At 35.6% G+C, this 121,204-nt stretch overlaps 3 protein-coding genes, 1 long non-coding RNA gene and 1 other non-coding gene across 9 annotated transcripts; 2 read left to right on the forward strand and 3 right to left on the reverse strand.

The window, feature by feature from the left end:
* Positions 1 to 12,110: 12,110 nt before the first annotated feature.
* LOC120084890 (protein MAIN-LIKE 2-like) lies at positions 12,111 to 12,668 on the reverse strand. The gene has a single exon (XM_039040701.1). It carries the CDS (start codon positions 12,666 to 12,668, stop codon positions 12,111 to 12,113), a length of 558 nt encoding a protein of 185 aa, XP_038896629.1.
* An 18,132-nt stretch (positions 12,669 to 30,800) lies between these two features.
* On the forward strand, positions 30,801 to 31,412 carry LOC120084892. Its single transcript, XM_039040702.1, has one exon. The coding sequence runs from the start codon at positions 30,801 to 30,803 to the stop codon at positions 31,410 to 31,412; it is 612 nt and encodes a 203-aa protein (XP_038896630.1).
* A 17,927-nt stretch (positions 31,413 to 49,339) lies between these two features.
* On the forward strand, positions 49,340 to 87,091 carry LOC120086114 (tetratricopeptide repeat protein SKI3). 4 transcript variants are annotated; one of them, XM_039042559.1, is made up of 23 exons: positions 49,340 to 49,492; positions 49,578 to 49,697; positions 49,792 to 49,998; positions 50,082 to 50,204; positions 50,466 to 50,549; positions 50,629 to 50,679; positions 50,793 to 50,885; positions 51,350 to 51,490; positions 51,569 to 51,649; positions 55,364 to 55,435; positions 56,335 to 56,576; positions 56,663 to 56,834; positions 66,271 to 66,386; positions 66,547 to 66,604; positions 66,918 to 66,983; positions 67,073 to 67,285; positions 67,450 to 67,501; positions 67,610 to 67,983; positions 68,087 to 68,181; positions 84,075 to 84,317; positions 85,119 to 85,762; positions 86,024 to 86,227; positions 86,601 to 87,091. In XM_039042559.1, exons 1-23 carry the CDS (start codon positions 49,490 to 49,492, stop codon positions 86,783 to 86,785), a joined length of 3,639 nt encoding a protein of 1,212 aa, XP_038898487.1. In that variant the 5' UTR covers positions 49,340 to 49,489; the 3' UTR covers positions 86,786 to 87,091. The 4 variants fall into 4 exon arrangements, with proteins under 4 accessions (XP_038898487.1, XP_038898488.1, XP_038898489.1 ...); XM_039042560.1 differs by lacking the exon at positions 55,364 to 55,435; XM_039042561.1 differs by lacking the exons at positions 55,364 to 55,435; positions 56,335 to 56,576 and having other exon boundaries at positions 56,667 to 56,834.
* Positions 87,092 to 114,055: 26,964 nt separating this feature from the next.
* On the reverse strand, positions 114,056 to 116,846 carry LOC120087020. 2 transcript variants are annotated; one of them, XR_005484405.1, is made up of 2 exons: positions 116,244 to 116,846; positions 114,056 to 114,298 (listed from the first exon to the last, which is right to left on the reverse strand). It is a non-coding gene; the product is annotated as an uncharacterized LOC120087020 (long non-coding RNA). The 2 variants fall into 2 exon arrangements; XR_005484406.1 differs by having other exon boundaries at positions 114,056 to 114,611.
* A 3,031-nt stretch (positions 116,847 to 119,877) lies between these two features.
* Positions 119,878 to 119,984, reverse strand: LOC120087401. Its single transcript, XR_005484539.1, has one exon. It is a non-coding gene; the product is annotated as a small nucleolar RNA R71 (small nucleolar RNA).
* Between the last annotated feature and the right edge of the window lie 1,220 nt (positions 119,985 to 121,204).

Consider the following 121,204-nt stretch of genomic DNA (forward strand, 5'->3'; position numbering starts at 1 on the left):
GGTTCTCCCTTGCGCTGACATTGGAGTTTTGCAAAAAAAAAAAAAAAAAAAATCTAAAATGGACGCATTTTCTTTTCTTAAATACTGCATATTCTTGATCTCATCTGCTCATACCTTCCCCACCCCCAAATTTAAAGGTGAGCAAGGTTCTCATTGCGCGGTTTAGAGAGATTAGACAAACACTTAGAAGAAAATTTCAAAAAAAAGGTTTGAGCAGAACCTTGAAAGATAAAACGTAAAGTACTGCCAAACTAAGAATTAACTAAGTGTTAGTCAGAAATTACTAAGTATGGGAAATGTTTCTAAGTATAAACATATAATACATCATAGCAACGCAATGAAGATCGTAAAAACAAAAGATTAAGAACATTACGAAAATTACAAAGGAAGATAAAGAAAAAGGCACAGGTAACAAGTAGAGTGAATCATGTACTCTAATTGTATTGAATATTAACAAAGTGTACAAATAAGTATAATTGAACGTATTACAAAAATTTTCTGTTGCCTGTACAGGAGTTAAAGAATTTGATTAACTTACAAAGAATAAATGAATTGAATACAAATAAAGAATGGCCATATAAAAAAAAATCATATTGGAAGAGAGTGTAAATATTAAGGTTGAGAAGTAGGGGGATCTGGCGGAGGCTGTTGAGGTGGTGCAGACGAAGCATCGTCAAACAATAAGGGTTGCCTTAGATGCGGAGGCACCATCGAACCATGCAGATATGCAGTGAGGAAATTAAAATACTCTTGATTACGCTCCGCTATCTGCCTTTGGTGCAAGAAGATCCTATGCATACTGCACTGCATGTTGATGAGTGCCTCCCTTGAAGTCGCAACACTGCGTTGAATCTCATCAATGCGCTCCATTTCTACCTCAAATCATTGATTGAAGAAGTGGTGTTGTTGAGAGACAAGCTCTTGTTGTTGAGAGAAGAAGGTTCTCATTTCAGCTAACTCAACAGCCATGGAGGTGAAGGATGGTTGTGCCTGCGATGTCTCGCCAACATCGTTTTGGGGTTGGGAAGAGGTGCCTTCACCAAAATCGTGTGGGTCATCAACATGTGGCGGTGGAATGGTGGGTTACGGAGATGGAGCTGCTGGTGGAGGTGGGGCTGATGGGTAAACAACATGAGAGTTGGGGACAAGAAGAAGGTTTGTAAAATGCTCGTGTAAGGGGGAAGAGGGTTGGACCTGTCTCTTATACACATCTAGATGTGTATAAGAGACAGTTCCTGGACCTTCTCTTTTCCTTTATCTTCTCTTCGTTGTCTTTTGGGCCTTGGTTCTTGAGGCGCATTCAAATCGATCGCAGGCCTCTTTCCCTGTCTCTTATACACATCTAGATGTGTATAAGAGACAGGGTGATTCCTGGACCTTCTCTTTTCCCTTATCTTCTCTTTGTTGTCTTTTGGGCCTTGGTTCTTGAGGCGCATTCAAATCGATCGCATGCCTCTTTGCTGGCAGCTCAGGGCAATGTGGAGAATCTTTGAGGAGTATGCTCAAGATTTTTATGTTGATGAGGTCGTGGACTTTTGGCATGAGCTTCTCATCAACGCCTACACCAATAGACAGGCATAGACTTGAAATGATCCACGAGAAGAAGTACTGCCCCCAAACATGCCCCACTAATGCTCTTATCTGCCTTTCAATCAACTGCCCTACATCGATAGGAATGCCATGGGCTATGAAGTATGCGGCCAAGACCCGATCCTTTGATACATTTTTGTCATGCGTTGTTGGGATCAGCCGCTTCTTAACCAAGTAAACCAAGATCCTTCCCTCTGGTAGCAAAGACTTGGATTCCAAGGTACGGATGCCTTTGAGCAAGACCGAACACTTCGTGCCCGATTGCATTAATACCCTCAGCGCATCATCCATCTGTTCTTCAGTGGGATCATCAATAATCTTGTTCCTGGTGGATCAGGGTTGTCCTTCATCTGATAAATTTCGTTGATGTCCCTTGCGCTGAAGGATACTGTTTCTTCTTTAAAGGTCACTGCATCCTTGTTTCCATGAAGACGCCCGCGGTAAAAGCTTCGCACCACCTGAGGCACGATGATGGATAGGTACTGGTAGAATGTTTCCCACCCATGTTCCACAATTACGCTTGTGATGAGGTCAAGTAGTGGATTCAGTGCAGGAAAGAAGCCCATCTCGATACACATATCATCGTTTTCCTTTTTCTTTAATGAGCGTTTCTTGGCCACCGCGGGCTCGCTGCTTTCTGCTATAGCCTTACCTTTTGCCAGCGCAAGGCGGGCTACTTGTCTTTCCTTCCTTTCCCGCTCCTTGCGCTGCTCTTCTTTCTCGCGCTTTGCGAGTTCTTTGCCCTTGCTCTTATATAAGCGCCGCTTATTGGCTTCGCGCTTCTTCCTCCTCTCCTCCAACAACAATTTGTCTTCTTCTTCCTTCTTCCTTCTCTCTTCTTCTTTTTATTCTCTTTCTTCTCTCGCAAATTCTTCTTCAAATTGCTTAAAGGCCAGCAACAACCGCTGTTCCTCCTCGCGCTTTCGGATCCCTTCGAGCCTGGCAAGCTCATTATTGCTTCGCATTTCTTCAAGCTCATTGGTCAGCCTTCCTTTTGTCCATGTGCCCATACATCTATTAACTATCGCCTAAGGTGGCTATAAGCATCACATGTTAAATGACATCAACGCATAGCCTTTTCCATGGACGCATGCCTTCGGCCAACAACGCATACTTCCTTTTCCGCAAGCCCCTTCATCGAACGCCTTGATTTGCATCGATGCTAAACACTTGGCCGCATCGAATTACCATGGCGCATCATGGACGTATGCCACCGATGCATGAGCGTGTGGTATAGCGCTGGCCATCACTCGTCTAGCACGCTCGGCCGCATGCGCGTTCGATAGGGCACTTGACGTATAGGCTGGGCGTCTTGGCAAGGCGCTCGATGAATGGACGCTCGGTAGGGCGTTCGACGTATAGGCTGGCACCTGGCATGGTCGCTCGACGCATGGAGAGGCACTTGGCATAACCGTTCGACGCATGCTTCCAGCGCATGCCTTGCCCACGTCCTTGCCCACTCTTACGTCTGCATGCCTTGTGCATGCCCTTGTGTTAGCTGCTCACGCGTGCAAGCCCACGGCCACTACCTCTTATATCCAACGATTAGCGCGACATAGAGCAAGCCTCCCACGCACCCTTAGGCTAGCCATCCACGCATCCTTTGCGTTTAGTGTGCTTAGGCTCTCCACATGCGTTGGTCGTATTCCCAAACACTTGTTTCTCTTGGCCATCTTTTAATCCTCTTTATTTTCATATAACTTAGTACTAATGCTTTCACCATTTTATCTTACTCTAATTTCTACTCCTTTTAGAAATATTTCCTTACTACTTAGCATTTTTCCTTCTCTTAATAACCTTCCACGAAGCGGAGCGAACGCGCGGGTCGGATCTAGGTGGGGTAGGCGTGCGAAGCCAACGCGCATGCGAGACAGCTTTGAACCGGGTCGGACGACTGCTCGGGTTGGGTTTGGGAGCTCTCTTCTCGGGTCTGTGACCAATTTTTCTCCATTTTTGTTGTTGTTCTCTCTCCCTGAATCAAGAAATTACAGCCTAATTTCAACTCTAATGACTCCAACAAATTTATAGACCCTATTTCACACATTAATGCTCTTAAACATATGAGCAATTACAAATTTCCACAAGTAATTTAAAGAAAAACAATGCCAAAATCATAATAAATCCACTTTAGTTCATATTTCATTCAACCTTTGAATAGTAAGGAAAAAAACACCCACAAAAAGCAATTGAGCGTAATTAAAGAATTCTCTGATACCACATGATGGAACATGAGACATACGCAATGGAATTATGACCTAATTACACTCTAATTGCTTTTAATTTAAAGGGAAAAAATGCATGCAATTGAAGGAAAAAAAGTAATTAACAATTACCTTTGAAGCTCCCGAAACCCTCTTTTCCTCGTTGAATCTCGACCCGAACACGAACGGACCACTATTAGAGTTGACCTACTATCCTCTAGACTCAAAACCGGATTGTGGAACCCAGTGGATGAAGAAAACGAGAGAGAGAAAGAGATGGAAAAAGAAATGGATTTTCCTTTTTGGTTTTTGGGTTTTCCTTTTTTTTTAGCCCAAATTTTAGAAAACAATTTTGCAAAATGTCAAAAGTTTTTTCATTCAAAATGAAAGCTCAATTTATAGAAAAGGGTCATGCAACAATTGCATGAAATCAATTCATAAAAACCCAACACCTAGAATCCACTATCTAAGTGGGTTTAATGTCTCCACTATAAGCCAAAGCCCACTATTTTATTAGTAGAATTATCTAACAAAACCCACATATTAAACTTACCTCAAATTGATAGCCAAAAATCTAATAGTTGACTAAACAATTTAGCCACGAGATCCACCATCTGTTAACTACCAGGTATTCCACTAAAGACCAACAGTTAAACTCTTCTTACCACAGATATATTTCTATGTCCATTGGATATAACCAATCATGAGTACGATGACTCTTCACAGATGTTCGTAAGTACAACAGGGCCAATTTACCATTTTGCCCCTGTAGTTACATCTCACTTCTTAAGTACCACTGATTCCTCTAATGAACAATACAACATAGTCCAACTGTGTGTGAACACCTCTCGGGCTAAGAGAGGGTATGTGGTGCCACATCGTTCAAGCCCTGGAATCAACCCTTAAGGGAGCTATATATCTACTTGTCCCTACTTTGGGGAAGAAGTGAATTCCATCTTGTGTAGTTGAGTTCCCAGCTCCCAAATCAAAAGAATCCTAAAGTGGTAGGTTTGAGTCAGCGACCTTGCCACTCCCACCCATGCAAATCAAAGGACCGCCAAGCAAAAGTTCCCAACTCACTCAGGATTAAGGTCCTGTTACCTATGGTCATCCTAGTGAAGTGAAGTCTCTGTCATGAACGATGTTATATAACGAGACATTAACACTCAGTGGTCAGGTCATATACAAATCATTGTATAGGACGCCCTCACTCGCATGTCCCCTACACCTGTCTCTTATACACATCTAGATGTGTATAAGAGACAGGTCATATACAAATCATTGTATAGGACGCCCTCACTCGCATGTCCCCTACACGAATGATCAACATCAGACCATCTGATAAAAGTCACAACACTTGTGACCATTCCACAAAGCGGACTGCATCCATAGCGTTACCAAGATAAGGTTTTCCTCCTATATCCATATACTACTAACCATTTCGGTTATCCCTTAAGACATGATCCACTTGTATGTCACCACATACATGCTTAAGTTACATAAAGATAACCAGGGATTTTAGGTTTATTGGTTTGCGGCAAAGCAAATGAACATACAACTGAGCAAAATCAATAAGTGAAGTAAAATATCATATATTATACCTGTCTCTTATACACATCTAGATGTGTATAAGAGACAGGTTTACGAAGGCTCTCACGGCTATAGTGTTTAAGGGTCACCTGTAGACCTATGCTCTGAAGGTGACCCTCAAACACTGTAGCCATGAAAGCCTTCATAAACGGGTCAACAACATTGTGCTTCGAAGTGATCTTCGTGACGATCACGTCCCCTCGATGCACTATCTCTCGGATCAGGTGATACTTCCGATCAATGTGTTTGCTGCGCCTGTGACTCATAGGCTCCTTGGAGTTTTCCACAGGCCCACTATTGTCACAATAGATGGTAATGCACCTAGACATATCTGGAACAACTTCCAGCGCTGTCAAGAACTTTCTGAGCTAGACGGCCTCCTTAGCAGCTTTGCAATTTGATACGTACTTCGCCTCCATAGTGGAGCCGACGATGAACCCCTGCTTAGTGCTTCGCCATACTACAGCTCCTCCGTTAAGAGTAAAGACTGACCCTGAAATGGACTTGCAAGAGCCCCTATCAGTCTAAAAGTCAGAATCCATGTATCCAATAAGGATCAAATCCTTAGATCCATACACAAGCATGTAGTCCCTCGTTATTCAAAGATACTTGAGGATGTTCTTCACTACTGTCCAATGACCCTAGCCTGGGTTAGACTGATACCTACTGACTATACCCACAACGTAGCAAATGTCTGGTCGAGTACAGAGCATCACATACAACAAACTGCCAATGGCAGATACATATGGGACCCGTCTCATTTCCACAACATCTTGAGGTGTCTTAGAACACATGTCCTTAGACAAAGTGACCTCATGCCTGAATGACAGTAGGCCTCTCTTGGAATCCTACATCGAGTATTTGAGCAACATCTTGTCAATTTACGATGCTTGAGATAGTGCTAGGACTTTGTTCTTACAATCCCGAAAGATCTATATACCCAAAACAAACCAAGCCTCTCCCAAATATTTCATTTGAAATTGGGTCACTAGCCAGTTCTTAACTACAATCAGTACACCTATATCATTCCCAATGAGTAGTATATCGTCTACATACAACACTAAGAATATTACTAAAGCGTTGACGATCATCTTGTAGACACAAGGTTCATCAATGTTTGGTCAAAGCCATACGATTTGATTGCAGTATAAAACCGTATGTTCCAAAATCTAGACGTCTGTTTCAGCCCATAAATTGACCGATTCAGCTTGCAAACTTTTTGCTCTTAACCTTGGGCTATGAATCCCTTGGGTTGCACCATGTAAATGGTCTCCTCAATATTGCCATTCAAAAAGGTCGTCTTGACGTCCATTTGCCAGATCTCATAATTTTAATAAGCTGCAATGGACAGGAGGATGTGGATCGACTTTAACATGGTAACAGGCGAGAAAGTCTGCTCCTAATCGACTCCCTCTACCCGAGTATAACCCTTTGCCACAAGTCAAACAACACCCCGGTTGCGCTTGTAGATCCATTTACAACCTATAAGTCTTACCCCATCAGGCTGATCTACAAGATCCCATACTGAGTTGAAGTACATCAACTCCATCTCAAGATCCATGGCCTTAACCCATTTATCCCGGTCAACATCCTCCATTTCCTTCTGATAAAACAACGAATCCTCAACGTCACCATCTGCTACCATAGCAAGGATTTCCGTGAAACTTAGATAGCGAACGGGCGGGTTTGCAACCCTCCCACTATGTCGAGGTTCCCTAAACTCTTGAGGTGGAGCCGACCTACTTGTTGAACTACCATCAACAACTTTTTCTGATGAAGCAGGCTTTTCAACAACTCTTATTGAAGTATCGATAGTTTCATTAGAAAGCTCACGCAACACGACTTTACTACGTGGACTGTGCTCCCTAATATAATCCTCCTCCTAGAAAGTAGCATTTGTTGAAACAAACACCCTATTTTTCGATGGATCATAAAAATAACCCTCTCGTGTACCTTTGGGGTAGCCTACAAAGAGGCATAACCTCGACCGTGGTTCCAACTTCTTGAGATTTGCCTCAAGCACATATGCAGGGCAACCCCAAATGCGGAAGTGACGTAAACTAGCTTTACGCCCATTCTACAACTCCAAAGGTGTTCTCGCAAAACTCTTGGAGGAAACACAGTTGAGTATGTAAACCGCAGTCTCTACTGCGAAACCCAAAAACGAGACCAGTACGAAAGTGTAACTCATCATCAAACGAACCATGTCCAACAAGATTCTATTTCTCCTTTCCGCTACACCATTCTGTTGATGTGTACCCGGTGCTGAGAGTTAAGAAACAATTCCGTGTTCTATCAAATAGTCCTGGAATGACAAGTCCAAAAACTCTCCACATTGATCCGATCAAAGTATTTTAATCCATCTATCCAATGCGTTTTCAACTTCAACCTTGAACTCTTTAAACTTTTCAAATGATTCAGACTTCTGTTGCATAAGATAAACATACCCATACCTAGAGTAATCATCAGTAAAACTGATAAAATACTCATAGCCACTTCGAGCTCACACATTCATAGGACAAAAAAGGTCATAATGTACTAACTCAAAAAGCTCTTTCGCTCGATAACCTTTTCCAGTAAAAGGTCTTTTAGTCATCTTACCCTTAAGGCAAGATTTGCATACAGGTAAAGAATTTTCTTCTAACTCAATTAAAAGTCCATTCTTCACCAATCTCTCAATCCTATTAAGATTGATGTGCCCTAATCGAAGGTGCCAAGATGGGCTTTTTCTTTTGGAGAAAATCGTTAACGTTTAGATAGAGTTACGACAGTTTTAAACAACTTAGCACATACAAGTTACTTTCGAGATAAGCTGTACAAATATTAACACCATCTTTATGAATAAATACTTTATCCACATTAAAAGAAAGCATATATTTACATTGCAACAAGCACGAAATAAGGTTCCTCTTAAGTTTAGGAACAATATATACATCATTTAAAACAAAAAAACCTATTCTGTAAAGAAAACTGGATCCCTCCCACTGCCATAACTAAGACGACGTGCTCGGTGCCTACTCACATCGTGATCTCACCAGCCTCGGGCAGTCGCCAAGATTTAATCCCTTGAAAAGAAAAACAAACGTGATTAGTGGCGCCCGAATCAATTATCCAAGCAGCATCATCATTCTCCACTAAACATGTTTCAAGTACAAGTAAATCATATTTACCTTTATCTGCCTTGGCTTAGCCTTGGTGGCTTTCCTTTCCTTCAGCCAGCAAGGACAGTTCCTCTTCCAGTGTCCGTTCTGGTTATAGTGGGAACATTTTTTTTTCAACCAGCGGTGGACGCCTTCTTGGGGCAACAGGTGGCGGGTTAGCAGGCCCCTTCCCTTTGCCCTTACCATCCTTCTTCTTCTTTCCCTTTGTAGAGTTAGAAGTAGAAGGTGTAAACTTCGTTCCAAAGGTTGAACCTCGATGGAACGTCCTTGAGGATGAAGCAACATTTGCCTCAGCCCTCTTTCTCTCCTTACCTTTCAGTAAAGATTCGTATGTCTGCAACTTGTTGAGGAGAGTTGTAAGGGTGTATTTCACTTTATTAAGAATCACATTACTAACAAAGTGCAAGAAGTTCTCCGGCAAAGAATGCAGGATTATGCTAACCTGACTGCCCTCATCGATAGCAGATCTATTCAACTCCGCCACATTGAAATGGACCATCATGTTAAGCACATGTTCACGAACAGAGGTGCCTTCTTCCATTTTGGAGTTGAATATATACTTAAGAGCCTCGTGCTTGAGCTGTTCAGACGGTTGTCCAAACATCCCCCGCAGGGACTCCATGATCTCACGCACTGAGTCCATAGGCCTGTCTCTTATACACATCTAGATGTGTATAAGAGACAGCCTATAGACGGACACTCCCAGGGTGCCTCGAGGCCTGTCTCTTATACACATCTAGATGTGTATAAGAGACAGACCCTAATGAGCCCACCATAGGGAAGAAGCAGATTAGAACAAGAGACTAAGTAACCTTATCCTCTTACAAGAGATCAAATAAAGAAACGTGCAAAACTGTCATCCTATAGACGGACACTCCCAGGGTGCCTCGAGGCGAGGCGTAGAAACTTTATTCAATCCAACGAGGGAGACCATGGGATATGCTGTTGCATTTCCCACTCCCATTTACTATGAACACTCTCTCCATCCACCTTAATATTGACCTACCCAAACATCATCCTTCAGGGGGACCTCCCAGGGTGCCACAAGGCCGAGGGTAGATCTCACGATGTGGACTATATGGGAGAAACGTGAAAGGTTTAAATGAAGCATCATATGCCCTAAATACCTCCTACTGAATGTTCTACCTAAGGGTTGATTAACCTAGACAATCCGACTACTGATTTTAGTCTAAGTCATCTTTTAAAGTCCGCTCATAAACAACTTTTGTCTATGAAATAAACAAGTTCAAGTAGTCACATTTAAACACTTTAATGGACTATCATTAACTTACATGCATGCATCAAATCTATCTAATTCACCTTTTCAGGTAGGTTCCCAGGTAGGGGTGTTACGTTGCCGTCAATATAGATACCCTAGCCCAGCTAGAACCCACCTTAGACAAAAGGTTCCTTATAGATAGATTTGCTACACTTTACCTAGAGATGTCCATGGGAGGGGGGTTAGGGCAGGGCCGAAGATGCCATTCCCCATCCCCGTCCTCGCTCCTCATTTTATTTCCCATCCCCGTGAAATTCCCCACGAGGATCAGGGCGGGGATTCCCCCCGGGAAATTTTTCCCCGTTACTTTTTTTCTTTTTTGTAAAAGGTCAATTAATTTAAATCACTAATGTGAGCAAATTTTAACTAAATAATTAACTTCATCACTAAATTGTTTATTATAGTTAGTTTTATATAACAATTTGAAGTTAAAGATAAATTACTCAAATTTTGGCCTAAAAAGGCTAATTGATTTTTTTTAGTAGAAAGAAATAAATATAAATCAAATTATTCACATATATAATCTATATTTAAACATTTAATTTAAACATATTCATTATCTTTCCCAATAAATAATCAAATTTGAAATTTAAATGTAATATTTATATAATAATATTAACAACATAACATTAGATAAATATACTAAATAAATATGTAAAAGTTAATCGGGGCAGGGACGGGGAACGGGGCAAGACCGGGGCTGGGGGTGGGGACGGGGAATGCATTCCCTATACCCGTCCCCGTTTAGCTCATGGGGAATTTTTTTTTCCCGACTCCCTCCCCCATTCCTCACCTAATTCGGGGCAGGGCCCCGTGGGAAAATTTGGCATCTCTAACTTTAACCTTTTATTAGTCAATTTAATCCTATTAAATTGATTAAAGGATTAAAGCCTAAGGTTGCTAATCATATTAGAACCGTGATCATAAAACTATGTCATCCAAGTTTTAAACATTTTAAAACCATGAATTAAACCTAAGTGAGCATGCATGTCTTATTGCTTTTAGTTCTAATTTCTCTTTAATCTTTAAAAATAAACAACTAAAACATTGCCACACAACGAGGTATTTATAACACTTATAAAATAACCTGAGTCATGCTTCATGCAATGTTCGGTCATTGCTATACATGACTTTTATATACACGTAATAACCAAGAAAACATGCTTTCCATACACCTGTATACTATAACAATTATAATATAAAAATGATACATGTCAGTGCTTTTTACGCATGCATAAATATAACTCTTATATTATATGATGCATGAGCATCCTTTTACATAATTTAAATCATGCTTCTCTAAATTATAACATTTATAATAAAGAGATGATGCATCACCAATGCATAACCGAAGGTGGAAATTTCAATATGTGCATACAATATGACATATAAATGAACCATACATCTCATGTAATAAACCAAAGATTAATGGACCAGAATAAACTTTTACAAAACCAAAATGAAGAAAACTATATAAGAATGCCTATAAGCGAAAGCAGATCTTTCTGATTTCATTATGATAGAAATAAAATACATACATTCTACCATACAGATATGCATTGTAAGACTAATTACTGGCATGCTTTAAGAAATAAAATACAAAAGACCGAGATAAAGGTACCAGTTGAAGACTTTCTTCAATCAAACTCAGTCCAGCAGAAGAGAACTCCTCACGCTTCTTATCATCCAGCAAACAGTCACCTACCAGCACCACGGTCGTCTACATGATCAACGGTGTACGAACCAACAGCAACCAGGGACGACCCCACCACTCGAAGCCCTCGGTATTCTCGGAGTGAGAATCCAAAGGGTGGACTTTGAGGGAATTGGTAGAGGAAAGGAGGAAAAAACGATCGTGTAGTACGAACAAGCAAGCGGGAGATAGTATAAGACAATCATATAGGCAGGTGCTTGTCGTTTAGAAAAAGGTACACGATCGTGTAGGTTTAGCTAAGCGATCATCTATCAAATGGTAAGCGATCGTTTAGTTTCGCTCGGTGCACTAAGTGATCGTGTAGTAAACGTAAGCGATCGTATAGATTAACACCGTGAACGATTTTTCTTATGTGTCTTACAAAATGAATATATGATATATGAAGGAATAAAACATTACCTGGTTAGGCATATCGAGTATATGCCTATACTGTACTAGAACATGGTAGGTGCTCTAATTACAGAATAGTTGTCATTCCATCTACAACAATTAGAAATTGAATTTTAGCTATTAGTACTTCATAATGAACACAACAATAATGAGCATGGAACACAACAATAATGAGGTAAATATGTTTACCTTACTGCAAGTGGTATGTCACCTAAGTTATTCTCGTATCTATGGAGTCGTTGAGGCGCTAGAAGAGGAAATTGATCCCATGCCCAAATTTGTATCAATAAAAGTGGGCCTACAATGTCTTTTCCATCTATAACTGCACTCTTGCATAGTTGCCTATACAACCATGTAAGACAGCCAGCGCCCCAACTGTAAGTCCCGACAACATCAAAATCCATCAAGAGAGGAAGATACATCAGGTGCACTCTGCTGTTAGATTTGTCGGGAAATACCAATCCTCCAATCAACTTGAGAATATATGCTTGAGCATATCGTTGCAGGTCCTCTTCATCTGCATGGTCTGGTAGATGGGCGAAGTTGTTAAATTGATCAGCTAACCATGGCAGGCTTAGACAACCTCCTTTAAGAACGGCGTCATTCATGGTTATGCCTAAAAGAAGGGCACAAAGTTGTTCCCAGTCATAATTTAGAGACCCGATCAATGGTCTTCCATTAATTGAGAGTCCAAATTGGATGGCTACATCTTGAAGTGTAATTGTATACTCTCCATGCAACATGTGGAAAGTGTGTCTCCTGCCGCTATCGTTCCACTAATGTTGTTATCAGATGTCAGTCTAGTTGTATAAATTTTATACAAGAGACTTTGTAGAATCCTGCAACTCGTAGATAGTTCAATATACGAGGGTCTACGTTCTTGTGCCTTCGAATAACAGCCTCTCTTCGCCGACAATGCATTGCATCGATATGCTTGTCTTCCCAAACAGCCTCGGATCTATGGCTGCGTTATAAGTACAAAATCGAGTTGTTGTATGACCCCTGTGGTAACATCCCCTCCATCTGATCCCATAAAAACAATATTAAATTTAACTTAAATATTTAGTAAAAATCAATGTGATTAGAATCAACGAATACAATGTCAATTAATAAAAAATACACTCTTCATTGTATAAATACAATCAATAAATAAAATGACAATCTCGTTCAAGTCTATCTCAGTAAATGTTTCGGGGTTCAGTGGTCATCTCGTTCAGGTCTATCTCGGTAAATGTTTCAGGGACTTCATATACGCCAAAAAATTGACTAGGTAGTTAATCTAGATCGATATCATCATCGTCTATTTCAATTTCTTTGTCGTTTATGACAATAGTTGGATCATAATGCTCATCCTTCACATCATGACTTTCTAACTCAACAGTAGTTTCAACTTTTTCTCTCGTTGAGGTTGGACTTGGGACACTAGGTTGGGATATATACAGTTCAACTCTATTTGGAGGGTATGGAGCGTTGCTCATCATCAACCGTACATCAGTTTCACTTCGTAATGAGATGGGAATATAGAAAGTAAATCCTTCTACATAACTACCATATCTAAATATTACCACTACCCCATCATCTCTATTTATGGATAATGCATCACATAATCCATCGATTAATGTGTTGAAGTCAACTTGACGATGCATGTTTATACGAAAAAATGGTTGCCTATCATATTCTATCTCGTTTAGCCCATTAACAATGTTTCCGTGCATATAACATAAAAATTCCACAACGTCCATCGTAGTTTGGCAAATGTTATCTGATATTTATCATAATATTTGTAAGTATATATTAGGCCAACTATATTAATGTGTTATTACTATTTTTTTTAATATGTAAAAATAAAGGAATGTATTTTTTTAAAAATAATATCTACCTTCAAACAAAACAATAATAAAAAGTAGGTAAAAAATCATGATAAATATAGTTTTATATTGGCATGAATCTTTGTCCTTTAATCATCATAAAATTTACAATATTAAGGTGAATAATACAAAATAAATTGACTAGATAAACAATAAACATAACAACAACAACACAATATTACTAACAATAATATTGACATTAACATTCAAACATTCAATATTCATACATCAATACATCATTCCAAATAATAGTAAATAAATATATACATACCCTTTAACTGACTTGATTGTACAGTTTTCTCATAAATAATAACCACTGTAAAAAAAAAATACAAAATTATGGATATTTTACATTTTTGTTTCATTTCAGAAATAAAACGTCCAATTAACTGACTCTAAAATAAATTCTCCAATAATCCATTATAAAATACAACGTTTTAGTTTAAATCCAATACAACGTTTTTTTTTCCATTAAGAACATATTTAAATACCTATTTTTAGATTTCGTTAAAATTTTCTTTCAACGCGAATTAAAGATAACTTTTTGTTTTTAAAAATTTGTGTCAAATTATTTTTACTAAAAGTATGGACAAAAAACATTATTTTTACTATGTAATATTTTTTTTTAATGACTTTTTTATATGTTTAAACATAAACAATTGAACGTTTTAATTTAAATCCAATACCACTATTAACTTTAAATTCTTTCTTTAATTCGTTTTAGTTTTTTTTTCTTTTTCTCCACAAAATAAAGTAATATCACTATTTTTTTCATTAGAACATATTCTTAATTTTACATTAAAAACTACTAATAAATTTTAAAATTTTGGCAAAATGAAAAAGATTTAAATATAAATTTTACATTTACAAAGATTAATTTTTTTCCATTAAGAACATATTTAAATACCTATTTTTAGATTTCGTTAAAATTTTCTTTCAACGTGAATTAAAGATAATTTTTTGTTTTTAAAAATTTGAGTTACATTATTTTTACTAAAAGTATGAAAAAAAATTGTTTTTACTATGTAATATTTTTTTTTATTAATGACTTTTTTTATATGTTTAAACATAAATAATTTGAGACTATGATGTAATATTTTAAAAATCGTAGTTGAACATTCTAAACTATATTTTAAAAATGATTATCATAATTTGATATGCATAAAAATGATTTTTTTAAAAATAATGTTTTTTTTAATAAATAATGACAAAAATAGGGTTGGAGGGAAAGTATTCCCAAAAATAAAATTTTAAATCGTGTACCGGGTACACAATTAGCTCTAAATCGTGTACTGGGTACACGAGTCCCTGGCTACCTGGCACGCACAGTCTGTCGTGGCAGTCATGCAGGTTTGACTGAGGAAATCGTGAACCCGGTACACAATTACCTGAAGTCGTGTACGACTTCCTCGCCATTAAAATCACCGCCCGTCCCTTTTTCTTCCTCACTGAGACCTTCCGCCTTCCATATTTCTCTGCCAATTTTGTAGTCCCTCGCGATAAGTTCGACGGTTTTCCTCCATTTTGCTTTCTACCTTCCAAAATCTTGTTGATTTTCCTTACCGAGTCCTCGATTTTCCTCACCGAAATCTTCCAAAATTCTGATTTTGCTCGATTTTCCTCACCTTCATTTGGTCCTCACCGAAATCTACCTTTTTGGCTGTCGATTTTTGCTCACTTTTGTAGTAAAATTCTTTCTTTAGTTGTTTTTAAATATATTTTAAATTTAGAAATATATGTATGTTTGGGCTGATCTTATATTTATGTGGTAAATCTTAGATCTGTATGTATGTTTTTCAATATATTTTATGTATGTTTTTCAATAAAATTCTTTCTAAATCTTAGATCTTATATCTTTTATTTGTTTGGCTTGATTTAAACTTAGAAATATATGTATGTTAAACATAGAAATATATGAATTTGTTGGGCTGATCTTATATGTATATGTTGGTAGATCTTAAATCTTAGATTTTTTATTTTTTATTTGTTTGGGCTGATTTAAACTTAGAAATATATGTATGTTAAACTTAGAAATATATGAATTTGTTGGGCTGATCTTATATAGATTTGTTGGGCTGATCTTATATGTATATGTTTGTAGATCTTAAATCTTAGATCTCATATATATATTTTTTATTTGTTTAGGCTGATTTAAATGTATAGTTTATGGATTTTAAATTTTGGTTGATTTAAATGTATATTAGATTTGGGCTGATTTAAATGTATAATATTTAGATCTTATTTGTTAAACTTAGAAATTAGATTTTGTTAAGTTGACATATTAATTATTTTTATGTCGATGCGATGAATTATTTGGAAACAACAGTAGTGGTGAACATGATCTTGAGTTGGTATCATTGGAAACGTTCACCCAAATAGATTGGGAAATGACAAATTCAACGTGTGAACTAGGGTCTACTTTGGAAGAAATGAATGTAGGAGTAGATAATTGTAGTTTAATACAAAAAGGAATGTTGTTTAATACCAAAGAAGATTTACAGGTTGCTGTAAAAAAATATTATGTGACAGAACACTACGAAATTATCGGTGGAATCAAATCAGGATCTTTAATAGGTTAAATGTAAATCATGGAGTGACGGTTGTGCTTGGAAGCTACGGGCATGTCGACGCAAAACTTATGGGATATTCAAAATCACAAAACTTCAAGGAGAACACTCATGTTTGTTTTCAGAATTGACACAGGATCATTCCCAGCTTGATTTAAATTTCATGAGTATTGAAATTCAAAATTTGGTTAGAGCTGATCCTGGAGTACCTGTGACCCTACTCCAAGAAGCCATTAAAAAACAATATGGCTATAATGTCAATTATAGACGGGTGTGGCAAGCCAAGAGAAAAACGTTATTGTCGTGTTTGGCGATTGGGAGAAATCATATTCGGAGCTTCCGTATTGGCTGAGTGCTGTTGTTCATTACAATCTGAGAACACGAACAGATTGGTTTTTCCTTCCCTCTGATGTGCCAAGTACGACTATTTTTGGACGAGTTTTTTGGTCTTTTAGTCCTGCAAGAGAAGGGTTCAACCATTGTAGGCCATTAATCCAGATTGATGGAACTCATCTTTATGGAAAATATAATGGGGAACTTATTGACAACCTTATCTATTGAGGCAAAAGGATATATATTTTCCCTTGCTTTTGCTATCATTGAAGGTGAGAATTCGTCCAGTTGGTCATGGTTTTTGTGGACATTCTGTGAATATGTTACCCAAAGAGAGAGGGTATTTGCTTGATTTCTGAAAGACACAAGGGCATTCTTGCTGCAATTAATAATGAAAAAATTGATTGGAGTGAACCCAGAGCGTACCATCGATATTGTCTTCGCCATGTTGTCAGTAATTTCAATTCAAAATACAAATCAAAGTAACTAAAAAATTTGGTGTTTAAGGCCAGAAATCAACACCTAAGGCATAAGTTCATTCAGTGCATGAAAGAATTGAAACAATTGTAGTCTTGAATTTTTTTCAGACATTGACTTGGAAAAATGGACACAGTCACATGACGGTGGGTACCTCTATGGGTGGATGACAAGCAATGCAGCTGAATGCATGAACGGTGTTTTCAAAGGTGCTAGAATGTTATCAATTACTTCTTTGGTTAGGCTAACATTCTATCGCACAATACTGTATTTTGAACGCCAGAGATAAGAAATCAGTGAAACACTCGATCGTAAGGACATATATATAGAATATGCCCTAAAAAAACTGAAGATGTGGGAAAAACGAGCATCGACACATACGGTGACATCCATTGATAGGGAAATTCAAACTTTCGAAGTACAAACTGGCATAAGTATGATTTCTCCCTATAAAGGACAACACACCCAAGTTTTAAGTTTGAAAGAAGGGACATGTTCTTGCAATAAATGGCAATCATTCAAGATTCCATGTTCCCATGTAATTTTAGTTTGTAATTACATGCGTATGACATACCTACACTCATTGATGAATGCTACAAATTTTCCAATTTCAAGCGTTATTATGAAGGTCGCTTCCATCTAATTCAACACCCAGATTATTGGCCAGAATTATCATTTACAGAAGTTCGTCCAAATGCGGACTTATTGAGAGAACAAGGTCGGCCAAAAAATACGCGCATTCATAATGAAATGGATTGGAGAGAAGCAAACCAAAAAGTGCGATGTACAATTTGCAAAAGAGAAGGACATAACAGACGCACTTGTCCACACCGTACACTAGGTGTTTCGTCGTCTTCGGGTCATTAGGTGTATTTTTTTTTACTTGTATATTTTATTTATATTTTTCATGTAATTATATATTTCATGTATTTGTATTCTTTATGTATTTATATTTTTCACGTAATTGTATATTTCATGTATTTATATTCTTTATGTATTTATATTTTTCATGTAATTGCAAGTTTTATGTACTTGTATTCTTTATGTACTTATAATTTTCATGTAGTTGTATATTTTATGTACTTGTATTCTTTATGTATTTATAATTAATTTATGTAATTGTATTTTTTATGTACTTTTTATATATCTTTTATGTCATGGATTTTATTATGTAATGTAATTTGAACTTTTTAGGTAATGGAGCCTGGTCCTTCTAATCTTGTACAATTGTACCAATAAAATACACATCGTAGGAGATAGTTCTTCCACTGTAGTGTTGAGTTGTCGAAGAAGGGAGGCGACTGCACAACATACTATCCCATTTGATCACCGCATTATTCCATATGTTCAACAGGCAGGTTTTCTTGGGGTTGCACAAATTGGTTTCATCCAGCTTGATTGGCACCTTATTATTGCTCTAGTTGAGCGTTGGAAGCTAGAGACCTACACATTTCACCTGCCTTGTGGGGAATGTACGATTACGTTGCAGGATGTTGCCATACAATTTGGGTTACGAGTGGACGGACAACCATTAACAGGTTCACTACAATATGACTGGAAGAACGTTTGTGAATAGCTCTTAGGCGTTCTACCAGAGGATCTGAAGGGATCAAGATTGAGTATCCCTTGGTTGGCGTCCCAGTTTCCAAAATTACCTCCCGATGCCAAAGACATCAGCGTACGTAGGTACGCACGAGCATACATCTTGCAGCTTATTGGAGGATTTTTATTTGCTAACAAGTCAAATACTCTGGTACATCTCATGTTCCTCCCATTATTGTATGATTTCGAGCACGCTGGTACATACTCGTGGGGTGGTGCATGTATTGCATAATTGTACAGAGAACTTTGTCGGGCTTCCAATGCACAAGAGTTAGAAATAGCGGGGCTACTAATACTATTACAAGTATGGGCTTATGATCGATCTCCAATTATAGCACCACAAGTCCAATTACAGGCCCCATATCATCGTCCACTTAATGTCAGGTATTATTTCATTTATATATTTATTTTGTTACCATTTTATGTAAGAATATAAATTAATTATACTTTTTATAATTTTTGATGGAGTGGTGTATTAGCTGCCTCTGAACAGTCAGCAAATATGTTGCTCGTGTATAGAAAAATATTGGACATGTTGATGCACAATCAGGTAGTAAATATGTATATAAATGAATATCTAAAACATTTTATATGTATACTTATTATTATTATTATTATTATTTTGTCAGGTTATTTGGATGCCATACACACAGATTTGGTCATCCTTACCTGATTATTGTCGTGATGATGAAGACATCTGGTTGACCGTTAGCCCTCTTATATGCTTCCATATAGTAGAGTGACATCATCCAAATCGTGTGCTGAGACAGTTCGGTCTGCGACAAACGATATCTTCGTTGTCCTATACACTCCCAGCACTACACCAGATCGATTTAAGAGGTAAGCACGACCAAGACTGGCGTCGAATCATGCGAAATATTTATCCTACTGGCATGGACGACATGATCGTTGTGCACTGGGAGAATTAACAAATGGGCCAGATGTATTAGACAACTACTTTCCCTAGTACAATTCGATCACGAGGCGATTTATCACACTTGACGGCGCTTACTATTACTGCATGGTAAGAGATTTAAAATCAGACATTTTCCATATATATGATATGAATATTGTTTAATATTTTTTTTATTGTACAGAATAATTTTAATTGCGATGTTCAACAATATTCAGTGCAGAATAACTTACCAGAATTGGGTTCAATGTGTCAGCAAACATTGGTCAACGTAGAAGGTATTATTCAACAAACAAGACGATTCAATGTTGCTGACACCGATCGAAGATGTATTCGTCGTAGACGACAGCGATAACAGGGTGAACCTAATTTAGAGGGACACGAAGACAACCCCCATGAGGGGTAAGGGCCAGGGGGGTCGTTTTTAAATCCCACGTTGTATCATTTTCAAATTTTAAATTAAAAAACTAATTGTAAATATTCTTTAATATCATGATTTTTTTTTAATATGAGTGCAAGATGTTTTCATTGTAGATTAAATATATAATTAAGTTTAATAATGAAGGAATTAAGTTCAATAATTAAGTTTAACAATTAAAAAAATAGTCAACAAACTTTTAAAAAAAAAATTATAAGCAAATCGTGGACCGGGTCCACGAGTTTGCTTGACCGGTCAACCAGTCAGCTGACGTGGTGCTGACTGGATTAAACGGTACTCGTGTACCGAGTACACGAGTATGCCACATGGAAATCGTGTACCCGGTACACGATTTCACTACTCTATTTTTGTCAATAGTTTCCTAAAACACCTATTCTCAGAAATTGTTTCCCTCCAACCCTATTTTTGTCAATATTTATTTAAAAAAATTGTAAAAAATAGGTTGGGTTTATTTTGAACAAAGTGTGAGTTGTTTAGAAATATGCATAAGAAATAGGTTAGAAAATTTATATTTCTATTTGAACAAAGTGTGAGTTCTTTGATTCCATTTAAAATCACCTAAATAAAAATTCTCATCCTCCAAAAAAAAATTACCAAAGTAGCAATAAAATTGCAAGGTGATTATTTTTAAAGAAATAGATAAAAACCAAAGAAGACATACTTATAATTTATTATATTTAACCAAAGAAGACATACTCATTTTGATAGCTAAATACCAACCAGAAAAGCAACAACAGAGTACCAACCAAATACCAAATACCAACTAGCAGTAAAGCAGATTACATTAAAGTTTATTATATTTATTAGAGTTATTTTTAATACTTAACCCCAACATATATAACACAATGATAATCACATGTAATTCTCCCTTATGATAACCCACTATAAAAAAATATATCAACTTATTAAAAGAAAAACATTGCACCTTACCAAAAAAAAACTTTGCGCCTTACCAAATATTGCAACTTACCAAAAAATTTTTGAATAATATCCATGGTAAACAAAATAAACATTAAAATCAGTAAAAATTATCAAAAACTTAATTCAAAGTTAAATAACAAAAATATATGAACTTACCAAATAAAGACTACACTGTAACAAATTAATAATATGAAGGTAGAAAATGATCGGTATTTGAAAATAAATGAAGAAGGTGGAAGAAATGAAGGAAATTTTATTTTGGGTGAAGATGAAATGAGGGCTTCGGTGATGAAGGGGAAGATGAAATGAGAGTTTTAGTGTAAGGGAAGATGAATTCGGTGAAGGAGAAGATGAAATCAGTGAAGGGGAAGATAGTTCGGTGGAATAAATGAAGGGAAGATGATTTTTTATGGTAGAACGAGGTGGTAGACAACAAAATTAGTCAGAATGCGTCTATTGAACAGACGCATTATCTCACTCTGATGCGTGCCGGTCAAAATGTGTCTGTTTAACAGACGCATTCTGACTATATATATAATGCGGCGAATAAAATAGAAAAAATTATAAAATATTGCCGAATGCGTCTCTTTGAAGAGACATATTCGGATGGGGACAAAAAATGTCCCCATTTCCCTTAAATAAGTTTCAAACTTCCCCTTTTCCCTAATTAACTTTCAAAAAACCCCACAAATCTAAATAACCCGGAAAAGCACCTCAAAAGTGTTTTTACATTTAGATATGAGTTCACTTGATTTTATTAGATTTGATGTTTTTTTTCTTTAGTGATTTTTAGGATTTGAGTAAAAGAACAAATTTGGAGCTAAAACAAGTCAAAACAGTCCAATTATATATAAATGAAACAAGTCGGGACCAAACATTGAAGAAAGGGAAGAAAAGAGGTTTTTTTGCCCAAATATAGAGTGGCGTCACGACACTGAACCGTGTCATACGTGGCGTTGTTTACGAGAGCACTAACATTAGGGATGTCATAGTGTCGTTGCGAATAGGGTTGGCAACGGAGCGAGGGAGGGTTCCCTGTCGTGGAAACGGGTCCCCGCAGGACCCATTCCCTGTTTCTCTTTTGTTTCTCTATGGGGACTTTTTTTTTTTTTTTTTTTTTGTAAAATACCTAAAAATATATATATAGAGAAAATAATTTTAAAAATCTAATTATATATATATATATACTAATCGGGGGTGGGGCGGAATCAGGGGCGGGGACGAGGGGACACCTGCCTTGTCCCAGTTCGGGAACTTGGGGATTCCCGTCCTGATCGGGGGGATCCTCGCGGAAAAATTTTACCAACCCTAGTTGTGAAGAAACAAGCACATGAGGCTTTGAAGGACACAAGTGCCGCAGCGTTGCCTTTCCAAAACTTTGTTTTATAGTTTTGGAAAGTTTTTCCTCCGTATTAAAGGGTTTGCAGACAACATCCACATCTAATTTTGGTATTTTTTAGGCCTAGAGATAGAGTTTTGAGTAGTGTATAGTATGTGTGATGCCAGGGTGATTGAAGAGCATGGAAGGATCAATTCTACCACGAAAATGTGGCAGAAACGTTGGCTTTTGTTGCATTCTAATGTTGGTTCTGTCTATGGAAGCCATGTTAAGTTAAATATTTCATAGTTTTAGAGGTAGATGAACTCTTTTGTTTAATTATTAAATACTTTGGTTCTCGAATATTAATTCATATTTACGCTTTCTAGCATGATCACTCTTAATGCTTTTGAATATTTAATCAATATTTGAATGATTCCATGATTTAAACCTTGCTTGAACTAGTAGGTTTTAGATTAGATCATACATGTTAGACTATCATTTGAACACACACAAAGTAGTTGGATAACGATAGATATTTTTTATGAGAAGTCTTAATTCTTTGCTTAATTATCTAGTTTCAAGTGATTAATAATTAGTAATTAAGTGAAAGAAAATATTCTTTTCGAAAGATTTAATTCGGATAAAAGACATTTAGATGTAGGTGTTGTGTTAATTACTTCAAGAGTCAAAGCAATTTTGTTTAATGATGTCATTGATGAAATCTATTCCCTAAAACGTCTATTTGTTGATAATCTTCATATTCGACCATTTTATATACTTTTCTAGTTTAGTTTACTTTAATAGTTGAGGGATCGAATCCCAAGGGGAAGCATGATTGCCTTGAAAATTTGGATTTGCTGTTATTTGAATCAATTTGTGCTCAATGCCGACTCCTTCATCTTCCTCTTCCTATTTTATTTTTTCGAAAATTCTCACCGAAACATAATCACAACATCAAAATATAAAGAATCATTGTGATTGTGAATTCTCTTTCTCTCCCCCTTTCAATTGCTTCCTCTTCGATTTCGTTACACCGTGACTGTGAAATTTTAACTTTCGAGATTATACTTCTCTCCACGCATATATCATAGAATTTTTGTTTTTGCTTTTCCTCCCTTTGGGTTGGGAAAGGACCTGAGACATCTTTAAACGGAATTTGAGGGGGAGAGTTTTTTTTTCTTCCCCTAAATTGATTCATTTTCTTAAATTTCTTAAAAAATCTAAATCTCTCGGTTTCATTATGAATATGTATATATGTGTACAAATGAAGTTGAGGGGAATTATGATTCAGATTACAAGTGAAGGTTCGGGAATGGAGGATGAATAAATTTAGAGGGTTACGATGAGAGTAATTCAGATCGTTTCAATTAGTAATATGACAATCAGATATCAATCACATAACGATTATATGGCAATCAAATAGAAATTACAAATACTTAATATCTAATTAAAATCACACAATCAGATATAGCAATCACATAACAATCAAATAGAAATTTCAAAGTATTTAATATCTAATGAAAATCACAGGACAATCAAAGATAACAATCACGTGGTAATCAAATAAAAATCACAAAGTAATTAATATCTAATAAAAATCACATGACAGTCAAATAGTAAATTAGATATCAATCACATGATTATCAAATAGTAATCACATGTCAATCAAATAGCAATCAGAAATCAATCACATAGCTATTTGATTACCTTATATTCTTTGTCGTGCGGTAGTTTCCGATATTGTTATATGATTGCATTCTGATTATTTTTTTTGTCAATTGATTAATAATTTTTTTTTTATATTACCTTATAATTGTATTCGATTACCTTCTATTTTCTTTTCAATTAGTTAGTAGTTTCTAATTGTCTCTTATTGTCATCGGATTACTTTTTATTTTTTTGTTAATTAGTTAGTAGTTTCTAATTGCCTATCGATCGTCATCTTATTATCTTTTATTTCTTGACAATTAGTTAGTAGTTTCTGATTGTCATTTGACTACCTTCTTTTTTTTATTTTTTTGTCAAAAGTTATTATTTTTCTTATCATCTGATTATTTCAAATTGTCATTTGATTATCTTCTATTTTTTGTCGTATAGTAATTTCTGATATTTCCATTATTATCACTAAGGAAGATATTCATGCTATCTGATTGCCAAATAGGCTGGCAAAAAATGCATTAGAGCCAAACCCAAAGCTTTAATCTATCTCACTTTCAATCAAATTAAAAAAAACTTGCTTCAATTTCAAACCAAATACAAAAAAGGTAGTAAAAATTTTTCTAATTTTGACGATAAAAATGAATCACACATCTCATCCTTCTATTTACATTTTACAAATAATTCAGAAAAGTTTGAGTGTATGTGCACTTGAAAATGAATCAAAACTCAATTTGTTGGCATTGCAATCCATGTTGTGGGGGTTAAGGATGAATGATTCTTCAAATACATTCATAGAAATAGATTCAATTCGGATACTCAAATAAATTTGATCACAACAAACAATTTCTAATTTCAATTTCAATTTTCCTCTAAATTCAATTGATTTTCATTTTTGTACAGCTTCCCACAATTACAAACCTCAATGATTGTTCTTTTAATTCACCTTAAGAAAATTTGAACAGTTGGGGATATGGAGATGCAAGTTTATCTTTTTCGTTAAAGAAACTCTTTGTTACGCAGAAGTTCGAAGATTGTACAAATCTCTGACACAACTAAGAGAGAGGTGAACGACGAGAATAACTGACGACCAATGGCTCAAGAGATCCTCAACGAAATCCTCTTGTCGATGGTAAAAATTGACATCATGAAATCCTCTTCCTTGACGAAACCCTTTTCATGGTGAGGTGCAGATTGACTAACATAATATATATATATATATAAAGGAAATTGAAACTTAATCTTTGATGGGAGAGGAAAAATTGGGACGCTTGTTAAAAAGGGTAAAAAAAGAATCCAAAAAAAATAAAAATATGAGTTTTATTAAATTGCTATATCTGAAAATTAGCAAATGTCAAACATACGTTTGCAAACTACATAATCAATTTTGACAGCCATTGTAATTTCCCTATATATATATATTCTAATTGTTTTTATAGGTGGACGGAATGAGCATTGCTTATGGATGAATGTGATGAATCATTTTGCCCTAGAATTTTGTACTCACTACTTCAATCTTCAAAACTTGGCAAATCTTGTATTTTGTCTATTCACTTTGTAGAAATTTACTTTGTGATTTTATTTCATTGTATTAGACTTTACTTAAACGTGTTATGTGATGAATTGTAAAATTTCGATTATGAAATGGGACTTGTGACATTTTAAGCGCCTTGATATTTTTTTTTATATATAATTCAGGTATGTTTTTTTAGCTATCATTTAGATTTTGTGAAAAAAAAACAATGAAATGATTTATTGCAACACTAAATACAATTAAAAATGGCTAAAAATGCCCATGATGACAATTGGCCATATATAATTGACAAGAAAATATTATGAAAACTTTCAATAACATTAATATATATATATATAAATCTCAAACAGTGCCTACAAATGGCATATAAAAAATTATGATAGCTTCAAGCAAATGCTATTATAGAATTATAATAGCTCCTTTTATTAGATATAAAAATTTATTATAGCTTTAATAAGTAATGCTATAATATATTTTCATAGAATGGTAAATATGCTATATTTTTAAAGTTTTTCATAGCATTCAACATAGCTAACAAAAAAGGCTATAAAAGTTATGGACTTTTAATAATATGAGATGACAAGATCTAAAAAAAAAGTTATTAAAAATCTATTATAGTTTTTTTCGTTAGTTATTGTACATGTTATTTCTTGTAGTGATCAAACCCTCATAAGCTCATTTTAACTAATTAAGACTAAATTTAGGGGAAAATACATGCAAGGATCCATTTTTCTAAGTAAAAGTGTCCAAATAATGGCCTAAAAATATGCATTTCATGGCACGAATCAGACTCTGATGCCAAAGTCAGTATGAGAACTACATAATAAAGAAAAAATCATAAGTTTTTAAATACCTCCTATGGAATTATAATGATGTATTTATAGGAAAATTGAAATGAAGTTTATCTTTCCCTTTTAAAATAAGGATCAAGTGAAGTCTTTCCTTATTCTATATAAGCTAAGATTAGATTTTATCTTATCATATTTCTTATCTTATCTTTTCTCTATACTAAATTAACTATTAATTGACCGATAAAAAATTTGACGTCGCAATTAATTGATGATGTGGAATGTTGAAACGTAACTTTTTAAAATATGATTTGGTAAATAAAATATAGATTATCTTATTATGAATATAATAATAATAAATAAATGCACATTGCTTAGTGTCCTAAAGCCATATGTCACCATTCATGTTGTCCACGTGCCTTATAATTATTCATGTTTGGTGTTCATATAAGCCCACATCCTACTTAGTCACTTTGCCTATAAATAGTGACATTTGGTGGATCTTAAAATTACACATACATTGGTGAGAATTCCACTTCAAAATTCCACTAATTTACATATTATCCAATTTCATAATTTTAGTTATTTTATGTTTTTAGTTATTTTATTTCATATCATATTTTATATATTTAATATTATTATATTATATTTTCTCCATATTTGTGTTATCGTTGTACTTCTCAATTTCACAACACGTTATCAGCATGAACTCCTATCGTTTTTCCGCTAAAAGTAGGTCCTAAAGGTATGTCGATTTTTTCATCTTCTTTATAATTAATAAATCTAATGTTATTTTGCATATTCAATATCTATTGAATTTATAACATAAGTACAATATTTTATGATAGTGTTGCCATGACAAATCTCACAAAATTAGAATTTGTCGCCATTGATATTAACGGCAATAATTATATGTCATGGGTACTTAATGTCGAAGTTCTTCTGGATGCTATGAACTTGGGAGAAATGATTAAATAAGAAAATACGACATCCAGTCAGGACAAAGCAAAAACTATGATTTTCCTTTGTCATCATATCCACGAGAGATTGAAAATAGAGTATCTTACAATAAAAGATCTCCGTATCTTGTGAAAAAATTTGAAAAAGAGGTATGATCATAAAAAAAAACAATTATTCTTTCTAAAGCTCGTTATAAGTGGATGCACTTGAGGCTACAAGATTTCAAATCAAAAAATGATTACAACTCCACATTATTTAAAATCAGTTCAAAATTGTTATTATGCGGAGAAAATTACTAATGCTGATATGTAAGAGAATACATTTTTCCAATAATTTTTCATGTCTCGAATATGCTCCTACAGCAGCAATATCGAGAGAAAGGTTTTAAACAGTATTCTGAACTAATTTCATGTCTACTCGTGGCCAAACAAAATAACGAATTACTGATGAAAAATCGTGAATCTCGACCAACGAGAATGACACCATTCCCTGAAGTGAATGTTGTGAATTTTAATAATAATCGTGGTTGAGGTCGTGGTCGAGGTCGAGGTCGTGATTATTCAAATTTCAAAAGAACCACACAAAATGATGATCACAAAAGAAAAGCTCCACAAGATATGAATTCAAAAATAGATGTAAGTCTACATCCTACTTGCCACTTCGTCATAAATAGTGCAATTTTGTGGATCTTAAAATTACACATACATTAGTGAGAATTCTACTTCAAAATTTCACTAATTTACATATTATCCAATTTTATAATTTCAGTTATTTTATTTTATATATATTTAATAAATAAAATATATCATATTATATTTGCTTCATATTCGTGTTCCTCCTCAATTTTACAACATATCTATTATTTTTTATCTGATGCCAAGTCTCAACGTTGTTGTCTTCCATCCGGACATCCATACTAACCTCTTCCTTTTCGACTTTTTTTCAGATTTGAAACAAAACTTCAAAAAAAAAAAAAAAAAAAAAAAAAAAAAAAAAAAAAGGAGAAAATGTTGAAGGAAAAAAGAAGGAGATGATGCAGCCTTCAACTTAGTAGAGGCAAACTAATGATCATAATATTTTACCTTCTTCTTCCTTGAAAATTCTCAATTACAAAGTGTATGGCATGATTTATGAACTATTTGGATTGATTTGAAAAAAATATATATATTTTAAAATACTCATTTTTCTTTAAACACTTTTGATAGAAATTAATTAAAATACGCTTGAAAAGTTATTTTTGAGTGGTTATCAAACACTCAAATTTCTTTCGAAATGACTAATTTTTTAAAATTAAACATTTATAAATGTATACCAATACACCATTAGTCTAATTTCTCAAGCATCCTCTTATATGGGTTTCTGAAATTGAGGATTTTTCTTTTATGGGAGTGTATGTGTAGAATTTGGTGGTTGCCAAACTTAAAATTATATCTCTGAATGTAATTGCTTCAATTTGAAAAAAAAAAAAATCTGTTCGTACACATGTTTTTTTGTTGGCCGACATATAGCTATATGAAACAAAGATTTTATTCTAGATTTGATAAAAATCCTTTAAGATCTGAAATCAAATAGAAGAGCGCGAGGACGTGAAAATTTGAAAGGGATATGGATGCGCTATGCGGCGTTGGCAGCGGTAAATTCATTGAAGGGAAAAGAAAGAGACGGGGGGTTCTAAAAAAAGAGAGACGAGGGAGAAGAGAGATAGATCATTCTAGTAAACATAAATGAATATAATTAATATTTTATTTTTCATTGTCAACTCACCTTAAAATGACACCAAAACTTAACACATCAAATAATTGTCATGTCAGATTTCTATTTGGACAACTAACAGTTAACTTAGTTTATGGACCAGACCGTTTCAAAACTGTTTTCTAAATTTTAAGAACTAAAATGTCATTTTTTTTTTTAATTTTAGAGACTAAAAGTGTATTTTGTCCTAATTAAAAATAGAAAATTATTTCAAATGGTAAAACTAAGGGTGTTCAAAAAATCCGATGATCCGAAAAAACCGATCAATCTAATCCAACCTGTGCGGTTTGTGTTGAGTTATCAACTCATTTGGGTTGGGTTAGGTTCAAATAAATAAAAATTTTATGGGTTGGGTTGATTCATGGTTCATCTAATATAACTCGAACCAACCCAAATTTATTATTAACTTTAAAATATTTTTTTTGTTACTTATACACAATTATTTATGCATATATTGATTTTAATTTTATTTAATTTCAATATTTTTTAATAATTGATTCTTCAACAACTCTTAAAAATAGTTTTTTTACATTTTAGAAAGAAAATTTTCACTATATAAATTAAAATTGAGTAGTTAATCTTAATTTATGTGAAAATAATTAAATTAGATTTTTACATATTTATGTTTTGCGCTTATTTTTAAAATAAAATTTTAAATGAATGACACGATTAACCCGAACCAACCCAACCCAAATATTTCATGGTTGGGTTGGGTTCATTTTTTAATAAGGGTTATTTGGGTTGAAGAAATTTATTATCTGAACAATTGGGTTAGGTCTAAAAAATCTTTCAACCCAATCCAACCCAACTCATGAACACCACTTTTAGAACTATCAATGATAGACGCTGATAGACAATGTGTCTATCAGTTCTATCATTGATAGTTCTAAAATTTTGTTATATCTTATAAATATTTTAGTTTATTTTTTTATATTTAAAAACAACCATTTATTTCCCTCGATCTTTCGCAAAATGGGGTTCAAAAGAATAAAGAAAAGATTTTGCCTAACTAAGAATGTAGTATATATTATTTTAATAATATAGTATATTTTAGCTATTAATGGTTAATTTACATTTAGAATTAATGAATTATTTGACTATAGATTAGAGATTTGAAGAATATTTGGGAGATTAGAAGATTAAAAAATAATTAATTAACAAAGGTAAAACAGAATAAAACAACGTTAAGGAGTTTAGTGTAGAATCATGATTTATACCCGCAAGTTTCGTGTGAAGGATGTAGGCGAGTTCTGTCCGTTAGTATGTGTTGAGTTTCGATGTGGCTCCGTTGCTATTGCATTGAAGAGGAGGCAGACGCTGACCACCATGTTGGTTGGTTTGCTTGGGAAACAAGATTGGTCCTTATCCGTTTTTTCGTTTTTGTCTTGGTCTGCCGTGTCCGTTGACTATTACACGTTTCTTTGTTTGTTTGCTTTACTAATAAATAAACCGTGTCGATAAAGTTGAAAATTGAAAAGTAGTTATTTTTCAAGAAAAAGAAAAAAAGAAAGATAGTGAAATGATTTATGACGCAACCCTCATTCTCTTTCCTCCTCATCACTTACCTCACATGATTATCACATTTTGTTTGTAAATTGTTTGTGGCAACCATTTAACCTGAATTCCAACCCTTCCACTGTCTTCCACGTTACACTACCGCGAACCTCCTACCCATTCTTCTCACTGCCTTAACCATAATTAATACCCCAAATTGCCTGCCTGCCTGAAACCGATATCGATCTTGATGGGAGCCTGTTTGTCTAATTGCCTCATTATTCCCAAAGCCTCTTCCGTCCCTCCGCCTCCTCCCACCGCCAAAGTGATCAATTTACAAGGCGATCTCCGCGAATACCCTGTTCCCATCTCCGTCTCTCGCGTTCTTCAGACCGAAGATTCATCTTCTTCCACTTCCGACTCTTTTCTCTGCAACTCCGACCGCTTATACTACGATGATTTCATTCCGCCTTTGCCTCTCGACCACCAGCTGCAGCCCAATGAGATATATTTCCTTCTTCATTCCTCCAAGCTCCACCAGCGATTGACCGCCTCCGATATGGCCGCCTTGGCCGTCAAAGCCACCCTCGCCCTCCAGAATGTGTCCACCAACGATCCCCCCCTCCGCCGTAACAAGGGTCGTATTTCCCCCATCCTCCTTAGCTCCTCGGAATATTCCGACGACAGATCCGCTAAGGACGAACACGCCCCTTCCATTAACTCCAAGAAGAACTCCGCGAGCACTACGTCCGCCTCCTCCTCCGTTAGAAGATTGCAGAGACTGACATCCAGAAGGGCAAAAATGGCGGTTCGTTCCTTTAAACTCAGATTGAGCACCATCTATGAAGGCGCCGTTCTGTAGTAGGGATTACTTCAGCCCCCGGTTTTAATTGTGTGGGCATTGTCCCTCCCCCTCCCCCTCCCCGGCTCTGATATATTTAATTTGTTAATTTCATTTTATCCTCTGCCGTGTAAAGAAATGAGAATTGGTTTTTTCATTGTTGAGAGTGAGTTACGTAGATGATTACACATGTTGAGAGCGTTGCGGTAAGGGAGGTTTGAATTATACTCTTCCGAAATCATGATCCGATCTGATTCCAACTTCCAATTAACATCGCGACTGCTTTGTGCGCTTGAATATACATAGCCATACACACGACGTCTTTTTTTCTTTTTCTTTTTTTGAATTATGGATTTATCATTTCTGGGAGGGCGATCGAGGGGCGGCAATGAGCAATGTGAAAATTCATCAAATGTACTAACCAGAGTCGTATTATTAGGGAGGGAGTAGCCCATTGGTAAGGGACCGGGGCCCATTAAATTCAAACAATGTGAATGTGGAAGAATTCAGAATTTGAAGCGGCGCAGCCAAGGTTGATGGATTTGAAACCATGGCATCACATTGAATGGGTTGGTTGGTATAGGTTGATGGGATCCAAACAATATATCAATAATCTATTAGGATCTTCTCAAATACAATCAACCAAATAATTGTATTTTAAAAACATCACAGATTAATCACCATGTAATCAACCAATAATAGATAGTAATAAATCATAAAATTTTAGAAGACTAAAAGCAAAGAGGACATACGAATTATACGTGGAAAACTTTTAAGTGTGAAAAGTAATGTGTTTGGTGCGTGATAAAAGTAGAGAGTTGAGTTGAGTTGAATTGGTAATTATTATCTGGAAAGTTAAATTATTTGGGGAGTTAAATTATCTGTGTTTGTTTGTAGAGTTGAGTTGAGTTGGTAATTATTGTCTGTTTATTGTGTAGAGTTAAGTTGAGTTGAGCTGGGGGATCTGATGTAGTTTTTTGTTAATGAGATTAGTTCTATTTTTTTCTGTTTGGCTTTTTATTTCATTCTTTTATTTTTTAGTTTTATATTTTGTTATTGTTGATTAATTTTCAAATATACATGTATTTTCTCAAATCATTTATGACATAAATTGGACAATCTTAATTTTTTTTTCTCAATTTGTAGAACATAATAGATTATTTTTCATATATTATTTTCAAAAACTGTAATAATTCTAATTCTCTTCAATCTGTAAAACATACCAACAAAATGCATTTCATATTGCTGCTCAATTAATTGGTATATTGTATGTATATATATTGAATCTTGCTAACTTAACATTATTATTTCACATATCATACAGTTTATTTTTATATAATATGGATAGTATATTTGGAATTGAAATTGTACATAGGATAATTACCTTTCATTTGATTATGATGGTGAAAATATGATGTAATACAGTAACATTTTTCATAAGATCACAAAAATAATATGAAACGACCGAACATGTGGCCGTTTCCAAAAGAAATTCACAAAATATATGTTCTTTTCGATACTTATAATATAACACAGTGAGGGCCTCAGATAGAACTTAACATAAGATAAGATCGGTCCTTGGAAGAAATCCAACAAAAACAATGAACCAAATCATCATATCAAATTTTTGTAAAGTGACGTTCCAAAGGTTTGACGATAAAAAAATATATATCAGAAATGAGGGAGAATCCAATTGGCGAAGATGAGGAAATATGAAGAAAATAAAAATATCACTGGTTTTTAGGGTTAGTTTTGAGTGGGTAAAAAATGTGATTTTAATAATTCACAGTTTTTCTTTATGGGCTTAACAAACATGGGTAATAAATACCCGTCAAACCCAACAACTTATACCCATTTATCAAACACCCCCTAAGGGATTTGTGAGAAGTCCACCCATGTCAACTTCTCTTATTATGATAAAATTGAAGGGAAAATACTCAAATCAACCATACAAAGATTCACTACCCATCAACACTTACATACATAAGAGATCAACACTTGAGAGCTAAAAAGAATTAAAAAAAAATCACACAATTTTACAGATTTTATTCAGCTATGATTACGGACAAACTAAAGCTCCAAATAACGATCCAATCATTCAAAATGAGACCTTATGTGTCTCGAACAAACTGACCAAATTTTAGCACGATTCAACAGTTCAAACTCCAACAATCTACAACTTTGTAGAAGTTATCGTTGAAAAACTGAACTACACATCTCTTGTCTTTCTCTCTGATTTTGCCCTTTTCTTTTCACTCTTTTTCTCCTTAAATCATACCCATATCACATAAAAGAAAATCTAGGACTTTCAAGATGGGTCAACCGAAAAATTAGCCCCAATTGTGTCAAATATATTACCTAACATTTTGGGCTCACAAAACACAAGTTTAAAAATAAAATTTTGCTTGTGCAACAAGTGAGCTGGACACTCATAACGATCTTGTTGGGGATGTCCTAAAACTCGTAGTTCGTAATTCATGTTAAACATTTTATTTATCAATAAAATATTATTGAGTATTTTATTCAATAAAGTTGTTGATATTGCATTATATTATGAAAATCCAATAAACAAATTCATGACTATAGTATGAATACTTTAACTTTATGTAATGACATAAATAGGATCAAGTTATAGTATATAGCCTAAATGGTCTATAAGTATATGGATGAAATTTGGTATCTCATCCTGGTAACACTATTGGATGTGGCCCATTTTATATGCTGACACAAATGATGTGATCTACAGATCATTCATGTAGAGACATGTGAGTGGGGGCATCCTATGTAATGAGTTTAAATAAGACTGGACTTCAAAATAGTCACTTTTTTTTATAACGACTGTTTACGGTTAAAATGGACTATTTCATATTAAAATAACCTAGAATAACTCGATCTTAATCCTGAGCTAACTATGAACTCCTGTTTATTCGGGATTATCCTTTGATCTGAATAGGTAAGAGTAGTCTAACAATACTGCTCTATAAACCTCCCATTTTGGGGATAAGATTGGATAGATAGTTGGGGACATAGCCTTGCAAAATGGAATTCACTCTTACCCATCTTAGGGTTAGCGGATTGGTTGTTCTCTTAAGTGTTGATTCCTGGTCTTGAACGATGGGGCCCCACTCTCTCTTGGTAGAGAGAGACATGATTCGTAAGTGGTATTGTGAATCAGTTGTTCAATAGAGAGTCAATAGGAACTTAAGGTGCAAGATGCATTTACAGGGGTAAAACGAAAATTTTGACCCAACTGTAAATACAAACGACCTGTGAATGATCGACTTACCAATTATCGTTAAAATGGATAGAAATATACCTACAGTGAGGAGAGTGCAACAATCGAACTATGCATGATAGTTAACAGATAGTGATTAATTCGGTTTTAAAGAGTTTGACCAATTAATTATAAATCGTTAGAGCTCATGATTTGTAGGTCCATTAGGTCCCTCTACTAGCTCATAAATTGGATTAATAGATTGAGTATTAATAAATGAAATTGGGATTATGAATTTGAAACTTTCAAGTTCAATTTAGGGTTTCAATTAATTATATATGATATAATTGAAACGTTTAATTTTATCGAAAATTAAACGAAATTGGAGAATCAATTAATATTTAAATTATGTTTTAAACGTTAATAATATGAAATTGAATCATATTAGTGAAATTGATGTTTTATTAATTTAATATTAAGATATTAAATTAATAATAATTAAATTAAATTAAAATTTGAATTTGAATTTAGTTTTATTTAAATTAATTATTTTGAATTAATTTTATAGAACTAAAATATTTAAATAAATTTGTTTTATTTAAATAAGAAAATCAAATTTTACAAAAATTGATTAACTTAGTTAGTGGATTTTTCCAATTTTTGGGAAAAATCCACTAAACTCATTTGGGTGATTTATCACCCAATTCCACTTACCTCTTCAATTAAAACCCCAAGTAGGAGTTGTCCTACATGCAAGCATCCTTCATGCATGAAATTGGAGAGATCTCTGAGTTTTCCAAACTGATATGCTACTAGTTTGAAAACCTTCAAAACCCACCTAAAGATCATCCAAAATTTAGCTCAATTTAAGTGTTTCCACTACACATTCCTTCTTGAGTTTAATATAGAAATCTTGGTGGTAGTCTACTTGAAGATTCAAGCTCAAATTTGTGGATATCCAGCTGAATTCGTTGAGAGTTCTTCAAAGGTAATGTATAGTACAAACCCTCTTATGAACTTCACTTGTGTAGCATGTTTAAAACTCAAATTAAGTATAATTAGAGTGCTTATTGATTTGGAATCCTTCCATTGCATGTTATATTACTCCTTTAAATCTCCCCCTCCAGCCTAACACAGGGAAGACACAATCACATCTATGATCACGTGAACCTCATCCCAACAAGCTTATACAAAGCTCAATCTTGCTTCCGGGAACTACCGTAGTCAACATATTTGCATTGTTCTTGTCGGTTTGGACTTTCTTCATTCAATCTCTTCTTTTCAATTACATCTCGTAACCAATGATATCCAATATCAATTTATTTGGTACGATCACGATACATTGAATTTTACTCAAATCCATAATACTCTAGCTATCACTGAATATTACATATTCACCTTGTTTTAAACCCAACTCTTGAAAGAATCTGTTAAGCCATAACATCTCCTTGCTTACTTCCATATTTGCAATATACTCTGCCTCAATTGCTGACAATGCTACCCATTTTTTAAGCTTGGATTATCATGAGATGGCTCCCCCTAAAAATGTAGACACATAACCTGAGGTAGACTTTTTGTTATCAATATCACTTGTCATGTTTGCATCAGTATAGCCTTCGAATATAGGGTTGCCACCTTCATAAAACAAACCTGATTTGAAGGTGCCTTGCAACTATCTGAAGATCTACTTCACTACTTCCCAATGAGTCTTACCTGGATTTGATAGAAAATGACTCACTATATTGATTTCATGTGTAATATCAGGTCTAGTACATCATATCATACATCAAAGAACCAACAGCAAAAGAATAAGGAATGAATGACATAACTTCTTTTTTTCTCCATTGTAGGACAAGTTCTCTTACTTAGCTTGAAATGAGTTGCTAGCGATGTACTAACGGGTTTAACATGCTTCATATTGAACCTTTCTAGCACCCGTTTAATATACTTCTCCTGGGATAACTACAATTTTCCAGCTTTCTTGTCACCAACAATCTCATACTTAAGATTTGCTTTGCAAGACCCAAATCTTTCATGTCAAAAGACTTGAACTAATCTTTCTTCAAATTTTGATTCATATATGCATTTTGTCAAACTATCAACATATCATCTACATACAAATGAAGAATGATGAAGTTACATGTAGGGAACTTTCTAAATTACACACAAGAATCACCATATAAAAAGGAAATTATTTCATCAAGTTTTTCTATCTCAAGATCAAAATTTGCTGTTAAACCTAACACTATTCTGGTAGATATCATTTTAACCATTGGACAGAATATCTCATCAAAGTCAATGCCTTTTTCTTTGTTACATCCCTTAACCACTAATATGGCTTTGTACCTCACTATCTTCTCACCATCTTCTTGTACTTGAAACCCCATATGTTTCTCAATACTTTCTTGCCATTTTGAGGCTTCACTAGCTCATAGATTCCATTATTTTCTAAAGAACTCATATTATCTTTCATTACATCGAGCCACTAGTCTTTTTCATCATGAGACAAGACCTCTTGATATTTCTCTCGCTCTTCATCTTCACTAACTAGAATGACTCTGATCTTGGATACCTCTTTAAGGTTTATGCTATCTAGTGGATTTTTAAGCTTGAGTATCCTCCACTTAGGGAATAGGTTGTTCCCCCTACTCATGAACTTCTTCATGACTCACTTCCTCATGAATCTCTTCATCAAATGAAGAATCATTAAGATCATCATCATCAACATGATCTGGTATATTACTATCAGATTGTATCTCACCAACATCATAAACATTCTCATTTGTCAGTTGAACAATAAAAGGAGTAGAAGTAGAATCCTCAGTAGTATCCAAAAATAACTCTGAAGTAGAAATGTACCTTGTACTCAGAAGATCTACACCCTTCTCGTGCTCAAAGAATACTACATCTCTGCTTCTCACTACCTTTTTCTTTTATAGATCGTAGAGCCTGTCACCATATTCTTCATCTTCATACCATATAAATGTTGGGATGTATGTCATGAAGCCTCGTAGTTATATGTCATTTGAATCAATGTTGATTATTTTATATGCAATAATCCATTAAAGAAAAATTCAAGGTTATTTCATGTAACTTAAATATGTATGTGGTAGACATACAGGTAGATCATATTTAATTAGTAACCTAAATGGTTTGTAGTATGTGGATAATGTTAGGTGCCTTATCTTGGTAACACTACTAATATGGCTTGCTTTGTAAATGTTACAATTGTTGCAAAATGTTACAAATGATCTATTCATGATCATTTACATGGAAACATGTGACCGGGGTATCCTATACAAAGACTTTGTATAAGATTGAACCACAAAATGTTGAGTCTCTCTTTATAACATCGTTGTTGGAAGAGACTTACATTTCACCAAAAGGACCATAGATATTTGACCTCAATCTTGAGTCAGTTATGAACTCCTGCCTATGAGGGCGGTCATTTGATTTGTATGGGTGGCAGTGACCAGATTTGTCGACTCAATATGCCTATGATTTTGGGCATTCATCTGAGTGAGGAGTTTGGAGCTCAACTACATAAGATAGAATTCAGCTCTTCCCTTTGTTAGGGCAAGTAGATGAATTGCTCCCTTAAGGGCTGATTTCGGGTCTTGAACAATAAGGGCTTTCACCCTCTCATTGGTCATAGAGGGGTCTAGTTATATTGGGACTACGATTAATTGTTCATTAGATGGATCGATGGTACTTAAGAAATTATATGTAATTACAGGGGTAAAACGATGATTTGACCCAACTGTACTTATAAGCAATTTGTGAAAGGTTAACATACTGTTGATTGGTTATATCCAACAGGCACAAAAATATATCTACAACGCGAATAGTGAAACTATCGGCCTTTAATGGAGCGATTGGCAGTTAATGAATGTTGATTAATTTGATTAAAGAGTTTAATCAATTAATCTCGTATCATTAGAGCTTTAATCTGTTGGTTCATAAGGTCCTCTTGTTAGCTCAATAAGGACTAAAGAGAATCAGATTAATTTTGATTTAATTTGATTTGTTCAAATTAATTAGATGGAATTATTTGTATAAGATACAATTAATATAATGTATGTTGATACATTATAATGTATATTAATACATTATAAAATGTAACGTATGTTGATACATTATATGAAAAAGATTCATATAAAATGATTCAAGTATTTATTATATGAATGAGATTCATATAAAATCTATATGTTAAAATTAATGTGAATGTGAATCATATTAAATCTATGTAGTTTGATGAGAGAGGTTGTTATTTGAATATGATTCAAATATTATTATATGAATGTGATTCGTATAAAAACTATAGGTTAAAATTGATATAAATATGATTCATATTAATACTAGTATGAGAGAATTATAAACTATAAATTATATTATATGCGATATAATAAACTATAGGTTATATATTGTATAAAATATAATATATGGTATTTAATTATATTAATGTAATATAATTAAATTTTGAAATTTTGAAATTCAAATTAAGTATCTCCTTGGGAGTTATTGAATGAGTTATTTCTTAACTCCATTTTCTCAAATAAATGAGTGGCGGAAGATAAAAATAAATGAGTTAGTTTTTTTTACGTGAAATGAAAAGGTAGGAGAAAAATTCCCTAGTAAGATATCTTTCCATGTAAAATTCATCTATGAAAGATTCTCTTTCAAGATCTCTCTTCTTCTTCCTTTACCAAAGTCCATAGGCAAGCCCACCACTTTGCCTTTGGTTTTCTCCTTGAGAATAACAAAGAAGACTTTCTCGGTGGTGTTCGGGAAGCAAAGCGTTTACTATTGTATTCATGGTGTTTGGGTTCAAAAGATTCCGTTCGTGACCATGACCACTAGAAACGAAACGAGAAGATGAGATCTCTAAGGTTAAGTTTATTGTCTTCTTTTATCCCTCGCTGTATTCTTATAAGTATGCTTAAGGGTGAATGTTTATCCTGTAAATTCTCATCATTCCTCTATTGTTCGATGCTAAAAATATGTGTCGTTAATTCTATCTAATCCAAAACAAATAAAATTTATAGAACACACACAACTACCAATACCAACTTGTAATAACAATGGAAGTATGAGGTCGATTCACAGAGAACCTCTATTAATTGGCAAAATTGAACTTTGAATAAAAAAGATAACAATTGAGGGAGGGGGTTTATTTTTAAAGAAACTAACTAAAATCAAAGTAAAGACAAGAATTGATAGGAAAAATTTAGTAATGAGAGAAATGAGAGGGACTATGTAATAAATTTCAATGGAAAAATAAGTCTTGGGGATTTTATGTAGATTTAGCAAATTCTATCATGGACTTGATAAAAATTCATGCAATTAAGTTGTTCCATAGTTCATTAAGGAAGTACCTTAATGTCTTAATTAGTCAATTAAACAATGAACTCTATCTCAGTTCTTAATTGTTTCCTAAAGACATTCCCTAATTAGTCCATAAATTACATTAAACTCATAGGTTTTTCATAACTATGACAATTCTTGAAATCAAAAGACTGGAAATTCAATATTGATTGTTTGAATATTATGAATTAGTAAGTTATTTCAAGAAAATAGGAAAATAAGTCCAAGTTTCTATCAAGATTACTAATTCTTGCAACCTAATTACAATTTCATATAGGATACCTTCACTCACATGTCTCCACATGAATAATATGGATCATATCATTTGTAACTCTTACAACTCTTGTAACTCTTACAAAGTATACCATATCCGCAGTGTCTCAAGGATAAAACACTCAACCTTATCCATATACTGTAGACCTTATAGGCTATTACTTGAACATGATCCAATTCACTTGTATGTCTATCACATACTGTTCAAGCTATGTTCAATAGCCTTGGATCTTAGTTTATTGAAATGAGTCGATGCAATCTAAATGTCAAATAAAATACTTCTTATTTTACTAAATAAATAATTTGTATTTACAAATCACAAACTACGAGATCCACGAGATTTATGACACCAAATCCAACTAACCATGTAACACAACATTAATTAGGCCATTATATTACCATTACATTTTGGAGGATATTTTACTTCCAATATAAATCCAAATTTGTTTTGTTCCAATGAATATAGTATATCCTATCCAACTTAACTTGAAGTGTTACATGCACAACTTTGTAAACTGATTGCTTAAACAAAATAAAAATTGAAATGCATGATGCAAAAGTAACATTGTAAACTCTATTTTCCAAAACTCCCGTACCTTACAAAATAATAAAAGAAAGTGTAATCCATAATTTATTAAAAAGATATATAGAATTATTGAACAAACAAGCTTTCAAATATAATCACCATAAATACATATTACTGTATCCGAAAAAAATGCACAAGATATTCATGATATATGAACTCAATTCAACACCCAAAATACAAATACATGAATTACAAACATATAAGCTTAACAAATATATGAACTACAAACATCATATCACATAGCTTCTAGTTTTAGGACGCGTGCGATGTATGCGATGATATCTATAGAGCTTATTCCTAAGTCTCTACTTCTTGCCTATGCGATGATGAATGATGCACACAGGTACAAGGTGACCGCATACAATCATATCCTATCTCTAGGGTGCATGCAATGCGTTAATAGCAAACAAAACTTATTCCTAAGCTTCTATCTCTTGATTATGTGGTTCTAATCTGATTCTCCCGAGCCTAGATTCTAATATGATTTTTCCAAGCTTATATTCTATCCTTAGATTACCCTTTCTAGAGGACGAATGACGCATACATAATACAAGATGATCGCACAAAGTGAAAATCCCAGGTTACGCTAGCTAAGTGCTTCTCAACCCATTCGACAGTTTTAGCTACTCATGCGTACTGTAAAGAGAGTGGACAGATATAAAGATGCAATTTCCATTTTATAACTAAGTTCATAATACAAAATGACAATGGAAGAATAAAGGTAGAGAGCCTGGTAGCAATATCTTGCTTTCTAAGGCTTTTACACTGAGTTATCTCTATTCTGCCTAAAAGATGTTCTTGCTTCCGCAAGAGTTGACCCTCTCTCTGTTTTCGACGCTTCCCGACACTCTTCCAAGTTAACCAGAATGATCTCTCGGCATATTCTCCCTTCACTCGTTTCCGCCTTCTAAGTAAAAGAAAACTATGAACAAGGCTAACTATTTTCTATATGGTGAGCTCTCCGAACTAAGCGAACTCAACGACAAAACTCCTTAAACGAAGGTGACCTTCGATATTTATAGAGCTTCAGGGTGAAGAACTTTTTCTCTCGAATGACTGCACTGATGGGATGTCATTAATTATCTGTCTGATGCGTCAAATATTTGTCACCAAAAAGTTAAGTGTACTTGCTACAGTATGTTATCAACGGCTTGTCAACTTAATTCGGAATCGATCGTCATTAGTTTTTTGTCCCATCGTGATTTATTAAGCTTTCACCCTGATGCGTCGGAATTATGCGGCCACCTTTTTTAGCAGATTTTCGCGAATGCAAACGATCGCATAGTCTTGCGGTCAAAATCTCTTAATGCACTTAGACTTTAATTTTTTTGGATCGCAATTCCGCCTTGCGCCAACGCATTTTATGCACAAAATACATAAGTTAGTTATTTTTAATGTGATGGATGCATGCAATCGCAATGTTATAAACTTAATGCTTTTGGACGCAATTTTATATATTTTTACTGTTGCAATCCTTCATTGTTTTATATCTTTGCGCTATAATAACGTGCATTTTTGCCCGTACTCCCGAATTTAAAACAATGCTTGTCCTCAAGCATAGACTAAAGATTTTCTTTAGAAAGTCGAACGCCTTCTACTTTCCTAGATTTCTTAAGGTTGCCTTATTCAATCCTATGTATCAAAATCTTCTTAATTCTTATTCAGGTCTTTTCTTAAAATATTTCTAAAATTTAGAGACCGCAAGTTTAACCTTCAAAAAGACTTTACTTGTTTCCAGGGCATCGCATGATTTATTTCATTAAAAAAAAAAAAAAAAAACTTTTTCAACTGGGGTATTTTCAAATGATTTTTATCCTTGCGTATTTTAGATATTATTTTTTTCTATGACCTTGCGCTGATCCAAGTACCTAGCCTTTGCTTTGGCTTGCCCCCATGTGTGTCATGCGGACATCCAACTACGAGCAAGGTGCTCTTTCTGAGTCTAAACTCATGCTCATTTGGCAGCAGAGTTGCGATCATCTATTTATGCATTAATCACGATTCCTACCTTTATTTTGGCTTGCCCCCACGTGTGTCATATAGATATCCAACTACGAGTAGGATCCGATCACAATGTTATGATTTATTTTTCTTTATTTTTCTCTTTTTTTAATGCCTAAAAATAGCAAGGTTGAAAAAGAATACCGCACCCCCAAATTTAAACGCAACAATGTCCTCATTGTTGAAAGATTGAAAGAAATCATGCGATACTCTTAGGAAATTACATAAAAGTCAGTTTGAAAGAAAGCTAGTGGACTACTAACTTCTAGAAATATTTCATGAGTTAACTGTCCTAAAATTAAGTTGACTCTAGCATATACGAAAAAAGTAGAGGCGTGCGTTTTATCATTGAAATCATAATTGGCAAAGAAAAATAATGTGGTGACTTACTAAATTAATCAATGTGTAACGATTGCGCTGACTAAAGAGGATGCGATGATAAAATTATCAAAGTTAAAATGCGATGCGAGAGAGCAAAACTTGAAATAAACAAAGTCAAGGAAAGATACAACCCCCAAATTTGCTCTGTCGCTCACATTATTTGTGAACGCATCCTTCTTTAAGACAAACTGCTCTCTTCGATTGCGGTGGCGGAATAAGCTAGTTGTATCCTTTGTGTAGTTCCTTCGCAATTGTTCACCACGATCGTTGCAAAGAAAACATTGAGAGGGTTAAATAAAAGACAGAGTTAGCAAAACGTTTACCACGATCGTTCAACACGATCGCGACGCCATATTATTTTTTTTTCGTAGAAGCAAAAAGACAAATATACGATAACAGTTAAAAGAACGGTAACGAAAGTTCATGAATCATTGATAGGAAAAAAAGAATATTCCAAAAGAATTGCATCCCTGATGAGTTTGAGTTGCATAGTAATGCAGGGACTGCTTATTTCAATCTGTGCTTTTTATGTCCAAGGCGACGTTCTCTTCTTTTCTCGGTCTTATGGGATCTTGATTGCCTCAATTCGAAACTTTTCCCCATTGACGTTCATTACAATCTCCCACTTGTGCACATCAATTTGAGCATGATCGATCAAGAGGAATGGTCGTCCCAATATGATGGACGCATCTTCGTCCGCTTTATAGTCCAAAATGATGAAGTCTGCCGGTAAGACGAATTTATCAATTGAAACTACGACATCTTTCAACTCTCCCTCGGGATGTATTCGGGATCTGTCTGCAAGCAGGAGGGTCTCCATCGTGGGCGTTAGTTTTCCCATATTCAATCATTTGAAAATGGACAGCGACATTAAGTTTATACTCGCTCCGAGATCGCATAGTGCTTGATCACTGTAGACCCCTCCAATTGAGCAGGGTATCGTGAAGCTTTCTGGGTCGCATATTTTTTGTGGGATCATAGTATTTAACCCTTGCGTTACTGCCATTTCAGCGATATTTTCTTCATCATTATGTTTCTTTTTCAATCTTTGTGGGAATGGTGGTAGTTGTACCTCTTCTATCTCGTGTTCTAGAGGCTTGTAGGTGGGCGCAACTTCTGGGTTCATCTTCTCGAGCTCTCATACATCATATGTTAATGGGTTCTTGATTGTCATCACATTCGAGTTGGCCATGATGGTTTCTTCCCTTACTTCCGTTGTCGTGTTTTCGCTTAGCAAGAAGATTGCTAGGTATTGTTCCTTTCCTGTACCCTCAGAGTTGCGAGAGAGCTCAGTTGAGCTCAGCAACGCTCCTTGCGGTCTATTTTTTAGTTCGTTCGCAATCTGTCCAATCTGAATTTCAAGATTTCAAATGGACGTCGCTTGATTCTGAAGCACTGATTCATTCTTCTTAATATACTGCTTTAACAAGCTTTCTAAAGATGAAGATTGCGGTACCTGCGAACTACTGGCTTGGTTTTGCGTTTGACCGTTTGTTCGCAGAAAAAATCCTGTGGCCCTTCTTTTTGTGCCATATGTTGAAAATTTTGCTGTTGATTCTTCCACGTGAAGTAAAGGTGGTTTCTCCACCCAAGGTTATACGTATCAGAGAAAAGATTATTCTTTATGAAGCATATTGACTGCGGATTCCTTGGGCATTCTTCAATCAGATGTTCTTCTCCACAGATGACACAACTCGTGGTCGTTTGAGCGATTGCGTTGACCTGCCCTTTATGTGTTCCTGTGTTATTGATTGCGATGCCTTGTATCAGATTCGTCATCGTGTTCATTTGGGTTTGCAAAGATGCGATGGCTCCATTATTTGCGTCATTATCTTTAATTCTTAATCTTTGGTCGCTTTCCCTCAAATCTTCATGATTCTTGGAAATATGATCAAGGATATTCTTAGCCTCGTCGTAAGTTTTATCGAACAGACCACCAGCTGCTGCTGCATTGGCAGCCGTCTACATGCAGGGTTCAAACCGTGATAAAAGATTTCCATTTGAAAACAGTCAGGTAAGCCATCGTGCGGACAATCTCGCACCAGTTCTTAAACCTCGCCCAGGCATCACTGAGCGATTTGTCAATTTCCTGTTCAAAATTCATAATTAACTTCCTCATTCTTGCATTCTCTGTTGGAGGGAAGTATTTCTTCATGAACTTTTCCACTACTTGTTCCTACGATATTATCTCCCTTAGTTCGAGAGAGTAAGCCCATTTTCTTGCTCGATTGCATAAGGAAAATGGGAACAACGTTAGTCGAACCTCCTCAGCATAGATTTTTAGGAACATAAAAGTGTTATAGATTTCAATAAAACTCTGGAGATGGGCATGCGGATCCTCGCCACGCCTTCCACAAAACTGTCCGATCGTTTGAATCATCTGCAACATAACCGGTTTCATTTCAAACTTTGATCCGTCCAGAGCTGGCCTCATGATTCTTGGGGAGAAATCATGTAGGTTGGGTGATGCATAGTTCCGAATGAGTCTATTATGGTCATTCGCCAAGAGGATGGGGTTGGCCATTATTTTATTTGCGTTTGCGACCCTCTCTTCTGGTTGTTCCGCCATTCTTGGAGTTCTGTCTTTTTGTTGTTGGCGTTGTTTCTCAATCTTCGTCGGAACGTTATTTCAATCTTTGGATCCTAATTCGCCAGAGATTGAAAGATGCAAAGAAAATAAAAAATTACCATTAGCACAATGTATTGTTGTAGTCCTCGACAACAGCGCCAAAAACTTGATGCGTATTGTTAATGCGATGAAATAATGGTGTAGAATGCAATGGTGGAATATGCGTTGTGCATGCAAGTTTTCTCAGCAGTACCCAAGTATAAATCCTACTGAGTTGCCTGGTAAGCCCATGGTCGAATACAGGGACTAAGGAAACAGTATGCGGTGGTACTTTTCGATTACTTTGCGGTAACAAATAAATCAATGTGTTGGTTGGTTTTTTGTTTTAAGATATAAAGTTTATGCGGCGGAATTGAGAAAATAGCTAATGATGCGAAAGATACAATGAGTATGCGGAGGAACGAGTTGAGAAGGTCTTTAGCTAGCGTTTCCTGAGATTGCGTTCAAGCTATGCGATTATGCTACACACATGCGACAACAATTCATTTTCCAATGCAAATGCGATAGCTTCTAGTTTTAGGACGCATGCGATGTACGCGATGATGTCTATTGAGCTTATTTCTAAGTCTCTACTTCTTGCCTATGCGATGATGAATGATGCACACAGGTACAAGATGACCGCAAACAATCATATCTTATCTCTAGGGTGTATGCGATGCGTTAATAACAAACAAAACTTATTCCTAAGCTTTTATCTCTTGATTATGCGGTTCTAATTTGACTCTCCCGCCTAGATTCTAATCTGATTTTTTCAAGCCTAGATTCTATCCTTAGACTACCCTCTTGAGTATCTCTAGAAGACGAATGACGCATACATAATACAAGATGATCGCATGAAGTGAAGATCCCAGGTTATGCTAGCTAAGTGCTTCTCAACCCATTCGATAGTTTTAGCTACTCATGCGTACTGTAAAGAGAATGAACAGATATAAAGATGCAATTTTCATTGTATAACTAAGTTCATAATACAAAATGACAATGGAATAATAAAGGAGAGAGCCTGGTAGCAATATCTTACTTTCCAAGGCTTTTACACTAAGTTATCTCTATTATGCCCAAAAGATATTCTTGTTTCCTCAAGAGTTGACCCTCTCTCTGTTTTTTACGCTTCCTGGCACTCTTCCAAGTTAACCAGAACGATCTCTCGGCATATTCTCCCTTCACTCGCTTTCGTCTTCTAAGTAAAAGAAAACTATGAACAAGGCTAACTATCTTCTATATGGTGAGCTCTCCGAACTGAGCGAACTCAACGACAGAACTCCTTAAACGAAGGTGACCTTCGGTATTTATAGAGCTTTAGGGTGAAGAACTTTCTCTCTCGAATGATTTCACTGATGGGATGTCATTAATTCTCTGTCTGATGCGCCAAATATTTGTCACCAAAAAGTTGAGTGTACTTGGTACAATATGTCGTTAACGGCTTGTCAACTTAATTCGAAATCGACCGTCGTCAGCTTTTTGTCCCATCGTGATTTATTAAGCTTTCACCTTGATGCGCCGGTTTTATGCGGCCACCTTTTTTAGCAGATTTTTGCGAACACAAATGATCGCATAGCCTTGAGGTCGCAATCTCTTAATGTGCTCGGACGTTAATTTCTTTGGATTGCAATTCCGCCTTGCGCCAACGCATTTTCTGCACAAAATACATAAGTTAGCTGTTTTTAATGCGATGGACGCATGCAATCTCAATGTTATAAAATAAATGCTTTTGGACGCAATTTTATATATTTTTACCATCGCAATCCTTCATTGTTTTATATCTTTGTACCGTAATAACGTGCATTTTTTCCCATTATCACAGGGTGAGGATGATGAACCATTCCCCGTCCCCGCAAATTTCCCCACGAGAAAAAATTGCTCGCATTTATTTTTTTCTAACAATTTTTTAAAAATTTCAATTAAATATTATTTTTACAATCATTTAACATTTTCAATACAATTTTTATTTAAATGTAATATTATCAAATTTGCTAATAAAAAAAATAATACACATACAATTTGAAAAGATATAATTAAAATGTCAGAATCTCATAATTCGTAAAAATTAAAATTCAACAATTAAAACATCCTATTTTAAATATTACAACATCTAAATAGTTCAAGTAATAAAGTCTAAATTTAAATAGTTAAAACATCCATAATTATCATAACAAAGTCTCCAATATTAATATGATTATATATATAATTTATAGTTTATATACAAAAACGAGCGGGGCGGGGACACGGGGTAGGGCTAGGGACGAGGATCCCGTCTTGTAAATGGGAAAAAAATTCCGCACTCCCTTTCCTCAGGATCCCCAGTTCGGGGCGGATCCCTACGAGCCTGACCCTTGAATATTTTGGACATCTCTAGCTTAGTGTGAGAGAAAAGGTATCTGACTAGACTTGTATCAGAGTATTAAAGGTATCTGACTAGACTTGTATCAGAGTATTGTATACTTTTACTTGGGAAATTTGTATGGTTGACCCATTTTTTGGGTCTAAAATGTCAAATGACCAATAATGTCAATTGACCCTCTACTGACATCGTTGTTATACCAGATTACGTAAATGCCCCCACCACTTTGTCTTCTTACCCTTCTACTCGTGCCGATTGTGTCTTAAACTGATCGGTAATAGGGATGGGGTTGGTCGTTATAGGGTTTAGAAATATTGTAAGTCTATGGTTTTTTTGGTTTTCAACGTGTTATGAGGTCGAAAACAAGTACAAAGAGAGAATGTGAGTGAGATAAGTGAGAGTGAAATCGGCAAGAGCGAGACTCGCAAGAGCAATACCAGAGAGAGCGAGACAATGCATAACAAAATCACCATAATGCAAAGCAAATTCTATAAAACTCTGCCCTGACTCATAAATAATCAAGCTTATAGAATACCCTCCAACTAAATTGGAGTACTCTAATAATCAATGTAAACCCCTGCAAGTTTACCCTCGTATTATTATTCCAACACACTAAAAAACACATCCCTTAAAAAACGATTGAAGATCACCGAATTTGTTTCTCTCTCGCGCTCTCTCTCCCTTTCTCTATCTCTCGCTCTCGCTCTCTTTTCCTTTTGAAGAGAAAAATTTTATTTAGATATTGTCTCGCTAATCTTGCTCTCTTTAGTATCGCTCTCGCGAGTCTCGCTCTCTCTGGTGTCGCTCTCGTCGATTTCACTTTCACTTATCTCATCCACATTCTCTCTTTCTACTCGTCTTCAACCCCATAACACATCGAAAATAAAAAAAAACAAACAAAAAAACCATAGGTTTACAATATTTATGAATCTTAGAACGACCCACCCCATCCCCATTATCGTTCCGTTTAAGACACAATTGACAAGAATAGAAGGGTAAGAAGATAGGTGAAGACATTTACGTAATCTGGTATGATGATGATGTTAACAAAAGGTCAATGGACCATTATTTTTAAAAAATGAGTCATTTGATATTTTGAGCCCAAAAAATGATTCATTCCTACAAATTTTCCCAATTAGTTTCATAAGAAGGGTTGAGGCGCGAGTGCCGACGATGTTCTCCGGCTCGTTTAGGACGCGGAGGACACGTTATTTTCCATGAACTGGTTCGCGAACGAGGATAGCGAGCTTTCGGGGGGCGGGTTTAGGGTTTAGTACTCGGATGCACGACAACTTCTGTTATTGGCGCAACAATGGCACGCTTTCTTCTCTCTTTTGGTCTTCACCATTTGATACCTTGTTTTATTCACTTCACTCTCTCCCTTCTCATCTTTGAACCAGGAAGAAGTTGCGGTAAAAAAAGAACATGAAGGAGAATCGGAGACCCCTTGTATTACAGCAAGACAATTGGAAGAAGCAGTTGACGCTTATCCAGATGATCCCTCATCCCATTTCAAACTCGTAATTTTCGCACATAATGGTTTCAACCTCCCCGCCCGTTCATAAATGATGCAATGTCCAACTTGACTGCAAAATTTTGCATACTTGAACGCAGGGGATTTTCATGTGGGAAAATGGAGGAAGCCACGATAAGGCGGCTGCCGCGGATCATTTTCTGAAATCAGCGAAATTAGATCCTAGGAATGCTGCCGCTTTCAAATATCTCGGGCATTATTACGCCACATTTTCTGTCGATATTGAAAGGGCTCTCAAGTGCTACCAAAGAGCTGTCAGTCTCGATGTCGACGATTTCCATTCTGGAGTGCGTCTTTCCTCCTAGTTTACCTGGTCTATTGCTTCGTCTGTATCAGTTTTAATTATGTACTCACCGATGATTATAACCAGGAAGCCTTGTGCGATCTGTTGCATCACGAAGGAAAGGAGAGTTTAGAGATTGCTGTATGCAAAGAGGCTTCCTCTGAGTCACCCAGGGCCTTCTGGGCTTTCCGGAGGTTGGGCTATTTGCAGGTTCTGAACTTTTGCCTGCTGTCTCTCTGTTATCATTCTTCTATTCTATCAGTCATCTCGGTATTGTTGAGCATCATTCATCACCACCCTTTTGATTCCAGAAATGATTTTCAATTTTTTAATGAGAAAGATTTATAATGAATGTAACTAATCATAAATTAATGATCCACCTCATGCCTTCAATCGTAAAAATGTAAAATTTCAAATGAAATTTACAATCAAAATTTTCCTAGCTCTATTGTTCTACTGGTCAATTGGCAGGTTTATCAAAAGAAATGGACTGAAGCTGTCTTAAGTCTTCAGCATGCAATTCGAGGATATCCTCATTGTGCTGATTTATGGGAAGTAAGCTTAATTTTTGTGAACATTAACTTCCATTGTACTTGTCTAGTCCAGCTAATATTGAATAACCTACTTGTTTTAGGCCCTGGGTCTTGCATATCAGCGACTTGGCAGGTTTACTGCTGCAATTAAGGTAGTTTATTTCACCAATGGAACTTTTAATTTTCATGAACAGAGTTAATTTTCTCTTCTTTTAGGAAGTCAGATAGTTATCATTAAAGCCTACATTGTTTGTCCTTCTAACAGTCTTATGCACGGGCGATTGAAATTGAAGGAGATAGAATTCTCGCTTGGGTTGAGAGTGGAAACATCTTCTTGATGCTTGGTTTGTTCAAAAAGGTAAGACTTGTCTAGTTGTCTGCTATACTTTTATTTATAGGTTGCATTCTTCCAATCATTTCTGCGGTACCTTTTGTTCGTCTGTGTGTATGATACTATGGTAGTTTCCTGGAGAATGCGTTGGCTAGCTCTCCCTGATGAACCTGCCTTAGTATTCATTTCTTTTTCTTCTTTTATGAAGATATCTAGAATTGGGGCAGGATTGTTGAAGATATACATTGTTGTTGGTTTGAGCATTTAAGTAAATGAACAAAATATTTTTGTTGCCTCTTGAAACCCAATGTATGACTTTGAATGCTTTGGAAACTATATGGTGAGTTGGCTCTGCATGGATTTAGTATATTTGGATTTCCTTGAAATTGTGTTTCTTTATTCAATCAGAGATTTATATGCTTTTGCAACTTCTCATTTGTTTCCCAAGTTACTCATTTTATTTGGTCATGATGCTTAACAAATTTGAAAAGGGAGTTGAACACTTTCAGCAAGCTCTAGAGAAATCACCTAAAAGTATTACTGCACAATTTGGGCTCTCCTCAGGGCTTCTTGGTTTGGCAAAGGAGTACATTAATAGGGGGGCATTTAAATGGGCATCCTTCCTATTAGAGGTTTGTTATCTTGTATTTATGAGATAATCCCCTTTAACTTGCTTTCTTTTGTTACTAGATTTATTTTATTGATTCTAGGAAGCATCTAAAGTTGCAAAAGGAAGTACTCATTTAGCTGGAAACTCATCGTGTATCTGGAAGTTGCTTGGAGATATTCAGGTATATATAGCTATCTTAAAGTTTCTAGCCAAGTGATATTGTTTTTGTTTGAAGTTATGTAATGGGAAAGTCCTTGTTAATAGGGGTGTTCATTGGTCGGTCGGTGTCGATTTTTGGCTATAACCGGTGTTAACCACTAATTTTTAAATATTGGTGATGCCAACTGCCCATCTACATGGTCGGTTGGTCGATTTTCGTCGGTTTCTTGTCTCCCATCAGAATTGAACAAAAAAAAGAGGGAAGAAGAAAAAAGAAACAAATAATAAAGTAAAAAGAAGAAGGGGATCGAGAGAAAAAAACGAAAAAATTAAGAAAGAGGCAAGAGAAGATACAAAGTGAACGGTGGCATTAGCACGACCACGGTGGTGGTGAGGATGATCGGTGGAAAGAGGAAAAAAGATAGACGGCAAGAAAAGAGGGAAAGAAAAAGAGTTAGAGGGTGAGAGAAGAGAGATACAGAGAGACAAAGAAGGGAAAAGAGGAGAGTTAGAGAGTGGAGAAAAGGGAGAGGTGGAGAAAGAACAGAGAAGAGGGAGAGGAAGAGAGAGAAAGGAATTGGAAAATGGAATCGTGTGAGATTTGAAAAGAGTAAAATTGATCTTAAAAAATTAATATCTTTTGAAAGCATAAGTGTTATTGAGAAAACCAACCTTGATTTTAAGAAAACCAACATTAGTTGGCATGGGCCAGGGATGGGGATTGCAGTACCTCACTTTTCCATAGAGTGGCGAGTGGCCGGAAGAGTAGGAATAGAATTGGGCCCTTGGCAGTGACTCAGGGGAGTACTTAAAGGAGGAAAAAGAGATTGAGGAGGAAGCTATCGGTTTTTTCTCTAAGTTGTATGGTCGGGAGGTTTCGGCTAAACCCCTTTGTTGAAGGGATTGATTGGAGCCCGATTTTTGAAGGGGATAAGGAGAGATTGTCTTGGCCTTTTATTGTCAAGGCGATTAAAATGGCTATTTTTGGGAGTGACAGATCAAAATCTTCGGGCCGGATGGATTTACTATGGCCTTTTATCAAGAGAACTGGTCCCTTGTGAAGGTCAAAGTCTTTCAGGAGTTTTACGAAAGGGGAGTCCTAAATAACTCATTGGTTGAAACTTACATTTGTTTGATTCCAAAGAAGGAGTCTGTGACTAATCTTATCACGAGTGTGTACAAAATTCTTGCAAAAGTTTTGGCAAATTGATTAAAGAGGGTGCTTTCATTGACCATCTTAGAGGTGCAAGGGGCTTTTGTGGTAGGAAGGCAAATTTTGGATCAAACCCTTATAGCTAATGACGCGACAGAGGACTGTAGAGCTGGTAAGAAGGAAGGGGTGCTGTTTCAAATCGATTTTGAAAAAGCTTATGACCATGTTGACTGGAACTTCTTGGATAAGGTTTTAGAGAGGAAAGGTTTTGGTTATAAGTGGCGCATGGGATGTGAGGTTGTGTGAGGAATGTGAGCTATTCCTTTCTCATCAATGGGAGCCCTAAAGGGAGGTCTGAGGCAAGAGGATCCCTTTTCCCCTTCCCCTTTTCTTTTTCTCCTTGTTGTGGATGTCTTAAGCAAGTTGGTGAGTAAATGTGTCGAAGGTGGTACCATTGAGCCCTTTGAAGTGGGCAAGATAGGGTGGTCCTTTCCCATCTTCAGTTTGCAAATGATACTCTCTTCTTTTGCTTTGGAAGTGTTAATTCGTTTTTTATGCTAAATTATGTTCTCGCCTTTTTTGAGGAGATGTCGGGTCTGAAGATTAACAGGGGTAAGTGTTGTGTCTTGGGGGTATCAATTGTGAGGAGGACAAGATTAGAAGGTGGGCGGAGTGTATTGGGTGCGAGGTGGGTAGCCTTCCCTCTTCTTACCCGAGCCTTCCTCTTGGGAATAACTCGAAGAATGTCTCCTTATGGGACCCTGTGATGGATAAAGTTTGCAGTAGGTGTCGAGCTAAGTAGTGCGAGCTTGTAACCCAAACGGGGGCATTAAAGTGGTTGGAGGTTGGTCCGACCCTTTCATTATCTTATGAAGTGGGTTGTTTCTTGTTCAAAAAAAAAAAAAAAAACCCACAGAGTAGGGTCTTTAAAAAAAAAAAATTCGTAGTAAGCTGGCTTCTTGGAGAAAGAGTTTCTTTTCTAAAGTGGGCCATCTTACTTTGATTAAGTCTATCTTGAGTGGCATTCCAGTTTATTTTTTTTCTCTATTTAGAGCCCTGAGCGAGGTTTGCAAGTGTTTGGAAAGATTGATGTGTGACCTCCTTTGGGAAGGGATTGATGAAGGAAAAGGAAAAGGCTCGCACCTTATTAGATGGGAGGTTATCGAAAAACCAGTTTCTTTGGGGGGATTAGAAATTGGGAATCTTAGGGATTGTAGCAAAACCCTTTATAGCTAGGTGGCTGTGGCGTTTTTCCGTTGAGTCCAATTCTCTTTGGTGTAGGATTATTGTTAGTAAATATGGACCTCGCACTTTTGAGTGGTTGGACAAAGGGATTAAAGACACCTACCAGAATCTTTGGAAAGATATCTTGAAAGAGCTCCCTGTCTTTGCTCGTTGGGTCCAAGGGAGAGAGACGTACTTCTGGGAAGATCACTGAGTGGGGGAGAGACTTCTCTATGGGTTATTTCTCGATTGTATCATCTGTCTTCTTTTAAAAACCATTTTGTGACAAATTTTCTTGTTTGGAGTGGGAGCCCTTGTACATTTTCCTTCAAGTTCCGTCAGTCTCTTTCTGGTAGGGAAATGATGGACGTGGTGTCTCTCATTTCTCTTCTTGAGAGTCATCTCTTTTGTCATAGGAGGAGAGATGTGAGATTTTGGAGCCTTAATCCTTTGGAAGGGTTCTCGTCTAAGTCCTTTTAGTGTTTGGTTAACCCTTCTCCTCTTGGTGAGTCAGTCTTTTCATCGTTGTGGAGGATTAAGGTTCCTAGAAAGGTGAGGTTATTTACTTGGCGGGTTCTTCATGGCCGTCTTAATACGTCGGATAGGCTTGTGAGGAAGTTGTCGCTGATGGTTGGACCTTTTTGATGTATTCTTTGTCGGAAGGTGGAGGAAGACTTGGACCATAGTCTTTGGCATTGTGATTTTACGAGCTATGTTCGGGGTTTTTTTTTCCTTGACGTTTGGCATGTTGTGGGCTTGACACAGAGATGTTAAAGATATGATCGAGGAGTTCCTCCTCAAACCGTCATTTGGGGAGAGAGGCCGGTTTCTTTGATGTGCTTGTGTTTGTGCTATTATTTGGGTGTTGTGGGGTGAGATGAATAGTAGGGTGTTTAGGGTTGAGAGGGATTCTAGAGAAATATGGTCTCTTATTCGGTTTCATGTTTCTTATTGGACTTTGATGTTGAAGGCTTTTTGTAACTATCCTTTAGGCATGATTTTGTATAATTGGGGTCCTTTCTTGTAGTGGGAGCCTACCCTTTTCTGTGGGTTTGGTTTTTGGATGCTTGTGTATTCTTTCGTTCTTTCTCAATGAAAGTTGCTGTTTTCATTAAAAAAAAAAAAAAACCAACATTGGGTTTTGAAAAAACCATGGGCGCCCATAGTTTTCACCAAAACCTCTTCAATTATTATTTGATTGTACAGATTTCAATTTTTTTTTTAATGACAGTGTTCTCTTTGACCTCGGTCGCTATAATGAAAATTTCTTTGTAAAAACCGACTTTCGACAGCCACTCACTTTATACTGTCCGACCGCCACTAATTTGGTTGGTTTCTATCTGTTGGATCGGTTTTCAGAGTTCTTATGAACACCCCTACCTTTTAAGGGCTACAGTTCCCGATTCCCACCAATGCGTTCGAAGGCTCAAGGTAAACTTGGGAGTTTTTATTCTTGAAGAGGGGCTTACTTTTGAGGCAGTATGAGGTATAGGCCTCATAAAATCCTAAAAATAAAACATAAAAAATAAAAACCTGAAAATATATTATTAGCAGTCACTGAACATAACAGTTTTATAAAATTTTAAAAGAAGAATAAATATTATTAATTATCACTTGAATAAAGGTATTAAAACATCATTTAAATGTTTATTTTTGGTGTTTAATGGTAAAAGCACTAAGGGACTGGACTACAACTCATTCTGTTTTTGACTTTTAGTATTCTAAATATTTTAAAAATATTTTTATCAATAACAAATCATTATTATTATTCATATAAACATTAACTTGTGCACTTCTAAAGAAACACTCACCAGCCCTTAATTAGGCCCACATGCTTTAGCCATTCAGGGCGCTTTTCTAAAAACAGTTCTTATTTTTATTTATTTATTTTTTGTTGGTAAAGAATTAAAATATATTCTTTGAAATCCTTTTTTTTCCTAATAATTTCTTAGAAAACCTCTTTAACTTTTTTATTTTTTTTTCATGAATTATTTTACATAAAAGAATCACCTATATTTTCTAGTGTGTGGCTCACACAAATTGTTGTTTTTTTGCCTCTCGTGCTTAAGCTCTAGTGGCTACTTCACTTTAGTGGTCTCATGCTTAAGATACTGAGTCTGGCTTCATGTTCATCTATAGGTGTAAATTTCTTATGATCCATAAGTTTTGAAGCTAAAAGTTTGATCCCTCCCTAAGGCAAGCCTCAAAGGTGTAAACCATAGAAACCTTCACAAACATTGTTCCAATGCTAGTATTTGCGTACAATGCTCCATTATATTTGTATACTAACATGACATAGTGTGTGATGTGAATTATGTTGTCCTTTTTAGCATACGTATGCGAAATGTTATCCATGGATGGAAGAGGACTGGGAACAATGCTCAGAATCCTTTAGAACTTCTATCCTTGCCTGGAAGCAGACCCGCTGTTTGGCTTTATTTTCTGCCAAATGTTCCTATCAGCAAGCTCTGCACTTGGCTCCGTGGGAAGCTAACATTTACACAGATATTGCTATTACTTTAGATATTATTTCATCTTTGAATGATGATTCTGGGTCTGGATTCAATTCCTGGTATTGCATCTATTTGCTCTGTATTCTTTTGATGCCACCATATTTTTTGGATGTTCGTTTTCTTGATTGCCATCTTTTCTTGCCAGGCAGATATCTGAAAAGATGACATTAGGGGCCTTGATGCTCGAGGGTGACAATCATGAATTTTGGGTGGCAATGGGATGCATCTCTAACCATGATGCGTTAAAGCAACATGCTTTTATTAGGGCATTGCAGTTAGATGGATCTCTAGCTGGAGCCTGGGCTTATCTAGGGAAGGTATTTTACCAATGCTGCTTTTAGAATATGCCATTTTTATATTAGGATTATTTTTATTTTTTAAAATTTTAAATTGAAATCGAAGATGTTGATTGTGAGACATTAAAAGAGAGTGGAGCTCTTGGAGAAGCGAATTGCAAAACAAAAATGAGCTTGGACCACAAATCCTGATGGAATGGGGAAAAATCTTACTGCGTAAAATAATTCATGAAGTTGTTCTGGTTCTACATGGTCAAAGTTATCTTCACTTCATTGCAAATTTGACCCTCACACATTTTTATATATATATATATATATATATATTTCTCACCACCAAAATTTCTAAGATTACTTATTTTAGTAGTAAAATCATTTTCAATTATAATTTTCAAGTCGTAGTGCCTTTTCATTTATCAATGAATTGTATCTCTCTTTTAGAAGAAATGAGACGTGTTTATTCATCAAAGAGGAGATGAGCATCCCTCAAGAGCCTAGGGGATTAGAAAATGATTTCCAATTGGGCGCAAATCTAAGAAAAACCATAATTTAAAAAATCCTTATAACTCAATCACCAACTTTTTTCTTAGAATTTTTCATAAATAAATGAATGCTAAAAAATCTGAACACTACAAGAAAGTGAAAAAAGAAACAAAACGAAAAAAAAGAAAAAAAACATCATCAGATGTTTCATCCCCTTGAAAAATCCTCGCATTCCTTTCAACTCAAAGCTTCCAAATAATGGTCAGCACTGCATTGTACCGTATAACTTTAGCCTACCATCAAAGAAAATTTTCAGAAATTAGTTGAAGAAAGCCACTAGAGCTGCTTTAAGGAAAGACCCGAGAGAGGTTGAAAGTCCTGAGAAGATTATTACACACCATAGTTCAAAACACGTGGTAGGTTTCCCCGACCTCAAAAGGGTGTCTTCCTGGAAAAAGACATTCAATAAAGGGGGAAGAGTGAATACTCATTCTTATCCCGTCAATGCTGAGTTAGATTTTTAGTTATTTCTTATCTCTCTTCAGAAGTTTTTTCCCCTCTAAATATGTATGTATATGTATAGTTGTTCATATATTATATTTTAGGGAAGATTTCTTTTTGGTCGAGTTCCAATTTGGTTCCTATGTTTCAAAATGTTTCACTTTTAGTCTTTTAAGTTTTGAAGTTTGATTTCAATTTAGTCTATGAGTTTTAAAATATTATAATTTTATCCTTGACATTTGAGTTTTATTTCAATTTGGTCCCTAGGTTTCAAAATTTATACTGTTAACATTTAATTTTTCACTAAGTACACTTTTAGTCTTTGGTGTTAATGTATATTCATTAATTTAAAATAATTTTGATGTGAAATTTTAAATTTAATATTAATAATCTATAGTTACTATATATAATAGGTGCTATGGGGGAGGGGGGAATCTTTATCTTCAGTAAGTTAGTTTAATGACCTAAGCAGCTGGTTGAAATTGGTCTTGAGCGTGATAAGGGAATATGTCAGCTATGTTGAATGTATTGCTGATCTTCATTGTGGGAGGTAGATCAATCTTGTAGGCGTTTTGCGCAAGTCTTTCTAGGATAGGAAATGGTCCAATCTTCTTGTCTGTTAGTTTGGAATGGTAGCCTGTAGGAAGTCTGGAATTCTACAGCTCGTTTGTATTCATCTTCTTTAGATTTGTATGTTGAATTGCTTGTTTTGAGGTGCTGATGAACTTCATGAATTTTCTTTATCTGGTTGGACATTATGCTTGCCTCCACATTGAGATCAACAGAAATAGGTATATTAGCGATGTCTAATGTTAATCTAGGTACATGAGTATAAACAATTTCAAATGGGCACTTCCCTGTTGAACGGTTGACCATATTATTGAATGCAAGCTCGGCTTGAGCTAAGGAAAGGTCCCATTGGCGTGGTTTGTCCCCACTTAAGCATCTTAGAAGGTTACGAAGGGTCCGATTTGTAACCTCTGTTTGTCCATCAATTTGTGGATGGCTCATTGTGCTAAATAGGAGGTTTGTGCCAAATCTTTTCCAAAGAGACCGCCGGAAATGACTCATGAATTTGACATATCTATTGGATACTATGCTTTTGGATATTCCATGAAGTGGAACAATTTCCCTGAAAAAAAGATTAGAAACATTTGATGCATCATTAGTCTTTTTGCAAGCTAAAAAATGTGCCATTTTGCTAAAGCAGCCCACTATTACTAGGTCCGAGTCATACCCTTGTTGGGTTTTAGGTAAACCAAGGACAAAGTCCATGGAAAGGTCTTCCCAAATGTTATTGGGTATAGGTAATGTGGTGTAGAGTCCTTGGTTAGAACTTGATCCCTTCGAGGATTGGCAAATGTAACATCTTTTGACAAAATTAGCAACATCTCTTTTGAGTTGTGGCCGAATTTTTTTGAAGAGAGTAATGCTATGGTTTTATCTCGGCCAAAATGGCCTGCAAGGCCCCCTTCATGTGCTTCTTTTAGTAAGGACTCGCGGAGTGACGTTTGTGGGACGCATAAGGTCTTATTTTTGAATAAGAAACCATAAAAAATATGGAAATCTTTAGCTGGAACATGACTTGAACATGCTTGCTAAATGTTTTGAAAATCTAGATCAGTGGCATAAAGTTCAGGCAGATGGTCAAAAGCTATGATTTCTCCTTGAAGTAGGGTTAGATGTGTACCTTTTCTGCTCAGAGCGTCTGCCACTTTATTTACCTTACCTGGTGCATGTTTTATGACGAAATCAAAATGTTGGAGTAACTGAATCCACCGGGCATGCATTCGGCTTCCTTCTTTTTGAGAATGTAAAAACTTAAAAGAAAAATGATCAGTTAGTAATACAAATTCTCTGCCTAAGAGATAATGTTCCCACCGCTTAAGAGACCTAACAAGGGAATAGAGTTCCTATTCATAAGTAGACCTTTTTTGTCTGGAGGGGCTCAATTTTTCACTAAAATATTGTACGGAGTGTTTGTCTTGGCTTAAAACAGCACCTATTCCAATCCCTTAGGCATCTACAGTGACTTCAAAAGGTTTGTTAAAGTTTGGAAAACCCAAAACTGGTATTGAACTAAGAACTTCTTTTAATTTAGAAAAGCATTTTGTTTGATCATTAGTCCGAGTAAAGGGGGTATTAGCTTTTAAACAAGCAGTTAATGGGGTTGCATTGTACTGAAATTTCTGATAAATTTTTGGTAAAATGATGCTAAGCCTAGAAAACTTTGGATTTCTTTGATTGATTTAGGTTGTGGCCAATCAATGATAGCTTGGATTTTCCTAGGATCTACTTTAATACCTTGTGAACTTATTAAGAAGCCTAAAAAATACAATTTAATTTGAAGACGAGCATTTTTTTAAAGTTTGATGTATAAGACATGTTCCTTTAAAACAGTATAAAAACAGAATGTAGGTGTTCTAAGTGTGCCTTATAATTAGGACTATAAATTAGGATGTCATCCGACAAACTTAATCGAAAAAGGTAACAAAATTTGATTCATAAGTCTCATAAACGTGCTTGGTGCATTAGAGAGACCAAAAGACATAACTAATCATGCGAATAGGACCTAATGGGTCTTAAAAGTTGTTTTCCACTCATCATTTGGCCGTATTCGTGTTTGGTGGTATCTGCTCTTAAGATCTATTTTGGAAAAAAGTGTGGCTCCTCTTAGTTGATCCAATAGGTCGGACAAACAGGGCATAGGGAACCTATATTTGATTGTTATTTTATTAATGGCCTGGCTGTCAACACAAAGTCTCCAAGACCCGTCCTTTTTTGGTGCTAGAAGGGCAGGGACGACCCACAGACTAGGGCTTGGTTGTATGTGGCCTTTATCTAAAAGAGTTTGGATTTGTTCATGTAAGGCTGCATACTCTTTGGGGCTCATTCTGTAGTGGGGTAGATTTGGTAACAAACTTCTAGGAATAAGATCTATGTGGTGATGTATATTTTGAGGGGGAGGGAGGGATTTAGGTTCTTCTATTAGAGTAGGAAAGTCTTTTAAAAGCTGGAAAATTCGAGGATCTAGAGTGGAAGCGATGGGGTATCAAAAGTATCTTGATTAACTATGAAAGCTATTGGATTCATATTATTTTTTTGTATGAAATCTTTACCAGCAGTCAGGAAAAAAAGTGGTTTTTTAGGATTAGAAGATAGTTTTTTGTTGTTTTCATACTTAGCTAGAGGGAGGAGGACCACTTTCTTGCCCATCCACGTAAATTCGTAGGTATTGTCGCGACCATTGTGAAGAGTATTGTTGTCATACTGCCACGGCCTGCCCAAAAGCGATTGACGTCCATTTCTAAGACGTCACAAGTGATTTGATCTTGGTAAATGTTACCTATTGAGATAGAGACTGTGCAAGTTTATTGAATTGTTGCCTCTCCCCCTTTTTTGATCCAGTTGACCTTATAAGGATTTGGATGAGCCTCAGCCTTTAGATTAAGAGCATTGGTCAACTTTTTTGACACGATGTTTTCACTTCTTCCACCGTCAATAATTACTCGACGCAGCTGACCATTGATGGTGCAACGAGTGCGAAATAGAAAATGGCATTGGGGTGGTTTTCAGACTTAGGTGTGAGGAGAACGCGTTGAAGAACACAAGATAATTGATCTCCATCGTTTGGTTCAATGTCTTTGTCATCCGCACAATCATCCCCTATAAAATCATCTTTTTCTTGGATGGCTACAGTCCTTCGTTGAGTACACATTCGAGAATTGTCCTTGTTGTCCACAACGGGAACACTTTCTTGGAGTTAGTCGATTGTAAGGATTCACATTCTTCCTGTTTGAGGTGGTCTCAGCAGGCTTAGGCTTCGATTGCTTGGATAGTGTCAGCTTTCTTGGCTTGTTGACTCAAAGAAGAAGCTTGATCGGTTGTTTTAGATTGCTCTGCTCTACAAAAGGACGGTTGTTGCTGCTCCCAATTCTGTCTTCTTTGGTATGTTTTTAGGTGTTTTGCCTCCTGACTTTCCTCAATGGTGGCGGCTAAGGTAATGGTGTCAGGCAAATAGGCTACTGGATGTAACTTGAGAACTTCTTTAATTAATATCTTCTCATAAGCCAAGGATGAATCTTGAGATAAGTTGTTGCTCGATTTCGGGAAGATTGTTTCTAGCCCCCAATCGGTGAAATTCTTCAGTGTAATCAAGAATAGATTGGTCCCCTTGCCTACAAAATTGGTATTGATTGTACAAGAGTGATTGATAGTTGAGGGGGAGGAATCTTTTCTTCACAAGTCTTAGAAGTTTGGGCCAAGACTTGATTGGTGCCTTGTGATAATACCTCTAGTTGGTTTGAAGTAGATCCCACCAAGCTGAAGCTCCTCTTTGAAACTAAAATGCAATCAATTTTACCTTTTTCTTATCTTTGGGGGTATTGGCGTATTCGAAAAAAATTTCAACCTTCTTGATCCAATCTAAGAAAGCTTCTACATCCATTTTGCCATCAAAGCTAGGAAGATCCACCTTCATCGTGTAATCTTTCTTTTTTTGACGCGTCTTTTAAAATGATGCAAAACCTAGCTTAAGAGGGAGGGCAACGACAAAGAAAAGAAAGATAGAAATGTTATGGAAGCTATATTAGTAATTAATGGATAGAATAGTTGTTAGGGTATTTTGGTTATAAATAGAGGGGGTAAGGATTGAAGAAGTTAAGCATTAATTCAATGATCTCAAAAAAAGGAGGGTCCAAGTACCGCAAATTAATTTGTTTATCTTGTAGTTTGATTATTGTTTATGTTTCAATATAATTGGGTTCTATCAATTTGATATAAGAGCAATTCGATCTTGGCCATGGAGTTTGATGAGATTTTTCGTGAAAAAATATTGGAGAGTTTACGTGAAGAAATAGTGAAGAGTGTAGTGAAAGTTGAGATGAGTTGATGGGCCAATGGGGGAGGAGAGATGGAATAAGAAAACGAAAACATTATCCCAATCTTTTCAAGATACAACAACTGGAAAGATAAAAGAAATTATAGAAATAGAAATGGAAAATGAGACAGTCTATCAAAAGGCAGAATGAAGGGAAATTTGGCGAAGCAGAAAAGGTGAAAAACAAATAGTTTGAAGTTGATCGAGAAGAAAATAAAGAACGAGATATAGAAACAAAGAAGTGTGCACAAAAGCAGAGAAGAAAGACTACAAAGATAGAGAAGGCCACAATTTAGGACAAATCAGTTGATAAACCTTCAATGTGTGAATATCTTTGAAAGGGTTGGGAACAATTTCAAGGCGATGGAGGCTGGAGCTCCAAGAAAAGATCGTTGTCAATTAATGCTTCTATAGTCAAAGATGATGCCTTGGGGAAGATGTGAACGATTCATGGTATGGTCGGAGAAAGAGAATTGGTTGAGATGTAAGTTTGGTGAAGAAGCAGTATAAATGTGGGAAGTGAGACGGTTCTATATTTAATTTTTTTTGTCCACAAAATTGTAAGCATTTTATTTTTATCATTTGAACTTGCAAATTGGTTTTATTTAGTTCTTTTATAATATTTCAAATTGTAAAGGGGTATTTTAGTTCTTCAGATTTAGCATATAAAACTTATTTGTTAATATTTTATTTTTATTATTTATATTAACATATATAAAAACTTTGAATTCTTTATTTAACTATGACTTGTAACATTGGTCTAAAATACACAATTAATTCATTATAAAAATGAACAAAAAATTACACATGTCGAAGTTGTTCATATAATTTTTAAAAAATAAATATATGGATAATAAATATATTTTAATTAAAATTTTAAATGTTGTAATTAACATCATCATGGTCGGTGGTCATCAAGAAATTGTCCAACAATGAAGCCCATGTGTGATTTTAAATAAGATGTTATTGTGGTGGATGTTGAAGTACTAAGTTTTTGTAGGTGAATTCCTATCTTCATTCCCCTATTAAAAAAATGAAATAAGAAAAACCACACAATCACATCTATAAGAAAAATATAGGCGAGACAATGAAGAGAAAGAAGAAGAAAATAAATTAAGAAATTACCTCAAATATTTGAGGAGTTTCGATCTTGCATTTCACTTCTTTACATCTCTACGTAAAGAAACAAAATACACACTAGCATATATATAGAAAAATAGATACAACAAAAATGAAAACTTAGAAGAATAGAAGGATGTGATTTCTTTTTCACCTCCCAACTTTTTGTTGTGTGTCATGACTTTGTGAGCATGAATGTGATAGGTACTTAAATACCTTGGAGAACCATATCCCAAAGCCAACAATTGAGGTAAGAGAGCCAAGCCACTTCAGTACCACATTGGCCATCCCATTCTAACCGATGTGGGATAAAGGTAGGTCTTACTACCTTTGTTCCTGACAATACCCCATCCTTGGAAAGCCGATGTCCCGATGGCTAGACCGACAGTACTTCACTCGTAAACACTTGGTTAGAACCCTATGCCAGTGCTTCTCTCTGGAATGTTGACAATCGGCTCCGATACTATTGTTAGGTACTTAAACACCTTGGAGAATCATAGCCCAAAAGTCAGCTATAGAGGTGAGAGAGTCAAGCCACTTGAGTACCACGTTGGTTATCCCATTCTAATCGATGTGGGATAAAGGTAACCCATACTACCTTGGTTCCTAACGGAATGAAAGAAGAGAATGATATTTTATACCAAAAGATTTGTGGGTGGGAGGATTTTTTGTTTTTTGATATGAAAACAAAACTCTTAATCCATGTAAACTAGAAGACAATTGGATTAGTAGACGCACTCGGATATCTCAACTAGGTCGACACACCCATAGTGCCCTCATCATATCTCAATATTGAAATATTGAAAAAAGTCAGTGCTCAACATAAGAAGATACATAATAAAGTATAGAATGAACTCATGATCTAGATGAGGACGAAAATTGAATCTAATCTATGAAGATGAAAGCTCTCCAATTTAAACAAATATCTTGCACCGAAAAGCTTGAAAATGACTTGGAAAAAGAGAGTGCCAGGCCCATTTAGAAAGCAAAGCAAAGTTTCTGGTTTTCAAGCTACCCAAGCCGAGGCCCCCATCCTTTTGATCTTTAATAACTCTTCTCCCATTTTACCAAGTGATTCAACTTGCCCCCTTTATGCCCTTCCCCAAAAATTTTTCTCATGGATCTTTCTAAAGTTGAAATTACCTTTTCCGGCATTAAAAAGGTGGAATGTAGTAAGTGGGAAGATTGGGTAGCACTGAATTACATGGTGTGATTCTGCCTCCTGGGAAAGGTACCTTTCCATTTGTCTAATTTTCCTTGGACATTATCGATGATAGGCTGCCAAAATGATGTCTTCTTGGAATATCCTTCTAAAGGTAAACCAAGATACATCATTGGTAATTTCTCAACTTTACAATTCAGCATGGAAGCAACCGAGCGAACCTTGTTTTCATCTATATTAATCCCACATACGGCTGATTCTTCCCAATTAACCCTTTGGCCGAAGCACCATTCAAAGAGTTCAATTGTTCTTCGAAAAAAAGGCGATTAATTCACGATAAGGACTTTTCATGGAGAACTCTTTGGTTCCTTTCGAACCAAATTTCACAAGCAAAGTCTTCGCCGTATTTGCCCAAAGTAAATAAGCTTTCCCAAAATTTGGACAACATTCTCCTTGAAGCTACTAACACCTACTGAATATGGAAAGTATCAAGAAGCTTCTGCCAACATGCCAAGGAGAAGCTACAATCAAAATAATTCGAAGGGTTGGTAATGAGGGGAAATGTGAATATGTGGGAGATGGAAGGTTAAGATAGATGAATGTGAATGGATGAGTGAGAGAGAAAGAGAAATAATAGAGAGATAAGTGGAATTTTGGTAGCGTGGGGTGAGTGGTATTTTAAGAGAGAGAGAGATATAGAGAGAGAGGGGTAGTGGAAGGAGAGAGAGTAATAAATGAAAGAGAAAAAAGAATAATATACATGAAAATGAAAAAGAATAATTTAAGTAAAAATCAAATGATCATATGATCAATTTATTTTTAAAAATGGTCAAAATGAGGAGAGAGATTTTCTCCCATATAGGCCTTTTTATATGTAGCATAGATTACAGATTATAGATTCATTTATTTTTAAATTGAGTTCTATTTCCTATCCCAAATAGGAAAGAAAGAAGGAAGGAAAAAAGATCATAAAAAATATTTCAAAATAAAATATTTTTGATAATAGGATCTCCTTTATTTTATGGAAGTCGTTCATAGACGTGCTGGTTGGCACATCTAGTCTGCTAGCGAAGTCAGTTGGGCACACCATTTTTAAAATTATTTTTTTGAATGTATTTTTATATTTGTGGCAAGTGGTAATTCTGGTAACAATCTTTGTTGGGGGCTCGATCTTTGTGAATTGGATGTTTGTCGAGGTTGAGAGAATTGGATGTGGTCAGAAACCGTTTGGTTGGTACATGTACTTCATACTTGATTTAATGATCAAGAATATTTTGATGTTCCTGAACTTGGATGTTTCCTACGTTTCTTTACAGTTATACTGGAATAGGGGCGAGAAGCAATTGGCAAGACAGGCTTTTGATTATGCCAGAAGTATAGACCCTTCTCTAGCGTTACCCTGGGCTGGCATGTCGGCTGATTTGAACATTAGGTGATATATAAATGTTCTTTTTGAGGTGTTTTTCATCATGGAGAAAATATTTGTTGTGTATTTTTTTTGTTTTTGGGGGTGGGGGGATTAAGAGTGTTTTACTGGATGCATTTAGTGAATCGCATATCACCCTTTTACCTAAGAGATTTTTACTTGACAGGGAGTCCACATCGGATGAAGCATTTGAGAGCTGTTTAAGAGCTGCACAAATACTACCCGTAACTTTTCTCTTTAAGATCATCAATATAGTAGCACTGGAACCGATGCAGTTGAAAGGATTTGCTCAAATTGATTCTGTTTTAAGATAAATGAGATCAAGTACTCTGTTTAATTATTAATTAATTAATCTTAAATGCTTGGTTGCTTCCCAGGATTTTTCGTTTAAAAAAAAAAAAAAAAAAAGAAAAAAGTAAGGAAGAATGGACTATTCTTTTTAACATTCATTTTTTAGATTTTTTTTTCCCGACTGTTGTGCAGCTGTTGGCTCTTCATGTTTGCCTACTCTAAAAGGTAAAAACAATATCCTTGTAGGTGGCGGAATTCCAAATTGGTCTTGCCAAGCTTTCTTTGCAGGCAGGCCATCTTTCATCTCCACAGGTCTGATTATTGTCAAGTTATGGACGAAATTTTACTTGACAATCCTTTTTATCTTCAGAGTGGCCTATGGATTTTTCTTTTATGTTCAGGTGTTTGGAGCCATACGTCAGGCCGTTCAACTTGCCCCTTGTTACCCTGAATCCTATAATCTAAATGGACTAGCTTTTGAGGCACAATTAGATTATCAGTCTGCTGTTGCTGCTTATCGTTTAGCATACCTCACAATTAGCCATTTCTCAGATAGAGTTCCAAGGTCTCATGTCAGAGACATATCGATCAACTTAGCCAGATCACTGTGCATGGTGAAGTTTACTAAATTTTTGTTGGACCTCTACGGCTGTGTGTACCATGAAACCTAAAACCCTACTAGTTTTCTCTATGTAATTCTTGGAGATGGAGAAGTGCCTAACATTAATTAATAGATGGAAAAAATTTCTATCTGAAAACTGCTATTTCTTTTGTGCAGGTAGGAAATTTCTTTGAAGCTTTGCAGGAATGTGAAAATTTGAGTAAAGAAGGTTGTGATTTTGCCTTACTTATTGAAGCTAACTTTTTTATGTTTATTGTTATAGAAGTGAGAAATCAACAAATTAGTGTCTGAGGTTTGAAGTTTTGGATGATTCCAGGCATGCTCGACATTGAAGGTTTGCAGGTTTATGCTTTCTCTCTGTGGAAACTAGGAAAGAATGACCAGGCCCTTAGCACTGTGAGAACACTTGCTTCTGGCATTTCTACCATGGAAAGCACACGTGCTGCTGCTTCTGTTGGTTTCATATGCAGACTGTTGTGTTCAATATCTGGATTGGATTCCGCAATTAACAGTATCATGAAGATGCCAACCAATTTTTTCCAGAGTTCAAAAATGAGCTTTGTAGTGGCTGCTGTCCATGCCCTTGATCGTTGTGATCGGCTTGAGTCCATTGTTTTAAGCAGCCGTTCCAGTCTCCAATCTCATGAAGATATTACTAGAATGCACGTTTTGATTGCTCTTTCTAAGCTGGTTGGCATCAGTTCTCGCTGTTGGAACCCGAGTCTCTTTCATTTTCTGCTATTGTGCATGTGTTAACACAGTGACTTAGATACGATCCTTTTTGGCTGAACAGATCAAATATCAAACAAATAACTGCCTGGGATTCCTCAATGGAGTGATGCATCTTAGAAAAGCTCTCCATGCATACCCCAACAGTAGTTTGATCAGGTAGATCTTTTTATAATGAAGATCATTGTTCACAATTATCCTTGTCCTCATTTTTCATTGATGAAACATACTAAAAAAAATACAAACCTCTAAGAGGAAGAACGAGAATGAACCACAAAAAAAAAAAAAAAAATACAAAGAAATGAATGTGAGAGCGCTAGTAAGAAATATATTGGAAATATTAGGACAGTAGCAAGGGTATGGTAATTTAGATAGTAGTGTTTTTGTTATAAATAAGGGGAGTTGGCACCTTAGAGGAGATTTTGGTATTATCCCGTCGAGGACTTTTGAAAGACACGACCCTCTTGAAAGGCAATTTATATTGTAGTTTCTCCTGATATTGCAGTATCAGTATAGTTCTTTCCTTGTGTTTGTGTGCCTTTCTTTTTCATTTATTTATTTATTTTTTATATTGTGTTTCATGTTAGGATATCTTAACAAATTGATATATTTTTTTGAAACAAGAAACAAGCCTCTTCATTAAGGTAATGAAATGAGACTAATGCTTAAAGTGATACCAAGAAATCTACCCTAAGGATCAGCAGGTGCACCCGGGCATCTCAACTAGGTTGACATGCCCTTAGCACCCTCATCATTCCCAAAAAGAACTAAAAAGCAGACAGCAATACAATCAAAGGCCATATCACAGCCCACAAGCCAATGGTTCCCTTCCAACTAAAACAAAAACAAAACAAAATCCGTGTATTCTTTAATTTTTTCTCAATGAAAGTTGTTTCAATAAGAAAGAGTGTTCGCGTTTGGAGTCCCCACCCCTTTGAAGGGATTTTCTTGTAAATACTTCTTTCATTATTTATTGGACCCTTCTCCCACTAGTTAGTCATTTTTTCTTTTCCGCTCTTTGAAGGATTAAAGTCTCTAGGACAACAAAGTTCTTTACCTGACAAGTTTTACATGAAAAAGCCAATGATTTGGGTCGACTTTCGAGGAGGATGCCCTCGTTAGTTGGGTTGTTTTGTTGTTTTCTCTATTTGAAGGTAGAGGAAAGCCTGGATCACATTTTTGGAGATATGAGTTTGCTAGACTTGTTTGGGCTTATTTCTTCTATACTTTTGAGTTCTTGCTAGCTTAACACAAGGACATTAGTGACACGATCGGGGAGTTTCTCCATCTATGCTGCTGTGAGAAAGGTCATTTTTTATGGCTTCTGGGGTGTATGCTCTTATGTGGGATTTTTGGGGAGAGCGAAATAACAGATGTTTGAGTGTTGGAGAGGGATCCTAGTGATGTTTAGTCTCTTGTTATATTTTTTGTTTTCCTTTGGGCTTTGATTTCAAAGATCTTTTGCAACTATACCTTAGTTATTAGTTTGTATAGTTGGGCACCTTTCTTTAGTTGGATCTCCTCTAATAAGCAATGAATGGAAAAAGAACAAAAAAAAAATTGAAAAGCATGGATATAGATACAATACATGGATACGATACGGACACGATGACCATTTTTGAAAAATCTAGGACACATTTATTAAAATATACATTTTTAAAAGTATATATATCATTTTCATACTAGAAAAAATTCAAAGTAAGTGGGTTGATGCATTTATGTGCTTAAAAATTAGTTTGATTTATTTTACACTCAAAATTTATTATTATTGTCATATATGTGTCTTTTTAGTCTACTTAGCAAGTGTTCTATGTATGTTGATGTAGTCTAAGTATTCTCAAAGAATAATCTTCAAGATGAAACAATCAAGGAATAAAATAAACTCGTTCAACAGAGTATGACCAAACCAACTTCCTACATCTTGAACAAAAATATTTTGATTAAAGAAGTAAATTGGAGACAAAGTCCAATATTGCCACCGAAAGACGAACTTTTCCATTGGCCATAAACCCAAAAAAGACGTTTCCATCAAGCTCATTCAAAACCGTAATCATAGGTCTAATTACAAAAAAGAATTAGTTTCCGAAGAGAACCCTTCAAGAATCACATCTTTTTCATCATTTGCTTCAAATTTTTTGATGTTGTGGTAATCGATTCCCAACGCAATTAGTGGGTTGTTCTTGCTCGATTTTGTTATTTCCGCCTCGACATTTAGAGTTTCAATGTTCGATACCTCTTTTCCATCGTCTCTGTTGGATTTCTCCACTCGATACTGCTTTCGAATCAACATTTTCAAATTCTTCTTGTTCTTCTACTTCGTTTGCATCATTTTTGGCCTATCATCTTGTTAACTATACAAGTCACAACAAGATGTTCTCCAATTTTATCTTCAAAAGTTTCTATTTGAAAAGTTAACTCTGATTCATTTGTTTTTTCTTCGGTATATGGAATCAATCCGTTCTTGAACTCTTACAAATGAATTGATAAGTGATCTATACTTTGACATATTTTTCCCAATGAATATTGGAGTTCTTTTGCTATTTTATTTATGTTCTCCTATCGTATAGGATCAAAGTAGTCATTTTGTTGGGTTCTTGAGTATGTTTCCATCTCAAAGACTGATTCTTTGGTTTTCTTGAATAGGAACCAGTCTTTCTTGGTCGTTTCATAACCAAAAGTAATTTCAGGCCTTGAACATTCTTCTTGGGTGGTAAAAATCCACTCTTGATGAGTCTTTAATTTTCCTCTTTGTAACTTGAATTTTGAAGGGTTCCCCTAAAATATATGTGGTTTGTTTGACAAGGAGCACAACACTCAAAGCTCCCTCTCGTGATCGGCATCACCAAGAGTTTCCCAGTCTTCCACCGACAACAGTCAACGTTGGCCCAGACTGTTGCTTTGATACCAAATTGATGTAGCCTAAGAATTCTCGAGGGATAATCTTCCAAGAATCCATCTTCTGTATCTTTTATTAAAGTATTAATGATTGTTTTATTCAAGAGGGGAAGAATCTTATTTATAGAGTTTTATTGTAAGTGGGGGTAAAAAGAAAAGTAATCTAGAACATTACCCAATTATCCAATTAACCCCATTCTTCTTACCTCATATGTCTAGTGCATTTGTTGCACTATAAGTGTTCGATACGTGTACAACAAGTAAAGGAACATCCAAATGGCTGATACGTGTTGGAAATGAACACACTTTCAAGGTTGGAAATTGAGGCTAGTGTGACACTCAAGAAAGAATGAGGTTAGAAAGAAGCAATTGAGGGGGATTGACCTGGCTTCTGGTGCAGTTCGTAAACCATGCACAACTGGGCGAGAATTATGTTCGAGGTGATGGAGTCGAAATTTCAAGGGAGAAGCCGTTTGAAAAAGTTGACGAACCTACAAATTCGAGGTAGGTGCTACCACAAGTGTTGTGAAGAGATGATGGACAGATTGGTGGACACCCATGAAGAAACTTTTTGGATGCCATTACCGACGATGATTGCGTGTGACCGGAGATGAAGCTTTGGATAAGGTACAATGCAACTTTCATACCCAGACAAGTAACGAATCAAGGAATCACGAAAGGAATGAGATAGCTAGAAAGTCGATTGGTTGATGACCTCAACTCTAATCACGTGAAATTAAATGGTTCTAGAAGGGGACATGATCATGAGAGCTTTCTAGGTGGGGCCTTGTTAAGTTGGGCTGATTTTAGACATCTTGGATGAGGCTAGTCTTTTGCATACTTAGAAAATAGAAAACAATGTTGTATGACAAGATGGGTTTTGGATAGAGATGTTATTTGCTTTAAACCTTAGAACTTGATTAGCCATGGCACCACCATACCAAACCCATGGGAAGGAACTAACCCTAGTCGCCTTATGTTTTGCTCCACGGCCATCTCCATTGAGCAAGTTTATGCCCTTTGCCATTGCCACCATAAGCACGCCACTGACCATTAACACCATCTGTTACAAGTCTACCATTGTCAATCATATATATGACCACCACTTTTTTTTGTTGTCCACTAGGTTGATGCCGCGACAAGCTTTCTCATCTCTTGTGCAACATTGCTTCTGACAACATTGGTTACTTCTTGACGTTGTCCAACGTATGCTAATCTGTTACCTTAAGAAGCACGGGCACGGACATGAGACACGCACACAGATATGACAGGACACAGTAATACGTAAATTTCTAAAATACTAGGACACCGACACATTGGGGATACCTATTTTTTGAAATTACCTTTTTTAGAATGTGTAAATTTAGCATAAAATAAATAGAACATTTGAAGTTGGATGGGTAAATGGCAATAGGCAATAGCTAAAAAGAATAATGCATACTTGAATCCTTTATACTTGACGTGCATGACAAGGCTGGGAGTTGAAAAGTTTATATATTATATTTAGACTTTAGGTTTTATGATATTTTTATATTTTTTTTAAAAAGAAAGTTAATGGGCTTTAAATTTGGGCTCAAACTTCAAACAATTATCTCCTTTAGTTCTTTTTCAGCATATCCGTGAAGTGTCTTAATGTGTCCCAACGTGTCCAAAATTTAATAAATAAATAAATAATTATAACACGTGTCCATGGCGTGTCCGGATGAATCCGTGTCCGATAGGTGTCCGACGCCGATACCACCTCTAATATGAAGTGCCCATGCTTCATAACTGCTACTGTATGTGAGAGGCTATGTTCCAAAGTGGCTAGAAGGTAATAGACAAAACAATAATAATTGTTATGAAATTGATTGTTACCCTTTGTTGTGATTATATTTTGTAAAGCACACCTTGAGAACAGAGTCTTTGAAGGGTGGTGTAATGTGAGAGTGCATAGAGATGTTCATGGGACGAGGCAAGGTGGGGCCGGTCATGGCTTCCCTATCCCTGTTCCCACTCTCCTTTTCTTTGTTTAATTTTATGGGATCGGTTTTCCGCGAGGAATTATCTCCCTTTTAGTTTTTCTTATTAAAAAATAAAAAATAAAATAAATTCAATTGAAAAGTTCCAATTATGGTTAGTTCCACATGGAGAAATTGATTTTAAATAGAACTTCCTCAACTTTCCTAGTAGAGAGCGGCATAATTACTTATGGAAGTATCTATATGTATGACCTAAAGGTTCAATTCAAAAGATATTCATTATGTTTGGTCATTAAACAATAAAGCTTGAAATTTAAACATTATATTTATGGCATGAGATTATTTGGAACTTAAGGATTAGGAAGAAAGCCTTGTTGGCTAGATGGCTTTGGCAGTTTCCCCTTGAATGATTCTTTATGAGGATTTTTGCGAGTTTGGCCCTCATCCCTTTGAATGGGTGTTGAGTGGGGTTAAGGATCTTAAATCACCGATTGACCCAAAAGTTTAAGTTGATAGATGAAGACGAATTTAATTATATTACCCAACTAATCAAGAGTGTCTTTGTAGAAGAATGCAAGAACTCTCAAAGAATACGAAAAGAATCAATCTTGACTAAAAGACATTACATCAAAATACATATTTGATATCGATTAAATTTGAAGTATTTATGCTTCATAGAGTACAACTTTCAATTAAATGGTGATCTTCCCCAAGGGTCCCCTACATTCTTCTTACTCTATTTGGGCGATCCCTTCATGGAGTTGCTATCCTTTGGACAAGTTTTCTTCAGGCTTTTCTATGGTCGATTTGGATTAAAAGAAATCATTAGATCTTTGAATCAAAGGAAAACACCTATCCCATCTTTTCTGATATTGTTCTTTCCCTTGCTTTCTCTTGGTGTAAATTGGATTCTCCTTTTTTCCTCTATAACATTTCTCCTCTTTTGTCCTTTTGTCCAATTGGGGATGTCTATTATAACTCTTCGTTTATTTTTCCTTTATAAATGTTATACATCAATGAAATTATTTCTTATATACATTCCAAACGTAAGTTTATAGTATTGATCCACCCTCATAACTAATGATAAATTCCGGTTTCCTATGCTTCTCATCCAACCATTTTGCTAATTTTAAATTAGAATGACATAAGGACAGGCATTTCCCATTTGGTCCAAGTCCACATAAAAAACACCTGTCTTTCATTTGACCCAAAGCTATCCACCATGGATGAGTTAGTAAAAGATGTAACTTCAAAATGATTTTCTAAAGTCTGGTTGATTTCCTTCCAATCATCTTTAGCCTTCAATTTAGAGATCAGCATAATTCAATTCCAGTCTAAATCTACCATTTCAGTTTCTTCTCTCACCCAATATGATCTAGGCATTTCTAAATTATTATCTGTAGATTTACAAGTCATAGATATCTGGATCTATAATCTCTATAATTGTTCCTTCAGACTTTGAGTTACTTTACAGCATCCTCATGTCTCCCTATTAACATCACACATCTGCAGTAGAACTTCCCCCGTCCACTACAAAACAAGTGACTATTCTCATAGGAAGTCTCTTAACATGACTCAAAAAGTTAGCTATCCTTTTTTAAGATCTCCAGCAGAAACTTGGATCATCTTTATTCTCCCTTACTTGGGCCACACAACACATCATATAGACCATTTTGAAGATATCCCCTTTTCTGTAAATGAACGGTTCCATTTTCCATTCTATCTTGTTCTAAAAAACACAAAGTTTAAAGGATATTGCAAAATTTCAACGGCAACAAAGATGAGATAAAAGAAGCGAAAACCAACTTATTTTCCATATCTTCTATCTAAAGCCATTCTTGATGTAGCCTAATTAGCTTCAAGGAGTAGTTCACCAAGAATCAAGATTGTGAATCTTTATTAGAATGAAAATGTGTTTCTTACGAGAGGGGAAAAACTCCTATTTATGTAGTTTATTACAAAGAGGGGAAGGACTTCTATTTATATAGTTTATTACACATGGGTAAAAGGGGAATTAGCCTAGAACATTATCCAATTAATTTCATTCTTTCTACATTATCCAATTAATTAGCCTCAAGGAGTAGTTCTCCAAGAATCAAGATTGTGAATCTTTATTAGAATGAAAATGTGTTTCGAACGACTTGTATTTATGTAGTTTATTACAAAGAGGGGAAACACTCCTATTTATATAGTTTATTACAAATGGGGTAAAAAGGAATTAACCTAGAACATTATCCAATTAATTTCATTCTTCCTACATCATTCTACCTCTCCAAAAAGAATTTAAAAGAAAAATGAAGCAAACAAGCAATAAAATAAACTCATTCAATGACATATGACCAAATCAACCTCCTACATTTTGAAAAAAAATATTTTGATTAAAAGAAGTAAATCCAAGACAAAATCCAACATTTCCACCAAGAGATGAACTTTTCCATCGGCCATAATCCCAAAAAAGATGTTTCTATCAAGCTCATTCAAAACCGTAATCATAAGACCAATAAAAAAAGAATTAGCTTTCAAAGAGAACCCTTCAAGAATCCATCTTCTTCATCATTCGCTTCAAGTTCTTTGACGTTGTGGTAATCAATTTCCAATGCTATCAGTGTGTCAGTCTTGCTCGATTTTTTTTTTTTTTAATTTCCGCCTCGATGTTTAGAGTTTCAATGTTCAATGCCTCTTTTCCATCTTCTTTGTTGGATTTTTCTTCTTCACTCGGGACTACTTCCGAATCTATATCTTCAAATTCTTCTTTTTCTTCTACTTCGTTCGCATGATTTTTGGTCCAATCACATCGTTTAACTATATGAGTCTTAATGGGATTTTCTCCTATTTTATCTTCAAAATTTTCTATTTGAAAAATTTTCAATTGCAGTTCCTTTGTTTTACTTAAGTATATGGAATTAATCCTTTCTTGAACTCTTGCAAATGAATTGATAATTGATCTATAATTTGACACATTTTTCTCAATGAATATTGGAGTTCTTTTGTTATTTCTTTATATTCTCCAATGATATATGATCAAAATAATTATTTTGTTGGATTTTTTAGTATGTTTCCACCTCATAATAGGTATAGGATTGATTCTTTGATTTTCTTCAATAGGAATCAACCTTTCTTGGTCGTGTTTCATAACCAAAAGTGTAATTTCGAGCCTTGAATGTTCTTTTTGGGTTGTGAAAAATCCATTCTTGATGGTTCTTTAATCTCCTTCCTTTGTTTGAATTTTAAAGGGTTCCCTCTAAATATATGTGGGTTGTTTGGCAACGAGCACAACACTCAAAGCTCCCTCTTGTGATTGGCATCGCCAAGATTTTTTCGGCCTTTCATTTGAACCTTTCATTTTTTCGGTCTTTCATTTGACTACGAGCATAACCTTTCATTTTTTCGGTCCTCTTGTGACTGGTGGTAGTTAGGGATGCAAGGTAAAAAATCGAAACCAAAAAAACCGCTCAAATTGATCGCAACCGATGTCAGTTCAGTTTGTAATTGGTTCGGCTTGGTAGTTACGATTTTTCTATTTGAAAAACCGATGAAATTCGGCCGGTTTTCGGGTTTCCCATGAAGCAAATCGAAAAACCCGAAATCAGCTGATAAATATTTTGATACTCAAGATGAAGATGCCTCATCCCTTTATTTAATCGATTATTCCAATTGGTTTCCTATTGTACAATAAATTAAGCCTAAGTTCTCACGATGCTAAAGGAGCAAAAGCAGAAAAGTTGAATGCAATCCAAAAGCCACAAAATTCATTCTTCAATCTGGGAGTAATAAGGGAGTTGAAAAGTCACAAACCTCAACTCATGGAAATGGAGAAATAAGGGAAGTCGAAAGCCATCTTGCTTTTTAATGAGGCGTGCCGAAGTAAATCACTTAAATATGGAAGCTGAAAAGTCCCCACAGCCGCAGTCATTAAAGCCATCATTGGCATATAAGAAACGACAAAAGTCCCTGCTTATTTGCTGTTTCAGATAAGGCTCCTTTGTCTCCACGATAGATATTATCATTCATTGCTGCCATAAGATGAAGAGAAAGGAAGTTGAGCCACCAATGCTAATAAAGAGAAAAGAAAGCAAAATTGTGTCCCCTGCAATGTAGTGCTTCACTCAGTCTCCTCCTCGATCGAACATGTATCATAGCCAAGCCTGAAACACAGCTCCATCAGTTTTCCTCTTCCTGCTCTCTATCTCATTCCTCTCCCTGCCTCCTTCCCTGTTTTTCCAGACCAATCGACCTCCCTGCCTTTTCCACCTCAAACAGTCGGTCCTTCCTCCTACCCTGCTCTCCCCTGCCTAACAAGGCATCTTCCTCCTCTATCTCTGCTTTCCCCAAGCTCCCTTTCCTCTCCTAAACATTAAACCCGCCCTTAACTACGCAAAACAAACCAGAAAAGGCTAACCAGGCCCGTTACCCCTCCTGCCTCTTCAAAACCTTCCAACGACTCTTATCAGAAGAAAGCACCTGAGGGAACATCCGAAAAGCCTCGGACTCACCATTAGCTCAGCCTCCTCCAAGCCCCAAAAAGCCAAAATCCCCTCTTCTCCAAAGCAGCCTTTTAATTCCAGGTTAGATTTTCCATCTTCTCTTTCCCCTTACAACCCGATTGGACCATCACCAAAAGAAACCTCTTTTTTCACCCCTAAACTTCACTCAATCAGTGAGAGAGATTGCCCTCCTGATTCCCCCTTTAGTATTAGTTCAGAGGAAAACGAGTGGCTTAGCAATTCAGAAGATCAAAATGAGTCAAATCTGGAAGAAACCATGCTTGCTGACCTAAATACCCTGTTTCAAACAGGGGAGGATCCTACTGCCGAGAATAAAATCCCCAACCCTGCCCTTCTAGCCCTTCCTTCAGCCCCTTCTGACCTTCCACCACACCTTCTGAGCTTAGTCACTGAATGCAACTTATTATTGGACTAACCTTTGGTTGGCATTGATAATTGTTCTCGAAAAGATGAAGATTGTATCCTGGAACACCAGAGGTCTCAAAGACATTAATAAAAGATTGGCCCTTAAATGATTCTTAAAGAAAATTAACCCTTCAATTGTGTTAATTCAAGAATCCAAGAAGGAAAATTTTGATGCAAGTTTCATTAAATCTTGAGTTCTAAAGATGTTGATTGGGAATTCGTTGAATCTTTTGGTGCTTCGGGTGGGTTGTTAACAATGTGGGACACAAGCCTAATTTCAGTAATGGAAACCCTCAAAGGCGGTTACTTTCTCTCAATTAAATGCAACACTAATTGTAAAAAGACTTGTTGGGTTACTAATGTATATGGGCCAACCGATTACAAAGAAAGAAAATTTGTGTGGGAAGAACTTTTGTCCTTGGTAGCTTATTGTGAAGACGCATGGTGTATGGGTGGCTATTTTAATATCACAAGATGGGCACACGAAAGATTTCCCTTGGGTAGAAGCACTAGAGGCATGAGAAAGTTTAATAAGTTCATTGAGCAAGCAAAACTCATAGAAATCCTGTTGAGTAATGGGAAGTTTCATGGTCAAGGGAAGACATCACTGTTTCAAGATCCTTACTAGACTGCTTCTTCATATCAAAAGGTTGGGATGAGTTATTTGAAAATTCTAGAACCAATAGACAAGCCCGGATTTTTTCAAACCACTACCCAATTTTATTAGAAGCCGGATCATTTAGTTGGGGTCCTTCGCCGTTCAGGTTTTGCAATAGTTGGCTGCTCAACAAAGATTGCATCCAAATTATAGAGAAAGCATGATTTGACAACAAAGCACATGGTTGGGCTGGTTTTGTATTAAATCAGAAACTGAAAGATGTGAAAACAGAGTGGCATCTCAGCAATAAGGAAGAGTTAAAACAAAAAGAGGAGAGGTTGCTAGCAGAAATAGAAAAATGGGGTACACTTGCTGAGAATTCCCCACTATCTAGCACTGATTATGCAGCTTGGTCTTCTTCAAAATTAGAACTAATGGCCTTATATAGGTTAGAAGAAATTAATCTATTGCAGAAGAGTAAATTAAACTTGCTTAAGCAGGGAGATGAGAACACAAGCTTTTTTCACAGATTCTTAGCAGCAAAAAAGAGGAGAAATTTTATAAATGAGTTTGTTGATGAACAAGGGATCCCAACAAAGTCGAGTGTAGAAATTGAAAACCTAATACTCAACTTTTACAGCAACCTTTACCTAAAATCTCCAGGGCAGAGGCACCTCCCTTTAAATCTAGATTGGCCTTGTGTGAACTCGAATAAGAATCTTCTCCTGCAAAATAATTTTTCAGCCACAGAAATCCTCTCAGTTATAAAAACCCTTGGCAAAAGCAAAGCCCCAGGCCCCGATGGCTTCACCACTGAAATTTTGCTAAAGTTTTGGCCTATTCTCAGGATAAGCTTCCAAGATATCTTTAATGACTTCTACAAGAATGGCAAGATCAATGCGTGTATAAGAGAGAATTTCATTTGCTTAATTCAAAAGAAGAAAGTAGCCATCAAGGTAAGTGATTATAGACCCATTAGTTTAACCTCATTAATCTACAAAGTCATTGTTAAGGTGTTAGCCGAGAGACTAAAAGGGGTTATGTTCGACATCATTGCTCCATCCCAATGTGCTTTCATAGAAGGAAGACAAATTTTGGATCCCATACTTATAGCCAATGAAACAGTGGAAGAGTATAGAGCAAAAAAGAAGAAGGGTTGGATACTTAAACTTGATATGGAGAAAGCTTTTGACTGAGTTGATTGGGATTTTCTAGAAAAAGTGCTTTGGGCCAAGAACTTCAATAAAAAATGGATAGAATGGATCTTGGGATGTGTTAAAAACCCACTTTACTCGGTCTTCATTAACGGGAGACCAAGGGGAAGAGTGGCCGCTTCAAAAGGGCTTAGACAAGGTGATCCTCTCTCCCCTTTTCTTTATCTTCTAGTCCGCGAAGTTTTGAGTGTATTAATCTCCAAACTCAACCAACCGGCATCATTGAAGGGATTTTAGTAGGCAAAGAGTAAGTCCAAGTCTCCATACTCCAATTTGCGGATGATACCATTGTTTTGCAAACATGACAGCACTATGCTGTCAAAACTTAAGCATACAGTGGAACTATTTGAATGGTGTTCAGGACAGAAGGTAAATTGGGATAAATCAGCACTCTACGGCATTAATGTGGATGATAGTGAGCTCTATACTACAACAGCTTCTTTAAATGTTTCGACTGACCATCTCCCCTTCCATTATCTAGGGTTGCCTCTAGGGGGTTACCCAAAAAGAGCCTCCTTTTGGCAGNCTTCCAAGATACCTTTAATGACTTTTACAAGAATGGCAAGAGCAATGCGTGTATAAGAGAGAATTTCATTTGCTTAATTCAAAAGAAGAAAGTAGCAATCAAGGTAAGTGATTATAGACCCATTAGTTTAACCTCATTAATCTACAAAGTCATTGTTAAGGTGTTAGCTAAAAGACTAAAAGGGGTTATGTTTGACATCATTGCTCCATCCTAATGTGCTTTCATAGAAGGAAGACAAATTTTGGATCCCATACTTATAGCCAATGAAGCAGTGGAAGAGTATAGAGCAAAAACGAAGAAAGGTTGGATACTTAAACTTGATATGGAGAAAGCTTTTGACCGAGTTGATTGAGATTTTCTAGAAAAAGTGCTTTGGGCCAAGAACTTCAATCAGAAATGGATAAAATGGATCTTGGGATGTGTCAAAAACCCACTTTACTCGGTCTTCATTAACAGGAGACCAAGGGGAAGAGTGGCCGCTTCAAGAGGGCTTAGACAAGGTGATCCTCTCTCCCCTTTTCTTTATCTTCTAGTCAGCGAAGTTTCGAGTGCATTAATCTCCAAACTCAACCAATCTGGCATCATTGAAGGGTTTTTAGTAGGCAAAGAAAAAGTCCAAGTCTCCATACTCCAATTGCGTATGATACCTTATTGTTTTGCAAACATGACAGCACTATGCTGTCAAAACTTAAGCATATAGTGGAGCTATTTGAATGGTGTTCAGGGCAGAAGGTAAATTGGGATAAATCAGCACTCTATGGCATTAATGTGGATGATAGTGAGCTCTATACTACAGCAGCTTCTTTAAATGTTTTGGCTGACCATCTCCCCTTCCATTATCTAGGGTTGCCTTTAGGGGGTTACCCAAAAAGAGCCTCCTTTTGGCAGCCGGTCCTAGATAAAGTACAAGGTAAACTCGACAAATGGAGAAGATTCAATCTATCTAGGGGTGGAAGAGCCACTCTTTGTACCTCAGTCCTTTCAAACCTCCCAACCCACCATTTGGCTATCTTCCTTATGCCCGAAGGGGTAGCAATTAAAATGGAAAGGTTACTACGAAGTTTCTTTTGGGACGGTAATAAGGGCAACAAGTAGAATCACTTGGTCAAATGGGAATTGGTTCAAAAACCTTTAGCAGATGGTGATCTAGGTCTTGGGGGGCTCAAAGCTATGAACATTGCACTCCTTGCTAAATGGGGGTGGAGATTTTTGAATGAGGAAAACTCTCTTTGGGGCAAGGTTGTTAGAAGCATTCATGGTATGGATGCTTTTGATTGGCATACGACAAGTAAAGGAGGTAGAAGCCTGAAAAGTCCATGGGTTAGCATCTCAAAGACATGGCTGAAGGTAGAATCCTTGGCTACTTTCAAACTTGGTAATGGCAGTCATATTGCTTTCTGGTTAGACACTTGGGAAGGACATTCCCCCTTCCGCATCCTTTTTCCTAGCTTATTCAGAATCACCATGCTCCCCAATGTCTCAGTTGCCGATCATTGGGATAATAACATAGCTTCGTAGTTCATTACTTTTCGAAGATCGCTTAAAGATGAAGAAGTGTTGGCCTTCCAAGACTTGTTGAGAAAAATTGTAAGTAGAAGCCCTCTCTCTTTTGATAAAAGAGTGTGGTCCATCTCAACCAATGGCCAATACACCGTTAAATCCCTGAAAAGCCACCTAACACCATTCTCCCCTTTGGAAAAGCCCATCTTCTCGGCTATTTGGAAAACAAAAAGTCCAAGAAGAGGCAACATCCTCATTTGGATTATGCTTTTCGTTCAGCTGAATGTAGCTGAAGTCCTTCAGAAAAAGCAACCAGCATCGTCCCTTTCCCCCACAGTTTGCCCACTCTGCCTACATCATAGTGAGGATTCCCTTCACATTTTCTTTACATGCCCTTACTCAAATTGGTACTGGAATAAGTTGCTGTGTTTTTTCAATCTTCCATGGACCTTGTGCAATGATTTCAAAAGTAACGTGTTCCAGCTCTTTGCTGGCCCCATCTCCCACAAATCCATCCGTTTGTTATGGTGTAATACTGTAAAAGCCTTATTGGCAAACCTTTGGTTTGAAAGAAATCAAAGAATTTTCCATAAAAAAGCCACTAGTTGCCAAGATCGCCTTGAAGCCGTCCGTCGTCAAGCCTCCTCCTGATGCCTCCTTTCCGACCCTTTCCGTGCCTATAGCCTTTCAGACTTCAACCTCAATTGGGAGGCCTTTATCTCAACCCCTCCTATCGGACAGCACTAAACTTCTCCAAATTTCCAGAATTCAGCAACACTTATTGAACTTTTTTTTTTTTATATATTTCCATTATTTTCAGGCCACTGTTTTGGCTTTATCCTTAGTTTTTCACTTTTGTTGTCTCTTTAGGCTTTGTCCTCTTTTTGTAATCTTGTTCTCTTATCTCCCAGTTATGGGTTAGAATTGGAGATGATGAGGGTGCTAAGGGAGTGTCAACCTAGTTGAGACGTTCGGGTGCATCTCCTGATCCTTTTACAAGCACTTGTATTCTCGCTTTACTCTTTGTATAACTCTCTTGTACTTGAAGCTTTCGCTCCTCTCTATTTATTAATACAATGGATCGTTTCTTTTTCGAAAAAAATGTTTTTATTAAATGTTTAGACCTAGGTTCAAAGAAGATGTGCCGCGCAGCTGGTTACACTTGTCTTATCTAAACATCAGGTCCCGTTTACGAGGCACGCAATACACATTTTTTTCCAAAGGGCAATTCTTACCTCCAAGTAGGCGGACCTTCATCTGATGGCCCAACGAAGTCCTATGCCCACTTTTGCACAGCCCATCGACTTGGCCAACCTGGATACTCAGTAAAAAGGGAACTGTCAGACTGAAACGCTTGAACCAAAATTAAAGTAGTTTGAGTGGTTCGATCTGTATTCTGGGCGGTTTGGTTGCGGTTCTTAATATTTATGTGATATTCTAATTGGTTCGCTTCGGTTTTGAGGCTCAAACTGAGCTGAACTAAACCGAACCGATTACGCCTCTAGTGGTAGCCAACATTGGCCCAGGCAGTTGCTGATACCAAATTGATGTAAGCTTAAGTAGCCTCAAGGAGTAATCCTCCAAGAATCAAGATTGTGAGTGAATCTTTTATTAAAATGAAAATGTGTTTCATAGAAGAGGGGAAAGACTCCTATTTATAGAGTTTATTACAAATGGGGTAAAAAGTTAATTAACCTAGAATATTACCTAATTAACTTCATTCTTCCTACATCAATTCTCCTTTTAACTCAATGCAGAAGTACTTATTTTCAACACGTACTGTTTAATTTCATACTCTTCTGAAAAATTAACAGAGAAACCAACCTTGAAATTAGAAGCTAAGACAATGCTTGCTTGTTTGAAAATTTTAGTTGTGCAACAGCCTTATCCAAAAAAAAAAAAAAAAAAAAGGCAGTCGTGAAACAGGTTGAGGCTTGAAAATCGAGAATTGGCTAGTGTTAGAAAAGCTAAGGGGAAAGAGGAGAGAGGAGAAACCAAGGAAGAGGTGACAGGAGAGTGTATCCATGAGCCCTAACCTTGTGTTCACTTCTTAAGCTATAAGATTAACTTTCAACTTGATTGTTGACCACCAAACGTTATTTCACTGTAGTTTCTGATTATTATAAAGCATTTCATTAGACACGGAATTAAGCTTGTTAGGTACTGCGGCTGGAAGTCCAGCAAATAAACTTTTCTTGGTTGGATTATTTGCTATTGAAATCCTACTTCGGAAAAGTATGATAATGTGTTTATTTGCATGATGACTTCTTCTGTTATTAGTGCTTTGTGTCTGCTCATCGTTAGCTTTGTTGTAGAGGATTCCTCTCTAGTCATATTTATTTAATGCCCCCACTGTATTTGCTTGTCATTTTCTCACTGTACAGTTGTCTTGATTATCTCTTGTCCATGCCCCTCTGGATTCTTCTGTTAACAGCATGTTTCAAACAGGAACTTGCTTGGTTATCTTTTGCTATCCAACAAAGAAAGGGATGACATTCACACAGCTACTAGGTGCTGCAACATGGTTTATGGTTTTGACCAACAGAACAAAGGTCTGAAATCTGCATATGAAATTCATGGTGCTGGAGCTGTGGCCTGCTATACAATTGGCACGAGTGATCCGAGGTTTTCTTTCCCAACGTGTTCATACCAGTGCCAGAGTGGGATTGGGACCATCCGACAACTTCAGAAGTAAAGTTGCCCTACTTTTAACAGCCTAAAACTAATAGTTTTTTGGGAAATTGTTTTAAATAGAAAAACTGTTGGAAATATTTTCAAATATAGCAAAATGTCACCGTCTATCAATGATAGATGATGATAGATATCGATAGATATTTATCACGGTCTTTGACTGTCTATCACTGATAGAAAATGACATTTTACTATATTTGTAAATAACTTGGCTCATTGTCCTATATTTAAAAATAACCCCCTTTTTAATTGATCACATAATTCATACGCACTAACCATGTTTCAATTAAGATAAATAAGTTGAAAAGCACCAAGGATGGTAAAAAATGATGATCAATTCATGGAATGACATCCAAAGGATGCCATCATTTAATTAAAGTCTGATTCTTGTGGTTCCTCTCAAGATTAGTTGGCTTTTTATTGTCAACTTTGATATAAATGTTGTAAATATCTTTGCTGGTTTTTGTTTTCTGGCTGACTAGACATGTGTGTCAAACAGCCAAGCGGGAGTGTATATTTTTCGGAATAAAAGAGAGTGGAACTTTCATCTTTGATAGGCATGTGGATTGCCAGCCTGATTTAGCTCAAGGTTAAGGCATCTCTGTGCCTCTAAAGGGTTGTAGGTTGAAGATCCATCCCCATTCGTTATGGAATGTTCTTAAAAAATATAAAGGGGCACTGATCATGTGATAATAATTTTAATATTAGCTGATTTTATGGATATTAAATGGCCTCATTTTTGTATTATTAGCGTTTTGCAGACCAGAAGAAATTATTATTTTATTTTTTCCTCATTTACAGATGCTTACGTCAAGAACCATGGAATTATGATGCTCGATATCTTCTTATACTAAACATTCTGCAGAAGGCACGTGAAGAAAGATTTCCCTGTCATCTACGCGTAACTATTGAGCGGCTAATCTTGGTTGCCTTCTCTAATGAACTGTATTTTAAGAAAGATACATCTCATCAATATAAGAAGTTTCAGCTTCTACTTTGTGCGTCTGAGATCAGTTTGCAAGGCGGTGGCCAAATTAAATGCATCAACTATGCCAAAGCTGCTTCCTCTATTTCACTTCCTGAAATATATCTTTTTTATGCACACTTGTTACTTTGCCGAGCCTATGCTGCAGAAAATGATTCTAACAACCTCCGTAAAGAGTTCATGAAATGTGTGGATTTAAAGACAGATAACTATCTTGGATGGGCATGTCTTAAATTTATTGCATATGGATATGAACTTCATGATGAATCCAGTCTCTTAGAACACAGTTTTAAGAAATGCTCGGTAGAGAGCAAGAATCTGCAGCACATGCGAATACCCACATTTACTCTGGTCGATGGTTTGATATCTTTTAGGAGCCAGGATTTTGTGGCTGCTGAGAAGTATTTTGCACAAGCTTGTTCTTTCGGACATGACGATGGCTGTCTCCTCCTCTGTCATGGTATCTTTCTGTCAAGTGGACGCTAAAATGCAAGCTAGTTCTTTCGAAATTCTTTTTATATGTTCTTTGTGGCGATTGTGTTGCTATGTTCTGCATTTCCAGTCTTCTAGATTTTCCTTTCTGAAACTATTTGTTTTCATTCTACATGAGTTGTCATCCAATTGTCATGGATTCATTGAACTTCAGTCTTTTTAATCCCAGCTCTTCAGGTTTCCATTTTTGGCATGGTTATTTATTTATTCAAATCCCTAATGAACTCAGGTGTAACCTGCATGGAACTTGCAAAGCAGCTTTGCAGTTCTCATTTCTTGAGGCTGGCTGTGGACAGTCTCCTTAAAGCCCAAGTAATTTCTGTTGTTCCAATACCAATTGTCTCTATCACACTGGCACAAGCAGAAGGGAGTCTTGGTTTGAAAGAAAATTGGGAGTCGGGCCTTCGTTTTGAATGGTTCTCATGGCCACCAGGTTTATCTATTATACTGGTTCTCCGTCTAATTTTATTATTATTATTTTTTAATCTAAGATGATTGTTGTGGCCTTTCTCGTTGAGGTGTTGACGGTAAATCTTCTATTACATGTTAAGATCGATACTACCTCTATTCACTTAGTTTTTTGTCCCAACAAAGGGTGTTAATTAGTCTTCTATAATAAGCGATTTAAATATATATGTATTTCTGTGTAGAAGAAATTATATTGTATCGTTCAGTACTGATTATAGATCATTGGGTTTCGATGGAATTGATTATTTGAGGAAATACTTTCTAAAGGAGTATCTGTTATAGGGAAATATGCACAACGGATTTTGTCAACTGTATGAATTGCTCCATGTTTCTTGCAGATATGAGGTCTGCGGAGCTCTTGTTTCAAATGCATCTGCTTGCAAAACAGTCAAAAGTTGGTTCTGATCAATCGAGGGTTGAGTTATGTCAGTCTCCCCTGAGATGGGTTCTTCGCGCAATTCATGTAAACCCTTCTTGTATGAGATATTGGAAGGTGCTGCAAAGCTTGTGGAATGAGGGCTGAATTTTCCAGGTCAGACTAGACGAAATGGATAGTGGTCGGAATTCTCTCTGCAATCAGCCTGATTCAGTCTCCAAGTTCCTATGGTTTAATGTCAGCTTGTTTTCTCCTGCATCCTAAGCGACATTTGAATCTTCATTCGTATGTATTCAAGTTTCACCATTTGATCTTTTGTGTTAATTGTTAATTTTAATGTTTGTGAAACCGTTGGGATTTAAGTTATTCTGTAAGAAACTGGCCATCATGTAGAAGTTATAAGATTGGAGCTAAAATTTAGTAAAAGATAATTGTACAAGTTTCAGTGAAAAAGGAATTTTTTCTTGTGATGATTTAATGAACCCAATAACGATATCTTAAAATTTTAAATTATACTCAATGTGGTCTGCCAGGTGGTGCCACGTGTTTTTTCCTCCCCCCCCCCCCAAGAGCTTAAAAGGTTCAATCAAACCCAGGAACCTGCACCGTCGTTTGCTGTGGTGGAGCCACCGCGCCTACCGTTTGATCTGATCGAGCGACGATCGAAGTTTCTCCAAGTTCTCCTCGGACCTTAAGGTTAGCTCCGACGAATTGCAACTCGAACGTCATAGTGGCGGGAAGGCTCTAACAGGAAAAGAAAAAGAGACGTAAAAGATAAAAAGAAAGATAATAGGAACAAACCAGAAAAAAGGCAGAAGCTGAACGTAAATGTATTTTTTTTTTAAAAAGTGACATGGCACAATGCGGTTGGTTGGCAAGAACTCCTATGGTCCAGCTTGCAGGCAAGTTTTTCTCATTTATAAATACCAAAAGAAATTATAAGAATCCTAAAACCATTCTCTTCTCTCTTCGGTAGGGAGTGAATTACAAAGTCAATGAATTTTGGCCCTTTGCTTATGTCAATATCATGAGAAATTACCATTTCAATCACAGTGCATTCGTCTTCTCTTTTTTCTTTTGTATTCTTTTTTTTCCACTTTTTCTCCTTCCGATTCTTGTTGGTTATGCTTCATCGTCTTTTTCTTCTTCTTTTTCTCTTCTTCCTCTTTTCTTCTTCTTCGTTCTCCAATTTTTTTTCCATTCCTTCGTTCTACAGTTTTTTCTCAAAGAAAAAAATTATAGTTGTCTGATGATAAACTGGAGGTCGGAATGAGAAGAGAGAGGTTGGATCGAGAAGCTAGAGGAAGAAGCAAAAGGAAGAATCTAAATAAAGGAAAAAATTCAAAGAAAAAAAATGACAGTTGTGCCTGATATCTGAGCAAAGGAAAAAAATGATGAAAAAAGTTGTTTATACTGTTGACTCGAAGAGGTAGCTGCATGAACACTCCTTGTAGCTTCTGTCTCTATCTTCTTCTCAGATAAGCTTCTCAACCCTCATGGTAGTTTCAACTAATTTGACGAAATCATTCCATTTAGCACTGACAGTGACTAGAGTGCAAATCTCCTCCTTCAAGCCATCTTCAAATCTTTTGCACCTATCCCTCTCGTCTTCAATTATTAAAATAACATATTGGATAGTTCTATATACTTTTTCTCATATTTTGCCACCGTCATCCTTCCCTATACTAACTTCAAAAATTTATTTCGTTTCATATTGGGTAATGATCTTGGATAGAACTTGTCATAAAAGAATCTTCTGAATTCTTCCCAATTGATCACTCTGTCTCCATGCGTAACTGAGTTATACGCCACCAGTCAAAAAGCAATGAAATTTTGGCCTCTTGTTTACATCAACGGTGTTTGAATTTACCACTGTGTCCCCAAAATTCACGCTTGACCTGGTCTAATGACTTGTGATGGTGTTTACATTCAACATGCGAAAGAAATTAGGATCTTAAATACTCTAATTCCATCAATTTTAGCTAAGAAACATGTAAGTTCATAACATTTTAGAAAGATATAGTTTCAGTATTATACTTTTGTAGAATCCTCCTCGCAATTCCAATTGAATTCTTCACTCTAATGCTGAAGAACTACTACTTGATCTTCTCTGAGGATGAATTTGAAGGGAATTGGAGAGAGTTTTCTAATTTTTGTGTCTTTTTCGCTAGAGAGAACCAAATCTCTCTATTTCATTTTAGTTGCATGAACCTTATTCTCTTAGCAAAAGATTTGAATTTTATTTAACTACACCATGCAACTTATTAAAGGTATGAAACCCTAAATCATGCTTACTATATATTATAACAAATTGTAACATACTTTTAATGCATGATACATGCTTCTTATGTTGAGATTTTAAATCTAGTGGCATACTATATGCACATACAGGATTTATTTAATTATAACATACATTCATAATGCATAAATAATTAAACACACTGATTTTGACATCCTAAACAAGCAAATAGTCTAAATTATTACAATAATAATTAGAAACAACCTCCTAAACCCTTTGGACTACATAAACAAACTCGAACCAACCGAACCGGACTTCTAGGGCTCCAAAATGGGTGGAAACAGTCAAATCCTTGTTGAACCAGGCCAAAAGGAGTCAAATCGATCCAATCGAACTGCCTGGACCGCTGGTTGACGCGCACATACGTTCTAGGTAGGCTGAAGCATAGCGTTGCAATGCTTTGGGGTGTTTCTCCTTTTGCTAGGTTGTCTGAAGAACAACATTGCAATGTTCCAAGGGTAGCGTTGAAACGTTGTGAGGCAGTAGCTTCAAAAACACTTTTTTGCTACTGAGCTTGGTTCCTTCTTTCTTCAATTACATCCTAATTGCAACTCTATTGACTCTAACAAATTTATAGACACTTAATCACACAATAAGGCCCATAAACAAAGAGCCAATTACAACAGTTAACATTGAATTGAAGAGAAATCTAATGCCAAAAACTAAAATTATCCATATTAGCACTCATTTTCATACAACCTATAAAAATCACCCACCAAACTAAAATTAACATGAATTAAGTGCTGAAATCATGCTCTGATACCAATTGATGGTGTTGACATTCAACATGTAGAAGTAATTAGAATCTTAAGTACTCTAATTCCATCAATTTTAGCCAAGAAACATGCAAATTCATAATATTTCAAAAAAATAGGGTTTCAATATTATACCTTTGTAGAATCCTCCTCCAGTTGCAATTCCAGTTGAATTCTTCACTCCAATGCTGGAGGACTACTACTTGATCTTCCTTACTATCCTCTTGACAATTAGATTGGGTGGTGGAACCCAAAATGAGGATGAATTTAAAGGGAATTGGAGAGGGCTTTATGATTTTTGTGTCTTTTTTTTTTTTTTCTAGAGAAAACCAATTCTCTCTATTTAATTTCAGTTGCATAAACCTTCTTCTCTCAGTAAAAGAATTGAATTTTATTTAACTACACCATGCAACTTGAGCACATGAGAAAATGACACCACATATCACAAATTGGGTAGAAATTGAAATGTGGGAAAAATCCACTTAGTGGTTTTTCATTTTACAATTGATTTAAAAGCAAAATCAATTTCCTAATTTTTGAAATCCAATTTCAAAAACTAAAATGAAAGACTGATTTTTATAAAATATTAATTTAATAATTAATATTAAATAAAAAACATTAATTTCTAAACAAAATTAATTCCATAATTAATTTTGTGTAAAATCAACTCTTAATTAATTAAATTAATTTAATATCAAATATTAAATTAATTGAACATCAATTCCTTAACCATGAATCTCTCTTCATGTATTTAATGTTTAAATCATATTTAAATATTACCAAACTCTCCAAATTTGTTTAATTTGTTAATTAAACATTTAATTATATCGTATATAATTAACGATTCCCTTAATTCGAATTTGAACGTTTCAAATTATCTCATCATACTATTAAAATTTAGTCCATTTTTGAGTTAGTAGGGGATCTAATGGAACTACAAATCATGGGCTCGAACGATCTGAGATTACCGGTAAAACTCTTTAACTTAATTAACCAACATCTTTAACTACCAGTAACTCCACTAAAGCCCAGTAATTGCACTCCCTTCATTATAGATATATTTTTGTCCACTTGATTTAACCATGATTAGTAAGTCAACCCTTCGCAGGTTATTCGTAATAATGGCTAGGTCAACAACCTGTTTTACCATCGAGATTACATCTTGCTCCTTAAGTCCCACTGATCTTCTAATGAACAATTAGTTTGTGATCCAATCACCAAAACGAGTCCCTCTTGAGCCAATAAGAGGGTGAGGCTCCTTGTTCAAGATTCGGAGTCAGCACTTAAGGGAACAACCTCTCTACTATCCCTAAAAGCGGGTAGGAGTGAATTTCATCTTGTAGGACTATGTCCCTAGCTATCAACCTGGGCTTACCCCTAAAATGGGAAGCTTATTGAGCCAACCCTCACCCATGCAAATCTAAGGATAATTCCGAATAAACAGAAGTTCATAGTTAGCTCAGGATTAAGGTCAAGTTACCTAAGTCATCCCTTTGATATAGTCAGCCTTAAACAGTAAAAAACGTTATAATGTAAGAGTGACTTATTTCTCGGTCTGATATTATACAAACTCTTTGCATAGGATGCCCCCACTCGCATGAACGATTCAGGATCACATCGTTTGTACTAAATATAAAGTGGGCTGCATCTGATAATATTTCCAGAATAAGGTATCCAATCTTATCCGTATACTATAGACTATTTTGGCTATCTACTTGAACTTGATCCACTCTTATGTCTCCACATAAAGTCCAAATACTCATGTAATAGTCATGGATCTTAGTTTATTAGATTTAGTTTTTATAAGTGTAATTTACATATTCAATAATAGTTTAATTGAATAAACCTCAATAACTTCCTTATTTCAAATAGAATATGTTTAATTTTACAAACGATGAATTTTAGGACATACAACCCAACAGCTTGATCGCTCCCGCTTTTCGATTGTGCTTCTCAATCAGGTTTCTCACTCTTTCTCCTAAATCTTGCTTCTCTCTCATAAATTCACGATTCTCTTCATTTCACTTCCTGATCTTGATCCTCTCTCCATCTCGATCTTGTTTCTCTCTCCTATTTCTAGATCTCACTTCTCTCCTCTCAATTCATAATTTCTTTTTACTTTACTTCTTAATCTCGATCTTCTTTCCATCTCGATCCGCTTATCTCTTCCTCTCGCTCTTTGGTCTCACTCTAACCTTATTCAAGAGAAGAGAAGAAGAAGAAAAGAAGATGGTAGAGAAAACACATAAAGAAGAAGAAGAAGAAAAAGAAAAAAAAGAAGAAGGCAGAAGAAGAAAGAAGAAAAAAGAAGAAGACGAAGGTGGAAGAAGAAGTAACGTGTCACACACCCTCCTAGAATTACCTCTTCCATCAAGAAGGAGGTGTGAGATAGCAAATACCCCTTTTGTGTTACTTACTGTCTTTCTTAACCTGTTTTACCCAATAACTTCTATAACCTAGTAAACATCTTAACTTGCACTCTTATTTTATTATAACCAAGCTTATTGTTTATACAATTTAGTTTACATGTTTCCAAATCCAAGTACAAACAACTCGAGCCCCAAAAATACTGAAACTAACTAAACAAGAATTAACCATGTGATGTGGCAGACCTTGACTTCCCATGACACCCAGAACTCTTCCACTACTTGGAGAGACAAAAACGAAAAGAATGGCTCGGAAGTCTAATGAGCGGTGTTTTAATACGAACATAGGATTTTCATTTGAAAATATTTATAAAATTAGTTTAAATGTAAGCCAACATCAAAGTATTGAAGTATCCAAATAGGTTACTAAACACAAACATCAACATAACAAATAGTAGTATGACATGACAACAAATTTTCTTCCAAGTATACCTTAGAATAAAATCCATATCACATACAAGTTCCGAAAATCATACCAACCCCATACTCAATACAACTTGTCTTATGTGCACATGTCAACAATATCCCGTTAGACGTGCTCGAGACACGTTAACATAATCATGGTATATTACACAATGGTTGACATCCATTTCTATCAACCACAATAAACTATAAGTTTTCTGACCCAATCTAGAGATTTCAATTCAAACCATTATCTCTGTAGAAATTATTTAGAAATAGTAAATAAATTTTGATATAAAACATACTTTCATGCAAACCATAAATAAAATATATTTATGTAAATCCAAATTTCAATCCAATAGAAAACCAGTGATTCTTAATTAATTCCAAAGAAGTCACATAAAAAGATCATGCTAGGTTTCTAAACCATACTTATATAATACCATATAATAGTATAATAACCAAAAAATTTGAAAGTAAACCACTCATAGTTCCCCAACAAGGATTCCTTGACCTCTAAGTCTTCCCAGACTCAACTTGGATCCCCAACTCCTTTAGTTTCCAACTTACCTTGGATTATTTCAAAATTAGTTAAGAATTCTAAATTTATTCCATTTAGGACTAGAATATCCTTAAAAATACCTTCTTGTCCTTAAACTCTACTCACCAACTCAAAATAGTGCAAACTAGGTGTTTAGCACTTCATAGGCAACACTCTCTGGCTGGGCAGGCGCGGAGGGCTTGTTGGGTCTGTAGACGCACAGGAATGGGTGGATGAGCTGCTGGTGCGTGCTGACGCATGGGCACGGCAGAGAGTGTTGATGGCGTGTATAGATGCAAGGTGTGTCTCGGGCTGGCTGTGCAACAGGGCAAGGCGTGAGCGCGAGCGTGCATGTGTGGCCTGTGCGCGTGAGTTATGCTGCACACTGGATGCACAGGCGGTATTGCGCGTGAGTTATGTTGCCAAGTAATTAATTAACCCCAAATCATTAGAGCTTATACTTTGCAAGTCCATTAGGTCTCCCTGCTAGCTAACAATAGATTAACAAGGACCATCAGTTTTGAAAAAATTTGAAATGTTCAAATAGAAATAGTGAGTTTATGTTAATTGTATGTGATACAATTAATATAATGTATACAGATGTATTATAATATAAAGTTTATTTTGAATGAGATTCAAAATAAAACTATATAATATAAGAAGTGTATTAAATAATATGAATTAGATTCATATTAAAACTATAGATTATGAGAGAGAAGTGTATTTGAATATGATTCAAATATATATTTAATTAAATATGAGATATTTAATGAGGTAGTGAATGATGACTCCACTCTCTTTCTTAAATACAGAAGGTCTGCATTATCAAAAGGTTGCTGTTGCATTGAAAATGGTTGGTGAATTTAATGAATTCAATAAATGCCTTCTGTCGTGCCTTGTGTTAAACACAATGTTTTCTCTATTTAGACCCAAGTGTAAGTCCAAATAGAGTTCCTGGTGAGTCCAAGGTCGAACACATGGACTATAGACTAAAGATATATTTGAGCTTGATGAATGATCTTAATGCGATAAATTCTTAATTAATGTGGCGAGTTAGTTTTATATAGCTAAAGTAATGAGTTTATTACAAGAGGTGGTGAGTGATGATGCAACAAGTGTGTTATGATACATGGAATGATAAAAGTAAAGATGATGATGACAAATGCAAACACAATTAAGCAGCATGTATGGAAGTGAAGGAAAAATCAATTGATAAGATAGAGAGAAGAGTTATTAACATTTTCTTAAGTTACACATAAGTTATGCATGTATATCATTAACTCATAAACTGAAGAACTCACCTCTCAGTGTTTTTGAGCCACATTGACCCTAGTTCTAGGACGTTTGCTCGAGTTAATTTCAGACAAAAGGTTAACTTTATTTCTAAAGCTACTTCTTTCCTTGCTTAATGACGTCCACAATCACTTACTCTTTCAAGCAGTTGATCATTTTTACTTAAACCGATTTGTCAGATGAATTCAAGTAATATTTTCAGTCACACATTAAACAAGTGAACTTTAACTACGCAAAACTTGTGAAAATGCTAGTTCAACCTCCTCAACTCATTAGAAATTTAGTTACACATGATAGAGGAAAGATAAGATATGAATAGATGAAAGATGATAGGCATCAGACTTATATTAAGAAATATAAGTTCCAATCTCAACTTTTAATACAAATTGAAATAATAAGAAAATGGAATAAAGATCAGATATGAGATGTGTCAAGCTATCAGTTGCGATGTCTTGCTTCCTTTGGCTTGGATGGAGGTTGCTTCAAATATTGTAGTGGTCTCTTCCCTTTCAGAGAAGAAGATTGGGTTCTCACTCAGAATTCTTCAGAGAAACTTGAGAGGTTGAAGACAGTGGTGGAAATGAGGAGATATTTGGGTAGAATTTTGGCCAATCTCTTGAGAGAAAGTCTTACACTTGCATTTAATTCTATTTATAGGCGTCACAAAGAATGTTCTTTGCTTATTTGTAATGATTACCAGATACCTTTGCATTTAATTCTATGCCCTGCTGCACCGAATATCGTCACAAATTTATTGACTTTGACGCGACTATCTCAAATCAGCTACCAACTTGCACTTTGATTTGACATCCACTACCCTTGCATTTGTTGTTTTCTACTATGCATATTCCTACTCAATGCATAGTTCTTTGTGTGCAAGGATGAAGTTTGATATGATCTTTTTTAATGTGTCCACAATTTCAACTTTTCTTTCCTTGGTTGATTTTTGCTTCTTTTCTTACGAATCCTATGTTTAAAGCTGTTAGATTCCTTGGTTTTCAAGATAATGAGTTTTGTAACGCATGAACACAAAGTTTAATTATTTTCATGAATTTCATTTTAAGTTAACACATTTTCCTTTGAATTTTCCTAATTTTTCTCAATAAAAAGCTACAATAACTTGTATTTCTACAAGTTATTAGTTGTCCATTTTGTTGATACATGAAAAAATCTCTCCCTCTCTCTCAAGCAATATCTCACTTTCTCAATTTTACAGAGAATCATCACTCTTCTGTTTTGTAAAAAGAATAAAAATCATCTCCTTTTACTTTGAAAAGAAGGCTTCCACAAGCCGGTTCTTGCCAAGAAAATAGCCGAAAGACTTTTTGGAGGCGTCCTGTATGTATTGTAGAGATCTATGCATGAAGGAGGAACAAGAAAGCTTGTTCTTCAAAGGTAACATTATGTTGCCCTGTAATTTTCATACTTAACTTGAATAATACTGCATTATAAATGTATTGGTTTATCTCTTTTGTGTTGTAAAATTCTAAGGCAAAATCAAAGCAAAAGCGACCACTCACTTCTACTCAAGGATTCGATCCCTTTAAAATTGATATCATTTGATTATCAAATTGCACATATAATTTTATCAGAGTCTATTAATTACATACTTCTATAAAAGAAATAGTCATATACTTATAATGTTGTCATTGATACTTTTATATACTTATCTTTGGCAATTAAAATTTGGTCACATAAAGTCTTAATAGGATTAAGAAAAAGGCTAAAAAGTGGTCATCTAAATAAGTTAGAAAACAACCTTTTAACATTATGTATGTCTTATCTTGGAGATAAGATGACCAAAAGTTTTTTCTTTTATATATAAGAAAAAGTCTTAAGAACCAAAGAACTCTTAGAGCTCGAATGTTCAGATCTTTATGGTCCGACGAATGTCAAGACACAAGGAGAATATGGATATTTCATCGGTTTTAGTGATGATTATTCAAAGTACAAATATATTTACCTAAATCATAAGTTTAAAACACTTGAAAAATTCAAGGTGTATAAAAACTTTTAGGTAAAATAATTAAGATATTTCGATCAGATCAAGCTGAATAGTACAGAAAATCTGAGATTTCTAGGACTATTTGATAGAATATAGAATCAAGTAACAACTCTATACATCTAGTACCTCGGTAGAACAATGTATCAAGAAAAAAACATAATCATGTTAAACATGGTTCAGTTGTAAGATGAGCTTTTGCTCAATTGCCGAAATCGTTTTGGGGATACACAGTAGTGACTTTTATATACTGTTTGAACATCATTTTATTAAAATGTTTCTGAAACTCCATATGAGATATGGAAAGGTCAAGCTATTTATGACAAGTAAAAGATGTTTACATATTTCAGAATTTGGAAAAGACCGGCACATGTGTTAGTATTGAATCCTAAGGTATTGGAACATCGTTCAAATAATATGCCTATCTGTAGGCTACTTAAAAGTAGCATACTTCTTCAACCCAGGAGAAAATCAAGTATTTGTGTCGACAAATGCTACTCTTTCTTGAAAAAGTATACTCAATAGATCATCCATAATTTTATCAATTTTTTATACTAGTTATAGAAAACAACAAGAGTTATTGATTAAGCTAACCCTGAAACAAAAGTTGTTAAGACAAGTCAGGTGCATCTTACTCAAAGAGTTAAGAGTGTCTCGACATAGTGGGAGGCTTGTATGACATCCTAGCCATACCATGAGTTTAGTAGTGATGGAATAAACATGCATAAAGTGGAAGTAAACAGAATCATTAAGTACTCTAACTACACTTAATTTGAGCTACAAAAGCATGCTTAAAATAGTTTCAAGAGAAAGAGGGTTTCATATGATGTATACCTTTGAAGAATCCCTCTTGATCCTTGTTGTGCTCTACAAATTTGACCTAGAAATCACTAGTAGATCACCAAGAGAAGCTTCTCTACTATTCTTAGCCTTGGATTTGAGTGGTGGAACTCTCAATTGAGATGAATTGGATAAGGGATTGGAGAGAGCATGAGAAAGTTTCAAAAACTTTAGAATTTCCAGAAATTTAGCATGCCAAACTCTCTTCCAAATCTGAAATGAAAGTCTTTTAACTAGTTTTAGCATGCAAACACCTAGTCTTTGAGCTAAATGACACCTCAATTAGCATTAAGTGAGTGGGCAAAGTGTCATAATATGGAAAACTCCACTAGAAACTCTCAAAGTTGGATTTTTCCACTTAAATTAAAAAAAATCATTTTTTAATTTATATAATTTTAAATTTAATTAATTTTACTTTAAAATTAAATCAGATAAAATTAAAATTAAATTCTAAAAATTGAATTTTCATAAATTAAAAATGATTAATTAATTAATTAAACATATTTAATTAATTAAATAATAATTTAATATCAAATATTAAATTAATAAAACACCTAATTCAAGCATGAATCCAATTCACGTAATCAATATTTAAATATTTTAAACTCTCCAATTACATTTAGTTTTGATAAATTTAAACATTTAATTATATCGAATATAATTATGCAAATCCTAAAATTGAATTTGAACATTTCAAATTCCAAACCCTAATTTCGAATTTGAACACTTCAAATTCGCTCGATTTTCTAATCCAAGGTTTAATCTTTTACGAGCTAGTAGAGGGATCTTATGGACCTATAGATCATGAGCTCCAACAATCTGAGATTAATTGGTTAAATTCTTTGATCCGAATTAATCAATATTCATTAATAATTGAGACACACCACTATAGCTCGATGGTTGCACTCTTCTCACTATAGATATATTTCTGTCCACTTGATTTAACCATAATTAGTAAGTCGACCTTTCACAGGTTATTCGTAATAACGACTGGGTCAAATGTCGTTTTACCCCTTAAATTACATCTTGCTCCTTAAGTCCCACTGATCCTCTAATGAACAATTAGTTTGTGATTCAATCACCAAACCGAGTCCCCCTCAGGCCAATGAGAGAGCGAGGCCTCTTGTTCAAGACTTGGAATCAACACTTAAGAGAACAACCTTTCTAATATCCCTAAATCGGGTAGGAGTGAATTCCATCTTGCACCCTGTCTTACCCCTGAAATGGGAGGCTTATTGAGTCGGTGCTATTGAGTCAACCCTAACCTATGTAAATCTAAGGATAATCCCAAATAAACAGGAGTTCATAGTTAACTCAAGATTCAGGTCGAGTTACCTAGGTCATCGATTTCAAACACTCAGTCTTATATAGTAAACAACGTTATAAAGTAAGAGTGACTTATTTCTTGGTCCCGATCTTATACAAACTCATTGCACAGGACGTCCCCACTCGCATGTCTCCACATGAACGATTCAGGATCATATTGTTTGTATTATCTACAACGTGGGTTGTGCCCGATAGTGTTACCAGAATAAGGTACCCAACCTTATTCATATACTATAGAACGTTTTGGTTATTTACTCGAACTTGATTCATCTTTATGTCTCCACATAAAGTTCAAGTATTCATGTAATAGCCGTGGATCTTAATTTATTGGATTTAGTCTATGAAAATACAATTTACCTAACAACAGTTTTATTGAATAAATGTCAATCTTTATTGCAAATAGAATATTTTTAGCATTACAAACATCGAGTTTTAAGACATACAACCCAACAAATGGTATGTGCATATTGTATGTCATGTAGATTTAATATCCCACCATAGGAAAGCATGTTTCATGCATTGATATATGTTATAGATTTGTTATAATGTATATAGTATGCGTGATAGGGTTTCATAAGATTAATATAATTGTTATATTAATGTATGGAATATTTAAGCATTTGTTATAGCATGCCTATGGTTTTATAATGGTTATAAAATGAGTTAGACATTTAAAATCTATAACAAAGCAAGATGCATGCTCACTTAGGTTTAATAACAACTTATTTTAATAATTAAAGTAGGTCGTTATCTTATAAAACACGATTACAAACTCAATAGGTCTATAATTCATCTAAGGCTGGGGGTACTTAAGTTGATGGTTTAAGAAACACCTCCTAGATGGGGATTTTAGCCGATATAAGGAGCATTGTTAATCGATTTTATTAGTATGCATGAGCGGTGTGAGGTTTTTGGTTTATCACCTAGACATTGTAAGTTAAATTCAAATATAAACATTATACTTGGATAAACCACATAGACTTAGCAAGTTTATTAGCCGAAATATACCTAAGTACAAAAGGTACCCAAACATTTAGAACACTTCAATAGGAGATTAATAACATATACGATATGTTGTTCTTAGCTCTCACGTCCCTAAAGGTTCACACTGTGAGATTCATGCTCGACATCGTGTCACCCTAGGAGTGACCTCCTTACGAAAAGTGTTTGCATAGGTCAATAGCAAGGTGAATAGAGAAAGTAGTTCATAGTAAGTGAGTGAAGGATATGCATCAACGTGTCCTACGGTCTTTTCCGTTAGTTTGAATCGTGAGATTCCTATGTTGCACCTACTTGTTGACTTTAGGCAACCTTTGCTAGTCACTTAACAAACAACTATCCCTTCAGAGGTTCGTAACATGGGATTCAGAACAACTAAAACTCTTGAAATGGATAAGATATCTTAGATCAATTCCCAACTTTAACTATCCAATTTGAAAGCATCATTAGGGTCGAGCTTTGAAGTTTGAACATGAAGAGTTACACTTATAGAACTACTAAATATTAGTAAGTTCTTGACAGAAAACGGTAACTAAATGACTATAGGAATAAAAGTTATTCTGGAGATAGTATTTAGTGAAAAAAAATGTCTTACTTTAGTGAAGGAGTATTTGACTGCCCCTTGATAGCACTTATTCTGACTTACTATAGTATCGTTGCAAATAAATAATGAATTTTGGGTACATTATTTCTTTTTGCTTAAATTGCATTGGGTTCAGACACAATTTACTAATTAGAATTTGTTTAAATTTCAGCATATTGAATTCCTCAAAATTACTCACTTTCAATATGTTTAACGGTAAAAATTATTCAACATGGAAATCAAATATACTAGCAAACGATGATTTACAATTTATTTTAACAGAGGAATGCCCTCAATTTTCCAGATCTTCAGTAGACCAAAATGGTTGGAATGTATATGACAAATGGATTAAGGCAAATAAAAAGGCCTGAAACATTATTCTAGAAAATATATCTGATATATTAGCTAAGAAAATTAAGAATATGGCTTATGCTAAAGAAATCATGAATGTCATAGATGAAGAAACAAAGAAAGTATGACAAATTAAATACGATGTATTTTTCATAGAGATGTGCTTAGTGGAATATGATAAAAAGACTTGGATAATTGATTCAGGTGCTGTTAATCATATCTGCACTTTTGCTCAGGAAACTAGTTCCTGGAGTCAGCTTACAGAAAGCGAGGTACCTTTTAAGGTAGGGACTGGGGTGAAGGAACTCGATTTCCAAAGATCCATGAGCGGAAACGGATTGTTCAAATCCCATTGTGATTGAAAACAAACATTTATAGCAAACACAGTAGATTATGCATTCTAAGTAAAATTACAACATGTTTTTAAACCAGAAATAGGGATTGAGTGATTATACCTTTGAAGAATACTTCTTTGTGTATAACCCTCGAACTGTCATAGACTCCTCGAACAGTCACAAAGTCTCCAAATAGCAACAAGACTTGAACCAAAAGTGAAGGATAGTACCAGTTGGTATCCTCGGTATTCTCAGGGTGAGAACTCGAGAGTGGTGGGCTCTGGCTATTTTGGTTAGAAGTGAGTTTGTGAGATTGGAGGAGGAAGACGATTGAAGAAGAACACACTATCGTATAGCTTTTTGCTTCAATCGTGTAGATAATGAGTCTATTGTATAAGCTCTCTGTTAAATCATGTAACCTCTAACAAGTTGTGTAGATTGTATATGGAAAAGTAAAATCGTATTTTATTTATTTCATTTTACCATAAAAACCAACTAACCTTCCACTAAGGTGGTTAGAGAGAAAAAATAGATTAATTATCCAAATAATTAATAATATAAATAAATATGATAACCAACTTATCATATTATATTTATAATCTATGGTTTTAATATTGCATCATATATAATATAAACTATAGTTCTTTTTCTCTATTTCATGGGATTTAATATAAATCATATTTATATTAAATTTAACAACTATGAATCTCATTTATAGAAAATATATTTGAATCATATAAAATATTTATTCCTCCAATTAAATAATAATGTATCAAATACATTATGTCAATTATATCATATATAATTAAATTCTCTTTTATTAATTTGAACAATTTAAATTAACCCAAAAATTGATGATCGACTAAATCGTTTTGAGCTACTAAGGGGGCCTTATGGACTTGTAGCTTGAAGTACGTGAATAATTTATTAAACTCTTTAATTACTGTATCCACCATCCATTAACTATCGGGCACTCCACTAAAGATCGACAGTTGCACTCTTTGTACTACAAATATATTTCTGTGTCCATTGGATATAACCAATCAACAGTACGATGACCTTTCACAAATTGCTCGTAAGTACAATTGAGCCAAATTACCATTTTGCCTTTGTAGTTACCGCTAACTCCTTAAGTACCACTGATCCCTCTAATGAACAATAGATCATAGTCTCACTATGACTAAACCCCTCTCGAGCTAGGAGAGGGTGTGGTGCCACATTGTTCAAGATCTAGAATCAATTCTTAAAGGAGAAATTTATCTACTTACCCCTGCTTCGGGGAAGGAGTGAATTCCATATTTTGTAGTTGAGTTCCCAGCTCCCCAATAAGACGAATCTCCAAAATGGTAGGCTTGTTGAGTCGGCGATCTGACCACTCTCACCCATACAAATTAAAGGACTGCCCTCATAGGCAGGAGTTTACAACTCACTCAGGATTAAGGTCATGTTACCTATGGTCATCCTAGTGAAATGAAAGTCTCTATTATGAATGATGTTATATAATGAGACTAAAAATTTCGTGGTATGGTCTTCTACAAACTCATTTATATAGAATATCCCGCTCGAATGTCTAATACATGAATGATCAGGATCTGATCATTTGTAGCACTTTACAATATTTGTAACTTCTACAAAGCGGGCCATACATGTAGTGTCACCAGGATAAGGTACCTAACCTTATCCATATACTACAGATCATTTAGGTTATCACTTAAACATGATCCATTTGTATGTCTCGACATACAAGTTTAAGTTACAACGATAATCTTGGATGTTAGTTTATTGGTTTGTGGTTAATGCAACTAAAATATCATATATTTCATAGACAAAGTGAATAAAATATGATATATTATAAATCACATACAAGTTTGTTCATACAAGGTTTACAAACTATAGGGCCCTACAAGATTTAGGGCATCAATCCCAACACGGGGACATTGTTTTAGCTAAAGTAGTGGAAGATATGAAGTTATTTATTAGAGATAAACACATTTTACTTGAAAATGTTTTATTCCTTCTATCAAAAGGAATTTAATATCTATCTCTTGATGTCTTCATTATTTCAAAAGGTATTAAAATATGTTCTGCAAGTTTAGAAAATAACTTATACATGTTAAAACCAATTGAGGTAAAGGCCATTTTAAATATAGAGATGTTTAAAACAGCTAAAACTTAAAATAAGAAAAGAAAGATTTCTCATAATGCCTATCTTTGGCACTTAAGAATTTGTCACATTAATCTCAATAGGATAGGGAGATTGGTTAGGAATGGACTTCTAAATCAGTTAGAAGATAACTCTTTACCTCCATGTGAATCTTGTCTTGAGGGTAAATTGAGCAAAATATCTTTTACAGGAAAAGGTCAGAGCTGGTACATTCAGACCTTTGCAGTCCGATGAATGTTAATGCTAGAAGAGGATATGAATATTTCATCAACTTTATAGATGATTATTCGAGATATGACTATTTTTACCTAATACATTATAAGCCCGAAACACTTGAAAAGTTCAAGGAATATAAGGCAGAGGTTGAGAACCAATTAGGTAAAAGACGTAAAGGGTAGTTTATGTCGTTATAGGATTTGGGGATGCCCAACACATGTGTTGGTGTAGAACCCAAAGAAATTGGAACGTTGTATGTCTATTTATAGGCAATCCTAAAGAGACAGAAGGTGGTTATTTTTATAATCCTCAGAAAGATAAAGTATTTGTATTGACAAATGCAACATTCGTAGAGGAAGATCACATTAGAAATCATTAACCTCGCAGTAAGCTAGTATTGAGTGAGATGTTCAGAGAAACTACAGATAAGTAAAAAAAAGTTGTTGATCAGGTTAATCTTTCAACAAGAGTTATTGATGAAACTGGTACTTCACATCATTCTCAAGAGTTGAAACGTAGTGGGAGGGTTGTTTATCAACCTGAGCGTTACATGGGTTTAATAGAAACTCAAGTCATCATACCTAATGATGGCTTAAAGGATCTATTGACCTTTAAACAGGCAATGGAAGATGTAGATAGAGACCAATGGATAAAAGCCATGGACCTAGAAATGGAGTCAATGTACTTCAATTATGTCTGGGAACTTGTAGATCAACTTGATGGTGTAACACATATTGGTTGTAAGTGGATCTACAAGAGAAACGAGATCAAACTGGTACAGTGAAAACCTAAAAAAGCCAGACTCGTGGCAAAAAGGTTTACCCAAAGAGAGGGGGTAGACTATGAAAAAACCTTCTCTTCAATTGCTATGATTAAGTCTATTAGAATACTCTTGTCCATTGCTGCCTTTTATGATTATGAAATCTGGCAAATGGATGTCAAGATAGTTTTTTTTAATGGCTATCTTGATGAGAGTATCTATTTATCTTAACCAAAGGGGTTTATTGAGCAGAGTCAAAAGCAAAAGGTTTGCAAGATTAATAGATCCATTTATGGGTTAAAAACAAGCTTCTTAATCCTGGAATATGAAATTTAACACTGCGATCAAATCTTATGGCTTTGAATAGAATGTTGACGAACCTTGTATTTATAAGAAGATTGTCAAAAAACTGTAGCTTTTCTGGTCTTATATGTTGATGATATTCTGCTCATAGGAAATGAAGTAAAATTTCTGGCTGACGTTAAGAGTTAGCTGGCTATGCAATTTAAAATGAAGGATTTAGGAGAAGCACAATATGTTCTTGGGATTCGAATAGTTCGGAATCGTAAGAATAGAACGTTGGCATTGTCCCAGGCATCTTACATTGACAAGATGATGTCTCGATATAAAATGAAAAATTCCAAGAAAGATATGTTACCTTTTAAGCATGGAATTCATTTGTTTAAGGAACAATGTCCTAAGACACCTTAAGAAGTTAAGAAATTGAAAGGAATTCCTTATGCATCAGCAGTCAGAAGCTTGATGTACGTTATGTCATGTACACGTCTCGACATATGCTATGCAGTTGGAATTATCAGTAGATATCAGTCCAATCCTAGATATGACCATTGGACTACAGTTAAAAACATCTCAAGTATCTTCGGAGAACGAGAGACTATATGCTTGTTTATGGTGTAAAGGATCTGATCCTTTTTGGATACACTGATTCTGACTTCCAGACCAATATTGATTCAAGGAAATATACTTCGGGGTCAGTATTGGCTCTGAATTGAGGAGCTATAGTGTGGAAAAGTATAAAGCAAAGTTGTATTGTTGACTCCACCATGGAAGCTGAATATGTAGCTGCATGTGAAACAACAAAAGAAGCAGTATAATTCAGAAAGTTTCTGATTAATTTGGAAGTTGTTCCAAATATGCACCTGCTAGTCACCTTGTATTTTGATAACGGTTGACCGCCAACATAAAGGAACCTAGGATCCACAAACGAGGAAAGCATATGGAGCAAAAATACCATCTCATCAGGGAGATAGTACATATAGAAGATGTGATAGTCATGAAAATAGCCTATGAAGATAATCATGCTGATCCATTTACAAAGGCCCTCATGACTAAAGTTTCAAGGGTCACCTAGTAGGACTGAGACTACGAGCTTTGTAAATATAGGGCAAATGGGAGAAATGTCAAGGGTATAAAGATGCCCTAATTTATTGTATTCTCTCATTACTCAACATTGTATATATCCGTATATATATAAATCCATTGGAGTTTTAGTCCAAGTGGGATTTTGTTGGGTTATATGTCCTAAAACTCGCTATTTGTAATGTTAAATATATTCTATTTGCAATAAAGATGTTATTGACATTTATTTAATAAAACTTCTATTGAATAGGTAAATTGTATTTGCATAAACTAAATCCAATAAACTAAGATTCATGGCTATTATACAAATACTTGAACTTTATGTGGAGACATAAAGATGGATCAAGTTCGAGTAAATAGCCAAAACGGTCTATAGTATATGAATAAGGTTGGGTACCTTATTCTGGTAACACTATTGGACGCGACCCACTTTGTAGATAGTATAAACGATGTGATCCTGAATCGTTCATGTGGAGACATGCGAGTGGAGGCGTCCTGTGCAATGAGTTTGTATAAGACCGAGACCAAGAAATAAGTCACCATTACTTTATAACACTATTTACTATTTAAGACTGACTGTTTTAAATCGATGACCTAGGTAACTCGATCTGAATCCTGAGTTAACTATGAACTCCTGTTTATTTTGGATTATCCTTAGATCTGCATAGGTGAGAGTTAACTCAACAGTGTCGGCTTAACAAGCCTCCCATTTTAGGGTAAGATCGGGTAGATAGCTCGGAACATAGGGTGCAAGATGGAACTCACTCCTACCCGATTTAGGGATAGTAGAAAGATTGCTCTCTTAAGTGCTGATTCCATGTCTTGAACAAGGGACCCCACCCTCTCATTGGTCAAGATGGACTCGGTTTAGTGATTGGATCACAAACCAATTGTTCATTAGAGACCAGTGGGACTTAAGGAGCAGGATTTAATTTCAGGGGTAAAACAATATTTGACCCAGCTGTTATTATGAACAACCTGTGAAGGGTTGACTTACTAATTATGGGCACCTTGATCATGAAAATGCCAGCTATTATTATAGTTAAATCAAGTGGACAGAAATATATCTACAGTGAGAAGAGTGCAACCGTTGAGCTATAGTGGTATGTCTCGATGGTTGACGAATATTGATTAATTCAGATTGAAGAGTTTAACTGATTAATCTCAGATCGTTGGAGCTCATGATCTTTATGTCCATAAGTCCCTCTACTAGCTCGTAAAAGTTTAAACCTTGGATTAGAAAATATAACGAAGTTGAAGTGTTCATATTCGAAATTAGGGTTTGGAATTTGAAGTGTTCAAATTCAATTTTAGGGTTTGGATTCGATATAATTAAACGTTCAAATTTATCGAAATTAAACGTAATTGGAGAGCTTAAAATATTTAAATGTTGATTTAAATATTGATTACATGAATATGATTCATGTTTGATTTAGGTGTTTTATTAATTTAATATTTAATATTTAATTATTAATTAATTAATTAAATATGTTTAATTAATTAATTAATAATTTTTAATTTATGAAAATTCATTTTTTTAAATTGAATGTTAATTTGATCTAAATTAATTTTAGTAAAATTAATTAGATTAAAATTATACAAATTAAAAAATTGATATTTTTTTTAAAATTTAAGTGGAAAAATCTAACTTTGAAAGTTGGTATTGGAGTTTTCCACGTTATGACACCTTGCCCATTCACTTAGTGATAGTTAAGATGTCATTTAGCTCAAAGACTAAGTGCTTGCATGCCAAAACTAGTTAAAAGACTTCAATTTCAGATTTTGAAGAGGGTTTTACATGTTGAATTTCTGGAAATTCTAAAGTTTTTGAAACTTTCTCAAGCACTCTCCAATCCCTTATCCAATTCATCTCAATTGAGAGTTTCACCATTCAAATCCAAAGCTGAGAATGTAGAGAAGCAATGCTTGATGGTCTACTTGTGATTTGAAGGTCAAATTCGTGGAGTATAACAAGGATCAAGAGGGATTCTTCAAAGGTATACATCATATGAAACCTTTTGTCTCTTGAAACTGTTTTAAGCATGCTTTTGTAGCCAAATTAAGTGTAATTAGAGTGCTTAATGATTCTATTTGCTTCCGCTTTATGCATGTTTATTCTATAAAATAGAAAATCAAGCCACCAATATTTAGTGATGGCGTTGAGAATCAAGAAGTTGAGGATATAAAATGTGTTTCCTCTTTATTTATTAGAAGTCTACTGTATATTAATATGTTTATAGGGGTCCTCTCGACTAAAGTGTTTGAGGGTCACCTAGTGAGTCTAGGATTACGAGTTGAATAATCTAGGACAAGTGGGAGAAAAACCCATGGGCATATGATACCTAAGTTATATGATACCTAGTAAAAGCAAACCATGAGTATGTGATGCCCTAATTTATTATATTTCACTCTAAAAACTCAAAACTCAACATTATGTATACATATATGTGTTACCACTGGAGTTTTAGTCTAAGTGGGAGTTTGTTGGGTTTTATTTCCTAAAACTCGTGGTTTGTAAACAATAAACTTATTTTGTTGATCAATAAAGATGTTATTGAAGTATTGGTTCAATAAATTTATTATTGATTGTATGAATTGCTCATTTCATTTTAGAAATAATCAAAATCCAATAAACTAAAGATCCATGGCTATTGCATGAATGCTTCTTTATGTGGAGACATAAGAGTGGATCAAGTTCGAATAAATAGCCAAAACAGTCTACAGTATACGAATAAGATTGAGTACCTTATTCTGGTAACACTATTGGATGCGGTCCACTTTGTAGATGTTACAATTGTTTTAAAGTGTTACAAATGAAGTGATCCTAATTTGTTCATGTAGAGACATGCAAGTGGAGACGTCCTATTGATAGGTCTTGTAAAGAGTTATGTTTTGTATACTAATTCCCTCAATTTTACTTCAATTCTTTGCTTAAATCGTCTTTTTATAGGTAAATTCCATTCCCGACACAATCAAAGTTATGTCGAAGAATTTGGAGCTAATTCGAGCAAACAACATCAAAGAATCACTTAAGAAGAAGAGTCAAGAAAAATTACCATTTTACCCCTCGGGAGGAACAAATCAACACACTTTCGCAAATAGGGCAGCGTCTTAATGCTCCCCACAACACTAGCTCGACACTGAAGGAAAAAATGCACTCATTTGCTGCAAAATTGGCAGCGTCACAACGCTTCACCCAAAGTCGCAATGCTCTAGAGATTGACGGAATCGTCCATGCACGCGTGCCTTGTGTAACCCAGTGTCGACTCAACATCAAGACCCTCGCCCAATGCTTCTTGGCTTTTTTTACGATTTAGCGTTGCAATGCTAGCCTCAGCGTCACGACGATACACCTGTAGATATACACATTATTCTTTCATTTTCAACAGAGATAAGAATGAGGAAAAAATTCATTTTTTTTATAGAGAGTGCTTTGATCGAAACTAGAGAGAATTTGACCAATTCCCTAGTGAATTGCTTCATGGATTGGATCATATCTTAAAGGATTCCTTTCAAAATCTCTCAACTCAATGGCTAGGTAATTGTATTTCTTAGGAAATCTTAATTATAGGTTTAAATTCTTGAGTTCTTTTGTATATTTTCTTGAACTTTCTACATTCTTGAATGTTCTTGGGCTGAATTTTAATAGAAATTAATGGAGGATAATTGACGCTTTGATCCCATTAAATTCTTGAATATAATTCTTGCTTGGCACTATTGCATAATGGTGAGATAGGTTACAAAATTAAGTTTTCTTGTGTTAATTAGGACTTTTTCCGAATTTAACTCTTGAATTTATTAATTTAAAACATTCATTCAACCATTCTTGAAATTTACTCTAATGTGTTTCTTGAATATCATAGTCATGATAACCCATGACTTTAAAGCAATTTAAGAAAAGAACATGATAAATGCTATATGGAAGTGTTTTTGACATAAATTAGGGCTAATTGATGTGATTCATGTTAATTGGCTATACGGGTCTTTAAGGTATTTCCTTATTGGATTATGGGATGTTGAATTTTCAAGTAATTGTTCAAGAACAATGATAAGATTAAACCTAGTAACAAGATTTTTCAAGAATTTTTTTCTATCAATTCTCATTTAAAAAAAAAATAGTTAGTTTGATTAAACTTTCCTTTTGTGCATGACCCGCTCCTCTCGGAGTGTGCTTTGTGATTTTGTTGTAGATATCAACCGCGAGGAGATGAGACTACAAAAGGAAAGAACAAGACGAGAAAAAGGAGAATTTGAAGAATCGAGTCAAGAAGAGGAACCAATACAAACAAACACTATAGGTGAAACAAGGGAGCAAACATTAAGAGAGCTTGCCGAGCTAGATTATACTCAACAACCATTATATATAGTATATCCGGAGACTATGGTACCTTTTGAATTGAAACCTAGTTTAGTTCATCTTTTACCCACTTTTCGAGGTAATCTAGGGGAGGACCCACATAAACACATGAAATAATTCCATTTGGTATGTAATGATATGCGCCCACACGGGGTACCACAATAACAACTTAATGTTAGGGCCTTTCCCTTCTCCTTGAAGGATGTGGTCAAAAATTAGTTGTACTACTTACCGGTGCCACATGGAATGGTCTTAAGAAAAAGTTTTTTGAAAATTTTTTCCTTGCATCTAAGGCTAATAATATTAGAAAAGAAATATATGGAATAAAACAATTGGTAGGAGAGTCCCTATATGAGTATTGGGAAAAGTATAAGAAACTTTGTCCATATATGAGTGAGAAGAGTGTAATTAATGGGCTTTAGTGGAGTGACCCGGTAGTTAACGAATGTTGATTAGTTCGATTTAAAAAGTTTAGCCGATTAATCTCGAATCTTTGGAGCCCATGATCTGTAGGTCCATTAGGTCCCCCTACTAACTCCCAAACGAATTGAACCTTAGAATAGAATGATGAGTTAATTTGAAATGTTCAAATTCGAATTTAGGGAATTAGTAATTATATGTGATATAATTACACGTTTCATTATTGAATTAAACGAAATTGGAGAATTGGTTAATATTTAAATGTGATTTAAATATTAAATTACATGAATATGGATTCATGGTTGTAGAATTGATGTTTAATTAATTTAATCTTTGATACTAAATTAATAGAATTAATTAATTATTAGTTTTTTTAAAAAGTAATTATTGAATTAATTTTTTGTAAAATTAATGAAATTTTAGATTAATCGATAGATTAATGCTGAAATTTAATATTAATTTTGAAAAAGAATTTCAAAATTAATAGAAAATTTGTTTTTGGAGAAATCCACTAAAGTGAGATTTTTCCACTTGCAAAAACACTACATCTTCCACTCAATTCCACTCAAATTTGACTAAGTAGTTGTTGTCTTCAAATCATGTAATGTGATTGCATAAAAAAGAGGCTAAATAAAACTCAGCAAATTTGAGCTAAGAAGTGAGCCATGCAAGTGATTCCCCCCCCCAAATTCAGCTTATTTTGATTCTCACAAATTAATCTAAGACCCAAGAGAATAGTAAAGAAGATCAAGTGGTGGTCTACTACAAATTTATGAAGAAAATCAAGCTAAATTTGAAGTTTGAAGAAGGTCTTTAGAGGTAATTCTTAAAACCCTATTTTTTTTATATGAACATGCTTACTAATTTGCTAAAATTGATGAATTAGAATGTCTAATGATCCTAAATACTTCCGCTTGTTACTTGCTAACTCCAATAATTGGTATCAGAGTATGATTTAAGTACTGAATTTGTGTTAATTTTAGCTTGGTGGGTGTTTTTCACAGGTTGTATGAAAATGATGATTGATATGGATATTTTCAATTTTGGCATTTAAATTCTCTTTAATTAAATATTAATTGTTGTAATTGGTTCTTTATTTATGGCCCAAAATGTGTGATTAAGAGTCTTATTAGAGTCAATAGAGTTGCAATTAGGTTGTAATTGAAAAAAGAAACAAAGAAGGTCAGCAGCAGAAATCTGGTTTTGAAGCTTCTACCAGGCAGCGTTGCGACGCTGCCCCTAGAGCGTTGCAACACTAGGATGAAGCATCACGACGCTGTTCATCCCAGCTCTGGAGATGCGCGCATCACCCAACTGGTGGTCCAAGTGAACCGGTTCAGTCGATTCGAGTCTGAGAGGTCCGATTCAACCCGTTTCGAGCCAGTTCGACTTGTTTTGATGACTTGGAGGTCTGGTTCAGGTGGTTCGAGTCCGATTCGGGTGGGTTCAAGCGGTCCAGAAGCATTTTGGAGTTGTTTTCAATTACTATTGTAATAATTTAGGTTATTTGTTTACTTAAAATGCCAAAACTGGTTCATATCAGTGCGTGTTTAATTATTTATACATTGTGAATGTATGTTATAATCAAATAAATCTTGTATGTGCATATAGTATGCCATGTAGATTTAAAATCTCACCATAGGAAGCATGTTGCATGCACTGAAAATAAGTTATAAAGAGTTATAATATATAGTATGCATATTTAGGGTTTCAAGTGTTTAATATAAGGTGTTATATTAAATCCCGAAATGCTTGATGATTGTTATGGATGCAAAGCATGTCTAAAGTTTTATAAGTTGTTATAAAATTGGATCAGACATTTAAAACCCATAACAAAGATAAATTGCATGCTCACGTAGGTTAACAAATAACAACTGTTTTAATAGATAAAATAGGTTGTTATCTTGTAAAACATTGGTTACAAACTCAACCAGTATATAATCTTGTCTAAGGATGGAGGTACTTAAGTTGATGGTCTATGGAACACTTCCTACCTAGGGATTATGGCCGAATAATTGAGCGTTGTTAACCTAGTTTTATGAGCATACGTGAGCGATGTGAGGTTTTAAAATTGGTTTATCACTTAGACATCATAGGTTAATTCCAAATATAAATGTTATACTTGGATAATCACCTAGACTTAGATTTTCTTAATTAGTTAGAACATACCTAAGTAAAGATTTATCCAAAATAAATAGAACACTTCGGTGGGAGATTAATAACATATACAATATGTTATTCTTAGTTCTTACGTCCCTAAGAGTTCACACTGTGAGATTCATGCTCAACTTCGTGTCACCTTGGGAGTGACCTTCATTCAGAAAGTGTTTGCATGGGTCAATAAGATGGTGAATAGGGGAAATAGTTCATAGTAAGTGGTTGAAGAATGTGTGTCAACATGTCCTATGGTCTCTTCCATTAGTTTGGACCATGAGATTCCTATGTTGCGCCTGCTTGCCGACTTTATGTGATCTACACTAGTCGTTTTTAAGGCAACATCCCCTCGGAGGGTTGTAACATGGGATTCGGAACAACTCAAACTCTAGGAATGGATAGGATTTCTTAGGTCAATTCCCAACCTTGACTCTCCAATTCGGTAGCACCGTTGGGGCCACTAACCTTTGAAGTCTTAAAATGAAGGGTTACACTTATAAAATTACTAAGTGTTTGTAAGTTCTTGACTGAAAATGATAACTAAATAACTAAAGGAATAAGAGTTATTCTGGAGATAGTATTTAATTAAGAATATCTTGCTTTAGTGAAGGAGTATTTGACTGCCCCTTGGTAGCACTTATTCTGATTCATTATAGTATCGTCACAAATAAAATAATGAAATATTGGGTACATTATTACTTTGCTAAAATATAATTGAATTTGAAAGCAATTCACTAATAGAATTTGTTTATACTTTCAGAATGACTAGCTCATTAATACAGTTGTTGGCTTCTGATAAACTTATTGGGGACAATTATGCTATATGAAAATTGAATTTGAATATGATACTGGTAATAGATGATTTGAGGTTCGTTTTAACTGAGGAATGTCCTCCAATCCCCAACTCAAGCACAAACTGAATTGTTCGGGAAGCATATGACAGGTGGACAAAGGCAAATGAAAAAGCTTGAGCCTATATTCTTGCCAGCATATTTGATGTTTTGGCGAAGAAACACGAAAGCATGCATACCGTTAAAGAGATTATGGAATCACTGTAGGGGATGTTTGGATAGTCTTCCTTCTCCCTGAGACATGATGCTATCAAGTATGTTTACAACTACCGTATGAAAGAAGGGGCCTTTATTAGAGAACATGTCCTGGACATGATGGTCCATTTCAATGTGGTCGAAGTAAACGGAGCTGTCATAGACTAGAAAAGTCAAGTTGGTTTTATTCTAGAGTCACTTTTGAAGAGCTTTTTGCAATTCCACACTAATGCGTTAATGAACAAAATAGAATATAACTTGACCACTCTTCTCAACGGGCTTCAAGCTTTTCAGTCCATTTTAAGGACTAAAGGACATGAAGTAGAAGTAAAATATCATATAAGTATAAGAGATCAACTTCTAAAATTTCTATCAGCATCTATAATTGATTGAAATGAAATAAGTGATAGAAATTTAAAGTAAGCCAAAACAAAAACAAAAACAAAAACAAAAACAGAAACAAAAAACAAAAAAAGAAAAAAAAAGAGATATAAGAACATATTAGAATTAATTTTTAACTCAACTGCAAATAATAGTACTAAAAACAAAAACAAAAACAGAAACAAAAAACAAAAAAAGAAAAAAAAAGAGATATAAGAACATATTAGAATTAATTTTTAACTCAACTGCAAATAATAGTACTTAGTTGTATTTTATAAAAATCATTAAGGTGAAGCTTACTCCACAATATTTGGCATGCACTCTAACCTTATGTTATTTAAAAATTAAAAAATATTCACATACAATGCATGTGGTAATAGACTAGTATCCATAAAGTACTATGCATTAAAAAAATCCATGAATAAATTCGTCAACACCCTATAACAAATGAGTCTAGCTATTCATAGTTGTCAAATACATATTCTCATACAATTTGACAAACATAAACGGTAAAGAAAATGGCACGTCATCGAAGTGATTCCTCGTTGTTGCACACAGTTGATCAAGCATTGATTTGCACTCAGGATCAGAAGCAGCCTCCAATGAATTTCCTTCACTCTTAACTCCTTTCTGCAGCAAAACTCACTTTAGGCTCTAAAATTTCGTGTCTTAGTTGGTTGGGCATCCTCATATCTTATAGAAAAAGTTCTCCTAAAATGCAGAAATTTTCAAATTTGGAAACTTGGCGTCAAAGTTCTCTCAAGGGATGCTTATAAATGGTGCCACATGCAATGCTTAGAACCGTCGTGGCGCCATACTGATTTGGGTTTCTTTACATTTTTTCACCCCAATTTTTGTAGGTTTGGCTGGATTTGACTCTTTTGACTTCCAAATCTTGTTTTCTTACTCAGTTCTTGAAAAACACTCACAGACGACATCAAATCTAACAAAATATATATATATAAAAAAATTGCTCTAAATGAAAGGCAAAGAAAATACAGTATTTTTCAGTTACCAGAATTAATTTTGTAAAACAAATACAAACATAACTCGTTACCTTCAAATCCTGCTAACATTCTCATCAACCAAACACAACAATCTTTTATTCCCAACAATCTTATTATTCACAAGCATCTATAAAACCTTAATTCAAACGAACCTAAGTGTTCAAACAAGAAAGTCATCAATAGCTGATTTAAAGCACATCCCGAAAAGAATTGAACTAGGTTCAACAATGGTTAATTTCATAATCGATAATGTTAATGATTGATGGATATAAGCCTATTTGTTTAATGAAAAAAATATCCTAGAGTTTTATATATTATGGTTAATTTCATAATCGATAATGTCAATGTTCTCCGTTTCTATTTTTTAATGAATGGTTAGGTCGTAAAATCTTATTCCTCAATTTTATTTGAAATTAATCAAAATAAATTGCCCCTAGAAAGAATTAAATTGGAAATTACCCTTGATATCGATGATAAACAAAGATGCCTCTCGAGACATCTGAGAATGATTTGAGGGTGTTGATTCTCTCTATTCCTAAAACTACTATATTATGCTAAAAGTTGAGGTTTTGAACCTAAACGGGTCATTCGTGTATCCAAAGAAAATGGAAATTGTTTGATGCTTCTACTTAATATATCATTCTCTTTACATGCAAGTATGGTATCGTCACCAACCATCATCTCTTTTCGGATCTTAGAACAGCAATAAATACTTCATTTGTTTACGACAACCACCTGTTTCTAGTGTCACCAACCTTTTCACATGATATTTTTAACAATCTTAGTTTCTAGAGAATGCCCCAATGAACAGATGTTTGGATATGTCAACCAAATGCACAGAACAGGTGAGCAGATTATACAACATATATAACTAGTTGAAAAAAAAGTTAAACTTCGTCTACCAAATGCAGAAATTCGACCCATTTATATTCCATATCGATAAAGAACACAAACTATAATCGTTCTTCCCTCCAGTGGCCAAGTGTTAACTCAGAACACGTGCACAAACATACTGTAAACTATTCTAGAGAGGTTGTCTTAGTCCTGCCATGAAAAATCTCCCTTGGCCTCCCTTAGGCTTCTTCCCCTTCTGTAGTCAAACTTTTGCATCAGAGCAGAGTAAACCAAGATTATACTTGCGACTATTTCTGGATGACCCTATCTTTGAAAATACGTCTTTTTCAACTTGGTTTGAAGTACTTAATCCTAACATGTTACCAAGTTGTCTTTGCAACTTACTGTCTGCATCAAACAGGTAATAATCGTAACCAGAGGTGGGCAATGAAGAATCTTAACTATTTATATTATCGGAATTGTGGGTCACGGTTTAGACTAATAGCTCGCTTGGGAAGAAAAACTGGAGCTAATATACATCGTACCTCCAAAAATCAACGCCCCTCCCCCCAAAAAAATAATAATAAAATAAAAAGAAAAAGTAAAAAGCTTTAATAATTTCACATTTAAACTCGTTTATCAAACCATATCTATATCTATATTTCTTTTGATTTCTCATTTTATGGAACAAGTGTGTGCTTCGGTGCCTGCAGTAACAGGGAACAACAGCTCACCTTTATAACCATTGTATAATGTTGGCACTCCAGTGCAGGTTTCCTTTTTGACAACCTTGTTAAGGAGAAGAATGATGAAGACCATGTCAGCAACAACAAAGCCACCGTGGTATTAAATGTGATACAATCAGCTGTTGAATGAATAGAGAAATTGCTTAACAGAATTGGTTAGGAAATGATTCTGATTGGCTAAGGATCACCTTTCCCATTCCAGAGCATCTCTTTGTCTCCTCAAATTTTCTTATTTTGTCCTTCTTAACTTGGTATCAGAGCAACTATGGCCAACACAAATTCAATAGCAACTCCCCCTGAATCCTAGTAGTAACATTTTCAGTAGCCCTCCTTTAAACCAGCTCCTTAATTAGATTACTTTCATAAAATTGGACCAGAGCAATTTTTTGTTGTGGAAAAATCTTGCCCTGCCTATTCTAAGGAGCTATAGACTTGAAGGTTACCTGACCGGCCAAAAGACATGTCCACCGATATATCTTCAGACCTCCATGGGAGAAGAATCGAATGTTGCAGGAGCCGTGAATATCGACACTAGTGAGACTCCTGTTAAAAAAAAATCTATTTGAACAGAATTACTTCTATTTGAGAAATATCTAGACCTCAGGCTGTGCAAAAAAACTTCAGTTGGTTTCAGTCATAATGTGACGCCCCAAAGTTTTTTTTTTAAAAAAAAAAGAGAAAGAAGAAAAAAAAAGTTGGTGGTTAATTTAGGAAAAAGAAAAGGGAATTAGGGTTATAAAGGTGTTTTGGGGGACCTTGGGTTGCGTGCCAGAGAGAAAAAAAAAGGAAAAAAGAAATTCTTTTCTCTTCTTCTTCCTTTTTCCAGATTGCGCCAGAGAGGAAAAAAAAGGAAAAAAGAAATTCTTTTCTCTTCTTCTTCCTTTTTCCAAAATTGCAAACCCCCCTCCCCCCCCCCCCCCCCCCCCCCAAGCGGTGTTAAAGTTTGATGCTGATTCATGGCCTTGATTACATGCTTATGTCTGAGATTTTAATGACTGTTAATTTCAGGATTCTTGATTGTATGCTTATCTCCATATGAGACTTCAGTGGCTGTTACTATTACCATTGAGCTATGCACATCGCATGTGTGAGCCTTCGGGCCACACCTTATGCTTATGTACGGTGTCTTTTTTGGATCACCACTTGTGTTTATGCCTGTGACCTTTGTGTCACTATTTTATGAAAGCGTGCCTTCGGGTTCGCCCCTTATGCCTATGCCTATGATGTTCTTGGGCATTTTGGTCCAATGGAAAGACTAACAGATCACTGAGTGGGCCCAGTAGTGGGCTGTTACTGAGTATATTTTTATACTCACCATTTTCTTTCCCTATTTTTCAGTTAAGGGTAATGACAAACTACCGCATGACAAGAGAGAGTCCGTGACCTGGCCATTAGGATGATTTACTGCTTCTGCACTTAAGTATCATGTTTTGAAATCTAGTTTAGGAGTTAGGCATTTTACACTCTCATGCAAAATTTATTAATTTTATTATTTGACTATTTAATTGTCTTCATTTTAAAGTTGGGTTTAGGGGTACCCCGAATTGTAAATTTTTATTTTATTTATTTTTATTTAATTATGTTTTCTTATCTTTGCTCATTGAGCATTATTAAATAAAATTTGGCTTTTTATTTGATGGTTTAAAAGAAAATGTACGGTTGAGCCTATGCATGCATGAAGTAGCATCTTAGTATTAAGTAGGAACTAGGGTCGTTATAGTTGGTATCAGAGCCTAAGTTTTAGGTTCTGTAGACTGACTAACATCGCGAGTCTAATCTATTCCTTATGGCCACAAATGGATCTTTCTCATCGCCAAGTATGTTGTTTTAAAATCTTTAGGGAAATATATTTATATATGAAATCCTACTTTTTGTGCAGTCATTTGATGATTTACCTTGCGTGTGGTCACTAGGATTGGCGCACGAACTAGAGGAAAGGGCAGTTGAGGCAGGAAATTAGTTGGGAGACGGGACCCCGACTGCAAGAACCCGATGGCAGAGCCAAGAGGTGTGGGACCACCACCTCGTGACCCTCTGAGTCAACTTGGTATAGGGTTAGACCAATAAGTGGGTCTCGAGCTTCGACTGTGCCCCCGCCAGGATCGTCGTCCTCAGAAATTCCTATAGAATATACGGCTATGGCTGCAGCTATTGGGAATGTCGTCACGCAGGCCGTGGTGGGACAGCTGAGGGGCATTATGGCCGAGCAGATAGCCCAGCCGTACAGTCATAGCAAGCAGCACATCCTCGCCAGTCCCGTTTCCACCAGTTCAGAATCAAGATAGGGCCATGAGTCGAACCGTGCAGACCCTTCTTTGGAAGTTGGATACCTGTGAGATTTTAAAGAAGTATGATCCCCCGACGTTTAACGGGTCTCTAAAGACCCCACAAATGCAGAATTGTGGTTGTCCAGAGATTTTTCAGTACATGAGGTGTCCAAGGGAGCAGAAGCTGCAGTGTGTCGCCTTCGTTCTCATCGACAATGCCAAGCGCTGGTGGCGCTCGGCTGAGAGAATGATATGAACTCGGTGGGAGGCCAAGCCACATGGGATTAGTTCAAGGAATGGTTTTATGAGAAGTACTTCTTTGCTCATTTGAGGTACAACAAGTAGGCTGAGTTCATGAACTTGAAGCAGAGGCACATGACAGTGGAGGTTGAGAGGAGTTTGACAAATTGTCTTGCTTCTCCTTTGATCTAGTGTCTACCGAAGCAATAGGGTTGAAAGGTTTGTGCAAGGACTCTGAGACGGGGTCCGAGGCATTGTGCAGCCCTAGAGCCTCCCACCTACAACGCAGCTTCCGAGTGACAGCACGCATGGGTTGTCCTTCAAGGATAGAGTTCCTGAAGTCCTGACAGAGAAATCGACCCTCGAACAAGTTAAGCAGAAAGCTACGGGACCTCCGCAGAAGTTCCAAAGTACAAGCAGGTTAGTAGGGCATGCCTAAAAAACAGGCTACTACTTCATGAGGAGTTTGGAGGGAAATGGTGTCCATTCAATAAAATAACGCATCAAGTTTTTTGCACCGTTGTCGGGGACTTCGGCAAAATAGTTGTTAATGGTAATTTTTGTGATTTCTTTGCAGAACTCTCAATCTTTGGCGAACAATGACTCGGAGATTGAGAGAACATTTCGAAGGAGACTACGAGACTGCTAACAACAACCACAATTCGATAAAGAAGAGATGGTGGAGAAACCTGGAGATGGAGTACCAAATATATAATGTCATGGCGAATCCGATTTTGTTGGAAAATGATCGCTATAGGCCCATAGGGACTATGCATCGCCAAACCTCTATGATTTCTCTCCGGGAATCATGAGACCTGCCTTCGACAGAAGAAGATTCGAGATGAAATCGGTGATACTGCGGATAATCCAGACTGCAGGTCAATTTGGAGGAAGGCGTGGCGAGGATCCGCACGCCACCTCCGAAGTTTTATTAAAATCTGCAATACTTTTGTGTTCCCGAACATCTTACTGAAGAAGTTCGACTAAACATTGTCCTATTTTCTCTTTGTGATCAGGCTAGGAATAGGCTTATTCGCTCGACTAGGAGAGATTACTTCTTGGGAGAAGGTAGTGGAGAAATTCATGAAAAAGTATTTTCAGCTACCGAGAACGCAAGACGAAGAAAGCTTATTACTAATTTTGAACAAGATATGGACGAATCGCTCAGTGATGCTTGGGCGAGGTTTAAAAGGTTGGTTCGAGATTGTCCGCATAATGGGCTATCAGACTGCCTTCAAATAGAAATTTTCTATCACGGTTTAAATCCTGCTTCGCAGACCGCTGCCAATGCGGTAGCCGTTGGTGGTCTGCTTGACAAAACTTACGAGGAGGCGAAGAATATTTTGGACCGCATCTCCAAGAACCATGAAGACTGGAGGGAGAGTGACTAGAGATTGAGACTTAAAGATTCCGACGCAAATAAGGTGCCATTGTTTCGTTACAAAACCAAATGACTGCAATGATGAATTTGATTCAAGGAATGGCGATCAGCAACCCAACGCCGCAAAGTGGGCAAATTAATGCAATAAGTCAAAACACCGCAAGGTCTGCAACTTGCGGTGATGGGCATGCGATGGAAGATTGCCCACAAAATCAACAGTCTGTATATTTTGTAAAGAATAATCCTTTTTCAAACACTTACAACCCCGGGTGGAGAAACCACCCTAATTTTTCTTGGAAGAATCAACAACAAAATTTTCAATCTGTGGCGCAAAAAGAAGGGCCACCAGGATTCTTCCAGCGCAACAACGGTCAACAGAGCAATCAAGCAAGTAGCTCACAACAACCAACGCAATCTTTTTCTCTAGAGAGCCTATTGAAGCAATATATAGAGAAAAATGAGACAGTGCTTCAAAGTCAGGCTACGTCCATCCGCAACCTTGAATTGCAAATGGGCCAGATTGCGAATGAGCTAAAAAGCAGACCACAAGGGGCGTTGCCAAGTCAATCGAGCTTCCACGCAACCCAGGGGGATCAGGTAAGGAGGAATGTCAGGTTGTGACATTGCACAGTGGAAAAACTGTGGAGGGAGAAAAGAAGGATTAGAGTAGAATAACTTTCATCGCAACTGAGCCCAAGATTGCAGTAATGCAAGAAAAAGAAAGAGAGAATGAAGCAGTGGAACCAGAGGTTGCGTCGACCTCAAAGTCAAATGAAATAGGAACCGTGAAAGTCCAGTTACCACCTTTCCCTCAGAGGTTAAAAAAGAAGAAAAACGAAGAGGTACAATAACAACGCTTCTTATCTATGTTAAAGCAACTACATGTTAACATCCCTTTTAATGAAGCGATTGAGCCTGCCTATGCCAAGTTTCTGAAGGACATGGTAACTAAGAAGAGAGGCGTTGGAAAATTTGCCACGGTGGCATTAACGCAAAGTTCGAAATCTATTATTCCACCGAAGATAAGTGATCCTGGGAGCTTCACTATTCCTTGCTCCATT

This window comes from Benincasa hispida, chromosome 9 (genome assembly GCF_009727055.1).
Source record: "Benincasa hispida cultivar B227 chromosome 9, ASM972705v1, whole genome shotgun sequence".
Classification (NCBI taxonomy): domain Eukaryota; kingdom Viridiplantae; phylum Streptophyta; class Magnoliopsida; order Cucurbitales; family Cucurbitaceae; genus Benincasa; species Benincasa hispida.

What these genes read in the sequence shown, in the direction of transcription:
- LOC120084890 (XM_039040701.1), bottom strand. Translation starts at nt 12,668, where the DNA reads ATGTTGCATGGAGAGTATACAATTACACTTCAAGATGTAGCCATCCAA.
- LOC120084892 (XM_039040702.1), top strand. Translation starts at nt 30,801, where the DNA reads ATGGGAGCCTGTTTGTCTAATTGCCTCATTATTCCCAAAGCCTCTTCC.
- LOC120086114 (XM_039042559.1), top strand. An exon ending in ATTGTGCTGATTTATGGGAA is followed by an intron (nt 50,550 to 50,628) that starts GTAAGCTTAATT and finishes TACTTGTTTTAG; the next exon opens with GCCCTGGGTCTTGCATATCA. An exon ending in CTGTCTCCTCCTCTGTCATG is followed by an intron (nt 85,763 to 86,023) that starts GTATCTTTCTGT and finishes TAATGAACTCAG; the next exon opens with GTGTAACCTGCATGGAACTT.